The sequence below is a fragment of the Crassostrea angulata genome, chromosome 1, assembly GCF_025612915.1.
Source record: "Crassostrea angulata isolate pt1a10 chromosome 1, ASM2561291v2, whole genome shotgun sequence".
In the NCBI taxonomy this organism is placed as follows: Eukaryota; Metazoa; Mollusca; class Bivalvia; order Ostreida; family Ostreidae; genus Magallana; species Magallana angulata.
This window is the reverse complement of record NC_069111.1, coordinates 53,338,632-53,482,810: the sequence shown is the minus strand read 5'-3', so window position 1 is coordinate 53,482,810 and position 144,179 is coordinate 53,338,632. Positions and strand designations below refer to the sequence as shown.

At 35.6% G+C, this 144,179-nt stretch overlaps 6 protein-coding genes, 1 long non-coding RNA gene and 2 pseudogenes across 8 annotated transcripts in view; 2 read left to right on the top strand and 7 right to left on the bottom strand.

Annotated features, from left to right (window-relative positions):
* LOC128156256 (uncharacterized) overlaps positions 1 to 1,565 on the bottom strand; it is a 2,076-nt gene extending 511 nt beyond the window's left edge. Inside the window, exons 1-4 of the mRNA XM_052818315.1 lie at positions 1,413 to 1,565; positions 759 to 914; positions 576 to 674; positions 1 to 137 (exon numbers count right to left, since the gene is read on the bottom strand). The exon at positions 1 to 137 is cut by the window's left edge and continues 19 nt beyond it. Coding sequence (XP_052674275.1) covers positions 1 to 137; positions 576 to 674; positions 759 to 914; positions 1,413 to 1,464 — 444 coding nt within the window. The 5' untranslated portion in view covers positions 1,465 to 1,565. The remainder of the gene's footprint in view (positions 138 to 575; positions 675 to 758; positions 915 to 1,412) is intronic.
* Positions 1,566 to 30,961: 29,396 nt separating this feature from the next.
* LOC128188245 (uncharacterized) lies at positions 30,962 to 35,303 on the top strand. The gene is made up of 4 exons (XM_052859189.1): positions 30,962 to 31,674; positions 32,436 to 32,495; positions 33,480 to 33,599; positions 34,412 to 35,303. The coding sequence occupies exons 1-4, from the start codon at positions 31,665 to 31,667 to the stop codon at positions 34,855 to 34,857; spliced, it is 636 nt and encodes a 211-aa protein (XP_052715149.1). The 5' UTR covers positions 30,962 to 31,664; the 3' UTR covers positions 34,858 to 35,303.
* Positions 35,304 to 35,350: 47 nt separating this feature from the next.
* Positions 35,351 to 37,499, bottom strand: LOC128163048 (uncharacterized). Its single transcript, XM_052826508.1, has 5 exons — positions 37,152 to 37,499; positions 36,513 to 36,676; positions 35,911 to 36,074; positions 35,614 to 35,827; positions 35,351 to 35,525 (listed from the first exon to the last, which is right to left on the bottom strand). The coding sequence occupies exons 1-5, from the start codon at positions 37,207 to 37,209 to the stop codon at positions 35,394 to 35,396; spliced, it is 732 nt and encodes a 243-aa protein (XP_052682468.1). The 5' UTR covers positions 37,210 to 37,499; the 3' UTR covers positions 35,351 to 35,393.
* Positions 37,500 to 42,192: 4,693 nt separating this feature from the next.
* Positions 42,193 to 42,750, bottom strand: LOC128192982 (uncharacterized). Its single transcript, XM_052866128.1, has one exon. The coding sequence runs from the start codon at positions 42,748 to 42,750 to the stop codon at positions 42,193 to 42,195; it is 558 nt and encodes a 185-aa protein (XP_052722088.1).
* Positions 42,751 to 55,843: 13,093 nt separating this feature from the next.
* On the bottom strand, positions 55,844 to 59,335 carry LOC128158219 (uncharacterized). 2 transcript variants are annotated; one of them, XR_008239938.1, is made up of 3 exons: positions 59,225 to 59,335; positions 57,153 to 57,253; positions 55,844 to 56,319 (listed from the first exon to the last, which is right to left on the bottom strand). It is a non-coding gene; the product is annotated as an uncharacterized LOC128158219 (long non-coding RNA). The 2 variants fall into 2 exon arrangements; XR_008239936.1 differs by lacking the exon at positions 59,225 to 59,335 and adding an exon at positions 59,024 to 59,160 and having other exon boundaries at positions 55,845 to 56,319.
* A 23,322-nt stretch (positions 59,336 to 82,657) lies between these two features.
* On the bottom strand, positions 82,658 to 90,248 carry LOC128162944 (myomesin-3-like; annotated as a pseudogene).
* A 48-nt stretch (positions 90,249 to 90,296) lies between these two features.
* Positions 90,297 to 92,449, bottom strand: LOC128162952 (uncharacterized; annotated as a pseudogene).
* Positions 92,450 to 112,132: 19,683 nt separating this feature from the next.
* On the top strand, positions 112,133 to 116,806 carry LOC128192970 (uncharacterized). The gene is made up of 9 exons (XM_052866117.1): positions 112,133 to 112,293; positions 112,795 to 112,896; positions 113,223 to 113,289; positions 113,855 to 113,936; positions 114,045 to 114,089; positions 114,437 to 114,487; positions 114,621 to 114,662; positions 115,001 to 115,060; positions 116,454 to 116,806. The coding sequence occupies exons 1-9, from the start codon at positions 112,133 to 112,135 to the stop codon at positions 116,633 to 116,635; spliced, it is 792 nt and encodes a 263-aa protein (XP_052722077.1). The 3' UTR covers positions 116,636 to 116,806.
* A 1,102-nt stretch (positions 116,807 to 117,908) lies between these two features.
* LOC128181445 (putative nuclease HARBI1) lies at positions 117,909 to 119,421 on the bottom strand. Its single transcript, XM_052849846.1, has 5 exons — positions 119,277 to 119,421; positions 118,917 to 119,097; positions 118,718 to 118,807; positions 118,304 to 118,468; positions 117,909 to 118,166 (listed from the first exon to the last, which is right to left on the bottom strand). The coding sequence occupies exons 2-5, from the start codon at positions 118,949 to 118,951 to the stop codon at positions 117,941 to 117,943; spliced, it is 516 nt and encodes a 171-aa protein (XP_052705806.1). The 5' UTR covers positions 118,952 to 119,097; positions 119,277 to 119,421; the 3' UTR covers positions 117,909 to 117,940.
* Positions 119,422 to 144,179: the final 24,758 nt, after the last annotated feature.

Below are 144,179 nucleotides of genomic sequence, written 5' to 3'. Positions count from 1 at the left end.
TCCAGATTTAGTGTTATGTTTTGTCGCCATTGTTGTTGTTGTTGTGGTGGTGGTGGAAGAGGTGGTGGTGGATCTGACATTTTGTGGCGCGGGCTTGGTTAGCAAAGTCGTTAGTTCGGAAGACTTCTCTTGCACATCTGTCAATATAAAGAAAACCATCATTGTAGAAGTCGGTAGAACCCTAACATACATGCCGCTGATATTCATGCATTACAAGAGAAATACTTCCACACTTATATCAGTATGATAATTTTTGTAGAGTATAATTTAAAGCAACTTGTCGTGTTGAATGTTATTTGATTTAATGTTTCGCTAAGGTTAAAGGGTTGTTTGATAAGATTTAACGAAATTGAAAGTTTTGGATATTCATAAACCATTTCACATCGATCATTTTAAAAAAAGGAATTAGAATTAATTTTTCTGATGTCAAGAGCAAAAATATGAGTTTTGAATTCGCTTGTACTCTTTAGTGGTTTGACGAGATGATGTAAAGATAAGAACAAGCATGAGCGATTAAAAGAGAGGACATAAAGTATCGTGCACTTTTCATGCAGAAGATTTTTGCAAATGATTACCAGACTCGGTTGTCAGGCCAGCAAGCGAGCTGAGGGGAAGGGTCATCAATGGGAAGGTCGGGGGAGGAGCCGTCTTTGAAGAAGTAGATGTTAACATTGCTAAAATAAGCATAAAGTAATACTTGAAGTTAACACTGAAGTTTTTTTGTGAACTGAGGTTCATAAAGACGACCAATGTCTTACTTGTCATGTTGCAGCTGATTACATTGCATTTACGAGTCTCTATTGCACTGCAGCTGGAGTTCCCCCCAGGACAATCACGAGCTCGATACTGAAACCCTGTGTCACACGCCTTGTCACAAGGCGTCCAACTGGACCACGGAGTCTGACCATGTATGCCTGGATGATATGAAAAATGTTAATTTGCTGTAGTTACCTTTTAAATTCGTTTGTTGCATAAAAAGATAAAACCATGCCTAAATAATAAACGATAACCTAAACAAAATCAAAAACAAAAAAACAAAAAAACAAAAACAAAACAAGAGCGAGAGAATGAAAAACCGCCTTATACAAAAGTTTAACAGTTCTAATCCAATTCAGTCAAAGTTAAAAAAAAAACTAAATCAAAGAAAAATTAATTGATAAGAAAGTTAAACTTTTAAAATACATGTACATCATGAAAAGAATCAATAAAAAGCTAATAAAGAATAATTTATAAAGATATGTATGGGAACCGGGGAATATTAAGATTAATGATTTTATATTTTCATAGAAAATTCTACTTACTGACATAACGTTAACATAAATCATTATATTCACCAAGTTAAGTTGGCAAAAAGAGACTATTTCTTTTATGGGAAAATTATTTTTGATTTAAAGTTATTATATAGTTCAAACCTTTTCCAGCGAAAAATAAAACAAAACACAGTAAAGTAAATTTGCTCTCCATCACATTCTAGTCATATCAAAACTATGCTGAAACTATGTGAGGATAACAAGTCAATGATGGCGCTTTTCGGAAATGGTTCAATGGTGAGTCGCAAGTACTTCCTGAAGAGAGAGAACTATCAGAATCGATGAAGACCGGCGCGCCGTCCGTCATTTCCCGTTGGTGTTATTGTTCTTGTTCTTTTTTTCTATAGTGAAATGTTCATAATAAATGAACTATAATTTTTTATACAGAATATTTTCAGACTGATTATGAAAAAAAATATATAAAAAGATTGAAGAGGTATATATTACTTTATATGTTCTGAACTCGTTTTTTTTTAATTAACCGTTTGGCGGACTGAAAAGCGTTGACTGCCAAACTCAGTTTATATTTGCTTGAACTCTGTAGTTCTTAAACCCATTCCTTTTCTGAATAACTTAATATTCTTTCAGAAAGCATATGAAGATGAGATTGTATATAGTTAAGATACATGTAGCATCTGGCATCATACCGTTGATAAGTTTATATATATATATATATATATATATATATATATATATATATATATATATATATATATATATATATATATATATATATATATCTATATATATCAGGCTTGGGGCGAATTACATTGTAAAGTAATGCATTACATTACCATTACTTCATGAATTTGGGCATTAAATTACCATTACCATTACTTGATTTTCTTGAAGTAATGCATTACATTACCATTACATGAGTAAAGTAATGCATTACCATAACCATTACTTTGTTTTAAAGAAGTAAAGCTAATGAAGAGTTTTTTGCAAATGTTTCAAATATAAAACACTCTTTAACATATATACAGGCTCATGCTCAGTATCAGGTTCAAATTCAAGTCATTCTTTACTTGCTCAATATATAATAATCTTGTGGCATTATGAACAACATATTACTTACGTAAAATGATATTTATAGACATTTGGCATGATACAATGTAGGATATGAAATAGAGTCACAGAATTAAATGCGTAACAAAAAACAATTTATGGAATAATGTTGCAGTTATCAAAAGCTAAATAGAGATATTTCCCCAGATTACACAAATCTTTATAATTTTGGACACTTAATTGTATTAATTCATAAACAGATGGTTTTCCCCAGTTATGTTTCTTAAGATACGATATTTTAATCGTATTTCTTTCTACTGAGGACACTTTAAGACAAAAGATTGCTGTTGCACTTTATGATCGAAGTTTCAAAGAGTTCATCTTTTAACTGCATCCTGTGAGTTTGAAAATCTTCCCAGTTATACTAAATAAACGTTTTACAGAAGCAGTCGAAGCTTGGACTGAAAATTACTGTTTGACGATCTTTATCTTAGGATATATTAAGTGCAATAATAATAAAAAAATACATGAATCTTGTATTTTCTATCAGTCAAACTAAGTACAGTGTACTTAATATAAAAGAGAGAGAGAGAGAGAGAGAGAGAGAGAGAGAGAGAGAGAGAGAGAATAAGTAAGTAAATTTATTTTCAAATGGGTTATGATATTGGAAGTGATATCGATTTTCATCATGGATGGACAGTGCATTCATTTTGCTTTTAAAGGTGCATGCCTCTTTCTCCTATTCTATTGGGACATAGCGAAGGGAAGGGGATTGGTGTGTTTAGCACTTTTTATAACAATAGATTGTTTTGATACTTAGATTATCCTGGGGGCATAGTGTGTTGTTGACACATTTCTCATTGAAGTGCAAACTAATTAGAGTAAATTGTTTAAATCAATTAAAAACTCTTAATAACAACACTCTTAAAAATGTTATGAAATTGTGCTGTTATATTTAGTAATTTTAACAATTCAATAATAAATTTTTAAAAATCGTTTTTAATAATAAAATTAAAACATTTTTATCTCAAGAATTATTTCTTTCTTCTTTAAAAAGAAATTTAATCAAATTCATTTTCAACTACGGGTATTTATTTATTCATCACATTTTTTAAAGTGAACATACATAAATAAGCATAGTAATGCAAAGTAATGCCATGTAATGCCAGCATTACACTAGATTTTGGAGAGTAATGAATTACATTACCATTACTTGTAATGCTAATTTTGAGGCATTACACATTACTAGCATTACTTTGAAAACATGTAATGCATTGCAATGCATTACCATTACATTTAGCATTACCCCAAGCCTGATATATATATATAAATATATATATATATATATATATATATATATATATATATATATATATATATATATATATATATATATATAAGCACAAAAATAAATCCAATGCTCAAACAACTTTTATCTTTCAACAATGAATTGCAAATCCAAGAACCTGATTTACTGCATGACGTGCCCTACTTGTGGTGACAACTATATAGGACAAACTGGAACCAAACTCGCAGAAAGATTAGAGACCCCTCTGTGAGGAACACACCATGCAGCGGCCATTTCGGTATATGCGGAAAGGGAATGTTTTATATTTTCCCTTTCTTTAAAGTGAAAGAAAACAATGAACAATTGCGTAAAGCTAAAGAAAATCATTTTGTTAAACTGTTTAAACCTAAGTTAAATTCTTAATATTAACATCTGCATATATATACATGTACATATGTAAAAGAGACACTTGACTTTTATTATAATTGTGTTGACCCTTTTTTATGCACTGTATAATGTTTTGACGTCACTATGTTTTGACGTCATAATCACGTCTTCAACAGTTTGTTTGTATAATGTTTTGATGTCACTATGTTTTGACGTCATAATCATGTCTTCAACAGTTTGTTTGTATAACGTTGCCTACCTAACGTCACGAGATTGACGTCATAATGTTCCTGTTTACTTTGTTGTTTTAAGAAATGAAGATAATAATTTTTCTATTGATCGACGTATCAAAGAAAAAATTGACCGGAAAACTTCATCAATGCGCGTAGCGCATTGATGAAAAAGTTTTCCGGTCAATTTTTTCTTTGATACGTCGATCAATAGAAAAATTATTATCTTCATTTCTTATCATTTAATAAAACATTTTCAAATAAAAAAATGCGAAGTGTCATTGATCAAAAATGTAAATAATGTAAATGAAGCGGCGCGTATGAATACAAAACAACAACAGCAACAATATTCAAAATGGATTCGCCTTCAGCTGATGCAGAGCTACTGGGCTGAATTTAATGGATTAAACACAAATAGTGAGTTAAAATCTGAACCAGCTGAATTTAAAACGAAAGGAAAATACATGCGATAGCTTGTGATATCATTCACTGTGCAGAAAAACTCGTATTAAAACTAGTTTTCATATGAGATCGCTGGAATATGCAACTGGACATAACCATCCAAGGAACAGCTATCGTGAACGAAAATAGCTGATATGCCGACAGATAATAGTATGTATAAGCGACTTTTGTAAACTTTGTGGTAACTAGATAGCCAGTGATGCACTTAAATGGTATATCAGCCGCTTGGAATGCGCAGAAGGAGTTGATGCATCACTCATAGCTTTTCTTTACGACGCTTATTTTGATGACCGATCATCTACGTGTGTAAATGTAAAAATTATCGTTACCAAATTTGAACAGCAGTGTTACCGTGAAAGTGAGTAGGCCTATATGTTCGTTATAATATTCCTGGAAAAGGAACAGCCAGCCTCGCTGTAAATGTTGATTGATCTCAAGCAGACGAAATCGTGAGAAGACGCTTAATTTTCTATTTCGTGAATCAAACAAAGTGTTTTGTTTATTTTTGAAGGTTAAACTTTCAAGTTTTTATATTCACAAGTTTGCATTTTGTTTGCTGACAATAAAACAGACACAACTTTACATTTTGTTGACAGTGTTTATCTTGGAAATTCCCGTTCTATAAATAGTGTTAGATCAGAGCAGTTGAGAAAAGTAGATCCGGCGAAAATTTTATTGATGCAGGTATCAAAGAAATTTTTCAACCAATCAGAAGCGCCGATATCTCATCAAACGAATAAATATTAAATGATTTAAAAATCTACTGAAGAGCCCGATAGGGTTAAAGCGCTATAGATAAAAGTTGTTTGAGCATTGGACTTATTTTTGTGCTTATTCATCCCCGGTACCAAGAAAAAGGATTTTTATATATATATATATATATATATATATATATATATATATATATATATATATATAAGGAATGAATTCAATATTAATTTGTTTTATACGATATAAAATGGTTTGAGGCAGTCTATGCTTTATAAACCGCGAAGCAGTTTATAAAAAAGCGTAAACTGTTTCAAACCATTTTATATCGTATAAAACAAATAAATATTGAATTCATTGCTTATAATTTAATTTTTTTACTCTTCATTGTAGATAAAAATGGTCATTTGACCTTTAAAACGGTACAAAATTGAAACGTAACGTCAGGCGTATTGATACATTTTTGACGTTAGTCTTACTATGACGTAGGCAACATTCTTTATACAATATAAAATAATTTTTTAGCCAATCAGAAAGCGCCTTACAACCACAATTAAATTATATATATATATATATATATATATATATATATATATATATATATATATATATATATATATATATATATATATATATTTAATATATATATATATATATATAATCTGCAATGTGTATCGTTCCGATCCTCTCAAATTATCGGCGCGTTGTGTCAGATTGTTACGTCAAAACATGAATTTGATAACGTCATGCTTGCCACTGAAGCGTAATAACGTCTTTTTTGACGTGGCAGCGAAAGGGTTAATACATTTAAAGCCATAACACAAATATTGTCCAGATGTAACATAAAAAACAAAGAAATGCTTTATATGATGAAATTAGTTTAAAAAAACTTTTGAATGAGGATACAGATTGTACAAATAAAGCGTGGTAACTCTTAATTTGGTTTGTGAAAGCTAACACATTTATTATCACGGATAGGGCAGTACATATAAAATACATGGTTACTGTCTTGAAATATAAGCTATTTTATATATAACTTATATTTCAAGACAGTTAACATGCATTTTGTTTATCCTGCAACATTTAAGACTGAGCAATTTTTAAAGTGCCTTCGTTTTTTTTGACTGCCTGAATGATCGTTAATTAGTTGCGCTAAGCCCGCATCACCGCTATTTAGAGATATCTATCCTGCCGCATAACAAATTACGTCCCTTTTTTTGTAATCAAACAAATTTTAAGGTAAAAAAAATCCTGATGAATGAATTTTTGTTTTTTAATATTAATATTCATTAAATTATATACATTGATATACAATTATCAACAAATCGTGAAAAAGTAATCTAAACAAATGACGTAGGCTAAAAGTTTACTACAACGGTGTCAAAACAGCATCAATACTAAGTAGAGAAAGTTTTAATTCAGGCAGTTTATAATTGAGTTCCAGTATAAATGTTTAAATTCTGGAAATGAAGGGTCGCTCTCCAAAAAAAACATGAAATTCTTTCGATTAAATGAAGAGGCTTCTGAATTTTCTGTCGAAGCATATTGTACAAATTTGTTGTTTTATCTTTGACATGGAGCTTGACATGAGATGATGAACGACAGGATTGTTGCTGCTCAGAATATGCGAGTATTTTCTCTGCTGATCATCCGACTGTACATATTTTTGTCCGCTTATTTTGCATAATGTCAGTTGGTGGAGCATTTTCATTACGGAGTTTCTGAACGAGGTGTTTGCTTGCGCGGTGGTTTGTAAGTGTTTTGCATGACAGGTAAAGTTTGCTTTTGTAGACATCTCTCTCATAAATAAAGCAAGTCTTCTCTCTCCAACTTTTGTTTGAAAAACCATATATCTTTACGAGGGTCATTAAAAAGAATGGTTCTTTTTGATAAGTAGAAGGGGTCCTCATTTGACATATAGATTAGAGGTCTTTTGGCTGCAGATAGTTTGTGAAGATCAATCGGATCTCTTGCAATCCTAGTCGAAAACATTTTGGGTTTGATTTTACGAATGTCCACAATATTTTTCCCTGTTCTTATTTTTGTTTGTCTTTTGTTATATTCTAGAAATTCTGTGCTGTCAGCAGATTTTCTTAATTTCATGTCCCCCATCTTAAATTGTTATATTCTGTAACTCCTCTTAAAGCAAAGGACTGCTATTATACAAACCAGAGAGTGTACAAAAGTGCTTCAGGAGTATCAGTGCAAAGGATTTTTTTTCGTTCAATATGTGCATTTCTTCGTCTGTTAAAGCCTGCTTGGCCTATTTCCCTTCCCTTGTTTTTTTCCCAAAATTTTTTATCGCCTTTGGCCGATCACAGTTGTGTCCATATGAGGCATACGGCAAATTTTAATACATGTATTTGCGCACGCATTTTTTTTCGACATGAACTACTTTATTTATTATGCAATGAAAACCTCATTTAAATATTTAATTACTTGTAGATTACTACGATTGTCACTCTTATCCGTTTGCATTGAAGATAAAACATTTATACAGTTATGTGCCCCATTGTTAGCAGACCTATTTTTGTATTCTTTGGACGCAGAAATTATTCAAAAACTTGTACATGAAAAGAAAATCACTCGCTGTGGCCTTCGACTCAACATTCAGGTATATCGACGACGTATTATCAGTTAAAATTGTTATTTCCATACTTATGTCGACTCAATATATCCCAGGGAACTTGAAATAGAGTCTGCGTCATCTGTTTCATATTTGAATATTTTACTGGAAATGGACAGTGATGGTAACCTAACAACAAAACTTAATGATAAACGCGATGACTTCAATTTTCCTATCGTCAATTTTCTTACATATGTAGCAAGATACTTTCATCACCTGCATATGGTGTTTTTGTCTCTCAGTTAATTTGATACACAAGGACATGCTCTTCGTATGAACAGTTTCTAAGACAAGGCAAGCTACTGACAAACAAGTTGATGAAACAGGACTATCAACAGTCTCGTTTGAAGTTATCTTTTCGTAAGTTCTATGGTCGATACAGCGACCTTGTCAGCAAATACAATCTTCCACTGGGTCGCATGCTTACTGACGTTTTAATCACCTAATTGTCTATGGACTTTTCCGTTTTTTCCCGATTACGACAAAGAGCACACGGTGGGTGTGACCGGTCAGCAGAGAATGCCCACTCCTCCTAGGCACCTGATCCTATCTCTATCTTTTTGGAGGTCCGTGTTGCTCTGCTTTGAATTTTTATTTCGTTTTATGGATTTTTGAGATGGTTGACAGTTTGTTTTTGGCATTTTTTCATTACATAGATAATGATTCAAATCACGTTTTTCATCACATATGCATAAGAATATTTATCGGAAGTATAATTCGCCCACTTATGCATGCTTTGCTCTTTCGGAGATCAAGAAGAACGGTGATATATATAGTTTACTGCCTGTAGCGTAATGCTTAGCATTGCATTAACAGAGTTGACCAATGATATTACATGCCAATCATTCCTTTAAAAGGAATGCTTGTTGTTTTCTTTTTAAAATAAATATTCAATTGTTTGCTCCAGAACAAATTCCGAAATTTCTGCAGACGAATTTTGCGCGAATTCATTCATGACTTCATATAAATTTTCATCGATAGAAATATCAAGAAGAGGAATTAATTCAGAAGGTCCTTCAGGAGGGTCCAAACCTTCCCTATGTGTTTTTTTTTTCGCTCATAGTTCTATTTAGACCAACTCTTCATCAAACTTGAGATCGAATTTGGCGTCCATCCTTTTACTATAGTCCTGCTGGATATTTCATTATTGGTGACGTAAATATATTAAATAATGATGACCTTAAATCACTTATTTTTACCGGGAAAATTTATGGAAATCCGATCTTTCAACTGACATTAGCATTTCTTACATATTATGAATTCCTTAAAGGAATACGCCAGACGGTGGGCCAAACACGAAAACGGAGACCATGACACTTAAAGTAGCTCGCGGGTTTGCTGACGTCACAATAGGATTCGGCGTACAGAGGTGACCGTCATAGCAAACTCATACATTTCTTTTGAAAATAACAAATGATCTTAAAAACATAAAATGAAATATTTTAAAAAGCTAAATTGCACTTTATACAAACATTTAGATGTACCAAACATTGTTGCACATAGTTCTATAAGGTATGAGTGTGCGTTGGAACTATTTAATCTGATTTATGTTTAGACAAGTACATTGTAAAAAAAATTGAACCGTATGCATTAACTTCGCTCGTTCTGTATTTTCAAATACCGATATAACTATTAAAATTATTATGGCTTTAGCTAGTTATCGTATACTATTACAAACTTATTAATATGTCAATAGTTGTATGGTAATTGTTTTTGCAATGAATGCATGCTTGACTGATTGAGTTTCATGAAAAGAAAAGTAGCCAAGTTTCTTCTCTTCAAAACCTTATATTAATTGCATTTGTGCATTCAAAAACATTCATTATGATTTTGATTGGATTTGCATGTTCTAATGTGTGTTAATCGGCTAGTCTGGCCAACCAGTGCATTTTCATTTTTAGTTCTCAAACGAAAGAAATTGATGACGTCAGGCTAACGTCGTAATGAAAATATAGGATTTTGTGAAATCTTTTAAATCTTTAATTTTGTTTTGCGAAAAATTGGCCGCGAACACATATTGATTTTTTTTTATGAATTGATTTAAAATTATCTCTTCTATTATTGTGTTGAGTAAAATTAAATTCGTCTAGATCGTTTAAAAGTTTGAAGCATAGTTTTAAAATGCGGTTTTCGACTAAGATATGCATTTTACTATTTCATTGAAATGGCGTTGCATTATTTTATCAGCGACACTGTGTTTGAATCACGATAACATTATTACTATGCAGACGAATCTCAAATAATTTTTTAAAATAAAACCCTGAAACCTATGGATCACGTGGACAAATTTTCAAGGTAGGTTTTCTCACAAGCAGGTAAACCCGCAAGCTACCTTAAATGAACTTAATTAAAGTGTTCGATTTTAGAATCTTGTAACATTGTTCCACCACATTGTCAGAATGAATTTAAATTATTCTATGTAAGAATCTTGGAGTATTGTCCCCCCTACCAATTTCTTCAGGGAGGTGATGGTTGCTAGTTCTATATTTATCAAATAAGTTTTTTAATTTTCGTGGAAGTAGTAGTAAATAGTAATCTCAACAAAACTTGGTTTCAAATATACGATATATAGCACACTTAGAGGAACTATCTAGTTCACCATTCCATTTTTGGACATTTTGATCTTTAGGATTTTGTTTGACAATATTCTCTAACCGTTTTACATTAATAGGTTTTTTCTTGTGCCATACATAGGATAAGCCACAGCTATCAAAAATGTTTTTTTTTATATACAAACAGCCGCCTCTTATTATTGATTTCTCAAAGAACACACGGCGGTGTGACCGGTCAGTAGAGGAAGCTCTCTCCTCCATGGCACCTGATCCTACCTCTAATCTTGTACAGGTCCGTGTTTGCTCTGCTTCTGTTTTGTATTTTTTTTCTTTGGACTTTTGATTTTAATCACTGTTCGTCATCACCACATGTCATTGGTAATTACGACAGGTTATGAGAGCAGTTTCGTGTAGTTCTTACTTGTACATGTAACCCACCTGTATAAGGCATTTATAACGTGTGCTCTTTGGTTTGCTAAATCTCTCTAAAAGTTGTATTTTAAAGCTGCTTGGTCCGATTTTTTTCGTTTTTACAGCATTAGATAATTTTTCATACAAACTAATTATCTTAGAAAGTTATAGACTTCGCCTATTTACACTACCAGAATTGGTCTCCTTTCAAAGTAACAAATATTCAAAGTGAATAAAATAATTTCTTTGTGGACACCCCCCCCCCCCAAACTTCATCATGGGAATGTTTAGAAAAGGGGACGGTTTGTCTCGTACCTGCATGTTATGCATCGATTTTAAACAAAGCAAACTTCAGAAATATTAGTGAACAAAACGTACACAGGATTATTTTTAATTTGCTAAAAACATTATGACCTTTGCTTAAAGCGATATCAAAGTCGTAATACAATCATAGCTTCCTTGAGGTCAGGAGCGAACTTTAATATGAGGCGAAATAACGCAATATCTCATGTGTCGTTTGTTTTTAAAACAAATATTGTATATCACGTTTTTATTGAAATATGGCTTAATTGACAGGTAAAACTACTGCAATGTCCTTTGTTATACACATACTTAGCAGAACCGTCGTTTTAAAACGGTCAAAAATTTAATGTAAAATCGGACCAAGCAGCTTTAAACATGTTGATTAGATAATCACAGTGCATTTATTCATTTAAATCAAAAACTGTTAGAATCAACCGTGATGGTGTTATCTTACCTAGCTTACTGAAGTGAAACCCATCAAAAATTTGTTGCAATAGAAATTGACTTTAACCTTTGATGTCAATTTCAGATGCTGTAGATACTGAATTTCCCAAAGAGTCTGACAAACAACAGAAGAGGACAGACAGACGTCAAAAGATGTTAGCAGAATCAGAGTCAACATCATCTGATTCAGGTGAGGATGATGATGATTCAGAGTTTACCTTTATGGTAAAGAAAAGTTCAGGTAAGGAAAATATACTCAAGTGTACACCTAATACCTGACGTATTTATCATGGGAATGATTCAAGTGAATCTTTTGGTGTAACGGGCAATAATAATTTCGATATATCAGGTGCTGATAATATCGACGTTGGTCGTGGAAACTCGGTAACAGCACAGTTCAATTCTTCGACTGTAGAATCAGATCATGGATTTCCTATCCATTCTATTGATTTATCCAGATCTGGTGTGTCACATAATTCTAATTTGTCTTCACCAAATATAGACGATAATGTGTTGCCAGATACTAATGTTTTCATTCCAAGCAGGTCTGTCTGAGAGAGAAATAAACCTGACAGATATAGAGAATGGGTTATGGGGTCCCAGTCAGTTGAAGTTTGGTATGTCTGACATAAGGAGAATATCATAGATAATGTACAGTTTTATGTTTATGGTTTTCAGTTGCTATATTGTTTAAATAAGTGTAATGAAGTATCTTTGAATTTTGTGGTCCCTGTGGTGTAGACCCTGACTCGAAGGTCTCTCACTGAAAGACTATTCTCTCTAGATCTGGGCCTCCTGACCATAAAAGTTTATCAAACACGAGCTCCCGTGCTCACTTGCGTCACGCCCTGCTCCGTTAATGGTCCTCGGTCCCAGTCCTGCCAAACATATGCTACGCTAAGCCTTCAACTAACGTTTCACCATTGACACAACTGGTTTAACGATATAACTCTCCCTGCACGGTTGGAGAAAAGCAATTGCCCAAACAGATTCACAGTACTTCTGGCTACCAGTCTAACATACTTACTTCTGGGATTCGCTAAAATTTACAAAGTGGAGGACAAATTCAACAACGTGGCCGCACACTTGACAAGCAGCCACCATTCTGACTTACCAAACCGGTTATGCAAAAAAAAAAGCCCTAATACTGAACAATCTCGATTAAAAAATATTGAACATAACTTAGTTCAAAATTACAACTATTTAAGCAAACAAATACAAAACTGAAATAAACTGAATTCAACTTCATCACAATAATTGATGTCCATATTGATTTGAAGCAAAATGTCAGGAGACATTTTTTTCTCCAGACAGGGTAGATTGTCACAGGATTAATCATTTTAGTTAATCATCCATCATAATTGCGTTCATTCATTTCAATATTTCATGTTTCATTTCCCATTATTCATTTGTTTCCATTCACGCTGCTTCACTCATTCATACAATAATTCATAGAATGATAGTAGTACGAGATGTTGCGTGGTATTTTTGGCGGGTGGATCAGTAAATGAATGGGTATGTTAGACTGTTTTTTCGGGTTTGAGTGAGTATGTGCGCATGTCCGTTTACATAATCTAAATTTTTGCACGACCTTTAAGATTTAATATTACAACGCCACCCAAGACAGACGGTTGATGATGCGGCTTCATAGCTTGTCAACCCGACTAATTATTTATTAGTTTTCATTGTTGTTATACTTGGTGAGTTATTTCAATCAAATATATGTAATCTAAATTACATCTAAATCCTATTTAACTAAAGATAAATTATATGAGTGAATGTAGAGAATTGTATTTGATTATAGATCACCTGTGTAAACCTTTTATTCATTATTGCTCTAAGAACCACAATAAATAGCGTCATTTCACAAATGGCCCTGGGGATCTGTTTCCCAATGTAGCTTGGAAAATATTATACATCAGCTACCCCTTGACGCTGATTTCAATCTCTTCTGGTTAACAGTCGATTAAAATAAGCTTACGAGCAACTTGACTGTGGTAATTTATAGAACTCTATAAAAATAATGCGTAAAAATAGACACCCAATACATGTAATTCTAAACATATTTTAGTTGTATTTTTATTTATTTCTATGTAGATCTGATAAAAGCAGTTAACATTTTATTGTTTATTTGAAATATTATTTAGTGATATCCAGTTTTTAAATGTAGGAGATACAACATTGATACTCATTAAAGTTAGGTTTAAAAATTTATATCTATAACAGCGAAGTGGAACTTTAGTTTTTCCAAGCCATTTTATATGAGTATAGATTCTGAAGCGTGTGAATCTATTACTTATGATTTATTTCTCTAAAAGGATACATAATACTACCCGTAAAAAGCAATTCATTGCATCAATTCATTTTAATCGCAACGTCTCGTGGATGGATACATTTCAGGACGCAATCCATTGAGACCTCAATAAAAAGTGTACATATGTAAACGTTTTTATAAAAGCAATGAACGAGCATCATGAAAAAGTGTATAAAAGTTCAAAAAACCTTTAAAGAGATATGGAAGTATTTCATTTATTGAAATTATTTACCAGGAAACATATTTGAGGACACCAACACAAAAGGGAAATGGTGGATCGCTAGGCAGTCTTCGTCACATTTGATAATTTTCTCTTTTAAGGAAGTACTTGAGAGTAACTTTTGAACCTTTTAGATTAGCTCCATCCTAAACTTATTTCCCTAATAAGTTGCAGCATTGTTATTTAATAGGATGTGATTGATGCTTTTATTTAATACGTTTTGTTTTAATTTTGTTGATAAATGTTGGATTTTGTTTAAGCAGTAAATCATAAATGTATTTTGACATAGTTCCAAACATGATAGCAAAAAGATTTTTATATTTCAGGCTTAACTGGGTGATCACGATGCTTTGTTATTAACTAAAAGGTAATTTGAAAAATAAATTAAAAACGTTAAACTTGTGCATTTTGATGTATAATTGACTGCGTGGTTATACAATTTCTTTTTTATTCATTTATCATTGGATATTGTATCTTTGGAATGTTATTATCATTATATTTATTTTTTTAGGGGCGGGGTAGAAAAGTGAGGGGCACTAATACTTTGTTGCTTTGAAAACCTTTCGATTCCTTGATTTTAGTTTGTTGTTTACGTTTATTATTTGTTAAACAAAAAAAGTAACTTAACAAGTTTACTACGGCTTACTGCTTATAATAATCAACCATGTATAGTCTGTAGGCGTACTTGCGCAAACTGAGTGGTCGACTTGGACAGTCTGTGATCAGGCTTGTGACTCAGGGATCCAATCCAGGGCCCAAGAATGCCCCCCCCCCCCGGGACTCCAGGTGCACTGTTGTAGAAAGTCGTAAATGTAATGAATTCAGCTGCAACATGAGAAGAAGGAAATTGGTTTTCTTTCTAAACCTTCACAGAAAATTCAATTCACAAAAGTGTTAACTTTAAGTAGGCTACTACTTTAAGATAATTTTAGCGATGTTGCATGGCAAAGATTTTTAGCCTTTCTGATACTTTTGACATCAGATTTTTGATGTCATTTTTCTATTATTTCAAGTAATTTTTGTGTATACCAATATACATGTATATATTTATTCTGAAAGGGTACATCTTCAAATTTCTGGAAATGATAAAAAAAATATTTTTAGAGTAACCATGGCAACAATCTATGATCAAATCAAAGGAAATCTTTATTAATTTTTTTTGGTTAAATACTTTTTGGTTCCTCAAAGGAAATAAAAAATATAATTTGGTTTTAAAACATGTTTCTGTTTTCTACTGCAAGTGTTTTCATCCCATTTTACCCATTTTTATTTTATTTTTGCAAATTTTTGTCAATTTTATTGACCATAAAATAATTTTTATAATGATCAAATGCATGCAAATAGATGCAGATATCAAATGAGAAATTTCTTTTTTCTATGACCATCATTTGTAACATATCAATACACCGATGGTAATATACAGTGTTTTTATTGTTGATAATTTTGTAAAATATCTAAATATCACCTGTTGCCATGACAACTTGTGTATAGAATTGAAACAAAAGAAAATCCTCTGATGAACTTTTTCTAATGAATTATGGCGGGCTTGTAATAAAGAAACACCTTGAAATAAAGTGAATGACTGAACACAAATTAAAAATACTTTACAACTTTTTTAATAAATAAAACCTATTATGGCCTCATGTTCAAATAGGGTCTGAAAAAAAGTTACTCCAAAAATGGATGTCAAAATGATCAAAACGATGCATATATTACTTTGTCACTATGGCAAAGGACTCAAATAACATTCACTAGAAAATCAATAAACCTTGAAATTTCAATTCATAGCAGGCTACACATTTTTCAAATCCAAAATGAAAAACAAAGTACCCTGCATTTCATATTCAGCTTATGACCTTGAATGACGTAGGGCCCTTGTCAAGAACATGACACAAACTTTTGAAATTTGATTATAATTTACCTTTCAAATAACAATTTCAAAGTTTAAGTTCAAGATGACCTAAATATGCATTAAAAGTTATCTGCAAAAGACAGAATGTGTCCCTGACATGGAGACATTTTTTTATAATAAACCTCAGTTGGCTGTGTTCATAAATTTTATGTATAAACATAGCAATAAGGAGAACTAAATACATAGTAAACATAGTTCCTAACCTGCTTCCAAAGTTGGCACCAACTAAGTCAATGCTAGTGTCTGTTTATGTACACAGAAATGAGACCTGAATCTGACAAAATTAAATATATCATGTTCACAATACCAGATGTACAACATTGAACTACATGTACTAACATGTTTTCTCTCATGTGAAACAAAGTTCTCTTATAAGTTGATACCTAAATGAAATGTCCTGAAACATTGTTCACACTACACAGATATTTATTACAATTTTTGAAACCATATACTGTCTCCTTTCTTTTCCTATCAACATGTTTTGTTCACCATTTGCAAGTTCATCTGGGTCGTTACAACTTGCAGAAAATATGGGGTATGTTCAAAGCTTCCTGTGTTGCATGACCACGCTTTCTATCTCTGTAGCCTCCAATCAGCTGCTGGGCCACTTCCATCCTGAAATCCAGCAGGTCATATCTTGTTTTCAGTCGAATGTCTTTGTTAGGTGTTCTGTTCAAAATTTCAAAGGCATTTACAAGACACACTTCCACTTACAGTAAAAGAAAAACTTCCAGTATTTTTTGGATGGTCTGCCGACAGGATTCTTAGCACGGTGTTGCATACATCTGTCTACTCCACTCATGTATTTTTGGTAGGCGGCTACTGGCCATGGTGGAGGACACATGACTCCAAGAAAATTTCTACCCCTAGTGCGACGAACAACTGGACCATCTCCGAATGGAGAAACATTTGTACTTAGAACATGCACCTATAAACAAAAATTATGAAAGTATAAACATACAAATCAGAATGTCCCAATATAAAGACATATGGATGGACAGACAGATGTAAAAACAAACAGGGACAATCCATTTTAGCTCACCTGAGCTGAAAGCTCAGTTGCGTTTTCTGATTATCTTTTGTCCAGCGTCTGTCCGTCCCTAAATATTTTATTTTTTCTTGACTTCTCCTCCAAAACCACTTGGCTTAATACATTACTGGGAAAAGGGAATTCGAGTTTGTAAAATGAAGAAACAAAATCTCTCATCTTATAATGAGGGAACAAATTTCCCATTGGCAAATTTAAAAATCTTCTTTGCAAGTTCTTTGATGCTGTAATTTGTGATATTAATTCTATTCAAATATCTTGAGAAATTGTTTTTCAATGTTCACTAATGAAACCCATACTCTGATGTGAGTATAAAAAATTTCATCCATATACGTGATGAATAGTTGAATCCCATCATATGACATGCCTAAACAAAGAGTGTGTTAATATTTCAACCACATGTGATTAAAAGTTGCTGAAAAAATGTGACAGAAATTTGTTACAGAAAGGCAGACACACAAAGGTAAAACAGTAAACGCCCCCTTAGGGTATCGTTTTGATTGTCAAACTATATACGGAGGTCTCTGGAGAGGTAAAAAAATCTTTACTGGTTGTCACTGTTTATCTTAGCTTGAGCATAGCAGTTGTGATATGGCATTGTTTTACTATTGTTTTACATTGTTTTACTAAATGACTGCCGTCATGAGAAAAGAGCCCTTATCTTTTGACGTCACAATGCTCAGAAAACGACGTCAAAGTTGCAGCATTTTAAACGCAGTTTTTTTTGTTTCTGTTTTTTTTTCTGCGTCTGTGTTGTGTTTTCTGAATAACTTGAGTCTGGCCTTGTTTTTATACCGCGATTAATATTTTTTCAGTCAAATAACACGTTTATCTAAAAAAATAAACATTTGATAAATGAAATATACACTTGTATCGTCAATATCTACACATTTCGAACGCGTAATATTGCCTACAAATTGATGCTGAGACGTCGTAAAATTGCTGCTTTTGCATCCGCGATGATACTAAAACACCACATTTTACATTCTAGTGTGTGATGAAAATATGCTCTAATTGGAAATCACTTTTTTTTTTATAAATCATTGTTAGAAACCAAAGACCCGTCTCCGCATACGCGTATAATTAAATGCGAGACTGGTCGTGGATTTTCGATGAGGATTTATAAAGTAATTTGAGTAATATTATACAACTTTAGTTTGCATGAGCAATATTTGATTTAATAAAGTAAAAAAAAAAACTACACTGCACAATCGTTGTTGATAAGAGGGGTTGAAGGCTGAGACATACCAAGTCGATGCAGAGCAGTAATGTTCAAATCTAACACTTTTCTGTGCAGTAATTACTGTGAAACAATACAAGTCAAATATTTCAAATCATAAGTTTGGAAGTTCACCTCACGGGAGCCGATTCTACACTTTTTTTTAAATTAGTCGGAAGGAACACGAGATAATTTAAGAATTTGCGATCAAATTTTGAAATTATTTAACGAATTAAAAAACTATAACTAACAGATTAAAAGAGTTTGAGAAATATTTTGACAGCGTAAAAATCTACTCTGATATATTGCATTTGATTTCATGGAAAAATCTGATTCTAAATGAAACAACATAAAAGTATATATCGGTACGGATGAAAAACTTGTTTATAGTTTGAGCGCAACATACGGTATTTTGTTTTGCAATTTAACAACCCAAATCCACATGCTGTGTGTACTTTTTGAGCTAACTTACATAAAAAAAATCAGTCATATCATGCTGAAAACTCACCACATTTTGATGGATTTATAGCATTTTATATGATTATATTCATCTCAAATCAGTTACGTACATGATTCAAAATTCCTTAAATTAACAGGTTTGTAAACACAATAATTATACTACTATACGTTTGATATCAAGTCGATAAAATTGCCGTTTTATAAATCAATTCATGTTTATCGATAAATATAAACACTACAAGTGTGACATTTACAATTAATAACATGCATGGCCGTACAATTCACCTTCATAGATGCTGGTTTCTCATCTTTTCTTTTTATACAAGAAACAAATGTCGATGATACATGAATTCAATGCTTATGTGTGTTTGTAACAATGTACAGCAATGAAAAAAAATCGGAGAATTGCAATATTTCTTAAAACTTCGGAATACCGTATGCAGCTTTATGCACTCTATAAACGTCTATCATTTAATTTGTCATTTTGTTTAAAATTGATCATCAATTGGCCGATATTTGTATTCAATGAGAGAGAGAGAGAGAGATTTATTCATTCATCGTGTAATATCGATAGTAAGAAAATTGAATTTAGTCAACATGTAAAAATGTTACTTCTCTCTGAGTAGCTACGTCTATCGGTACTGTACTACCAATTAGCTCAAAAAATGGACATTATTAATGCCGAGGTCTTATTGAAATTTATTTGCAATCTTGCATTTTGAAAAAAAAGTAAATAATGCTTATATATAATTAATTATTTCAACGACGCGATTAAGGTTTATCAAAATCGTATCACAAAAATACAACGGTACGCGTGAACTTACAAAGCGATTGAATTGAAATGTAGATTCAACACGTGGGGTGGCTTTTGTATTTTTTTGGTCTGTCGTATTTGATACAGTTAATTAGGGGTGTACGAGTATATATAAACATAAACAAAAAGTAGCGATCAATACCGAAAAAATTAACGCAACCCGCGTTCTGTAATGTGGCTATCTTTATAGCCCGCATGTATCTTCGAAGAAAGCATTTTTTGTTTATATTCACATCTTTAATTCAATAAATAAATTGAACTGATCGTAAAAAGTAAGTAAAATTAGATTATTGTTAATGTACAATGTACACCAGTACGTTAGATAAAAGCTGTATCCAAAGGGTCTGATATGGGAATTTGAGTTTGGCATCATCATGCAATCCGCGATTTTTCATAGGTTGCTGAAGATTTTGACCAATCGGTAAACTGCATTATTAGAACTGGACCGAATAGATTTCAGTCGTGCTGTTTCTATACAGCTGGGAATTATAATCAATTTTCGTAAGAAATAGAGGGAATCATACTTAGTGGATGTAAATTTTAATCTATAAATATAAGATGCCATTTTTGTTAAAATCTTTTTAATTACTTTTCAGTGACACAGTCAAAGCCGATTTTTTCCATCGGTAATTTTATAAGAATTAAGTGTTGATAACGTATAAAAGAGAAGAAAAATCATGACAATAATTCAACACCATAACATCCGAGTTTCAAAAACAGCATCCGAGTTTCAAAAACAGCTATAATTAATTTTAAACTTGCATCAGAATTATGAAGATACTTAAAAAGTAGAATCAGTAAATATGCGATAAAATTTCCGGGCAAAAGGTTAATTAAAAAGAGTAAATATTTCTCTTTTCGAAAATAAATTCGTGTATGCAAATTGACAATGCCCCGAAATTGTGGAAACATAGGATTCGAATTCGACCATCTTTATGTTTGTTACATGTTTGCTTATTTAATTTGCTTCTCGGCAGCTTAAATAACCTTGATTTATTTAAAGGTTGGGAATAAGTTTGATATTTGTTTTCCTTATATATCCTTTGTTGATGTATCTTATGTTCGGGGGGGGGGGGGGGGGGGTTATTGCATATGGAGTCATCAGAAGGGTGCAAAACATTAACTATATCTGGATATTTAAAATGTTTTGATCTCTTTTGTTAAAATTGTAAAAAAAATCTAGAATTCTAGAAAATTTTACTTTACTTCAAACAATTAGACAATGAAAGGAAGTTTAGAAGAAAAAAATTAATGCAAAAAAATTGACGTTCGTGACATCGTGACGTTTTCGACGAGCTACGTCAAAGTCGTGTTAACATCTTTTACTAAAATTGTCATTAAATGCTTAAAATACACAAGATCTTCGATATCTTAGTATATTTGTTTTTAGAAATAGTTGACTAATCAGAATTGACAAAATAGTGAGTTTGTGAAATTTTGACCTTTAGGGCCTTTTTCTCATGAAGACAGTCAAATATATTGACCATTTTCTAGTCTTTCCAAGCTGTTGCCAGTAGTTGGTCATGTTGCATCTTCTTAGATCAGGATTTCTTAACTCTGGCGGAACGCCTTCCGAGTCACACTTTATGGTCCCACAGCTGAATATTCCATTGTGAAGAAGAGTTCCAACCAAGGAAATGGATGTAAAGAATCTAAAATTGTGCAAGAAATATGATATATGATGAAACACACACACAATTAACATTAAATGCTCAGGAAAGCAATATAGCTCTATCTTTGTCAGTCAAATTATTGTTTTCATCTCAAACCTGTCAAAAAAACACATGATAGCATTTGTATTTCAGGGGTCTACATAGATGTTTGACAACTTTTTCTCCTATTGACCTTCCATGAAACAAGTCATGATTCCCCATTTTTGGCCACTAGTCATAGCAATACCCTTCTGCTTCACACCTCATAAAAATCTGAAAAAAATACATTGAATATTTAAAAAATTATTTTTTTCATGACTTTTGTTGGCATATGCAGCAGAGACATTCCTGGTGAAAGTTGTGTAGTTGTTAAATTGTGACCATAAAGGTTGCAAAGCAAATGAAATTCAAGTGCATATCTTTACAAAATAAGAATGTAAAAATTCCTCTACAGTAACAGACAAACATATACAAAAATGAAAATGTTGCATATTTTTATTCCAATATGGTTGCATACCCTGAGACCTATCTTGACAGATTTATTTGGCATATATTGTCTTGCAAAATATCTTCCCTTGTATTTAACCATTCCCTCATCAATGCTTTGGTGCTTAGGTGGATTCATCTGTCCTCTGAATGTCCTTCTTGTCTCATCAAGGATTGGTCTTATCTTAGGTAGTCTATTTTACTGTTTTATAATTTGGACTAAAACCAAGGATGAATTAAATAAGTTTTACAATATTTTAAACAATTTAAACAACCATTTGAAATTTACAATGGACTGTAGCGAACAAAAACTCCCATTTCTTGATGTTATGATCATAAAAAGAGAGGACAAAATTATAACTGATATATATTATAAACCTACGGACACCAAACAATACCTTGTTTATGATTCGTGCCATCCAAAACACATTAAGAACAACATACCTTATAATTTAGCCAGGCGCCTTTGTACTATAATATCGGACAACAATCTTCTAAATTCAAGACTAAGTGAACTACGCTATCTGCTACAACAAAGGAACTACCCCAAATCATTAGTGGAACATGGAATCAAAAACTACAGATAAAAGATAAATCAGAAAAATGTGTTATTCCATACGTCTCAACACACAACCCAAAAAATCAAGAGTTTTACCAAATTATAAAAAGCAACCTTCAACTTTTAGAACGTGATAAAAAAATGAATGAAGTCTTAAACAAATTTCAGATCATTAAAAGTAAACGACAAAGTCCGTCTCTGAAAAAGATTTTAACCCGTGCCAAATTTGAAAATATCGAAGAAACACCAGATGTCCGTAAATGCCAGAAGCCAAGATGTGCCACCTGCCCTTCCCTACAAGAAGGCCACCAGTTCAAGTTAAAAAACGGCAGAAATTTTAATATACATTCCTCTATTACATGTGAAAGTTCTAATCTAATTTACGTTATAACATGTGCAGGATGTGGAGAAAACTATATTGGTCAAACTGGGGATACCCTCAGACAACGAATGACCGTCCACCGACAACAAATTCGTGAAACAAAATACCATTGCACGGCTGTTAGCGGACATCTCAGAAACTGTGCCAAGAACATTTTTCCGAACTTTACAGTGTGTCCTTTCTATAAATTTTATAAAATAACAACCGAAAAAGAGCGTGAAACAAAAGAAAAACATTTCATTTCAATATATAAACCAAAACTGAATGCATTATAATTATGAATGTTTGAATATATTTTATGTTTTTCTTGTACAATTATAGAATATTTGAATATATCATATGTTTTCCCCGTACTATTACAAAACGCTTATACTATGACGTCATAATGAACTCTGAAAAGCGCAACATATACATAGGGTGCTTTCCATTTAACCGGCATCGCCGGATTTGCCGGTGTTGCCTTCGTCGCCGATTGCTGGAACGCGCGTCGCCGGCGAGCGATTGCGGCCACGCAATTTTCTGTTGCCGACTAGGAAACAATATGGCGTCTATTTGGGAAGAAGATGTTTTCACAATCCAAATAACGGGGATTAACTGCTCAAATTTGTTTAGTAACCTTGAAATCCTGGATAATTGCAATAACCTGGTCGCATGGAGACCACTTACAACCAAAATTCAAGATAAGTATCAGTTGTTTTGCTATTTTTTGAAGAATTTTGAACTTCTTGTTGTGTAGTATTGAAACAAATGTCGAAATCGAGATCATTTATCCCATTCTGTTTACTGGAGCTGAGTAATAAGCGCTTCCAGTTTATCACTCCCTTTCGATCCTCGTTGATCACGTGGGTTATGATAGTATATAAGCGGCTACAACGGAGGTTGTAAGGCAGTTGCAGTCCGAAGCTGATGGTGTTCACTTCGTAATAGGTGAGGACAAACCCTTGGTATTAGGATAAGTCTTATGTGCCTGAATAAGGCTTTCGAGACTTGAGTTGTTATTATATTAGCTTGTGATAGCTGTTAGGGTTAATAGAAAGCGCGCACGCTCCATAATAGAGTGGGATATTGTAAATATTATTGATTAAAATATTTGATTGAGAAAGTTATAGTTTACTTACATATTTCTTAAATTGCTCAGGCAGAGCAGCCGAATACCTGAACCCAGAAACGTTACATAAATTTGGTGGCAGCGGTGGGATTCGGCAAAAGAAATAATCTATACTAATAATTTTAAATCAGTATTTACAATGGAGGAAATAGTAGATGAAGAAATTTCATTTTTGGAGAGCAGTTGCGAGCGATTGCGCAAGGATATAGAGAGATACTCAACACCGTTAGATAGACGAGCGCAAGCGCGCGATTCGGGCATAGCGACTTTGGTTGGTGCGATCGGGGACCAGAGTCATGCAACTGATGATACAGTGGTACTGCAGGGAAATGAGCAAAGTGGAAACATTGTTGAAGGAGTATCCAATGAACATGTTACATTGCGACCAGCGAGAGCGCAAAACAGAAATGGCAGAAGTGAAACAGAACTTGCGGATGCGCTGTATAATTACAGCTTGAGGAATGATGAACATCCAGTTATGGTGAGCCCACAGCGGAGAGCGCGAGCGCCGTCGATTGTGAATGCTTCTGCTTTATTAGCGAATGCGCCAAATGATCGACAAAGAGATTTTCATAACAGCGCACAGACGCATAGCCTGGGAGCTGGAACCAGAAATTTGATAAATGAAAATCGACTACGAGAGGAATTTGATCACGGTAATAAAGGTTCAAGGTGTAACATCAAACCAGCGACATTTGATGGAAGTAATTCTTGGCTTGACTATAAGTCCCATTTTGATGCATGCGCTACTATAAACAATTGGTCGGAAAAAGAGAAAGGCCTGTATTTAGCTGTATCACTAAGAGGGACAGCTCAGGGCGTACTGGGAAATGTTTCGAAAGAAACAGGGCAGCATTATGACTTGTTGGTAAAAGCTCTTGAAGAACGATTTTCTCCACCCAATCAGACCGAACTTTACCGGGCGCAGTTAAAGGAGAGAAAACAAAGAGCGTCTGAGACCCTGTCCGAGCTAGGACAGGCCATCCGTAGATTGACGTGCCTTGCTTATCCTACAGCGACAGCGGAATTAAGGGAGACGCTTGGTAAGAACGCATTCATTGATGCACTAGTAAATTCGGATATGCGCTTGCGCATTAAACAGAATAGGCCTGAAAACTTAAATGATGCAATCCGACTTGCTGTAGAACTAGATGCATACTATAGAACAGAAAGGCGAGGTGATTTGCGGATGATTGAGGGTAAGGAACGCGAGTGCGATCAACCCGCACAATCAACATAGCTTATTGAATTAATGACGAGGATGCAAACCCAGTTAGATAATTTGGAAAAACAGGTCCAAGATCAGAATTTTCGGAGGAGACGAACATTACAGTTGCCAGTCAGAAACACAAATGATGGGGTGACTTGCTATTACTGCAAGGAAAGGGGACACATTCGTAGAAATTGTCCGAAACTAAAAGATAAAGAAACAAACAGAAACAGTAATGCATCAGCGAAGAAAGGTGGCAATGCGCGGCGGATTCGTAGTGAGCGCAGGAGGAAGCAGCGCTATGCGCAAGGACATGTGGGTGGAAGCACCATGATAAACGAATCTGGTATTTTTGTTGAAGCTGATATACATGGAGTACGGTCAAAAATGTTGATTGATACAGGTGCATCATTGACGTTGATCTCAAAAAGGGTGCATGATATCATTTCAGCAGAAAAACGCCCAGCACTAGAGGAGAGTGGACAGAAAGTTTTGAACGCAAGTGGAAACCCACTTTCTCTATATGGAAAAGCAGAATATCATATCAAAATTGGGAAGACTGAAGCATTTATCCCAGCAATGGTTACAGATGTTACGGTCGATGGAATCCTTGGTCTAGATTTTCTGAAGAAAGGCAAGGGTATGATAGATCTCAACTCTAATACAATACGACTTAACAATGAGGAATATCGCATTTCTTGTGAGGGGACCCTGGGTTGTTTTCGTGTTGTTGCGGCCGACGATATTTGTATCCCTCCTAGGAGTGAAATGATTGTAGAGGCTAAAGTTCCAGGACAGAATACATTTGGAGCCTCAGACTATATTGTCGAGCCAGAAGAGAGATTTCTTGAGAAGGGGCGTGCTTTCGTAGGTAGGACATTGGTTAAGGGCAGTGAAACGGTGCCTGTATGTCTGATGAATGTTACAGACGTTGTTCAGCAAATCTACAAGGGGACTTTGCTGGCAAAAATGACGGCTGCTGATGAAGAGAATCCGCAAGAAACAGCGGTAGTAAATAGTTCAAAACTACGACCTGATTTGCGAGAATTGCTTGATCGATGTAAGGAAAATCTATCTAATGCACAAGCTATGCAAGCCGATAAATTCCTTCAAAGGTATCAGCACTTGTTTGCTTCTTCGAACTTTGATTTAGGTCGAACTTCAGTAGTTAAACACAAAATCAACACTGGGCCTATAGAGAAACCAATTAAACAAGGGGCACGAAGAATTCCTTTGCATCTAATGCAAGAAGTTGATAAACAGGTGAACGAAATGTTGGAGAAAGGGGTACTGTGGAATCATTTAAATTCGTGGGGACCAATTTTCGTGGATTGTGAGTTTTTTGTTCATTCACGGGGATGTAATTTCGTTGATGCGTTGGTAACTGTTTCAGTAACAAAGATAACTCTTCCTAAAATTGTTTTCGTTGAGGATTTAAATTCGTGGGAGAGAACTACCCACGAATACCACGAAAATTGAGCCACCACGAATATTAATGATTCCACAGTAATTGAACCCTCTAATAGCCCCTGGGCTTCACCTGTGGTTCTTGTGCGCAAGAAAGATGGGTCGATGCGCTTCTGCATAGATTATAGACGACTCAATGAAGTCACAGTTAAGGACGCGTATCCCCTTCCAAACATAGAAGAAGCATTTGATCATCTGTCAGGACATGCTTTATTCTCTACGCTTGACCTCAACAGCGGCTACTGGCAGGTTGCAATGGAAGAGGATGACAAGAGTAAAACAGCATTTGTAACGCGCAAAGGTTTATTCCAGTTCAAGGTAATGCCTTTTGGTCTTACCTGTGCGCCTGCGACATTTGAACGCTTAATGGAGACGGTCCTTGCAGGTCTACAATGGGACAAATGTCTTGTATATCTCGATGATATTATAGTTATTGGTAAGTCATTCGACGATATGCTTTGCAACCTTGAAAGGGTATTTGATAGACTGCTGAGAGCGGGGCTTAAATTAAAAGCAAGAAAGTGCAATCTGTTTGCCACTAAGGTATCTAGGGCATATCATTTCACAAGAGGGCATTGCAACAGACCCGGAAAAAATCAAAGCAGTTGCGGAATGGCCAGTTCCGTCTTCTGTGTCTGAGGTCCGCTCCTTTCTAGGATTGTGCAGCTACTATAGGCGATTTATCAGGGACTTTGCTTCAGAAGCAAAACCGTTGCACCGCTTGACAGAGAAAGGGCGCAAGTTTCAATGGACAAAGGAGACGCATGATGCTTTTGAAACACTTCGAAACAGGCTGATTTCTGCACCAATATTATCACTGCCAGACATATCTAAACCATTTATACTTGACACAGACGCAAGCAATTGGTCTATAGGCGCTGTGCTTTCTCAAGAAATAAATGGAAAGAAGCGCGTGATAGCTTATGCAAGTCGCACACTGACAAAAGCCGAAAAACGATATTGTGTGACTCGAAAAGAGTTATTGGCTGTAGTGCACTTTATTAAACACTACCGCCATTATCTGTACGGCAGACGGTTCCTACTAAGAACACACCATGGATCGCTTAGGTGGTTGCTTAAATTCAAGAATCCAGAGGGCCAGTTGGCAAGATGGCTCGAGGTCATTAGCACGTATGACATGACGATTGAGCACCGCCCAGGTAAGAAACATGGAAATGCGGACGCGCTTAGTAGGATACCCTGCAATCAATGTGGATATGTCCCTACTTTGCAAGATTCGCCTCTTCCATCAGTGAAAACTTTGCAAGCGTTTCCAAAACTCGATAAAGAGTACTCTGAAGCAGAAAATGGAAATCTACTGGAAGCGCAAGGAGGTAACAAAGATATTCAGCTAGTGCGCCAGTGGGTCGAAAATGGCAGACGACCAGCATTTTCTGATGTGACACAATATGGTTATGTAGTGAAGTCACTATGGAACCAATTTGAGAGACTGAGCATTCAAAATGGATTCTTGGTACGGCGATGGATTTTGCTTCCTTCAAACCGAGAGACATTTCAAGTCATAATACCTGACTCAGAGAGGAGGAATGTACTAAAGATGTGCCATGATAATAAAACATCAGGTCATCTTGGTGTTACGAAAACATTGGCCAGAATTAGACAGAGGTATTATTGGCCGGGATTACAACAGGACGTCCATCAGTACATAGCAGGCTGTGATGCTTGTAGTAGACGAAAGAATCCAATCCCTAAGCGTCGGGCACCAATGCAGATTCTAGCATCTGGTGTGCCAATGGAAAGATTGGCCTCTGATATTTTGTGCGAATTACCCGAAACAGACAGGGGGAATCGTCATATTCTCGTCGTCGCAGATTATTTCACGAAATGGACGGAGGCGTTTGCTCTACCGAATATGGAGGCAGAAACTATCGCCCGCACAATCATGGAGCAAGTGATAGTAAGATTTGGCGTACCCTCTGTTATCCATTCAGATCAGGGGCGCCAGTATGAAAGCAAGCTATTTATGGAGATGTGTCGGTTGTTGGGAATAACAAAAACCAGGACTACCCCATATCATCCTAAATCGGATGGGATGGTTGAGCGCTTCAACCGAACGCTGATATCAATGTTGAGCACTAATGTTCAAGAAAATCAAAAGGATTGGGACTTGCATCTTCCCTATATCCTTATGGCGTACCGCTCAACAGTACATGAGAGTACCAACTTTTCTCCAAATATGCTAATGCTTGGAAGAGAGGCAACAACACCTCTAGATTTAATGTTTGAAATGCCAACAGAGATGAAGAACATTCCAGCGCATCAATGGGTCTGGGTTTTGCGCGAGCGCTTAGAAAACGCGCATGCAGTTGTGAGAGAACATATGCCAGGTGAGATGCTTCGACAGAAAAAGTATCATGATACTAAGGTGTCTTGGTCTTCATTCGAGACAGGAGATATGGTTTATGTATACTTTCCGGTAAGGAAGAGTGGATGCTCTCCAAATTTAACATCTTTTTGGAGAGGGCCTTTCGAAGTACAGAATAAACTGTCTGATGTTCTTTACACGGTTGCATGCGGGTCTCGCGGGAAGAACACAGTAATACATTGTGATAGAATGAGAAGATGTCAACCTCAGATCCTTCAGGGAGAAACTGAGGAAGATCTGGTTGAGAAAGAGGATGATCAGATTGTTGACGAGCAATCTCAAGACAATGTTCTTGTTGCTGAGGGACCTTGCGCATTAAAAGAAGAAATTGGCGCATGCGAAAATAGTAGACCGCGGCGTACTAAAAACTTACCTAAATGGCTGCAGGACTATGAAGTCGATTACAGCGCTTAAAGCCTTTCAAATTTCATAGTAGATATGTGTAAATGCTGTTTTTATTTGAGTTTTTGACATTAGAGTAATTATAGCATGTTTGTTTTCTTTTCGTAATAGATAATGGTGAATACAAAAACAACACCTAGGATGGAAGGCCATCGATGTCCAATGTGTAATGTCAGGATTGCAAATGATAGCGAGTGGGAAAAGCATGTGGTGGAATGTGGAAGAAAGCGAAGGCAGAAGAAATTTGAATGCGCCGATTGTGACTATGCCACGAATAAGAAAAGTGACATGGGGAGACATCGCCGCACTCGACATAATGAAATTGTTTCAGTTACGGCTGATAGCGGCACTGATGATTGGGAGCAACTGGACCCAGGGAATATGTCGGATGTAGTTGGGAGTACACCACAGCAACCACTGGTTGAAGAAGTTGTCCAAAGAAAGCCGACAAGACCGACTCCTGTTTGCGCGCCAACAACAAAGTCGAAGGTTTCTAAGGATCTTCTGACGCCACGCGCTCCTTCCCCGTTTCGACATCCGATGACCACTCCAAGAAAACGCTCATCCATTGATGCAGATTTATCTCCAGTGTCTGTATTGTCGTCTCGTGATGCAAATACACAGACACAGCGTCAACTTGTCGATGCCAGTACCCAGACCAATGGGCAGTTCGAAGATGTGGGTACGCAGACTGAAGGACACAAACGGCGGAAACTGGATCGAGTGCAGGAGACGTATCAAAGAGACGGAAAAACAGTTGTTGAAATTCACGAGGACGAGAATTGGTTTTAAAGGAAGCGTTTTGGCATTTGTTGACTGAAATCTTTTGAAATCATAACATGTTTTTGTGATCATAAAACAGCGGCGCTTGCGCCATTCATAAATCATTGGCTGATTTGTACTATGATGGTTTTCTTTTTACGACAATGACTCTTTTTGCTGATTTTATTTGTTCATAGAGCATACTCTATTAATCATTTGTTAATTTATCAGAATAATTGAAAGTCGTAAATTTAGTCTTTTGTTGTTGTCATTATTATAGTTTTCATGTCCCTTGCGTGATAGTTAGACCAGGTTAATGATTTAAATGCGAGACGCATTTCCTGGAGGCGTGGGTAATGAAACAAATGTCGAAATCGAGATCATTTATCCCATTCTGTTTACTTGAGCTGAGTAATAAGCGCTTCCAGTTTATCACTCCCTTTCGATCCTCGTTGATCACGTGGGTTATGATAGTATATAAGCGGCTACAACGGAGGTTGTAAGGCAGTTGCAGTCCGAAGCTGATGGTGTTCACTTCGTAATAGGTGAGGACAAACCCTTGGTATTAGGATAAGTCTTATGTGCCTGAATAAGGCTTTCGAGACTTGAGTTGTTATTATATTAGCTTGTGATAGCTGTTAGGGTTAATAGAAAGCGCGCGCTCTCCATAATAGAGTGGGTTATTGTAAATATTATTGATTAAAATATATGATTGAGAAAGTTATAATTTACTTACATATTTCTTAAATTGCTCAGGCAGAGCAGCCGAATACCTGAACCCAGAAACGTTACAGTATATAATCCGAATTTTGTTTACACATGGTCAGAATGTTTGTTTCAAAAATCGAAACGCTTGGTAAGTATTCCCGCTGTTTTACGTCATTTTGACAGTTCATTGCGTCATATCACCTGTCGTTTCTTATCTAACGATGGCTTCCGTGGACCTTTATCACTGTCCGTCATGTAACTCATTATTTTTTTCTATGAACCATTTCAACCAGCATAAATGCAATACTAACTCTCCCGTACAGCCTCTTATCCTAAAGGATAATATGACCACAGTGTACAGGTAAAGTGACATTATTTTTCTATCGTATAACTGATCAGCCTATTCAAACATATGTCCTACATATGTAAATCACAAATTTTACTACTGATTTAAAAAAATGCTAACATAAGTTGAAAAATAAACCATTCATGTGTATGTGGATTCAGAATGTTTTTCTTCAAATATTGTAGGCCTATCTGAGATAAATTTATTTGCATGGGGGATGGGAGGTGGTCTGATGCCTATGTTTGATATATATTTTCTTCATCAACTAGTTACAGTTCATGTACAGTAGTTTAAGATACTTTGAATTATCCAGGGAATGTCTAGACCAGGTGCTAAATAAGTCTAAAGATACCAACTTATTCCAAGAATGTAGAATGTTCAAACCTATCATGATATTTTCAGGGAAGAAGAACCACAATATGGCCAGGGAGCTGCTTGTCAGTCGACCAGTAACTCAACATATACATGTACCACTGCGTCAATGGAAGAAAGTAAGTCTATGTAAATTTTATTCTAGATATTGGCCCAGACTGGGTTGTTTTTACAAGGGAAATTTATTTTGAATCCTATTGTAGACTGCATTAGACTATACTGGCATGCGACCAGTTCTTACTGAGTACCATTTCTGGCCAGTGCATTGTTACGTCTTTTTTCAACACATTTCATTAGATACAAAAATATAATTCACTGGCAAGAAATGGTACTTGGTGAGAACTGGTCACACACACACACTATAAGAAAAAATATGTATTATATACATATATTGATTTAAGGAATGAATTCAATATTTATTAGTTTTATACGATATAAAATGGTTTGGGGCAGTTTACGCTTTATAAACTGCGAAGCAGTTTATAAAAAAGCGTAAACTGTTTCAAACCATTTTATATAGTATAAAACTAATAAATATTAAATTCATTGCTTATGATTTAATTTTTCTACTCTTCATTGTAGATAAAAACGGTCATTTGACCTTTAAAATGACGTAAAATTGTACAAAATTCAAACGTAACGTCAGGCGTATTGATACATTTTGGACGTTATTCTTACTATGACGTAGGCAACATTCTTTATACGATATAAAATAAATTTTTTAGCCAATCAGAAAGTGCGTTACAACCAGAATTAAATCATATAACAATAAATTAATTTCTAAGTAACAAAAATATGAGAGGTGCAAATAAATGTTTGAAATGCAAAACATATTTTTAAAACAACAAACTTTTAAAGCTTAAAATGTTTGTATTAATAGATGAACAAAATGAATTTCAAGATGGCTTCACAGAATATGCACCTCCCACAACTTTGCCAGGTACGTTTTTGAGGTCACCTGAGGTAAAAGCTTAAAAGGACTTGGACACGACTTGACTTAAAAATTTAAAATTTTGTTTTTCCAGTTTCAATGTTCATACTGATAAATATAGAAGTTCATAATGCTATGTCAAAATTTAAAACTCAAATATCAAGTTATAAGCAAGATACAGTGATCATAATTCTTTGTTTTGTAAACAAAGCTCGAATATTGTCATTTTAACATATTCGTTGTATTAGTGTGAATTTCAATCAAATGTAACTTTCTTTTGTTGATAATAGTATTTAAGAAGATATTAAATTAGTTGAAATTGTTTTTACATGTCATTTTGTCTAAGAAATGGTAATTCTCTACATTACATTTTTTGTAAACATCTATAAGACTCGAGCTTTGTTTACATAACTATCAATATTTACTTCTGTATCTCGCTTGTAACTTGACTTTGTATACAGAACCGTGTGGCCACTTTCAACCAAATGTGGTACAAGACATCATTAGCTAAAGGGAATTCAAGTTATTTTTTAAATTTAGGGTGGTATTTTGAATTTTACATAGGAATTTTTTTTTAAATATTCTCAAAATCTCAAATGTTATAATAATGGAATTATAAGTAGTACATGTACTTGAATGCAAGCACTTTGACATATTGTTGATTCTCAATTGTTTAGACGGGGGTCCCTAGACAATTCTTGGGTTCAGCATGGGCTTCAATGTTTTATAAGTTTATATATAATATACAGTTGTTAAGATCTTCTTGATTACTGCAATGCTTGTGAGCAATGTGTAATATGACTTTAAAATATTCTTCTTACAAAGGGGGCTCAATGTTTAACAGAAGAATATATGGAGAAAATTTTATACACGACTTTATCACATAATAAGGGCCTTATAGAGTTACAGAATATCCTCTCTATATCTTTACTACAAATGTTATTTAATTATTCCTACCTAATATTTAGAGATTCTATAAAAATCTAATTTTAGACATAAAGCAGACTTGGACGAATTGTCTAACAAAAGGCTTGATAAGTCTGAGAGGTGAGATGGATTCAGAATTTGCTTCAAAGAAGAAGACCCATAAGGCACTATGGAAAGAAATATCAGCAGTTAACGAGGCCGAGTACAGAACGAGTACGCACGCTTTCGCGCAGCGTTTCATTTGTATTGTGACGTCATCTTTTTGCTTGGTCGACGCCATAGCGTGATAGTTTTTACTGCAGATATTCAGGGAAATTTGTTGAAAATAGCTCGTGTGATGCGTAAAATCGATATTATATTGTGGAATGAACAAAAATGTCTCGAAGTATAGGTTTTTTGAGGCTCGGGTCGAAAACGTGAAGAGGGTTCAGCAAGCCTAGCCCTCTGTCACGTTTTCTTAACCCGCCTAAATATAGCTTAATTCATATATTTCAAGACAGTAACCATGTATTTCATATTAATGACCCTTAATATGTGATGTTGTATATTTATTTATTACTTAAATATATCTGAATGCTTTAATAATACTATAGAGATTACCATTTCCGCCTCTGTCAAATAAAAAATAGCCATTATCTGACAAATCTGGGAAATTGGGAATACCAAAAATAACTTTGATAAGACCCCTGGAACAGACCAGGAGGTAAAAGGTTTTTTTTATTTGACCATTTGATGCCTTTTAGCAATAACTTTAATATGTAGAACAGAAAAAGAAATCCCTAGGGCAGAAGTTTTAAAAATGTGCAAAATTGGTACATTTCAAGCTAAATCCCATAGGGTCCTATATTAAAATTAACACATTTTGAGATGACCCCTTAAACAAACGGTGTGGTAAATGTCTTATTTTTTTTATCTTAAAATAATTATTATAACAGTAGAAATTCTTGTAAAAAATTTCATTCAAAAATCTAGGGCAGAAAAAATTAGACCCGGCCTCGTTAAACTAAAGGAGATCCACAACTTTACTGGTGATTGGTTCCAGTGCCAATCCAAATTTAACAAGCTAACCGCAAAGTATAAAGCTGTTGAAGATGCCAACAGAAAATCAGGTGAAAAGCGGAGGTCTATGGAATTCCATTCTGAAATGATGGAAGTTATGGGGGATGACCCAAAAATAACCCCTCTAAAGACAATGTCTGTAGGTGTGGGAAAGGGTGTGAATGTTGTTTGTGGTGAGAAAGATGATAATGAGAAGGGGTGTGAGATTGTCAAAGCAAGGGGTGAGAGAGAGAAGAAAGCGAGCAAGCGGAAGAGAAAAGATGAGTTGTTTGAGTTGTTGACGGAGGTGAGGGATGATAGGAGAAGGCTTCAAGAGGAGCAGGTAAGAATGAATGAAAGAAAGCTTGAAATAATGGAGAGGTTGGTTTCTCTGTTTGATAGATAGATAGATGTTATTTTGCATTTCCTTAAGGTGGTATGGGACATTAGTCGATATCAATGTGGATTAAAGTACATTAAAATGCTTTCAACAGTTTAGAATTTTTAAATTTTACAATATTTTGCCAAAAAATATGTCTTGATAATTTTTGGAAAGGTAAAAGGTTTAAAGACCCCAGCTGGATTGGAACTCATGACTTACAGTTTTAAAGCATATCCTCTAACCAACTGCGTTACGCTTAATGTTCTATTGCGAGAAAGACACTGTTTATAAAATTACACTTGATTTTATTGTTTATTTGGATAAACATTTCGTCACAGTATGGTGTCCCATACCACCTTAGCCTGAATGTCTTATTTTGATATTTCAAAATTACAAGATTATTATCAAGGTATCAGTTTATGTTCTTTAGTAAATGAAATATGGAAATCTTGTTAATTAATTTGTACTTGTTTAGTTCAATTTAATAACATTGTAATAAAAAGTAAGACTGTTTTAAACTTAAAAAAACATGTTGTTTTATTTCTCTTGTAAAATTTAATTCACTGGGTGTTAACCCAGAAATACTGAGCTAGTGCATTTCTTTTAATGGATGCACTCTGGTTTACAGGCTCATTGGTAGCCGGAGCATCAGGATAAACATCATCACAGATGTCCATGTCAGCTTCATTGTTCTGTAAAAACATAATTTTGAAAATGTTTAAGGAGAATAAACCCAGTTTACATATTTGAAAGTTGACAGCAGACGAGTACAAAACTCACCTCTATGCACATGTTATGAAGTGTACAGGCCGCCGTTATAACTGTTGGTATATCCTCTAGCTTCGTGTTATCCAGAAACCTAAGCCTCCTCCACTTTCCTTTAAGAAGACCAAAGGCACGCTCAATGGTCTGGCGAGTGTTGGAATGTACGAAGTTGTACTTTCTATGCCTCTCGGTCAGATTTCCATTATCCTTGTATGGAGTTAAAATCCACCTAAAATTGAAAATATACTAAGTGTACATACATTTGCAAAACGCACATGGTTTTCAGATGGTATAAACTGTCTCAATAAATACCTATGCAGGGGGTATGCTGCATCTCCGAGAATGTGAGAATCCCCATCGAAGAGGATTTCACTGGCCTCGTAAAGGGGCGAGTTTTTAAATACCCTGGCGTCATGTACGGAACCTGGCCATCCTGATACAATGTCCGTAAAACGCAATGTATGGTCACATACAGCCTGAAAAAGTAATATTTACTTTTATATATATATTTAGTGATATTTACATTTTCCAGTGTCTTTGCCTGTGATAACACTACGTATCGATTTTGTACTATAAAAGCCGTAACTTCAAATGAAGCCAAATTGAGGCGCCAGTGGGGTTTGCTTATTTATGTTTTAAATATTTCATTATACGATGGTTTAAAATTATATAAATATAAGTAATAAGGAATCATTCTTTGATTATTATGAGGTGATAATTTCGGTCGGGGCGTGATCAAATCTATCATAAAGCCCTTCGGACTTTATTGGATTTGATCACGCCCCGACCGAAATTATCACCTCATTATACTTAAAGAATGATTCTTTATTCCTTATTTTAAAAGATCATATGTATATTTGAATGAATTAGATTGATGGAAGTGCTTTTGCTAATGAATTGAATTATATATTCACCTGTAATATAACAGAGTAGTCCCTTTTCCTGTTGAGGTAGGACAATGGATGGTACTTTTCCTGGGGTGCTTTAATTTCAATATGGCATCCATCGACGGCTCCTAAAACTCTAGGGAACCCTTTGATCTTCTCGAAGCCTTGCATGACCTCGTTTGCCCATGCTCCTGTGACATTAAAAATTCAGTTGTAAAATTGATTTAATAAATAATTGACTTAATTGAGATGCAAGCGCGTAACAACGAACGTAGGGTGCTCGTTTTTGCAAACACACACCTTCATCAAACTAAACATACCTTTATTAAACTAAAATTTACGCAAAAAAAAGCATTTTTAAGCAAACTGTTTCTTCCTTTTTTCTTTTATTTCATGGAATTTTGAAAGGCATGCAAATATCAAAAGTAGAAAAAGTTGTATATTTAAAACATTCTCTTGAGGGATTTTGACGTTTATGAACATATTTTTCTTTTCTGTTTTTTTCTTTTAATTGTGTGTGTAAATATCCCAATTTTAGAAAAAACAACAACCATTCTAGATGCCCTTAAAACATGAAATATTAATATCTTTTCCCCTTAAAATTACAGATATAGGTCGTATGGGTAATACTAGTAACAATCAAAGCTTTTATTTTAACAAAATTACCAGTGGGCCACTTGATTTTTTCAGCAGACAGACATTGAAGAGCTCTGCATGTGCGCATGAAGCAACGATACACGGATGAATACGTAACGTTAAAATATGTCAGATATTTGTCTATATCCTTCCATGTTGGCCAACATCCATATGGAGATCATTATCTGTTTCGAGGGTTCAATAATTTCCCTGCCACGCATCTGCTCTTGTGGAATGTGGCCTGTTGACACTATCTATTGGTCAAATAATATTCAGAATGTACAGTTTTACAACGATCTAATGAGTTGATGTTAGTGCATATAAGTTGTTACCTTATATTAGAAGTAGAAGATTTTAAAAAATTATTTTTAAAGCGCAGCGTTATCATGCGCATGTTTTTTTTTTATCATATACTGTATATTCATTAAATTTATTGAAAGTAAATTATAAGGTTTTTAAAAATATATATTCAATACTGTGTTTTATATATCATAATCGTTAAAGTTCATTAACGATTTCATTGATTTATGGGTACCGTAAAATGTGTCATAATGTCGATCCATCGAATATGTACATAATCCACCCACAAACCGCTGCAATAGCGATGCAGTAGAAATACATATGAAATGATCATTATTGAAACAATACCTGTCTACAGACTTCTTCAAAAGTCTCTCTTCGCAATCATTTGTAATATTTGCGATTATTATTTTTTTAGCGCCTTTTTGCTCTGTGACTCTTTCCATTAACGTTGCCTCGCCGGCGACGTCATCTGGAAACGGTGACGTTAATGGAACGGTTGGCAACGTCACAATAATTCCAAAATGGACGATTATAGCTTGAAACGTAATTCGCGCATATGCAGAACGTTTTTATTGAACGTATTTGAGGACGATGAGGCCAATGATTATGACGATGACGTTATGATGGAAGTTGTCCATCATTTGCTGAGAGGAAAAAAGAGACGGCAGCGTATTGCGGATTATTTTAGCGCAACAGTGCCTGCATACGCTCCTGAGGAGTTCTCATCCCATTTCAGAATGCGGAGATCTAAAAACGGAAGTTCCTTGTCACTCTTCTCCATCGTAAATTGTATTGATTCATTTAAAGTATTTAGTAAAGAATGAAATTTCTCTAAGTCGTCTTCCCCTTTAGACCAGAAAATAAAACAGTCGTCAAGATAGCGTTTCCAATTGGATCCTATATAGGTACTAAGTTCGGCATCAAACACTTCTGATGTTCTTTCAAAAAGTGTATTCTCTAAATACCCCATTACTAACGTAGCATATGTGGGCGCAACTTTAGTCCCCATAGCGGTACCTTTTGTTTTTATATATATATATATATATATATATATATATATATATATATATATATATATATATATATATATATATATATATATATATATATTATTAGTAATAACAATTGAAATCCGCAAATGACACTTGATATAGTCAAACCATTCTGAGTGTGAGGGCTTTGTAAATGAATTTTCCTAAATTACACAATTGTATTAATTTGTACATGGATGGTTTACACCAGTAATACTTTTTTATAAGCTTTGATCGTAATGCTAAGTACATTGGACATCTAGACTTTTACCCGTGCGTGCACGGGTTGACATTGCATATGACATCGGGCATTTACAAAATATATACATCGAAACACCGTATACTGTTGGCATTTGCATAACGAAACTTCAAGCCTACAATAATGCTATTAATGTCACTACACTCTGTTGAGTTGGAATAATCTAACTGTGTCTCGGGAAATGTCTTCATCACAGTCATAATGCCTCCACTGCAGTGTAACGGATAGAAAGCCCGTGGGTTCCGACGATGAAATGCCTCCCATATACCCGTAATGTAGCAGAAAATTGCTGAATCGCTCCGAAACGATCTTGGAGAAAATTAAGTTGCATTGAATATAACAGTCAAAGTGTTCACAAAAACCATTTTGAAGCTGTAAGTACCTTTCCTCGAAAAGTTTAAATCTATAATTGCAGAATCCAACATATTAATTTCAACAACGTTTTTTACACATCTTGTTCACATTCAAATTCTAGTAAATGCACTGTCTTAAAGTTATCTCCCGTATTTTCTTTGATGAACATAAAAAAATTTCCAATGAAAATTAACACACATTTGTTTTATCGTTTTCAAATTTATCCATGCAAATATGATATTGTGGAAACATAAAATAAAGAGCCTGTAGTGATTTGGCGTGAATGTAATGCGCGTGCGCAAGGTTATTAAATCCAAAAAATTCAGATGTTTTCCGGAATTTTTTGAGGAATTTTCGTTGATTATTAATTAAAGAAGCCTGATTGAGAAAAAATAAAAACAAATTGGTAATCTTCAAGTACCAATGATGTTTAAAATATATAAAACAAAAGACAGTACTCTTCCGATTTATCGGTATTAAAGCTAAAAATTTCGAGTCTATTATTTTAATATAGTAGTATAGATTCGTCTTCAATGTCTGTTATACAAGTTTTACAAAATCTTTTGTCTCTTGGTATATTTTTATGTCGACCTGTTTCAATAAGCAGATTATGTGAGGACAACCTCATTTTGGAAATACATTTTTTATACAACCTTGGTATTGATTTTTCTAAATAATATTGTAAGCAAAAATTATCAACTAAGTGCTTGTAAATAAAATATTTTGTTTCTATTTGCATCTTGCCATGCTGCGTTTGAATAAAGTTGTCTTTAAGTCTTTTCTGAATAATTGGTAGACAAATACGACTGTTTAAATTACTTTGACCATTCTGAATGTAGCCAAGTCCCAGATTATATAATTGGCCCTTAATTTTGCCCAGCTTTGATAATTTTGCTTTTCGTTTTCACAAATACAATATGACCAGCCATAAGCAGCTCTTAATATACAATTTTCTGTCTGTAATAATTTAAACAAGAACTTAAACATTCGATATATACGAATAAGATATAAGGGTAGACGCCCAATCTCGAAATATAACATAGTTGTATTAGTATTTTTCCGGACACCAAGCACAAAGCGTAAAAACTCAAGGTGGACCTTTCCAATATCTTGTCCCTTGTGGGAACCCCAAACTTCACATCCATAATTTAAAATGCTACACACATAGGTATCAAAAACAGAAAACAAAGTACAATGGTTTAGATAAAGCTGATTAATTGTTGATTTGAGAGCAAACATGGCTTTGCGACCTTGTGCCGCTAATTGTTTTTGAGTGGTAAAAAAATTTACCGTTAGAATTGAACCTAACACCTAGATAAACAAAATGGTCCACAATTTCTAAATTTTCACCGTTATAAAGCCATTTCTCGTTGGTGCGATAATGCCCACCATTTCTAAAAATAACCACTTTAGGTTCCATTCTTTTAAATAGAACTGTAAAATATTCAACATGCTCTGTAGCTCATCAATTGGTTCAGAAAACAATACCATGTCATCGGCATACATAAGAAAATAAAGACTTAGCAATTGCAGGTCAGTGGGGCAGTCCCTTTTCCTATAAATTCATTTTCAAGACCATTAACATATAATACAAACAACATGGGAGACATCACTTCTCCTTGTAAAAGACCAACATGATTTTCAAAGAAATTAGAAATATGACCAGAAGATTTAACACACGTTCTAATTCTGGAATACATTGAACGAATTACTGCAAGTAACTTTCCCTGTATACCATAATACTTTAATTTTCTGTACAATTTCTCCCTATTGATAGAGTCAAAGGCCTTCTTATAATCAACAAAACAACAATAAAACCGTTTTTTAGTTTGCAGCGCTTGTGAAACCAGGCAATGAAGTGCAAAAATTGCTTCATGGTTAAAAACCAAACTGTGCATCTGTGACAATACTATTAGAAGATGCCCATAATATAAGTCTACGGTTCAATATTGAGGTAAACAATTTACAAAAACAGCTGATAAGACTTATACCTCGATAATTGTTGGGGTCAACTGGGTCACCCTTTCTAAAAACAGGAACAATAACTGCATCTGGCCATTGTGTAGTTCCAGGCGAATTTCAACGACAATTGGTTTTCACTTTCACTAAGCACAGTTGAATTGCTAATAATTTCTATTTTAGACTTCAGTCTGACATGAAAAGGCGCATGATCAGAGTACATAGTAAAATTTGCTACAATGAACTGATCAATTTTTGAAAATACATCAGGGGTAGTTATAACATAACGCTCATGTCCCTTGGGCCAACAAATGTATAATCTTTATCCATACCCAAATTATGACGCCCATTTAAAATTCTTAAGCCACTACTTTTACATAATGATAATAACTTGTTACACAAATCATTGATGACCATGTCAGGATTAGTTCTACTTTGAAGACGTGTGTCTAAACCATAAAATAAAACTTCACTTAAATCTCTCAAAACATATATCATGCATTATAAAATCATTTGCATTTGCAGTTCTTGCATTAGTGTCACCAATCAACATCACTTTTCCAAAAGTCAAATATTAAACAATTTGGTTTTCTAGCTCACTAAAGATATCACAATCATAAGCTTGGTAAAAAGTTGAACTGCTTGGTGGTATATACACACATGCTAAATACAAATCTTCAGAACTATCTAATAGACATTTATCAAGCTTAAGCCATATTATAGTGTCACACATATTTTCAAGAAAAGATACATAATGCCTAAGTTTTTCACGAATTGGAATAACACAACCACCTCCTTGTTTTGATTTTGAACGCATTCTTGGAAAAACAAAGCTATCAAAACCTTCCACGTCAATTGAGAAATTATTTTCTATCCGTAAGGAGAACGATGTCATATGAGAGAATGTAGCACTGGAATTTTTTATCGCTGAATTTACGGGCAAAACCCCCGTTTATGTTCCAGCTGATTATCTTCACGAAATCATCCTCCAATTGCCCCTAAGCTTCACCTCTGCCGTTTCCAGCGTCCTATGTAAGTATGTCCGCAGGCTCGTCGTCCTCGGGATCGTCTCTGCCAGCCTCTGTGTTAATGGTGTTTCCTGTCTCTCCCATGTATAGTTTGTCGTATTTCAATACAGCCCTTCTATTTTCCTCCAATGCTTTTCTCAATATAGGCATTTCGTTTTCTCGACGATTTCTTTAGGAAATTGTTCTCGTTTGTTGTACTGCTTGTTTTTGAGCTTGTATCCAGATGTCCTGACACTTTCCCTGACCCTGAAGTTCGAGAATTTCACAACAATAGGCCTTGTTTTGTTGTACTGGAATCGTCCAATCCTATGGGCACGCTCGATATTATCTTTAATGCCAACAATGTTCAGTTCTGCTTCACAGAACTCGTTGATCAGATTTACACAGTTCTCCTTTCCACTGCCGCGGTATTCTGCGAGTCCGAAAAAAAGCAAATTATCCCTCATACTTCTTGCCTGCAGATCTGTAATTTGGCCTTGTAATTGTTTATTCGCTAACTTTAGTTCTCTGATTTCCTTAACTGTTTCCTCAACGTCTCCTTTTAGGCTAGTCTGATATCTAGATTTCTTGATTTCCCCCATCGAGTTCCCCAAGTTACCAGTAAACTTCTCTAGATTGCCAACTCTAGTCTGTATATTTTCAATGCGATCGCACAATGCAGTCAAATCTGAACTTACTTTGTCAATTTTCGACATTTTCGCGTCAAGTTCTCCGATTCGAATCATTAGTTGATCCACCCATGCTGGTTGCGCAGTGTTCGAATGTGCGGGCGGTGGTGTATTTTTGAACGTGCCGACTTGCCCGCCATTGGCTCCCCTCCCTGTCCGGTTTTGGTGTCGAACCATCCGAACATAACCGTCTCTGGCTATCCTTATTATCCTCCGACATTATGGGACATGCACAACGACTTTTGTAACACACAAACACAGATATATCCCCGTAAAATAAGAAATAAATCTCCTCTCAAAAACTCTGACCGTCCATTCTTAACGCATGCGCTACTTGATACATTAGCTTCCAGTCTACTTGTATAATTTAATAAAAAAAAAACTACACTGCACACTCGTTGTTGATAAGAGGGGTATAACACTACCACGCGTATCTTACGTAAGTAGTGCACACGTTAAGTAAAAGTCTTAAGTGATCGTATAGTGGTTTTATTCGGCAAAAAGCAAACTAAATACACAGTCCCAATTCGGGGAAGTCAGAGAGAGATGTTAAGAGTTCGAAAGAGCGTCGGAATTAACCTAACTTGCGAGAAGTTAGTAGTTTTATAATATTTGGGGAAAACAACTATCAAAGTAAAACAAGTGTTCATTGGTTGTTGAAAAGCCCATTAACAGGGCGCCACCACCTTGTTACTATGATGCTCCAAGATGGCGTCAAGCTGGTCAGTCAAGAACCCGCCCCTAATCAGTGTACTTAGGGTCAACCAAGGTCGCGACAGATATTTACTAGGGGGTGGGTCACTGTATCGTGACCAATTACTGTCATCTACATGAACCGATCAAACGACTAATTGATTTCAATTAGCAGATTGATGTATGTAATTGTTTGGTTTACATCAAACTTTACCCCCTCAGGATATTTGTGTACTAATCGGGAACATAATGTCCAAATTGGAGACATACTGACCAGCAAGGATTTAATTACGGTCATTAAAGGATCATCACCTCAAAACAATACACCCCATAAATATGTAAACATGGTAGCTATTGGCTCTCTCTCTGACCTTCCTTTAAAGCAATATAGTCTTTGATGGACACATAATATTCGTGATTCAATTAACATGGAATATACATTAAATAAAGGTATTTACTTTACGAAAGCATTCTATACTGATTCTGAAATTATATGATAAAGTCAAATCACAATAGTTCAAAGAATAATATGTAATGTCCAATTAGTATAGTCAAAGTTATAGGATACGTAAAATATAAAGTCCAATCACCAGTGTTCGATTATATAATTCACGTAACAAGGGCTATTTTGTTACATACCTCCACCACATCGGGAAAAAGTTGCTCAATACACTGCAACTTTTTAAGCACAGTCTCGATACACAAAAGAGTCTCTTTACACAAAAAAGTCTCTATACACAAAAGAGTCTCTTTACACAAAACAGTCTCTTTACACAGAAAAGTCTGTATAGAGTTCAGCGTCCGGTATTATCGGAGAATTCATCGAATAGCGTATGACACTTCCGGAATCATCGGAAACGAAACACAGGTCTGGTGTAGGTTCGTCGTAGTCGGTGTCATCGGTAACATCGTCGAAGTGATACTAGAAAGTTGATACTTCTAGTATCATCGGTATTTCCTCGGCTCTGGTTGTGATTATACACAAAAAGTAGAAGGTAATTCATTCTTCCGTCATCATCGGAATGTTTAACATATTCCATTTCCCTCATCTGCTTCACTACACATGATTGTAGTTTGCTGTAACAAGTATTTAAAAGTTATTGGCTATGGGTACGGTAGCACATACCCACGGAAAGTTCTTTAGGAAAGTCCAGGTCGTTGATGCAAGTCCAGATCAGGTCAAATAAAAATAAGGCCGTTGATTTACATGAGACGTGCCTAATACATCCCATGTCCGGTAAACCGGAGATTAGTCAGTAATAGATGTCGGAGCTGACCCAATTAAAGATGAGGCCCGGCTTGTAATCAGTTCAAATCTTGGTAGGTTTGGATAGATAGGCCCGTGTTCAGCAGTCATCCTGAGCGTCTCTGGAGATTGTTGAGGTAGCAAGGTCGCAGTAGGTTCAGTCTCTGCAGGCGGTGCAGTGGATAGTGTAGGAATGTCACCACCTTGGGTCTTGACCGCTGCATACGTCGGCAGTACTGACATCTTATATTCCCCACTATCCCCCTTTGCATTCCAGAGCCCAATTATTCTACTCTTGATTCGTTTACGACATTTAATACCAATTAAACATACGACAATGAGTAAGATACCCAAAATCCCTATGAAAGGAAAAGACCAATGGGGTAAGTAAAACTTTTCTTCAGGTGGAAAATACATGTACTTTAGCTCATTTTGCAAATCATCCATTTCAATGTGTTTAATTTTGTTTAATTTAAAAGGATAAGTAGAATAGGTAAATATTAGTAAGATTCGGTGAAATTGTTCCCAAATATTTTTGGTGTTGAGGGTGTGTACAATTGTAATATTAAGGTGGTTTTCAGGGAATTTGACAGTCGTTTCTCGGCGAAAATATGGGGATAAGGTTATTTGACCGTGTACAGCTCGACGTGACTTCGGTAAACGTAGCACGCCAACCGGAGGCTTTACCGAACGAATCGTGGTCTCTGTACCGCGTTCACGTGTTGGGCAGACTTGAGGAAATTTAACTCTTGGACTGTCGACACAGCCCACTGACCATCGCTAATATACTGCGCCAGCGGCAAATTACTCACATGAACTACTTTTTCACAAAACGTTTTTATTGCATTCGCCTTTTCCATAAAGAGGGCCACTAAGCAGGTTTTACTCAAATACACGGGATAAAGGGGACTCTTAATAGTACAAAAATCTTTGACAACATTGGTACACTTATCTTTTTCGTGTGAAGTTAATAGGACATACTGGATTTGGTCTGAATTGATTGCTAGCATTTCATTTTCAAGCGCGTATCTTGCGACAAAATTCTTATCATTGGAGTTAGGAGAAAGCGGTTGTTCCGCAGCGGGAACGGAAGAAGTGGTCACTATAGGAACAGGTAAATTGTAAACTTGGTAAACTTCAAACGTAGAATATCCGTCTAAGAGAGGGCTGTGAACAATGGGAAATAACTGCTGGGCTTAAACGTCCCATGGCCAACATATTTAATTCATAAACAAAAAACAAAAAAAAAAAACAACCCAAAACAAATATACTTTACTAACAGTGCTTCAATCATGTATCTAGCTATTCCCACGCATAAGTCAGTCATTATGACCTAAAGACGTAAATATCGTCCGGATTTTAAAATCCACGTGGTGAGGGTATATACGAGTTTACAAAAATTGATACAGTGCTTTCAAGAGACCCTTAGCCTTACTGCTCCTTGATTTGGGCCTCTTGACCTTGACCTCCACAATTGACATGTCTTCGTCCGAATTTGACATTATATAATCCCAACTAAGTTGCTCGTCTGTCAGTGGTTCAACGTCACCATGCACAGTCTCATCGGTCTCAATGTCGTCGGGGTCAAGTTTTATCTGGTCACTACGTTCATCTAGCCTATCAGCTAAACGTTCCTCCCTATGTCTTATTCGACTCTGTAGTTCGGCCAGTGGTATGTCATCCTCATCGGAGGAGTCCGTCCGTTCGTCTCGGAACTTGTCACTGAGAGCCTCTGGCCCTTCGTCTTCGATTGTGGAGTCCATATGATCCTTAGGACGAAAATAAGGACGAAAATTAGAAGAATCAAGGACTCCGATCTCGTACGTCTTGTCGCTTACATCCGGTCCCGTCTCTGTGCAAATATCAGAGTCATCAGTCAGTAGTGAGTGATCTATCCGAGAGAGGAGGTCAGCACAAGAGTTTTCTGTACCCGCAATATATTCTACGATACAGTCATACCCAGCCATACACATTGCCCACAGATGAATTTTCTTGTTCGGCATGGGGGATTCCAAGACATACTTCTGTGGTTTTATTTTAACTTTACCCGTGGTTCGTAGCAGGGAAGATATGCACAAATCATCATCCAATGGTACGATAGTATCATTAATTTTCAGTGAGGCCAGTCTGCAATTCGTACCTTTTTCTACAGAGGAGATGTGCACATTCTCCTCCAGGGGTACATGCGCATTCTTAATTCTTAAAGATTTTAGGTCAAAATACAACCTAACACCATTACTAAGCAACCAATCACGCCCAAGGATAACATTTCTGGACATTGAGCGTGTTACATAAACATCTTGTACAACACTATTTCCGCCAATAATAAAAGAAATTCTAGCCACTCCATCTATGTCTAGTGGGGAACCATCCACACCCATTAAATTTAACCTTTTTCTTTGTAGTTCCGGTTTGCATTTTAGTGAATCGTAACTTTTCCGTTTGATAAGACTCACCTCTGCTCCAGTATCCACTAGAGCCTTAAGTTTCTGGTTCTGAACTTTAATTAAACAAGAATTTGGACTACCAGCAAAATTAATGAAAGCTGATTTTAACTTCTTGGCAGGTGATTGATTACTTAGTTCTCCTACTCTTACCTTTCCTCCTCCGCCGCCGGCCTCATTGCGACGGAGGGTTTCTAGTTTAAACGGTTTTTCGGGATGGGACGTTTTCGAGCTTGGGGCTGTCCTGGTCTTTCGGGGCAATTTCGAGCTATGTGACCTTCTCTTTTACAATTAAAGCATGCATTCTCAAATTCTTCAGTTCTGGGCCTTCTTCGGTACCGCATGTGACCTATTTCCATAGGCACAATTGTGCGAGGGGCAGGGAGGGGGTTTTGAGGATTTAAAGTAGGGGTAGGGTAGGGCGGATCAGGCGCAACAGGTCTGAGCCTGGGAAATACCACCTCTTCCGGATCTCGCGTCGGGACAAACTCTTTCCCTAACCGCATTTTAACCTCGGTATGAAAGTTCTGTATTGAAAGCGCGCTATCCGCGGCAGCCGTCAGCGTAGTCGGCTTTTGATGCATGATTTTGATTTTCATGTGATCGTCGGACATACCGTTAATGAATAATTGTACCAACTGGCGCTGTACCTCAGGAGGGTCAAGGCTGTCAAATGCATCGAGGGCAAGTCGAGAGAGTCGAGTGCTGTACACTTGGACATTTTCGTCAGGTTTTTGTTTAATTTTGAACAGGGATGCATATGCGTGATGTTTGTCATTACATTCCCCAAATCTTAAAATTAGTTGGTTTTTCAGGTGCCCCCATCCCCTTTCTACAGTTTGGTCATGCACGCGCTGTTCAATGTACAGGCCGATATAGTCACTTACATCCCCCCTGCTATGTCTTAGAGCAAGACGGACTTTTTCATCATCTGTCAAATGGGGATTTAAGACCAAAGCTTTGTTTATTGCATTTATCCAAGCCCGGAATTCCGACGGCTTCCCCGAAAAAGGAGGTGTATCAATTATGATTTCTTGCTTTTTAATGGCAATTTTAATTTGTTTGAGTTTCTCATTCACTGTCGTACTAAGTTCAGTAAACCCTTGCTGTATCGTACCAGCAACAATATTTGTGGCTTGTTCTAAACCTTCAGTCATGTTTACCAGACAATAAATACCCAAAAGAATAATAGAATAAATAAGAATAAATCAAGAGTAGATGAGACTCGGACTTACAAAACAGGACAGTAAAGAATAATAAAATTGTCTTACCGTGACTGGTTGGATAGATCCAAAAATCCAAAGTCTTTTAAAGAAGGTACGAATCCTGGTCACTGGCACCAATCAGCCCGTATAACACTACCACGCGTATCTTACGTAAGTAGTGCACACGTTAAGTAAAAGTCTTAAGTGATCGTATAGTGGTTTTATTCGGCAAAAAGCAAACTAAATACACAGTCCCAATTCGGGGAAGTCAGAGAGAGATGTTAAGAGTTCGAAAGAGCGTCGGAATTAACCTAACTTGCGAGAAGTTAGTAGTTTTATAATATTTGGGGAAAACAACTATCAAAGTAAAACAAGTGTTCATTGGTTGTTGAAAAGCCCATTAACAGGGCGCCACCACCTTGTTACTATGATGCTCCAAGATGGCGTCAAGCTGGTCAGTCAAGAACCCGCCCCTAATCAGTGTACTTAGGGTCAACCAAGGTCGCGACAGATATTTACTAGGGGGTGGGTCACTGTATCGTGACCAATTACTGTCATCTACATGAACCGATCAAACGACTAATTGATTTCAATTAGCAGATTGATGTATGTAATTGTTTGGTTTACATCAAACTTTACCCCCTCAGGATATTTGTGTACTAATCGGGAACATAATGTCCAAATTGGAGACATACTGACCAGCAAGGATTTAATTACGGTCATTAAAGGATCATCACCTCAAAACAATACACCCCATAAATATGTAAACATGGTAGCTATTGGCTCTCTCTCTGACCTTCCTTTAAAGCAATATAGTCTTTGATGGACACATAATATTCGTGATTCAATTAACATGGAATATACATTAAATAAAGGTATTTACTTTACGAAAGCATTCTATACTGATTCTGAAATTATATGATAAAGTCAAATCACAATAGTTCAAAGAATAATATGTAATGTCCAATTAGTATAGTCAAAGTTATAGGATACGTAAAATATAAAGTCCAATCACCAGTGTTCGATTATATAATTCACGTAACAAGGGCTATTTTGTTACAGGGGTTGGAGGCTGAGACATACCGAATCGATGCAGAGCAGTTTTGTTCAAATCTAAAAGTTATCTGTGCAGTAATTACTGTGAAACAATACAAGTCAAATTGTTCAAATCATAAGTTTGGAAGTTCACCTCACGGAAGACGATTCTACACTTTTTAAATTAGTCGGAAGGAACACGAGAGAAGCGGCTATATATGTCTCAATGATAGTGCTACTGCCAACATACAAAATAAATTCTCGCATATTCTATTACAATTTAAGAATTTGCGATCAAATTTTGAAATTATTTAACGAATTAAAAAGTTATAACTAACGAATTAGAAGAGTTTGAGACAGATTTTGACAGCGTAAGAATCTACTCTGATATATCGCATTTGATTTCATGGAAAAATCCTATTCTTAGTGCCATTTCCATGTAAAGTGCCTTTAATGAAATTAAACAACAAAAAAGTATATATACCTGTACGAATGAAACACTTGTTTATTATTTGAGCGCAACATATTTTGCTTTCTTGTGCAATTTAACAACCCAAAATCCACATGTTGTGTGTACCAGATCGGCTCTCGTAATGGATTATCTGTTTAATTTTAAAGTAATCAGTTGTTTCCCATAAACTCTAGATTATTTGATCACCTGATGAAAAAAAGGTAAATTTTACAGCATATATAAAATGTGGACAATATGGCTGCATTTTGTAACCCCCCCCCCCCCCTTCAGAATGGGGAATTTCGAATCACGTGTGAATACTATGACTGCTTATAAAAATGCGTTTAATATTTTTTTTGTTAATTTGTTTTTGTTTATGCAATGCAATGGTATTATTACGCTACCTAGATATATTAAATTCGCAATTTGTTTGTGTTGATTATTACTGGTTTATATAAACGTTTCCCTCCATGTTTCTACAGAGAGCGTACGCAGGCACTGCATAGGGTGAATACATATTATGGATTCAATTAATGATATACTTTTACTTTCTGAAGACTAGAGGGGGATATTATGATCTAATCAGTTAATAAGATCATTTTTTTCGCAGTGCCTGTTTTGCCACTTTTAAAAAAGTTACTGCTTCGTTATACCCGGAAGAGGATCGCAATATACTATATAATAAAGTTGTGGTGTTATAAGGTTTACCCATGTAACAGTCCCTTCAAAGACAGACTATTTCATCACATGCTAGCCGGGGGTGGGGGGAGGGGGTGGGGTGGGGCTCTAGGGGAATTTTTTGTGTGACATTAATATGTTTTACATGCATTTGATTCACAGTGTTTGCAAATTCAAAGCTGCCATTTTACACTCATAGATAAATATAAATTTTATTATTCATAATTTATTTATTTAATTTATTCAATTCATTATTCAATTTGCTAGCAAACATGATTTAATGACGATTGTGCTTGTTATTTTGAATAAAATAACTGATTTTTTCAAATGTCACGAGACCATGTGGTATACAAAATGATTTCAAACCAGAGTCGAAAGTGACTTGACTTAACGACTTTTAGCAATCTAAAGTCATTTTTTGTTCTTCTTTAAAAGTACGACTGACATACGAGCTAATATGTCTTTTTTTAATCCATTAAAATAAAATTAAAGATGGGATTAGAGGTCGTTAGATAAAATTTGTATTATATCACAAATATCATGAGAGATCTTATATGTATATAAAAACTCTATATATAGTTTTGGTTATCTTCAATCTAACATGTGCAATTGTCGTTTTTTATGATCGTCTGATTATTGAACTGATTTTCTAATTGTGAGTTACAGAAATTGTAGCTTAATGTAGAGAATTCGTTTTTATAGATAAACGCTCGTGCATTAGTTGTTAATGGCTCAGGAAAAGCAGACGTTCTTGAATTAAAACGTTTTAGCATTTCTACATTAACCAGCGCACCACGTACACGTATATCAACATAAAATTCAAACGTTTTTGAAAAAAATGTGGTGCTGTTTCGCAAATATTTTAACTATTCCGCAAATATCATAGCATGAAAATTCCGCAAATATTACATTCAAAATAGTTGTAAACGTGCAAAAATCCGAATACAGACAAATATCAACCCATTTCTAATTATTTTTGCTGAAGTATATGATCATCTCATTTATTTCATGAATGATAGAGGTTTTGAATAGGAACCTGTTTCTTCAGTTTGAAAAAAAAATCTACACTCTATGATATGATGCTATTTATCACACAAAAATTGCAGTAGTCCAGCACCTCTCTGTAAATATTTTTCTATCAGCCCGTTTATACATGAAATCCTTGAATACAGATTAGTATCTTTGAAAATGTAACTTTAAATCTTGATATCAGGTTATAATCGAACAAATATTTCTAGAAATAAAGTTTGATTATGATCGATAAATAGGTACATTTTGATTGTGACCAATTGACATTATTTTCCGGTACTTGATGCATGTATTTAAAAATGTAAAGGAGGCGATGTTGTTTGGGATGGGGAGGGATATAAGTACATGTATATTGGATGGGGGCTATAGTTGGCAAAGGGGCAAGTTTTCTGAAGTTCCTTCTGTATTTTTCAAGTTTCAAATGTCATCAATGTGTGTCTATATGTGTGTATATAAACTGTAATTTAAGAGAGAGAGAGAGAGAGAGAGAGAGAGAGAGAGAGAGAGAGATATCCCCAATAAACAACAAGGTGTATCGTATATCCCGTCCCTTCTCTAATTTGGGATACACCTCTAATACATATTGGGAGGCTTTATTACACCTGCTGTTATTTAACTGGCCGTGTATACACGAGAGCTACTGTTGGCGTGTGTATACTAACAACAATACACACAGGGGATGTCATAATTATTTTAAAGGGATTCTTACCATACCTTTAATCAATAATTGGAAAGCATTCACAAATTTAGGCGTAATTACGAATAAAAACATTCGTAAAAATGTTAAGGCATCTAATCTATTCTTCGCCTATTACATTTATTGCAGGTTCAATTTTCAAATTTTCTCTGGCTTTTTTAATAACAATATTATATAGTCTGTACATTTGTTTGGAATTTTCTATTCCTCTCCACCTATGAATTGGACGAGTATGTTAATATACGTGTTTGGATTTGAATTGTTAATTAAAGAATAAATTCAAAGTTCAGGCACGTATGATCGTTTTAAAAATGTGTGTGTGTGTGGGGGGGGGGGGGGGGGGGGGGCAGATTCATCCAAAAAATCTTAACAAGTAAATAAAAAGAAAAAAAAAGCAGTTTTCCTATATATCTTAAAACCGTAAAAAAGGGGGGATAGCGTAGTGTTCCTTTAACTTCATTTCCTCAATTTTTTACAAGTTCCCCCCAAAAGTGAAGGGGGGGGGGTGGGCCAACGCCATGACAATTCATTTTTTTATATGAATATCAAAAAAAATGTTTGATGCGAGTATAAGTAGAAGGGGGGGGGGAGGGGGAGGCGCCCAATCCCCCACCCCATCCCATGCTACGTACCTGAAGTTAACCATATACTATAAAATCTGGAGTGGATTGTTTTATATGAAAAAAAAGTTTACAAATTCCAGTAGAACCCTCGCTATGATAGCGTTACTTGAAAGTCCCTATAGTTTACAACTATAAAAAAAAAAATGGATGGCACAATCTTTAGTTATCAAACAAATCTAGATGACATTTTTTTTTTGGAATTTCGTACTTTTATTCCCTTTTCTGATCTAGATTCTATGGACATTGGTAATATTGAGAGTTGATCCCTTCTGTTCGTTTGGGGTTTTTTCTCGATAAATTAGAATGCGTTTATTAGTATCATTGCACTGCACATCTTAAGCACGCAAATTTAATCCAAAGATGACAATATTGGAAATTTTAAAATTATCTTATTTAAACAGTTAATCAGACGTTTTCAAATGTCATGTAATGTGACTGATTTAAAAAAAAAAAACCAATACGACAACTTATCTAATATTATTAAGCTTTAATCAAATAATAACATTTTGTATTTGTAATTATATCAAAATTTACCTTATACATGTACATGCATATAAATATTTTTTTTATTCATGCTTTACACATTTATAATAAACCACCATCTAAGCGTTACATGCACTAAAATAATTGAATTTTGAATCAATGAAATAAGACGTGTGTACCTGGACATACATATAAATCATTGACTGAATGCATTAATTCTGTAACATAACATGCCGTCAGAAATTTTTGAGGTATATTATGGATACACGCGACGTTCCTCATTTTAAGATAATTTTCCTTGATATAACATTTCTTCCTTATTCGCATTTAAACCAGCTGTTAATGCTAAAAATTCAGAGTGCATTATAACAGGCCATTTTTAGAGTAATATTTTTTGATTTTGTCTTTTAATAGCATTCAAAATGCAATTGAATGCTTATTGATAATGTAGTTGTATACATTTTCAACAGAAACTATATATTCATATAGAAAAATATCAAATAACATCAAATGTAAATTTTGAATAACAGAAATGGGAATCTTCACATTGCGGAGATAGGAAAAAGTTGAAAATAATTGATAATAGGTTGCATCTGACCTTAACTTAACTTTAAATTTTATACCTTTTAAAAAACATCACCTTACTAAAGTTCATTGTAGTATCATTGTGGTTTCATTGTGGTTCATTGCGGTTCATTGTGGTTAAAAGACGCGCCGCGATTCTCGGGTTTTTTTTATTGCTGTACATTGTAACAAACATAAACATTGACTTCAGTATCATCGAATTTGTTTTTTGTATAAAAAAAAAAGAAGATGAGAAACCATCATCTATAAAAGTAAATTGTACGGCCATGCATATCATTATTTGTAAATGTCGCACATGTAGTGTTTATATTTATCGATAACCATGAATTGATTTATAAAACGACAATTTTATCGCCTTGATATCAAACCTATAGTAGTATAGTGTTTGCGTGAACAAGCCTCTTTTATCTAAGGAATTTTGAATCATGTACGTATACGTAACTGATTTGAGATGAATATCATCATATAAAATGGTATTAATCCATGAAAATGTGGTGAGTTTTCAGGCATGTTATGACTGATTTTTTTCTTGTAAGGTAGCTTAAAACACCTCACAGCCTACTCAATATTCAGGGTCATGAACCCTGGGGAGCATTCATTATTGTCCCCAAAGAGAGACAACTCTTGAAAACGTGCATTGACTATAGTCCGTTTCTTAATCTTATTAAAATAAATAAATTGAGAAAAGTTTTCAAAGTATTTTAATTATAAATAATACATATAACAATGAGTAAAAGGCATGAAAAAGGCATGAAAGAAGTACATGTATTTATCAAATATAGGCTGGTACATGTACCTGGTGAATATTAAATGTATATTGCTTGTAGGTACATGCATAAATCTACACAACTACATTCAATTAATACACTGTGTTATGTAAACTGAAAAAAAAAATACACAGGCTGTAAGAGATCTTTTTTAAAATTAATTTTTCTTAAAATGAAAAATAAATTAATGAAATTGCAAATATCATTCTAAATTCATAATACTAATAGACACGAAGTTCAACATAAATAAAGTGATACATTAGATTGATAGGATATAATGAACAGCAATTTAAGATTTAGATGTCATTTTTCATATGAAAGGTAATTAAAACCCCATACCATTCAAACAATGAAAAGGTTGCAGAAGGCCTATTTGTATCTAGTTGAATATAATGAAAATAAATTAATGACCTTGTACATACATCATTTTAAGAAAAAAAAGTAATAATCATGCTGTTCATGAAACTAAAGTGATATATTATAGGAATCAATAGGATATACTGTACAGCAATTTTAATTATTTATTGGATTTGTTTCCTAACATTGGAATAAAGGGAAAAAAACCTTTTATAACTTATTTAGATTAAATAATATTCTTAAAAAATATTAATATTTGTATTTCATGGCTAAAACTGAATATTTTTCTGTCAATTTCTTCTGTTCATGAACAAGACCTATACTTTTATCAGACACTTTTATATATATTATGTCCATTTCCCATTGTAACTAAGTATATTTGTTCTGTTTGTATACAAAAGAGTATATAAAAGGGACTTAGACACAATTGGAGCTTAAAATTCAAAATTTTATCTTTCCATTTTCAATATTTAAAATGGTTGATATGGGTATTTTTAATGCTTTGTCAAAATTTGAAAGTCAAATACTGAGTTAAAAGAAAGATAAAGAATTAAATATTCTTTGTTTTGTAAACAAAGCGCGAGTCTTGTTATTTTTTACATATGTGTTCAATTGGTGTAAGTTTTATTCAAATGTTGCTTTTTTCTATTAATAATATCACTTATGATCACATCGAATCAGTTTACCTTCTTTTCTATGAATCATTTTCTCAAAGAAGTGGTAATTTCATACTTTATATTATTTGTAAAGAAAAAAAAGAAATAGACTCCAGCTTTGTTTACATAACAATAAATTCTTACCCCTGTATCACTCTTATAACTTGACTTCTAACATTCAAATTATGGTCAATTATTCAAAATGTGCAAGTAAATCATTTTATGCATAAAGAAATTGAAAACAAAATTTTGATCTAAAATCGTGTCCAAGTCCCTTTAAAAAAAAATTGAACAAAATAGTAAGGCTAAATTCCAATTTTAAAAAAATAGCTGTTTCCATAAATGTTACATGTATATGAATATGTTATATAAAAACATATGTTAGATGGATGGGTAGGAAAAATACAAATTAAGTGCACTCGATAAAAAGTTTGCTGGTATTCATTATGTGAACACAATTCATCCAGTAACATTTAAAGTTATGCAACATAAATAAGAATGTTATGAATGATGTGTATAGATCAAATTCTTCTGTAGTTGGCTCCATAAATCTTGAAAAGATGGTTGGTAAAAGGGCAGAATAAGGTTCCATTCTAATCCTCATGCATTCCATTCAAGAAATATTCATTAATGTCATGGTCTGGAAACTAAAATAGAATAAACATAAAGTGTTAAGAGAATTACATGTAATTTTTGCAAACATTGTGCACTCATCAAATACTTACATGTATATATTCAATGAAGTTATTTATGGAATGTGCAATTACTAACAATGTTATCTCTTCTAATATTGTACATACATGTATTACATCATTTTGCCACTAATTTTAAACCCAGCTGACAGTTTCTTTTTGTTATATATACAGCGTCAAAAGATAGTTGCATCATGTGCATGTACTTTCAGTAATTTCAAAAGCCATAAAAACATTTCAGTACTACAAAACACTTTAAATTTGTCAAATGATTTTACAAATGAAATATGTACTTATATACCAGTAAGTCACAAGTGATATATACCGGGTACTTTTTAAAGCAGTACAATGTATCACTTATATGACAACATCAGGAAACCTGGCTAAATCAATTCTGCACACACATGATAAATGTAATGAATGTGTAACTTCAATGGTGTAACTTCAAAGATATTTAGATATCCTGTGGACAGAAAGATATTAAATATATTGAACAAAGATCAAAGTCATAAACACTTATGTAACACTTATGTAACATATGATTGTCTGTATGAGTTTCAACTATCAACATTCTATGTACACCAAAATATGATTGCGTCAATAACAAAAACTAATCTGAAAAACATATTTCCAGCATAAGAAATTCATGGGATTACTGCAAATCCCATTTTCTCAGAGAGTGTAAAACACATCTCTTAAAGTTTTGCTTGGCTTTCAATCAGCTTAAACCAAATATATCTACATATGGAAGACAAGTTGTAAGTTTATTACATATGACAAAGAAGTACCTTCTGGGCTTCAGCAGACATGACTGGGTCATTAGCAATATCAAATTGACAATATTTTCTATATTCCCGATCTTCAGATCATCTGGAAGCCGCAGGTAAATCTGTAGATTAGAAGAAAAAAGATACACTAGCTATCATTACAAAGCTAAATGCTGTCATTATCAAAACAAAAGGGTGTGTCCTAGATTACACTTTTTTATGGGCACATGCAGTATCTGAGACATGGTCAAAACATTACCATGATCAGGGGCGGATACAGGATTTGTAGTTAGGGGGGGGGCGTGGATAAAATTATTGAGGCAGGGGGTCTGCCTTGAGGCCCCCCGTGGGTCCAGGGTAAAGCCCTGGTGGGGGCCCAGGGGGCGAAGCCCCCGGAAGCTCCTGGGTTTTCGTGTATTTTGAAGGTAAAACCAAGCTCAAAATAGTGGTATTTTTTCAGTTATGTACACGTTACACAAAAGCCTATAGCATATATATAACAATTTGACACATATTGTTACTTATACCTAATACATGTATTGGATTAAAAACAAAATATTTTAGGCATTTATGAACTCCTAAAATTAACCAGGTTATCAAAGTTACAACATTCTAATGACGTTACGGTATCAGACCCCCTATTAGCTGTTAGAAATATCTGATGCATCAAATCTTCAATATTCTTATATCAAAATAGTCTATTTACCTAGAAAAAAATTCAAAAAATATACAGTTATTCAGAAATTTCTGCTTGCATCGCAATAGGGATCTACACTTGAAACAAAACTGCTGGGATTTCCAGTCGATTCTTGGTCGAAGCCCAAAGTTCAGGGCCCTGGGGAATTTGATGCAGCCACCATAATGAAATGACCAACACTGCTTATTTTAAACATAGTTTAATTGGTTTGTTTCAGAACTTGTTAACATGCATTAGGATCAGATGTTTATAGATGTTTATAGAGCAGCAGAATTACAGTCAGCATAGCACAGCTAGTGTATCAATGAAGTGTAACATTGAGTCAGGCATAATTATGAATAAAGTGAAACACAAAATGCTAACTTTTCTATGTAAAATTTATCAAATCATCTACTGTCATGCATACTTTGAAAATTTTAGGGGGGGGGGGGCGTGCGCCCTCCACACCCCCCCCCCCTTAAATCCGCCACTGATGATAACAGCTATAACAACTCATTAAGTGGGAAATGACATATAACTATAAAATTTGTTAGGGCTTTTCGTACTCTCTCTCTCTCTCTCTCTCTCTCTCTCTCTCTCTCTCTCTCTCTCTCTCTCCATGATCTCTCTCAACATCTTTGTCAGCAATATTTCTAGTGCAATGTGGCATTATTGAAATATATATATGGTTCATGGAAGCAAGGCAATCAATAACAATTACATGTACACTGTAATTACTCTCTCTCTCTCTCTGAGTCTATCTCTCTCTCATACTCTCAATCGTATAATGTTATATTTACATAACAAATGCAGACCCTTGATTCATAAACACTCTCATCGTTAATAGATAAATAAGACATAAAGTTAACAGTTTGAATGAGATACAGATATCAAAACCACATGTACAGTGTACATTGTACATGTACGTGTCGAGGAAATTCTGTATGGAAATGACTGAAAGCATGATTGACACAAACTCAATATTCTAGGAAAAACATACAATATTTTTTTAACGTATGCTACGTAACAATATGTGTAAAAACTGACTATAATACACCTGCATACACATTTCATACTAAAACATGTCTTTCAAGTCACATTTCAAAACGACCATTAATTATCGACATTTTTGTAACATGTGTACTAGACTTAATGCATTGTAGGCTTTTAAAAGAGTTTTTGAGTAGTTTAACAATGTAAGTAAGTATGTTCTTACCGACGAATGACTACTCCTTAGCACGTTTTAGATTGTTGACAAAATCGAGGATGGCTGTTCAGACTGTTTCATACTGAACAAAATTTAACGAGATAAGGCTAATCACCCCAAACTTCGACTTCACATTAATAAACAATATTGTTCTGCAACTTTAAATGATTTAAAAGCTTGCCAATATAAGATACAAAAACGTTTACTTACTTTTTCCATTTAAACTCCTCTCTCGATTTTCACGAGTATTAAACTGGTCTCGTTAAAATCCCGAAATATACGAAGTTTTGACTTTCTCGGGTTTTTTCATTCTTTCGTGAATATAAAAACCAGAAAGGTTCCGATTATGCTAATAAGGCTGTGAGGTGTGTATAAGCTCGAAATAACAATAAGGTCATGATTGTATATATCAAAATTTACCTTGTATTCATTAATTTTTTTCTTTTAAACATCTATCTACATGTGTATAAAAGTTGTTTTGTACAATTGAATAAGATAAATGAAATATTTAGGTATAAGGTTTGTGCATGTGCCAAATAAAGAATACAATTTTTTACAGCATTTTAAAATTCTTTGACATAATCTGCCGTCAAATAGGTAGAATCAAAATTGAAAGGAATTATTTACCTTTCAAAGACTAATTCTCACCCCAGTTAAGTTAATTTAGGTTCATTGTGGTTTCATTGTGATTCATTGTGGTTTCATTGTGGTTCATTGCGGTTCATTGTGGTTCATTGTGGTTAAAAGTAATCTGGTTTTTTTGTAATCTGTTTTTTCTGTGAAATTTGACTTGGTGAGAATTCTTCTAAGATTCTTTGGTTGTCTTTTACTGTTAATAAACTTCTGTTTTTCAAATATTTTAGAAAAGGTTTCATCCGTCTTCAAGACTTCGTTAAGATGTTTGACTGTACGAGTAACGTTTGGATTTCTCGGGTTATATGTTGTTACTAATGGGATTATGCATTGAGTTTTGTTCCGTTGTTTTCTATATCTTATCCGACCACTGTGAATTTTTTCTGGATTTACCTATATATATATATATATATATATATATATATATATATATATATATATATATATATATATATATATATATATATATATATAGATGTATGTATTTTATTATATGTCTATGCATTGCTTACATTTTATGCCTAACTGCATTGATAAAGTTCACGCCATCGCTACCTTGATGTACATTGTGACATCATAAGGAACTTTAAAAACACGACGTCATTGACAACGTTACAAACAACGTTTTTAACGAGGCCGGGTCTAATTTGTTCTGGATTCGGTTGCACGAACGTCAGTAAACGAGGCCGGGTCTAATTAGTTCTGCCCTAGATTTTTTAATGAAATTGTTTACCTGAATTTCTACTGATATAATTATTATTTTAACCCTTTCGCTGCCACGTCAAAAAAGACGTTATTACGCTTCAGTGCCAAGCATGACGTTATCAAATTCATGTTTTGACGTAACAATCTGACACAACGCGCCGTACCATTTTTTAGCGTTGCGGGATGCAGTTTTGTGTTTAATCAATAATTTCTAATGTTATTATCGAAAACAATGGCTTTTTATCTTTTTCTCTGTCATTTCAAATAAGACGTTACGCCATTCTTTTTTTTTCTTTCTTTTTAAGCGTCGCCAAATGAAAAAGAAATGTAAAGAAAACCACGTCTTTCAAAAAATATGAATTACTTCATTAATGAATCATTTAATATTTATTCGTTTGATGAGATATCGGCGCTTCTGATTGGTCGAAAAATTTCTTTGATACCTGCATCAATAAAATTTTTGCCGGATCTACTTTTCTCAACTGTTCTGATCTAACACTATTTATAGAACGGGAATTTCCAAGATAAACACTGTCAACTAATGTAAAGTTGTGTCTGTTTTATTGTCAGCAAACAAAATGCAACCTTGTTAATATAAAAACTTGAAGGTGTAACCTTCAAAAATAAATAAAACACATTATTTGATTCACGAAATAGAAAATTAAGCGTCTTTTCACGATTTCGTCTGCTTGAGATCAATCAACATTTACAGCGAGGCTGGCTGTTCCTTTTCCAGGAATATCATAACGAACATATAGGCCTATAAACTTTCACGGTAACACTGCTGTTCAAATTTGGTAACGATCATTTTTAAATTTACACACGTACATGATCGGTCATCAGAATAAGCGTCGTAAAGAAAAGCTATGAGTAATGCATAAACTCCTTCGGCGCATTCCAAGCGGCAGATATACCATTTAAGTACATCACTGGCTATCTAGTTACCACAACGTTTACAAAAGTCGCTTACACATACAATTCTTTGTCGACATATCAGCTATTTTCATCCACGATCGCCTTTCCTTGGATGGTTACATGTATGTCCAGTTGCATATTCCAGCGATCTCACATGAAAACTAGTTTTATTACGAGTTTTTCTGCACAGTGAATAATATCACAAGCTATCGCATGCATTTTCCTTTCGTTTTCAATTCAGCCGGTTCAGATTTTAACTCACTATTTGTGTTTAATCCGTTAAATTCAGCTCAATAGCTCTGCATCAGCTGAAGGCGCATCCATTTTGAATATTGTTGCTGTTGTTGTTTTGTATTCATACGCGCCGCTTCATTTTTGATCAATGACACTTCACATTTTTTTAATTGAAAATGTTTTATTAAATGATAAGAAATGAAGATAATAATTTTTCTATTGATCGACGTATCAAAGAAAAAATTGACCGGAAAACTTTTTCATCAATGCGCTACGCGCATTGATGAAGTTTTCCGGTCAATTTTTTCTTTGATACGTCGATCAATAGAAAAATTATTATCTTCATTTCTTAATGCATGTTCCCAATCTTTAACAAATACGTGCAGTATTTAAAATAATCACGTTCTTATCCTGTCAATCTTAATTATAATCCACGCATACATGTGAATTTTTTATCATTGAAATTACATGTAGTTCTATAAGATATAATGCATATATCTCTTATTTCTTTGTTTGCACATATATGAGACATAAATTTCACGATAAAAAAGCTATCTTATTCCTGAGAGAGAGAGAGAGAGAGAGAGAGAGAGAGAGAGAGAGAGAGAAAGAGAGAGAGAGAGAAAGAGAGAGAGAGAGAGAGAGAGAGAGAGTTTAAGTAGGTTGACTTAAAAAAATCATAAATTATCGGATTTCTTTTTTGATAACCTAATGACATGCAATGCAAACTTAATCATGTTTTTCACACCAGAAATTCCCTCAAATTGTGAAAAATGGAACTGATGGGGCGGGATTATCACGAAAGTATATGGTCTAAATAGCAATAACTAAGTTTTTCCCACGAATAATTTGGACATTTATTTTTAAAACATCTTCATTCGGCCTCGCACCGTATGGGATTTACTGACCATGTACAAACCATATTAGATTAACATTAAACTATATGTGTAATTAAGCAAAGCACCAAATGTTTTAAAGCGATTTTATATAACCAACTTACATTGTTTTAGAGCCTGTATGCATCATTAATACGATATTTTTGTAACAATCATTGTCATTAATAGCGGATAATTTTCAAAAACTAATTAATTAGTATAACGCAAATATGTTAGTGGTCAAGAGGCAGGTATTGCTGGCTGCAGCTGTAAAGGTTTATCATGATGCAGTTTAAGAAATTCGCAAAAGGAATTGGTTTTTACTGTGTGTTAGATATGCAGACAGACAGACAAAGAATGACAGTGCTAGATTGGTAAGCAATTCCTTGTTCGTTTTAATAATCATTTCTATGAAATCGCGCAAGCATAAACGTCCATCCAAGTTTATGCTCGTAAAGTCATTTGGGGGAAATTTCGAATCACCCCGCGTTCCGTGTTTTAGAAAATGTGGTGTATCGCACTGCAATGTACAAAACACGAACAAATGAAACTCTCCAACAGTCACCACCTGCAATGTAATTTACATAGGCGTCGGAATCGGAGGGGGGAGGGCTAAGGGGGGCTTAGCACCCACCCCACCATTTTTGCAAAGTTAGACCTAACCATTAGGCACATAGCATCATAGAAGGTTAGCCTCCCCCCCCCCACTCTTTCTCGCAGGAAACATATTTGTTCCTAAATTTACCTTGAAATGATTAAATTATTAAGAAGTTGAAGTCATAGGCATACTATTCCCCCCCCACCCCCCCGGATTAGGAATTTCATGATGTGGGAATTTTTTTTATTTTGGTAGGTAAGATTTTTTTTGGAAGTATAGGTATAGTACTACCCCCCCCCCCCCCCCCCCCCCCCCGGATATTTTGGGAATTAGTTTTTTATCATTTTTTTTTGCTTGTCAATATTTTTTAGGATTAGTCTAGCCCCCCCCCCCCCCCCCCCACTCACTTTCAAATTGCTTCCAACGCCATGCAGTGAATTATATATAGAGAGTTTAAAGAAGAAATGACATACATTAATAAATTATTTTGTTATTAAAATATTCTCGCTAACCTCAGTAAAGAGAATTTATGTGATGAAAACGCTGCTCAATATTCATTTCTCATTACACTGTATGCTATTGCTTTATTCAGCGAGAAAATTGATATATTGTATGTTTGTTACAGCATGCGCGGATCCAGAAAACATTTCCAGGGGGTGTCCGAGGGATAATTTTGTTTTCCAATGTTGGAGAGGGGTTTTGAGGCCTATTTCGGGAATTTTGCTATATAATCTTTTTAATTTGATTTCCCAAGAGGTGGAAGGAATAGTCCATGCACCCCCTTCTAGGTCCGCACATGAACGAGTATGATCTTTCTGTTGGACCAAAACAACGAACTGTATTAAACATGCGTATTTACACATATTTTACAATCAAGTTGAACAAAAACTGTTATTCAAAATACCCCAAATGACTTTAATGATTTCGTAAATAGAATAATATATAGGCTTATCGTGAAATTTTTAAAGCTGCTATGTTCGATTTTATATATACGATGGCTATGCTAAGTATGAGTATCATAATAGACATTGCAGTAGTTTTCCAGGTACATTAAGCCATATTTTATTGAAAAAGTGATGTACACAATTTATTTACAAAAACAAACGACATAAATTGTATTGATTTCTTTCGTCTCATAATAAAATTCGCTGCTGAGGTCAAGGCGGGTATGGTTGTATTACGACCTTGAAAAAAATTCAAATCAAAAATAAACGTCGGTACATTTTATTCACTAATATTTGGGGAAGTGTTTTGTATACATGTACAATCGATACATCACATGCGGATTGAATAAACCCAATCATTCGGGAACAAAACCAAGCGGGAATTTGTTTTCTCATACAGAAATTTTTTATGTACTTTAAATAATACAAACTTTGAAAGGAGACGGATTTTGTTTGTGTAAATAGGCATTTGTCTAATAAATTTGGTCTGTATAGAAAAATATTTGATACTCCCATAGCCAAAAAAAATCGGACTATGTAGCTTTAAATTATCTGTATGTTTCAAAATCTTCCTTTTCTCGGACAGGTGAACACTATCTTAATTTTTACATTTTATTCCATACAAAGTAAAACTTTTACCACATCATACGTGTAAAATTGACAATCACGATCGTCAGTTGTAAACGTTTGAACTCTCGGAAAAAAAGATGTATAATTTTGTTCTTAATGTTCTCTAATATCTTAGCTTATTTATCGATACAACTACGATTGTGATTTATATTATAGTTCTAATATTCAAAGAATAAAAAACAATATAGACCTAAGAAAGTTAACGATTACACATAGTTCATCATCATACGATGAAATATAACAGTTATGAAATGCAAAACATTTACGATTCTATATCTCGATTAGATCTAAGAAGTTTTTTTTACCAACTTGTGGTCTTACAGTTTGTTTTAGTGATTAAATCCGCTTGACCAACTGAGTTGTCTAAAATATAATAATGATAAAATTTTGTGATTAAATATTTTCATGAAGTATATTACAGTCCTAGAAATCTTTCCTTCTTTTACCGCTATATTTGCACCTTTACACAGAGTAGATGCTCTTTATGACCATACAACAGGTAATGAAAGTCCGTGCGGTCAGAACCATCCATGTGAAAATTAAATGTCTATGATATGCGGTATCCAATTTTAGAGACACGGTTGAAATTTAGTTTCAAGAAAGAATGTCTCTGTTTGAAATGCTCTGAAGAAGGAGACAGAAGATACGAAAAAGGTATCCATAGGACTTGAAGCGCGTACGCAGGGGGGATGGGGGGGTTGGACACTAAAGTCTTAATCTCGAACACGGTCGAAGCATCACCATTATCTCCAAATAAGTTATTACATGCAGTTCTTGTTTTTCTGTCCAAAGATTCAGTATTGTTCTTTTACATGCATGAAAACTACAGTAAAATGTCACCAGATGGAATTTTTTTTAATGTTGATCATCTGGCTAAAATTTTGTTCTAGGATCATATCAAAGTAATTTTTTCAGTGCCCCATTCCTCCTTATTTGGCATATCGCAGTTTATATTGCCGTTCATTAATTAACTCTGAATAAAAATAATACATATAAAGTACATGCTTCCTTTGGTGCTTAATATTCTCTCGATTTCTTGCAAATTATACAATACCAGAGAACGATGCTGTATGTAGTAGCTTTTTACCCGATTAAAAAAAACCGCATTGATATTACCGATGTGTTTTATTTGATTTTTTTAATCAGCACTAACGGCAGCATGAAAATAAAAAAGTCGCGCACACTCGAATTATACTCGGCCTTCGGTGGTGGACTAAAGTATTAGCTCTCGCCATGTTAAAGTTGGACTTAAGACCTGTATTTTGACAGCATTTAAGATTATCCTATTAAGATATGACAAATTTATGAGCTATGGTGAGATCTTTTGAAAAATATTTGGTCTTTTAAGATAGATTTTAGTCAAAAGTCGGTTATATGTTAAACGAGCCCAGGGTTTATATGGCAGAGTAGGAAAAAGTAAGATTGGTCGTGCTCTTGTGGGGGAGGGGGCATTTCCTTTGGTCCAGGTTGTGCATTAGGACAGATATTATTTTCCCGTTCTGACGGAAAAGTCCGTTCTGACGGAAAAGTCCTGGGGATGTATTCACAAAAACCATACGCCAGCCATGGTAAAACGCAGACAACGAGTTTGCGCTGTGTGCCGTAGTGACGTCATGATTATGATGTCATTTTTAACGTTGTGACGTTATCAGCAGTATTTCACTAAATACATAGATCATACGATGTATATTGATACAAATTTTAAAAAATCAATAATGAAAAACAGAACCTGAATGTATTTAGTATTTATTTTTATTTTAATGTATATTTTTTCAAATTGCCATAGGCCCAAATAGGCCCTGTGGCACTTAACGTAGATATTCAAATAGGCCCAAATAGGCCCTGTGGCACAGAAATGGTTAAGATTAAAAAATAAGACATTTACCACACCGTTTGTTTAGGGGGTCATCTCAAAGTTTGTTAATCTTTAACATAGGACCTTATGGGATTTCGCTTGAAATATATCAATTTTGCACATTTTTTTAAACTTCTGCCCTAGGGATTTCTTTTTCTGTTCTACATATTAAAGTTATTGCTAAAAGGCATCAAATGGTCAAATAAAAAAAACCTTTTACCTCCTGGTTTGTTCCAGGGGTCTTTTCAAAGTTGATTTTTGTATGCCCAATTTCCCAGATTTGTCAGATAATGGCTATTTTTTATTTGACAAAGGCGGAAAAGGTGATCTTTATAGTATTATTAAAGCCTTCAGACATATTTAAGTAATAAAAAAATATATAACATCACATATTAAGGGTCATTAATATAAAATACATGGTTACTGTCTTGAAATATATGAATTAAGCTATATTTAGGCGGGTTAAGAAAACGTGACAGAGGGTTTGGCCTGCTGAACCCTCTTCATTGTTTCGACCCGAGCCCAAATATAGCTTATACTTCGAGACAGTTATGTTTATTCCACAATATAACATTAATTTTACGCATTAAACGAGCCATTTTCAACAAATTTCGCTGAATATCTGCAGATAAAACTATCACGGCATGGCGTCAAACAAGCAAAAAGATGACGTCACAATACAAATGAAACGCTGCGCGAAAGCGTGCGTACTCGTTCTGTACTCGGCCTCGTTAAATTTAACTAGCCGTGAACTTGACGTTAAGGTGACGTTAAAATTAACGGCGAGTTAAACGGGTTGCTCAAAAGTTAACAAGCTGTTAAAACTTAGTTTAGTATCTAATTTAACTTACAGATTTAACTCAGGTTACATAGGTACATTAAATATTTAACTAAGCATTAAAATCAAAATGGCGAACTTGTTTGGTAATTTGTTTGCTGGAAGAAAAGAGAGAGTATACAGGCAGAGAATAGAGATGAATGATTTAAGTGTCGATCAAATCCCATCCAGGTTTCGTTTCAAACGAGAATCAATTCTATTTATCGAAACCTGCTGCGTGATGACCTACAAAGGGCTACTAAAAGAAGCCAGTCAATTGCCGTGGAAACGCAGGTATGTCATACGGGTATATCTATTTTATTTTATTTTTATTTCATGGATAAGTAATCATAACACGTTACATGTTTACGAAATACCCCCTCCGCCTCTCTCTCATTCTCTCATTGAATTAAAAAAGTACAAACAGTATGTCTTAAAACACACACACACACACACACACACACACACACACACACACACACACACACACACACACACACACACACACACACACACACACACACACACACACACACACACACACACACACACACACACACACACACACACACACACACACACACACACACACACACACACACACACACACACACACACACACACACACACACACACACACACACACACACACACACACACACACACACACACACACACACACACACACACACACACACACACACACACACACACACACACACACACACACACACACACACACACACACACACACACACACACACACACACACACACACACACACACACACACACACACACACACACACACACACACACACACACACACACACACACACACACACACACACACACACACACACACACACACACACACACACACACACACACACACACACACACACACACACACACACACACACACACACACACACACACACACACACACACACACACACACACACACACACACACACACACACACACACACACACACACACACACACACACACACACACACACACACACACACACACACACACACACACACACACACACACACACACACACACACACACACACACACACACACACACACACACACACACACACACACACACACACACACACACATACGCGTAAGAACCTTCAAGTTGGGTCCTCTAACGTAACACAGGCGAATGGGAACCCCCTTTTCTAGCTGGTATTTTGCAATGGTTTTTCTGCTACGTATTTATTTTACTATTACTATTGACATGTGCTATTTGAAATTTTGATTTCACAAGTATTTAATAATAAGACAAAACACCTGCAAGTGAGGATTTCCGGTTCAGATACATCCTGCCTACTAAAGACCACAAGATACACAAGATCAAATGAGGACACCTTATACACAGTGGTAACTGAGAACATTACAGGAACGAGACTTTCTGTGGAGTTATTTGGCCTTTTATTAGTTGTACTTTTAATAATGGCCATGTCTTATAAATGAGACAAAGTGCGAGCAACGTATCTGTCGTTGAGCAAAATAAACAAACAAATAAAAATTAAATGCGTTGCTTTCCGTGAAATACCAACACTTTTAAATAAAACCAATGGTTTTATATACAGCTAGTGTATGTCAATTAAATGACTTAAGTTTTCTCGGTTTGACCTCTATTTTCGCAAAGGTAATCATAGTCAAAATGCAAAATTTTGATCTGTCATGATATCCGCGTTTTAAATATTCTATGATAAATAAAAGTAAAAACAATAGAATTTTACTGGCCTTCCAATCTTTTTACTTATCAACGCAAATTTTAAAAACATTATATATCTGTATATTTTGACAGAACTATTGATACCTATTCTTGATAAAATCATTTCTTTCTAAATAATGATATGTAAACACCTATGTCATTTACTAAGATTGCATTGGATCATGTTTGTCGTATAAATAGGACTTTATTCGTACGCACAAACTGCAATCTATCAACGTTGTTTTACAATAATATCAAATAATACTTTCATCAGTCACTGTAATAAAAACAAAATAATATATAGACAGTTGATTAATACAGTGCAAGAAAAGTAACAAATACGCCGTAAATCATCTACTAATGAGTACTGTATTTACATAGTCAAACTAATACACATCAAATGAGGACTTTGATACACACTGTCAACCGAGGTCATATTGATACACATACCGTCAAATGGGGACTTTGATATACACACCGTCAACAGAGGTCATATTGATACACATACCTTCAAATGGGGACCTTGATATACACACCGTCAAATGAGGACTTTGATATACACACTGTCAACCGAGATCATATTGATACACACACCGTCAAATGGGGACTTTGATATACACACTGTCAACAGAGGTCTAATTGATACACACACCGTCAAATGGGGACTAAAACAAACGAATGCTGAACGAATGAAGAACGAACAGACTGTGAACGGTATATGAATGCTAAACGGAATTTGGTGAGCGCTTAGTGAACAATGATTATACGGAGCGCGCGAACGAAGGACAGACTCTAGCGCTTGGGACGGTGAACGTACAATAAACGCTAGATGAACGATTGGTTTGGAATACATCGGGCGTTTTAATTGATTGTACATATGTTATAATTATGAAAAGATAGATAAATCGTATTTAACAGGTCTGGATGGTAGTGGCCATTTTAAGACCTTATTAATCTTCTAGGAAGAAGAGCTATGTATAAAGATATAGACAAATATTAAAATTTTAAAGCTAAAATATATGGATTTTTTTTTTTTACTAAATGATAGTTTACAAAAGTACAAATCATATCTAAAAACTAAAGGAAGATCTGACCACCCAGCCTCTACTGAAATCATATGCAAGCGTATTAGCCAGTCAACAAACGGAAATCCTCGCTCCATCCTCACCATTCAGAGTAGACACAAATAGTGCACCTCGGACTACATCAAGTCCAACCTCGTTTAACCAAAGCAATCTACCGAGTACCCTCCACATTTGCCCATTGGTGACGATAAATTAAATCGTATTAAAACTGCCGAAATGCGCAAAATCCCAAAATCCCCACGAGTAAAAGTAAACCATGCACTGATCACGGAAATCAGTTAAAGCATCCACCCAAGACTGAAAAACACGGTACCCGAAAAACACAAACACAGCCACAGCAACATCAAGTTCGCAGTGCTCTGTCAGCTGATGTTAACCTGCATTCCGTTCATCTTAATGATAGTGTTCAATCTAGCAATAAAAACGACGTATTTAAAGGGGTCAACTACAAACGAAATGCGAGGTATTTCCTCTCCGTTATTAATAGTGAATCAACAAAGGATGGAATATTTAACTACATTGAAAGCAAATGTGTCAAAGTTACGCACATGATTCTATTCAAACCCCGATCTACCCGATCACAGCTGACCGCTAAGATCAACGTTCTACTTGGCCCGGCAGACATAATAGAGACTTTTGGCCTTCGGGGGTAAGGTGTCGCAAGTTGCTCAGTAACCGAGACTGGGAAACCCGTTGGAACGCGCGTGATTGTGATGATGACGAGTCAAACTCCCGGAGTGAAAACCGACGTGAAATGCGCGACCGTGATTGGTCCGCCAGTCGTTACGGAAAAAACGATTATCGAGACTAACTGTTATAAAACAATCTCCTTAGACATTGTTATATTACAACTATGGGTAGATATTTAGTAACACTTGTGTTTCCTGCATTACTTCTTTGCCTGTATATTGTATCCTCTCATACTATGCGCATTATATCTTGGAATGTAAGGGGCGCTATGTCGTCTACAATATGTCTGTCAAATCTCTTAGATGACACACAATGCGATGTTGCTATTGTAACAGAACACAAGTTGAAAGACATTCAAAATGTCAAAATGTATTTTGATTCAATACACAAAAACTATTTTAGTATTGTAAAAGTGGATAACAATACTGATAGCACTGCTAACAACGTTTGTTTCATTGGTAAGGAAGGTGTTGCATTTTTTATTTTAAAAAAACCCATCTCATGTATTCAGTCAAAGAAACACCTTGTCATGAATCAAATCGTGTCATTGGTGTCGAGGTTAAAATCTCAGGTGGTAATTTGTATATTTTTGGTGTATATATGCCTGCTGACAACAAAATTGATGCTTAATATATGTATAAGCTGAATACTGTAGAATCATTGTATAATTACTATAGTACATATGGTGATGTACTAATAGCTGGTGACTTAAATAGTAGTTGTATTAGCAGAAACCATTCAAACACTATGAAAGCACAGGCCTTGACGGCCTTTATCACAAGATGTTGTATTTGTATGCCTAGTGTAGATTTTAACATCCAAGGTGAAAAACATACTTTTATTCCCAAATGTACAATGCTAGATTATATCTTGTTTAGCAAAATTTTTGTAAGTAATCTTATTAGGTACAGAATTTTCGAAGAGGGTCTGATACCAATTACATCAGATCACTTGCCAGTGCTTGCTGAATTTAGATTCTCATGTACACATCAGTTTTTGAACCGCTCGAACGCAAAATTCCCAGCTTGGCACAAAGCTTCTGCAGACGCTATTGTAGCCTACATGACAAGTGTGCGCCACGTGTTAGAGAAATTACTGTCCCGTCAAGTACACACACTGGCCGACATGAACACTTTGTAGACGATCTCGTCTCAACATTTACAAAGTCAGCCACACATAACATTCCGCATTCTGGCTACAATCCCCATACCCGTCCTGGTTGGACAAAAGATGTAAAGCATCTCCACACTAAAGAGCGAGAAATGCGCCGGATTTGGCTGGCGGAAGGTAGACCAAGGGGCATGATATTCGAATTCTACCGGAACTACAAGCGCGCAAAGAGACACTTTAGAGTTGCGCTAGACAACGAATTTAACAACTATATGAAATCCGTATACTATGACCTTGACACACGCAGCCGAATGTGATATTAGGCTTTTCTGGAAGTTAGTAAAACGACAGAAGAATAGAACCTCTCGCACCTATCCGGAAATTCGCGACGACAATGGAAATATCTACAACGACCCTTCGGGAGTTGCAGAAGCATTAGCTTTATACTACGAAAATATATATTCTCTTTCGGACCACGATTCGTTTGATGACGCATTTCGGGGTCGCGTTGAAACTAAATTCTCGTAAATCGAAAAAGACTGCTCTGAGCTGAAAGGAGAACTTCCAGGCGGACCATTAACAACCGACGAACTGCTACCAATCATCCGGAACCTCAAACGAATGAAAGCACCTGGCCTAAACAAGATCACGTACGAACATATCATCTTCGGTGGAGAATTAGCAACACAGGTCGTTGTCAAACTATTTAACGAAATCGTCATCCAAGGTAGTGTGACCCAGGGAAAAAGTATAAGTCGATAGGTATTCGTTTTACAAGATTTATTAAAACTTAACAAACTTATTACACTATTCCGCGAGGTCGGGAGTCGGTGCTACGAGCGCCTTGACCGTCGCTCTCCAACTGCCGAATAATTTAAAATGGCAACCAATTACATATAGATAACAAAACATTTTTAACAAAAGATAATAATAGAAAAGTAAATACAGAGCGTTACTTCAATAAACGGATTACTAAGATAAACTGTGAGTCAATTAAGGGTGTCCGGATCAAAGTCACTCAACGCCAGTGACAGGGGAAAAGGTGTCATGTCCAACGGGAACATTTCACACGGTGATAGTAGAATCCCTTTTTCTTGGAAGAAGGGCTTTATAGTCCCCTTATTCAAAGGAGCAGACAAACCAAAAACTTCATGTAATAGTTACAGACTGGTCGCTTTATTATCGTGTTTCCTCAAAATATTCGAAAGTGTTCTCAACAACAGTATAAAACAACATATTATTGACTCCAGTCTGTGTCCTTGTACGCAACAACAGGGATTCCAGGGAAAACTCGGCTGCTTAACAGCCTCCTTTAATTTACATGAAACTATTTATCATAACCTGGAACAAGGAAATCGTGTGTATGTCATCTTTCTGGACAGTACCAAAGCTTTCGATACTGTGTGGAGGCATGGGCTCCTAGTTAAGCTCTTTAACATGGGTATAAAGGGACAATTGTGGTCTATTCTACATGACTGTAATATGGACACTTGTAAATCAAACACAGTCTATATGGTTTCCAGTGCAACAAGGTGTTAGATAAGGGGGTGTTTTGTCGACCTTTTTCTATCTAGTATACATTAACGACTTGACGTAGTAAGACCCTCTATGCTTTACGGATGCAAGCTTTGGAACAACTTGTCAGCGAAAGATACTCAGCGGTTACACGTATTCCAACACTCGGTGTGTAAAACGGCGCAAACAAGGTCCGATATTTGCGAAAGCCTCTTTGGTGTGTACCCCATCAGTTCTGAAATTGACAAAAGAAAGCTCATCTTCTTGGGATGACTTTGTCTTCTAAACTACGAGACTCTAGCAAACAGGATTTTCTTAACCCGCCTTTTCTCCTTCCTAGAAAACCTATCTAAATATCAACTTGGATTTATACCGACATTCTGATTTTCCTGACAGAATATAACCTCCTAGAATTTTTACAACAGTGGTTGGATACTGGAACATTTCCCAATAAGCAAACCTGGAAAATAATCGTGAATCAAGCATTTTATCAACGTCACAGAACTCTCCGACAATCCCGCATTTCCGCTGATCCCGGATTCTCACGATTTTTAGCTATATTCCAAGACAAGGATCCAGCTAAGTTTTCAAATTGGCGTTTTCCTACAAATTGCTACAAAATCTCTCAGTGTAAATTTATCTGCAAATTAATTTCGGATCAACCTTACAAAAACCTAGATACATGTCAATTATGTGGCGCCATACTTTATGATTTCTTCACTCATGTAACATGTTCCTGTTCTGTAACCTACGCAATCCGTAATGCCTGGTGGTCAGAGATCTCGAACTTATTTAGTGTCTATCTCTGCAGCGAACTCTGTGCTCTCTCATGCGATGACCTTTTTAAAGCGCTAAGCATAGCTCAGCGCTTTATTGTCGTTAGACTTCTATTTCCGGTGCAAGAAATAACTGCCCTCTATGAGCAGAAATATACATCATTTAAACTGGTAAGAGGTATAGGGAACCAGTTATCTGGGTGACGGAAATGGCCGAGTAGATACGATTGGTTTGCGGGGCTTACGTACATCAGCACGGGATGCTACGCAGTGATGAAAAAATATAGTGCGTATTCAGAAGCTAAAATATAGAAAAATAAAATCGATTCTTTGCAAGAAAATGTCAAAAACTGTGATAAATTACTGTTCAAAAGGTATAATTCGTGATTTTAACATATCTTTTTTTCAGGCAAGTATCCATATACAAGTCGTGTTCAGCTTTAATTCACATCATCTTAAGAAAGTAACATATATTTAAAGAAATATGGCCTTCGATACTTTAAATTGATATTCATTAAACATAAACCAAAATTTCAATAAGGCTCATTTCCGTCTACGCTTGCACACAGTAAATTTTCTTAGAACTAAGCTAGGTTAGCGCTTTTCAGTACTTTCAGTACTTTGATTTTGATACTCCTCGGTCGCAAAACGTGTGCGCATTTAGATGAAAATAACACAAGCAATTTCCAAAAACTCAATGATCATCTAGTGCTAGATTGTGCCTCGCTCTACTATCGAACTTTGTATCACAAGTCGTCCGCTGACAACGTCAGCAACTCGAACAAATCTCAGAAATACTTTCATCAGTCATTGTAATAAAAACAAAATAATATATAGACAGTTGATTAACACAGTGCAAGAAAAGTAACAAATACGCCGTAAATCATCTACTAATGAGTACTGTATTTACATAGTCAAACTAATACACATCAAATGAGGACTTTGATACACACTGTCAACAGAGGTCAAATTGATACACATACCGTCAAATGGGGACTTTAATAAACACACTGTCAACCGAGGTCATATTGATACACACACCGTCAAATGGGGGTTTTGATATACACACCATCAAATGAGGACTTTGATATACACACTGTCAACCGAGATCATATTGATACACACACCGTCAAATGGGGATTTTGATATACACACTGTCAACAGAGGTCAAATTGATACACACACCGTCGAATGGGGACTAAAATTAACAAATGCTTAACAAACGGAGAACGAACAGACTGTGAACGGTATCTGAACGCTAAACGGAATTTGGTGAGCGCTTAGTGAACAATGATTATACGGAGCGCGCGAACGAAGGACAGACTCTAGCGCTAGGGACGGTGACCGTACAATAAACGCTAGATGAACGATTGATTTGGAATACATCGGGCGTTTTAATTGATTGTACATATGTTATAATTATGAAAAGATAGATAAATCGCATTTAAGAGGGCTGGATGGTAGTGGCCATTTTTAGACTTCATTAATTTCCTATGAAGAAGAGCTATGTATAAAGATATAGAAAAATATTTGAAATTTTAAAGCTAAGATATATGGATTTTTTTTACTAAATGATAGTTTACAACAGAACAAATCATATCTAAAAACTAAAGGAAGATCTGACCACCCAGCCTCCTTGATAAGACGTACAAGAACACTTCTATGTAAATATATCGTTGAAATATAGGACTGGCATTGGTCTCAGTCTTTACAAAAAGCATGTCAGTTTCCGTTCCGGTCAATGACTTCAAGCCACTTGTTATTTGTTTCTCATGCATCGCTTTGGTTCTGTAGTCAATACACGTAACGTGTAAAGATAGAATAAACTATGTCACAGTCGTTGTTTGAGCAACATGATATGTGGACGCAATGTTAGTTCCTATCATTAAAAAAATCATCTTGTATTTCTCAGTTCACTTTTAACAATGCAATTACTTCAAATGCGTTTACTTACAACTCATTTCTTTGGATAATAAGAGCCATTGGAGTAAATTATACATATTATGAAATGAAATTTAAGAAATAAAGTGTCGTTACTGAAATGTAGCCCCACAGCTGAAAACCCTGATCAGGGTATATGGTATTGTCTTATAAAGAAATAGCTGCATCTTCTATGCAGCATCTTCCTCAAGTATTATTTCCAAGTAATGTTCTTTAAAGACAAATTCAACAGTTTTGCTCGGCACGAGTTGTTGCATTAGTAACATCTTTAGATGTAACTTAGTGTACCCCCTCCTTCCGGTTCGTTGGTTTGTGGCAACGCACTTTGAAAAAATTAAGCACAATGACAATTTTTTCAAAGTGCGTTATATTTGGGACGAAATCAACGCACTTTGTTTTCAAACTGCGTTTTTAAGGCCATTTTTCATGCAAAAACCTTTGAAGGTCAATTTAAACATTGCTTATATGGAAGTTTACGTTCAAAATACAAATTTTGAAAAATTTAGAAATATGCACAGTAGATAATACCAAAGTAACATACATGAGAGAATTGACTTCTGATTATATATGTATGTTGGTGGATAAATTGCAGACAGCGACATTTTCTACGTATTTTTTTAGTGTCTCTCGTACTTCAAACAGCACGTGGTAATTTGTTGTGGAATGAACAACTGATTTTGATTGACTGGAGTACGTGGACTCGCCTGTAACTAATTGATTGAATTTAAGCATTATCATTAAACGATTAGTTTTATGTAAACTGAAATTTTATGAATTGTGATGAGATAGTGTAATTGATATACATGTTCGTTTATGTTAAATTCCATGTACACCTTTCTCTCTTTCTTTATCTCTCTCCTGTCGTGGGAGGGAACAATTTTTAAAAAGAAGCGACAAGATCACGGAAAAAACCCATTTTATTTACCGATATATGTTTGCGAGCTATTAAAAATATCTTAAAACTGCATTGCATATTATTGTATATGAAAATATACTTAAACATATATCATTCTTTAATATAAATTATAGAAATATTGTATCTTTGTCAAGGTTTTTTATTTTACGTGTTCTTTATTGCGTCATATTTATTAAAAATTAACAACACGCTGGGATCTTGGACATACTGGAAAACTTGATTCATTTTACATTCATTTGTATTGCAGATGATAATGTAAATAAAGCATTATGAAGATAAAAACAAAACAATGTACCTCGTCAATCGTGTAACGAATTCCCGGATACATGTGCATTTAGCGTATTTTGAAGGCAGGCTTTGATGTTATATGACATCGGCACAATTCGTAGTAGGTTTAAGTTTTTAGTTTTTACAATAGTTACTCCAGCCTCTGATGATCTCGCTGAATTAATTCAATTTGATTTCATCGCGTGCATACAACTGTTTTCATATCTTCTTTTTTTTTCTGAGAACGATCTTTTCACTTTGGAGTTCCGAATGACAATGACTAATGAACTTTGAGTGAACGATTTGAGAACACAAGTTGAACGCACGTGAGCGAATGGTGAACGCCTTATGAACGGTAAGCGCGAGCGCTTTGTGAACGGAGAGCGCACGGTTAGCGACGCTCGACTGAACGCACGGAGATCGAACGTAAATTTTTTAGAGAATGCATCGTCAAAATGAAATCTCTTATATATATATGCACTCTCAAATGAGGTCAAATTGATACATATACCGTCAAATGAGGACTTTAATATACGTACACACACTGCCAACTGAGAATCAGTTTGTCTCAAATTTAGTAACCAAAGTCCACTACCAATCGCTTCGTGAGTACATAACTGAAAAACACATTAAATTACGGTAAAAAATATACACACAGCTCAGGCACGTAGCATCGTTTTTTTTTTAAATTGTGTGGAGGGGGGGGGGGAGCAGACTTCACAATTCACAAGCAAAAAAAAGCTAATTCGCCAATCGGGTCTGAAAGTTACTCAAACTTGCATTATAGTGCTTATTTTGTTCATTTCCAAATGCATACCATTTTTTACAAAGTATGTGTGTGTTTGGGGGGGGGGGGGGGGGGGCAGATGCCTCCAAATTCAAATTTATATATTTCTTAAAAAATCTCTGTTGCCCCTGCCCCCCCCCCCCCCCCCCCCGCTATATGCCTGCAGCTGATTATTATCACTTCAATATCATCGGTACTTTTCGCACAACTTTGATAACTGCAACCAATCAGTGAATGATGCACGGATTTCACCAGTGATTAAGTTTATGGTCATGGGGCGGCTATTATAATCGTCGCAGCTGTCAAAATAGATTGTGTCGCTGTGCATTAATAGTGAAAACATTTATTTATTATTTTCACTTAAACAATATAATGCTGTCTTTGATGATTTACGCGGGAATGAAGGAAGCGACATTGGAGAAAAAATACATAACCCGCGTGGTTATATTTACATTTTTCTTTTAAGGTGGTATGGAACACCTCCATATTGCGACGTGCTACCTATCGAAATAAACAAAAAATTCAATTTAATTCTATATAATTTTTCTTTCACAAGTATGTACCTAACAGCTTAGCGCAATCGATTAAAGCGTCGGTTGCGAATCTGTACGTCATGAGTTCGTATCCTTCGAGGCTTTTACAATTTTTACCTTTCCAAAAAAAATTAACGTATTGGCAAATATTGTACAATTTAAAAATTCTAAACCGATGAAAGCATTTTGATTATAATGTACTTTTATTCAAATTAATATCGCCAGGTGCCCCATACCACCTTAACTTAAACAATAAAATGCTTACTTTGGTGATTCATGCGGGTATGAATTTGCGATATTGCAAAGATGCGACCGCAAAGCTCGAGTATACAAGAAAGAGTGAAAGTCGAAGGCAGAAGAGCGATCCTCCTTCCTTTGGATTCATGTTGTTGGTTTTTTTTTTAATCTTAGTCTTATTTTGAACTTAGTGTCTTATAAAAGAATTATTAAAGAACATAATGCGGCTTAAATGTTATGCTGTATAATAACATAACAAAAATCATAGTTTTCTTACAATGTTTTTTCATACACGAATTTCTTTGCAAAGAATGAATCCTCTAAACACTGCGATCTTTTCCCTTTTTTAAACGCCAATATTTTTTTTATTTTTTTGGGGGGGGGGGGGGGGGGGGGGGGTCCGAAATAGCAAGGTCGTGCTTCGGCTTACGCATGGAAAGAAATATAAACATTTAGTGAAATTCTGAATCATTGTGTATAACTTGATAAATGTTTTGTGTAAATTGATAAATGTTTAAATGTCAAGATAAATGCATCAAAATAATGTTCCTTAGTTATAAAAGTATCGAATAAGGATTAATACGAAGCTGACATAGCATAGTTAATAAAGTAGCGCGAGACGTTATGTATGCGCAGATAGTTAAGTTTGCCGGATGCACTGTGATCGACCGAAGCCGATCACAAAAATTGTATACTTCAGTGCAAACTTAGCCGTTACGGCTATGTAGGTCATTGTATTATTTGAATAAAAAGGCGGGGCGTCATTCAAGCGTGCGAATAGTATGATGAGTATATTAGCGTGTGTTCGAGGTGTATACATGTATCATTTCTTTAAGTGATACCAAAGAAAGTAATCTAAAACCCACCTCACCTTTTTTAAGCTTGAGACCGACAGAGTATAATAGAAATTTAGATTTTGTTTTTACTGCTTGACTTACGAGATGTCTTTGAAATTATTTAACGGCAAATAATTCGTTGGATTAAAATGTACGCTTAAAATGCAAATCGAATATGTAAACAGAACGCTTGACAATGGATACAATATTTTCCATAATTTACAGAACCCTTTTTTCTTAAGAGATAATTAGATCTTATTATATTTCCGTGAATTTCTAGAATTTATTTTATTAAGCATATAATTCTGAAAAATCTGAGTGTTCCAACAAATATGCGGCTAAATTGAACTACGCTCTTTGTATAGGGAATAAATCGTTTTAAAAAATTGTAATTGAATATCAGTATTATCACTTCTAAAAAAAATCAGTGTAGGTACAGTCCAGAAAACTAACGGGCATACTTTGACTCTGAAGTACATTGCATGTCTCTGAATTTCTGTGTACCACAGTACTGATGCAGCATGCGTACTTATGCAACATGCGCACAGCTGCTCACTAAGCGTGCTCCAGACTTGAACTGGCAGTACCAATATTTGATAGGGTCCTCCTTGTCCAATGCATCAAACTGCACCCACAAAAAGGATTTTGACGAGACATGACGTGATTTGATTTTCGATCACGATGTGGAATAGGTATGCTAAAAGCGTGAATGTGAATAGAGTTGAATCACGTGCACGTGAATGTTATTCATGAGGGCAAGACGGGTTGAAATTCGTAAACAAGGCACCTAATAGAGACACGCACACAAGATTTTGCACTTTTTAAATAAAAAAACAAATGAACGCACGGCTGTTTCAATTTATTCCATGGATGTGAATGATTAATGTAACTGTTTTCATTAACCATATTTACGAAAACTTGAAACATTAAAATAAATGCGCTCATACACATGTAGAAAACAGGCTCTCAAAATGAGCAATGAGAAAACGATGTAAACAACATACCCCTGCTATATTAATCAAGGCAATGTGTTATTACACTGCATGGAAGTAAGAATTTAAAAACCTCAATGTGTAGAAAATCTTTAATTTCTTTTGCAAATTACGGAGGGGGGGGGGGGGTTGTTGTTGTTGACGTTTAGAAGATTTTTCTTATTGTACATGTAATTTTGTAATTTCATTACGCAAAGCTGAATCAAACCATGGCTTATCTTTTGGTCCTATAGTTAACTTATTTTTCCGGAATAGTTTTTCTATTGTGTGCTGGAAAAGTACATGTACAACATGTACATGCATTTTAAGTACCGGTTTGATCGACAGCGTCGATTTAATTCGTTTGACATAAACATGCGTAACTTTATGATCACTCATGGAGTCATGGGTGGAACTCAAATTGATACACAAATTGTCAGATGGGGACTTTAATATACTCACAGTCAAATAAGGCCAATTTGATACACACGCGGACAAATGAGGACTTCATTGCACATACACACAGGCAAAAAGAATTTTGCCTAAAAAATTGTTATTTGTTCTTTACCCAGCCGAGCTGTGACCATGCACATTAAAATGTGGTTATTATATTTAATACTGTTACAATTTTTAATCCACTGAAGAGCCTTGAGGTTTGCAATTGAATTTATAGAAGTAAATCTAAATAGAAATTTAAAAATTGCATTTTGTGATTAAACCAATGGGCATCTGCACTATCTTGTAAACCCAAGTGCATGTACTTTTTTTCATAATACATGTACATGTATGTAAATATATATATTTTCATAAAAGATTTCCTTTAACTTAGATTAAAACGTGGGGCAAAACTTACGAGACTAGAGTCTGTAATAGGTCGTCATCTGCCTATAAACAATACAAATTTTATTACGTAATCTCTAAATTTCTTGTAATTTACGCATTGATATATAGTTGATCGCATGACAGTTTCATGTTAAATTAGCGATACTTTGAGCAAGCTCACAAATGATAACCCCCGCTATGAATTTTTTTTTGCTGTTCTACATAGAAATATAAAAGGCCGCTTAACAAAAGAACTTAAAAAATATGACCAAAATTAAAAATGCACATAATGCAAAATTTATTTAGAATTTTAAGTTAATGCCAGAAAAAAATACACTGTACCTAAAATATTGAGACTGTTTGACAGGAGTGTTAACGTAACAATTCCATTTGTTGAGATTCATTTTGTGAGACTTAACAGATTTACGACTTAGTCGCTAGTTCTGTAGTAAAACGCACCCCTGAGGTATAGTAACAAAAGCAGGACATTTTAGGCAATCATATAATGTTATGGAATAGTAACGGCAGTTTCAATATGGGAAGGAACTCGGTAAATATGATTTACCAAAGTTGCGGGGTATTAAAAGCCTAATGTATTAATGATGAATTTACTCGTCTTGATCAAAAAGTTTTAATTAATGGATACACCATTTTCCTTCCAGTAACCTTGAACCACAAATGACAAAAGCTCAAGGTCATGACATATTTTCAAGTCACAGGCAATCCATGTGTCAAGTTTCAGCTTCTAATCATAATCCAATCACAAAATATATGGCCTAGACATGAATTATGCAATTTTTTGGAGTGACCTTCAACTTGCACAAACGAGCTTGGGTCAAGATCATGACACACCTTCAGGTCATATGCAATCTTTTTATGGAGTAGGGACTTCCCTTGTTTTTCCATAAGAAAGATAAAGACCAGACACAAATTATACAATTTTCTTTCCAGTGATCTTGTACTTGCATAAATGACCTTGGGTCAAGATCACAACACACCCTCAGGTTGTAAGCAACCTTTGTGTGAAGTGGGGAATTGTAATGTTCCTCCATTAGAAAGATATGGACCTAAATGATTGCACAGACAGACGGACAGACAAGGTGATTCCTATATCCCCAAAACTTTATTATACCTAAAAATTATTATAAATGAATGCATTTCTTTACTAGTTTTAAAAATAATGACCTAAAAAGAAATCAAAACGAAAATCACGCTAAATGGCAAAATATTTAATAACATTTCTTTTATCAACAAGAGCTAATTGAACACTATGCATAGCAAATTCATTCTTAATATAAAATAGATAACATTGACTGAATTCATTTACCGTAATTAACAATAGCTTAGCCAACTACGCTCTTGCTGTAGATCTTTATCATTCCAAATTCACCTTCATTTTAACTTCATGTACATGCAAAACAGAGCATGAAATGGTTAAATCCTTAAGGATATTGTACATATATGTAGTAAATATTTCATATGGAAAGATCATTAAATACATGTATATAACAGCTAAGATCTGGCATTATTTTCATCAATTTTTTAGCATTCATGTCACTAGGCAGTCCAACATGATATACATGAGACACCAAGTCTGTCACTATAAAAAGGCTTTTATCAGGTTTATGTGTATCATGAAGGCTAACAGGAGCTTACAGCTTTATTTTACTTGTCATAAAAATTTCTTCATAAGACAACCACTATTACAATGAATATTCAAAATCATTATAAAGATACTATAAATTACTTTTAAAGCAAAAGCAAAAGCTCCTCTGTCTCTCTCTCTAGAAAACTAACAAGTAAATCAATGCACATATACTACATTTCTGATCTGTCTCTAGTTCTGAATATTATAAAATTTCTTTCATTATAGAAACAAGTCAATTTACACTAAACACTTCATACATTTCATTTTTGAATCCTACTGTTTAAGTAGCTTCAAGTTTGTATTTCTAACAAAGTTTTTGACTTGTTTCCAGGTTCAATTTTTCAAACTCTCTTCTTTTTGAAGAGCCAGGTCACAGTCATGTTTTTTTGGCAGGGTCCTTAGATTTAAAAACTGGCCCATTTGCCTCTTAACTGCTGCTTTCTCAGCTGCTGTCCATTAGGTTTTCTTTCTCCACTTATTCTTTTAAAACCTGGAAGTAACACAACAAATTACAAATTACAAATTACAACTTACAAGTTCAACTGCCTTAATCAAATAACATATTGACATAAAATCCAGCTTCAAAAATACATAAACATGCATTACTCTCTGCATGGCTATTTTGTATGGCAGAAGCTTATACTTTAGTTTTTTGTTTACTCTCAGTTTTAATTCAGACAAATACCTCTTTGCTTTTTAAGTTTTTTGCTTGGGGGATCTTCTTTATCTCCAGTTCCAAACACCATTTCTAGACAATCTTAAAACAAAATCATAAGAAACAGTAGCTGGTGATGTCTGGGGTCACTTTGGTGACTGCAGACCAGGATTCATTATTAGGGTCCCTCATTTCAATATAGTAAGCTGTTAGAGGAGATCTGCCATCATTCTTGCTGGGTTTCCGGGCTAACACCAAAGAGGTTTTCTGAATGCCTGAGAGTATGACTGGACCAACTGGTGGCGATGGTTTTTCTGAAAATGCACATAGAACACACTTTTTGAATACACTTTTTATATGCATTTGAAAAGAAATCTCAACAACAGAAAAAAATCAAAATACTCAAAATACATGATGTGTATTGAAAACGTTTTCATGAAATGGCATTGTTTCAGACAAAATAAACCCAGTGCTTTTGATGGCAGACCTAATCAAAGATCATGTAAATACAAACATTTGGTTAGCCTTATTCATACACCAAGCTTTGTAAATACAGTGTATGAAGTGCTTAAACAATGAGTTTTAGCTCAAGTTTACCTGGAGGTCTCTTTGGAACAACAGACGTGTCCAGTTCACAGGTTTCTCCTTGTCCGTTCTGGTTCAGGGCAGTTATAGAAAAGAAATACTCTTGGTCTTCATCAAGTTTGGGGACCTTGTAAGACGTCTCAATGGCCTTTAGAGTGGCCACCTCCTCCCAGTCACCATCAGAGCCTCTCTTCTGCTTCACCACATACCCTGTCACCTTGGAGCCTCCATCTGAAGACAGTGATTTCCAATCCAGTGTCACAAAATTGGGACCAAGTTTAGACACTTTGACTTTGACTTGAAGATAGAACATCTAAAGAGAAACAAAGATATTTAACCAGTAATCATACATTATCTTACACACTTAAGCATACATTTAAACATATGTAGGCTCTTACCTATCTTCCTCTTAAGTCTCACAGGTTCTTTGGTCTCTAGTGGTGAGACTTGTCCCTCCTCATTAACAGCAGACACCCTGAACAGATAGTCAATGAGGTCTTTGGGAGAGTATTTGGTGGTGTTGTCATCCATCTTGGCCACTTTGCTCCATCTTGCTCTGGTGCTAGGTCTGGACTCAAAAACATGGCCTGTGACTGGAGAACCGTTATCTTTTGTTGTTGGCTTCCATTCAAGTCAGCAGATGAAGCAGTGAGATTGGACACACTGAATGGTCCCTTAGGGGCAGATGGTTTGTCTAAAACAACAAGAAATCTGTGAGTCAGTACTCACTAGTTATACCCCACCCTGATGTGAATATACAAAATAAACACAGTCATAATATTAATGTAACAGAAAGTGGACATTAGATGTGCTCAAAACTGAATCCCATTAAATGGAATGCCTACCACTAAACAAAGAGTACATGTGTTAAAATCTCTCGCATCTGCGATGAGCAATTTCTGAGAAAACTGTTATGAAAATTTATTTTAAATTCAAGTCTAAGAATACATTTGTCATTTCATAGGAAAGTGACATCTAATTTGTACCAAAACGACTCCCACCATATGTCATATGCCTATACAATGAGTGTGTTAAAATCTCAAGCAACTGTATAAATAATAGTTGCCAATTTAAGAAGAATGTGACAGAAATTTGTTACCAACATACAGACAGATGAACAAACAGACCCAGATGGATAAAACAGTATATCCCCCTCTCGTTTGAATTAGGGGCATCTCACTGGTTAGTAAATAAATTTAAAAGTAAAACAATACGAAAAAACCAATAATTCTGCAAAAAATGCAGATGTTCCTAGAATATAAAAACATAGGTAATCACAGATTACAAAGCTCACCGTGACGAGGCATCACCCTTATGGGACATCACCTTTATGAGACCACCTTTATCATATTATATGAAAATCATACTTTATGATCTTGGATATTCATGGATTAAGAAATAAAGAACGAGTTTTCGTGAATGTTGCAGAATAACCTCCGAGGTCGAGAAATGTTGTTTTGAAATATAAAAGCTGAGGCGCTAGCCGAGGCTTTAATATTTCAAACAACATTTCGAGACCGAGGAGGTTATCCTGCAACATTCACGAAAACAAGAACTTTATTTCTATTCTACTAACAGCCCAGTATTTCTAAAGATCGTTTCTCCTATAGAGAGACGATCTAGGTCATTTTGACGGCTGTTCTGTGTAACCCCAACGGTTTTGTTAGTAATGTTTACATGTGTATCGATCAAAGGAATCACATGCAGACGACAGACTTTTTCTTAGGATTTTAATACTCTTCACTTATTTATTAAAAATCTTTGAATCACATTCCTAATATTTTAAGGGCAATTTAATACGATTATTACTACTACACGTTATATATTTTATGTAAAAACACGCAGTGAAAATGTGCCAGGGAGGTCCTAGGAACAGACGCATTGATCTCTTAAAAATAAAGATTTGAGGCAATACACATTGTTTTGACTGGAACTAACACGTGAAATTGACATGGTTTTAAAACTTTTTACGGTTTGAAGTTGTACTTCCATGATCAGTGCGAGACAAATAGGTATTTCTGATCTGATAATTTACTGATGACGTTCGTGGTATATTGAAGAAGAATGTCCGCGGTCTCTTTGATCTCGGCAATAACTGCATGTAGTAGAATGTATCATAATATACAATACTATACAGAACAATATCATGATACAATATCATATCATAAAATATCAAAAAAATTGATACAATATTATATTGTATCATATAACTTTTTACAATACAACATATAATATTTTGTATCATATTAAACAATAGTGTTTCATATCATACAATACTTAATCATAGGAATCATGTTATATCATTTAATAACAACCTCATCGTTCTATCAAGCAGGTTTAATTGAGGTAGGAGATTTCTTTAACATCGTTGATAATGGAGATCAGGCTCTGCATCTGAAGCAACCTCTGCGTTTCATTTATGATATAGTAAAATCAACTATGCAAGCTATCATCTATTACACATGTGACCTGTTCCAAAAAACTACACCTCATCCAGCATCCGTAACCTATGGCTCAGATTCAGCAATCAAGCCTGTCAGGTGCATCAGTATCATAAGACGCATCACCCATGCAAGTTTGGTGAAGTTAGGACCAGTAATAACTAAGATATCATCATCAGAGGGCACCAGCAATTAAAACCTTAACCTCCTCCAGCATCCGCAACCTAAGGCTCAGATTCAGCATCCATGCCTATCATGTGCATCTGTATTATAAGACGCCATTCATTCAAGTTTGGTGAAGTTAGGACCTGTAATAACTAAGATATATTTTTTAGCATCCTTGATAATGGAGATCAAGCTCTGCATCTGAAGCTTCCTCTGCGATTCTTTCATATTACAGTTTAATCAACTATATAAGTTTGAAATAGTACTATTATCTATGTAACATGTGACCTGTTAAAAAAAACTTTACATTATCCAGCATCCGAAACTATGGCTCAGACTCAGCATTCAAGCCTGTCAGGTGCATCAGTATCATAAAACGCACCATCCATGGAAGTCTGGTGAAGTTAGGACAAGTAATAACTAAGATATCATCATCAGAGGGCACCTGTTTCAAGAACTTTAACCAGCTTTTAAAACCTAACCTCCTCCAGCATCCGAAACCTATGGCTCAGATTCAGCATTCAAGCCATTCAGGTGCATCAGTATAATAAGACGCACCATCCACACAAGTTTGATGAAGTTATGACTAGGCGTAGCTAAGACATAACATTAGAGGGCACCTGCTCAAAAAACTTTAACCAGCTCCAAAAACCTTAACCTCCTCAAGCATCCGAAACCTATGGCTCAGATTCAGCCTTCAAGCCTGTCAGGTGCATCAGTATCATAAGACGCACCAACCATACAAGTTTGGTGAAGTAAGGACCAGTAGTAACTAAGAAATTATCTTCAGAGGGCACCTGCAACAAAAACTTTAACCAGCTCTTAAAACCTTAACTTCTCCAGCATCCGAAACCTATAGCTCAGATTCAGCACTCAAGCCTGTCTGGTGCATCAGTATTATAAGACACACCATCCATGCAAGTTTGGTGAAGTTAGGACCAGGAGTAACTTATATATTGCTATCAAAGGGCACCTGCAACAAAAACTTTAACCTGCTCCAAAAACCTTAACCTCCTTCAGCATCTGTAATTTAGGACCCAGATTCAGCATCCGGGTCTTTCAGGTCCATAAGTAGGTCAATGTGCATCATCCATGCAAGTTTGGTGAAGATAAGACAAGTAATAGCTTAGATACAGGACCTGCAACAAAAACTTTAACCAGGTCCGGACGCCGACGCCAGGGGTATAGCATAAGCTCCCCTTGACTTTGTCTCGGTGAGCTAAAAAGGAATGTTGTCAGTAATAAAGACCACTGTAATATTACAATTTAAGCTAGACTTACTAGGTTTTGTTTTCTCCTAAATAAATTGATTTGCATTCAATGAATAATACAAAATCTGACTATTTATTTTTAAAGCATATGCCGGCCACCAGCTTCCTTGTGATGGAGGATTTACCTATAAGTTATCAAAATCCAACTTTTAAAAGCGAATTTTCACTGTACCTTAGAATTCCATGGATAAGACTTGAGTCCATAGTCATATAATAGCTCTTCTCCCTCATGTATATCTCTGTTGTGAATAATAGTAAAATTTGATAGTCAACTAAAGTTATGTAACCAATTACTTTAATTTATTTAAACAAGTACATTTCATTATACACTTGTTGACAGGGTATAACATGTATAAGGACAATAGGGGTGAAATATCATGATACAAATGCATTACAATTCACGACAAAATTAATTTTGATATTCGGTTCATTCTAGATCAATTTCGATTTAATTCAATTCAAAATTAGTGAACATATTTCTGTATAAGACATTCATTATGATTGGTTACTGTTTGTCAAATAATACAATCAAATTTCATGCAACATAATGCCCCTTTAGAATGGACATCAATGTTACTACACGTACTATAATTTACCGATAAAAAAATTGAGTTGATATATTGTTAACATTTTAATTGTTACCACATTGGACCAGTTTGAAATGATATCAAAATACCATAACATGGAAGACATAGCATCTTCGCTAGCCAAATGTCGGATTCATTATTCTCATCTCCCCCTGGGCAGATTTAGCCAACTTCAACATAACTTGCTTATTATTAATGACTTTTCAAGGCATCAAATCAAATTGTTCATTTTATTCAGCTTATTCACAGTAACGGCAGCGCAAAGTGATACTTGCTTTTATTGCACGAATCCAGAAAAATTAGTTTGAGGAAGATATATACATTTGGCAGTTTTTACCATGTATCTCAAGTTATCTATTACTTCCTGCACCTACAGGATGAGCTGAAGAGAAATTTATTTTCGGTATTTGTTGTGACATACTTTAAAGTGATGCTGTATTGCTGTTGCCATTATAAACACAACTGTGTTTTTTCAAGAACAATAAATAACTCAGAAGAACCGCTATATGGCATTATATGAATTACACTAAATCTGCCAAGGGGGAGATGAGAATTTTAAACCAGATAGTTAACATTTAAGATATTCTTAAAATGACGAAATTAAATCTCAATAAAACATTATTTTGCTATAAAACAACGAAATTTCAACCCCACAAAAATTTGTGCTTCAACAATATACAGAGCCTGTTTCCATATATGTTTACTCAATATGTTTACCAAGTTGAGAAATACCACAGTTATAAGAAATCTTTTCAGTGAAACTCATATAATGTACATGACAAAATAATGTTGATAATGTATTGAAAAAATATTTTTTTGTTTTCATTTTCTCCTCCTATGGGACTTAAAACTTTTGGGTTCATAAACTTAAAAATAAAAAAAATGTTGGCCTAATCATGATAATTAAATCAGTACCAGTAAGCCTATAGTACACGGTAAACAGGCAAAATTATTTTGTAAATACCTGGTTCCAAAAAGACATAGCACTTCCCCTATTAATTTCATTTTGCAGTTGATCTCTTTCTTGCTCCCATGGTTCACAAGCCTTCCCAATCTACCATCTTCTTCTGATGCATCAACACTATAAATGATCGAGTTAAATTAATTGCTTCCATTAATAAAAGATTCATACCAAAATATATGTTTATAATACTACAAGAACTCATTTTCTTTAGTAAAAAGTTGGATAGAGCCTTTGTTTAAATCAAAGAAATAAAAATAATATAGGCTTGTGTAAACTATTATAGATTAATTTTTTTTAAGACATGTTAAAAATTTAAAAATATATACATCTATCAGAAATGCATGTTAGGCCTTACAGTACTTAAGTACTGTAAGGCCTAACATGCATTTCAGATAGATGACAATGTTTTTATATTTTTTCTTTCTCTGTCACACAAACAAGAAGCAAGTGCATGCAAATAATTCCTGGTTATTATATATAAGCATAGTACTGCACAACACAACACTCTCATTATTATAATATTAAACAGACTGTTGTATACTAGTAGTTGTGATGTTTCTTCATGTATGTGATGAGGAGTAAATTTTAGTGTATTAGTTGTAATTATTATAGTGATTTTAGAATGCGTTATTCAGACAATTCAAGCTGTACGTGTTAGGGTAATTAAGAATGAAGCAAATTAACGTCTAGAGTGGTCAAGTTTTATGAGTTAGCTTTTGATAATTGGAGCCTTGCATGGGTGCTATTGTTTGCAGAATGTCCTGCTATTTTTAATTTCAAGCGTTTTTTCAACGTTGATGTAATAAACAGACTTGTCCAAACGTTTCTCTGACTAAATTTTAAAAAAAATTGATGATCTGAAAAAAAAACGAAAAACTAACACCCTCACTGAAAAATGGCAAAAAAAAGTTTTGAGATAGCAGTATTTTTCAGGGTCGGTTGGGAAAGCGGAAACAAACCTATTTTTTCTTTAGGCCCTTTAAGATTTTTATAGAGTTAGAGTGATGTAGAAATGGAACTAGTTTATCAATATATAGATTAATTGAAGCTAATGATCTGAGATAGTCATCAATTGGAGCCAGAGAAGTATAACAGATAGGGGATTTTTATTTAGGATTCAAACAGTGCACAGGAATAAAGTATGTAATTTGACTTCTCTTTGGGATGATGTAAAAAAAGTTGTAAATAGATTCATTTGTCTTTGCAAGATTCAGTGATGGAAAAATATGTTTTAAATTAATTACCATAAGAGAAACGACAGCTATCTCTGTGACAACATTATTTAGTCCATACAAATAAAGGTGTTCACTTTTCTAAATTCTTTGAATGTTGAATTTTCCAACTGCTGGAACCCATGACTACCACCATAAAACCAGCCAAATATGTTTAGCTATACTTGATTAAGCCATGGCCTGGCATTAAACCAATATCCATATATTTAGGTACGTAAGAAAACAAAAAAGTATTTCATGAGAATCTAGACACTTACCACAAATCTCTGTAAACAAAATCTGTAGCCAGATGAGAACCCTTTTTCCAAGTTCTCACCTTCCTTCGTTGTTATAACCTTTCCTGTATACACTAACAAAAAGTCGCCTGCATTTCTGTGGACAGTTGTTCTGACTCCTCTGCCTATAATACATAATATAAGCGTACAGGAAGCTACATGGAAATTATGAAGAAATTGTTGATTTCAATTTATATGTTATTGTCATATGTACATGTATATACTATTAGATGAATTGCACTGATATCATGTCAAAGAATTTGTACAAAAGAAAATTTTTGTATTTTTGCAGAACATTAGCTCCACGTGAAATTCAGGTTGACAGACCGTAGAGCTACAGTTCCACTCATGCAAAAATTGTATATTTATTGCACACAAAAAGTTCCACATGGTTTTGGACTATTTAAACTAATCTAGGAACATCTTCTGTGAAAATTTTAATACCGAAAATGTTCTTCAACAATGATGAATCCACAGTAGTCACTAGTCAACTGAATTTTTTATTCAATATTACATGTACTTCCTTGATAAATGAAGTTCCTTGGTTTTAAATTTAATGTATAGGCCTATATATTTGTGCAGCTATCAGCGGGCCATATAGCAGAATTTATTGATACTATGGAGTAATACCTGTTGATAACCATGAAGCACGCAAAAGTAATAGGATTCATGAAATATTTAACTCACAATAGAGGAATAATACCAACTAGATTGGTCTCCAAACAAAATTCAGAAGTTTAATTTAGGGCAATTCAAAAATTTTTCCTTACCTTTGTTCTCAAATAAACTTCTATTAAATCCTGGTGGATCAATATTCTTTTCACTCCATTTCCTTCACTCTTCAATGGGATTAACTCTTTTTCGATCTTTTCTTGACATGGTTTTCAATATGCTAAAGCACGTACATCCATTTTTTTTTTTTTATACTGTTTTCCACACTGCAAAGATTGAGAGATTATAGTAAATCCCGGTAGTTTATAAAACAGTTTTCTCTGTGTATAATCACAAATTTTAAACTGATGATCAAAAAAGTAAACAGAAAAAAACCCCTTATCATTCTGTCGAATAACAAGAAACTGTTAGATAACTTTTATAGATGAGTCTAAATAGTAGTTATGGGTGGGGGAACATAATAATGTTTATACCATTTGACTGTCCTTAAAGGCCGCGCACATTTTTACCGGGTGGTAAATCTCAGGTGAGGGTGGGGCTTAATTTCTAGAGGTGTAGAAGCCCCGGGGCTTGCAGTCTACCAGGGGTCGTGAACGCTGCTAATCATTAAACACAAGAAGCGAATTAATACACAGGAAACAAGCATTCTGAGAGTATTGCATAAGCAATACACGTCCCCTACCGGTTTGTGGAAATTGTGAAAACAATGCACTGTTATGCAGAATATCGAACCCGAACATTAAAAAATTCTCGAAAATATGTCAACCAGACGCTACAAAAGTGTAATCTTGATCTGTATTAGTTTGACATTTTGAAGCTGTTCAGCAAATTTCATATTATTCCTCAAACACATAAAGAAAAAAAGTATGGAAAACTGAAGTGGGACAGACAGACAGACGGACGGACTGTCGGACGCAGAGGAAAGCTTTAGTCCCCTCCGGTGAAAACCTGAAGGGGACTATAATAAATATTAATAATTAATCAGTCAGAATTGGTCTTAGTTTGAATATGTTGTTGTTCTAATGATATGAAGCAATTTGTTATGGAAATGTTACGCATTGTCCGAATTACACGTGTGTAAAGTACAATTTTAAAAAAAATCATTAAATTAATTCTGCTCTAAAAATGTAACGCAGTACATTGTGTTTAGCACTTGACATTCATGTTTAGGAAGTCAATTTTAATAAATATAATTGTATAAGAATTCAAACCACTATATATTAGGAATGTGGAATGTATATTCAGCCTTTTTACGATGACAGTATTATTGGAGTTCGTTTTCCATTTAGTGACATTTCGTGCAAAAAGTTCTAGTTGAGTGTATTTCCAGTAAATACGGCTTTTAATATTAGTAGCTCATAAGATTGTTTAAATATTTTTTTTTTTTTTTTTTTTTTTACATGTTTTGGAACTGCTTATGCATCCTCGTGGAATTTAGTAGGTCACATACAAATATAAATTGCATATTTTCAATTACTGACTTTTATTTTCTATAAAACAATGTTAATATTGGTAATGTTAAAAGTTCAATTTTAATTCCCCTTTTTTATACGTGACGGAAGATATCAAAGATAACGTTGTTAATTGCTAGCAAACAGAAATCAGCGGACCTGGCCAGATCAAGCTCGGACGATCACGTCCATCGAAATGGGTGCTATCGTTCAAACTTGATTGACAAGCGGCATCATTTTGAAGTTTGTACAGGTAAAAAAGGGGGCGTTTGTAAAATGTTCGGCCTTTAAACTTTAACAATGTAAAAGAACAAATAGACGCTGCGATTTCATTGGGTGTTTTATTTTTAATGATGGTGTAATGTGTCTCATGAGCTCAACTTTTGTCAAGGGTTTATGCAAGAAATAACAATAAGCCTCATTATTGGGAAAATGGGTTTCTTCTTTAGCTAAAAATTAATTTTTTTCAAACATTATTTTTTAATTTACACCAAAATTGTGTATAACAAATCCTGACGGTTAGAGCATCACAACATTCAATGTTTCAATGTGTCCAGTGAGAGCTTCGTCAAAAGCAGAAAGAGAGAGAGAGAGAGAGAGAGAGAGAGAGAGAGAGAGAGAGAGAGAGAGAGAGAGAGAGAGAGAGAGAGAGAGAGAGAGAGAGAGTGTGTTTAAAAACGACGAAGGATTGGGTACATCCTCTCAACGTCAACGAGTGGACTTCATGCAGGACCCATGACAGGTACCCCTACCGAATCGATCGTTTCGGCAAAAATAGATTAAACCTCCCTTCACAGAGGCAAACATAAGGATAAATACCTTCCAACGGCTCTAGCTGCAAAAGGTATTGTAAGGTGTTTCGTACCTAGTGTTTACTAATTGGAAAGATGACATGCAGTCAACTTTCGCCATTTTGATGATCCTTAACGCATGCGCAAAAAGGTACCGGGTTCGTTCGCCCCATCTACCTGTTCGCCCAAGTCCATTCGCCATAAAGGAACGTAGCATCGGGGGGGGGGGGGGGGGGGGGGGGGGGCGGGGGGGGGGGGGTGCAAATCAACAAAATAGGCATTATAACGATCAGTGCATTACGTCTTTTTTTTTTTTTTTTTTGCTTGTCAATGTTGAAATAATTACGTCTTAAACATTTAAAAAAAAAAAAGAATACTGTGATTTCAATTAAAGTCAGTTAAAGAAAATGAGGAAGTTTTCATTTTTCTTTCTTTTTCATCCAACATTTATCATCGATGTTATGTTTTTAATTCCATAGGCGTCGGAAGCAAATTGAAAGTGGGGGGGGGGGGGGGGGGGCTAGACTAAGCCTAGAAATATTGAGAAAAAAGTAATTCCCAAAATCATGGAAATCCTAATCCGTGGGAAGAGGGGGGGGGGGGGGGGGAAGTATACCTATACTTCCAAAAAAAAAATTACTTACCCAAATTTTTTTCCCCAAAATCATAAAATTCCTAATCCGTGGGGGGGGGGGGGGGGGGGGGGGGGGGGCTAGTATGCTTCTGAATCTAACTTCTCAATCTTTCAAGACAAATTTAGGAACAATAATCTTTCCTGCGAGAAAAAATGGGGGGGCTGAACCCTCTATCATGCTATGTTTCTAATGGTTAGGTATAACTTTGCAAAAAAAGTGGGGGGGCTAAGCCCCCCCCCCTAGCCCCCCCCCCCCGGTTCCGACGCCTACGAATTCCGTTAACAATGTTTACAATTGTTCAGTAAAACTAAATTTTCTTTAAATAACTGACTTTAACTGAAATCAAAGTATTCTTTTTTTAAATGTTTAAGACATAATTATTTTAACAGTGGAAAATGTTAATTAATGGTTAATAATTTAAACTGAAAATTATGGAAAGCTTTTTTCTATATGTTCGCTTTGTTTTGAAAACAATTTAATCCAATGAGGATACGAGCAGCGGCTTTTTTGATTCAGAATAAAAGTTTTTATAGCCCTAATCTTATCAAAAGAATCTTATTCATTATTAATAATCAATCTTCTAAGTTGGCCATGCAGCTACACGGAGGTTCATCTGGACACTATAATATGTGTTGAATCCACTGAATGCGGTTTTTTATCTTATATAATTTGAAACTTTATTTACAAAAAATCGCTTTAAAATTATATTTTAATGTTGCAAACGGGCCTTGAGCGAACACATTTCAGGGCGAACGGAAATTAGAGCGAACGGCGTCAAAGGGCGAAAGCGTTTTAGGGCGAATGAACATATGGATATGGATATATATGGATATCTAGGTATATTGAACATTACTATAAGCTACCAGCCTAGCCGCTAGGTCTTTAAATTCAGCCAACCACTTATTAAACCGACATATTTTGTTAATTTCAAGCGGAAATATAACGTACAGTACAAGTTAAAATTCATAATAACTTATAATATGAACTAAATATAACTAAATAGGATAAATATCAAGTTTGGTACAAAGTGGTAACTAAGGTAGCAATTTCGAGTTTGATGCTTAGCATTAAAAATGTAAGCTAGGTATATCCACGTAGCGGCTTGTCTAGATTTCTGTTCAACAGCGTAGCTGCTACATGTACATGTACGTAGCCCCACGTAGCCGCTACGATCCTTCACGGCCTTTTTATTTTTTTAGTGGAATCCGCGCCTGGCATAATATAATTTATTACAGCACATGTTATTATATTTATGCAAATGTTTAAACAGATAAAAATGAAAACAGCAATATCATTAAACGTAATATAAATTAAACTGTAACATTAAAGGTAAGTCATGATTTATTTAAATTGTGTTTAAAAAAAACTGTACGCATTAAAACCCTAGTTAAAGCCTCAGACGAGAAGATACACCACAAATAATCAAACACAAAAATTAAAACCATACACAACGATATATTTCACAAAAAATATAATGATGGATACTTATAGTCATTACATAATTAAATTTTGATAATTGACGCTAATTGTAATGCCTTGAGTTCATTTTTTTCCAATTGCCAGCGGTTACAATGAGTGTTTTTTTGTTGAGTCTTTATATTATATTTATATGTGTGTATTAAATTCGTTGGTATCTTTTCATTTAATAATCTTTTACGCCTTGCAATTGGTATGTTATATTGATTGTGCATTTATAGCTTAAATTGATTCGTTGATATATTTTCATTTAAAAAAGGACAAATTTCTGGGATATCATATTAATTCATATACAAATTGTATGATGTAATGATATGTAAACAGGCGCGGATCTAAAATTTACTTAAGGGAGGGGTGTTGGGGAAAATGATGTTGATATATTGTGTTTACATAGTACAAACTACTTCAAAATCAACAATGTACAAACTATAATGGTTATAACACGTTTTCATGTCATAATAGCTAGGTTAGCAACTTCTTAATTAAAATGAAATTATTGCTTTTATTTTCCTCTACACGTGTCCAGTACTTTCTGATTTCATGTTTACATGCCATTTGATATTTTCTTTAACGCCATGCAATTAATATTTGTATGGCACATTTATTGTGCATACCTAGCTTTTCGTTTAATAACACATTAATTAATATTGCTCTGAAAATTGCACATCGTCTGTATGTAATAAATGAATACAATGATCATCCTGCAAAGACAATGGCTGTTAATATGGATGCCTATAGAGGATAATGAGCAATTTTTGTTGTGACGTCTTTAGTTAGTTGTATGAAATTGTATGTGATGGTTTATGTACATGTATAATATTAACGATTTTAAGTAAATACTGACTTATACTGTTGGAAATAATTTACCATTATACCAGTTTGTATCGATCATACACAGCTTCTTGCACTGTATTTGTAACTGAAGGTATGATTCAATTTAATCGAAAAAACAAGTATGGATGTAAATTTCCGTTTGTTGAATAAATTCCTTAACATATTTATAACACACACTATGCGATAAAATATTTTTTAAAAACCAAAACAAATAATACTTACCTTTATCTTTTTACGCGACATTGATCGTCCTTGATATCTGTATGTTTTCAAGCGCTTATATGATCCAGATAGAATGTAAACTTCCGTTTTAACCCGCGCATGCGTGTTACCCTTCGTGGTGTGTATACCGCCATGCTGACGGGCTGATAATTATACACACACAACATACACAAAACGGAAAAATACTTCCAACTGGTCCATGCACCAATTTTCACATATATGGTTTATGGCATGATTTTAAGCATTTCTAAGGTGAAATTCAACTGAGGACCAGATTTTTGTCCTCACTTGAATTTTGTGTTCTCAGTTGTTGCTGTGTAACTTGACGTCGGCTCTCAGTTGCCAGTGTTTACGAACGCACACACACACACACACACACACACACACACACACACATATATATAGGACGTATTTGCATGTATGTATGCTATTTTGTTTTACTTTTTTCTCTAAACGAACGTCGAATATGACGTCATTTTTACTTTGACGTCATAAATTAAGTGCCCTTTATTTTTTTCACGGGATCCTGATATTATACGTTTTCTCAACATTTCAAAACCATGTAAATATAAGGTAGAAATTTAGACCATTTACCTGATAGGTAGAGGGTGTTCATTTTTATTACTAGAAAAATACATATAACGCCTGTGCATTTTTACTACAAATTTTTTGTAATATTCTGAAATCTCCTGGAAAAAAAGTTGTAGAAAATATTGGTATAAAAACGTGATAAGTAATGTTTATGTACATGTGTTATGCCGATCATTAAAAATCAAAATAATGAAGTATGAACGGGAATTGATATTAACGATTAGTAATCATTCTAAACTCCTCCACGATATGTAATTTCGCATGGCAAACTGTTCGAGAAGTTTCTTAGATGTACTTGAATAATATTACGCTTATTTTTTTTCTTAGATGAAAATTGGGCTGAACATAGGGCTTTTCGAACTACAGACGGAAAACCTCATATAAATCATGTTGTGTACTATATATTTTTATTAACTGATTTCTTATGATTGTTTATCAACCATAGTATTGCATTCTTTTAGTTTTAGTTGAGTACGAAACGAAAAAAAAAATCAACACAAATGTAAAGGTGGCTGGACGGTCAACAAATTAAGATCTACAGATATTTACCTAAATTTTAAGATTTTAACTATTGTTGCGTATAATTCACCTTTTAAAGTTGTGTGTTTCCCTATATTTTTTATAGAGTTCTTTAACTGGCCACGACCATCGAGTCCTCATAAATCACAGACACTTGGGGCATGCCCCCCCCCCTTTCAATTGATTTTAAATATAAAAAAAAAATGAGCTGTAACACACTTTTTTCTTGTTTAATTTTCCCAATATGCGTAATATATCACGGATTATGCAGTCCATTCGTCTCTACAAATTATTTTTAAAAATCGTATTTCTCGACTCACAATAAGAAAAAGGTCTGCGGTAAAATTTCAGATATAATTGGTAGTATTAATCTAACAATGTAATGTGCGGAAACTTAACACATCGATCTTAAATTTTGGAATTGATCAAGCTTTTTCTACAAAAGCCTATTTTTATTCTGTGTGAAGAAAGATTACCATGATCATCTTACAGGTGATGCTTGCACTTCGTTTCTACGGTGAGCCGAGCCGTGGAGAACGTAACAAATGCACTGGCGACCGTTTCACTAACAATTCGTAGATCGTAAACGCACGAGTACACTTACGATTTCCGGACGTGCACGTATCCGAGCGTTTCACTAAACCTATCGTAAACGTAGCACTTACGATTTGCGAGTTACGTCCAACTTTGCAGAACTCTTCTGTCAACGGAGGTATTTTCTACACCAAGCAGACGTAAACAATCTTTGACAGACGACACCATGGAACCAAAGTCAAGCTACTCAGCAATAAGCTACTCAGCAATAACGAAGTTTGTTTACATTTATCGACTATACAAACGGAATTTACCGATCCCGATTAAAAAAAAGATTTCTAAACAGAGCGCCTAGCGCCCAAACTAGGACTTGTGACACCCAAGTGACACCGGATTCTTGGGGGCACGGGTGTCCCCCCGGGATCCTCGGTCCCAAAACGGGCAATATTAACACCGATTTCTGGCGCCAGGGCGCTGAGTAGACCCTATCATACTGTTAAATAGGGAGTCTAAACTGAGCGCCTAGCGCCCAAACTAGGACTTGTGACACCCAAGTGACACCGGATTCTTGGGGGCACGGGTGTCCCCCCGCGATCCCCGGTCCCAAACCGGGCAATATTAACACCGATTTCTGGCGCCAGGGCGCTAAGTAGACCCTATCATACAGTTGAATAGGGAGTCTAAACTGAGCGCCTAGCGCCCAAACTAGGACTTGTGACACCCAAGTGACACCGGATTCTTGGGGGCACGGGTGTCCCCCCGGGATCCCCGGTCCCAAAACGGGCAATATTAACACCGATTTCTGGCGCCAGGGCGCTGAGTAGACCCTATCATACTGTTAAATAGGGAGTCTAAACTGAGCGCCTAGCGCCCAAACTAGGACTTGTGACACCCAAGTGACACCGGATTCTTGGGGGCACGGGTGTCCCCCCGCGAACCCCGGTCCCAAAACGGGCAATATTAACACCGATTTCTGGCGCCAGGGCGCTGAGTAGACCCTATCATACTGTTAAATAGGGAGTCTAAACTGAGCGCCTAGCGCCCAAACTAGGACTTATGACACCCAAGTCACACCGGATTCTTGGGGGTACGGGTGTCCCACCGGGATCCCCGGTCCCAAAAGGGGCAATATATACACCGATTTCTGGCGCCAGGGCGCTGAGTAGACCCTATCATACTGTTGAATAGGGAGTCTAAACTGAACGCCTAGCGCCCAAACTAGGACTTGTGACACCCAAGTGACACCGGATTCTTGGGGGCACGGGTGTCCCCCCGGGATCCCCGGTCCCAAAACGGGCAATATTAGCACCAATTTCTAGCATCAGGGCGCTGAGTTGACCCTATCATACTGTTAAATAGGGAGTCTAAACTGAGCGCCTAGCGCCCAAACTAGGACTTGTGACACCCAAGTGACATCGGATTCTTGGGGGCACGGGTGTCCCCCCGGGATCCCCGGTCCCAAAAGGGGCAATATATACACCGATTTCTGGCGCCAGGGCGCTGAGTAGACCCTATCATACTGTTGAATAGGGAGTCTAAACTGAGCGCCTAGCGCCCAAACTAGGACTTGTGACACCCAAGTGACACCGGATTCTTGGGGGCACGGGTGTCCCCCCGGGATCTCCGGTCCCATAAGGGACAATATTAACACCGATTTCTGGCGCCAGGGTGCTGAGTTGAACCTATCATACTGTTAAATAGGGAGTCTAAACTGAGCGCCTAGCGCCCAAACTAGGACTTATGACACCCAAGTGACACCGGATTCTTGGGGGTACGGGTGTCCCTCCGGGATCCCCGGTCCCAAAAGGGGCAATATATACACCGATTTCTGGCGCCAGGGCGCTGAGTAGACCCTATCATACTGTTGAATAGGGAGTCTAAACTGAACGCCTAGCGCCCAAACTAGGACTTGTGACACCCAAGTGACACCGGATTCTTGGGGGCACGGGTGTCCCCCCGGGATCCCCGGTCCCAAAACGGGCAATATTAACACCGATTTCTGGCGCCAGGGCGCTGAGTAGACCCTATCATACTGTTGAATAGGGAGTCTAAACTGAGCGCCTAGCGCCCAAACTAGGACTTGTTACACCCATGTGACACCAGATTCTTGGGGGCACGGGTGTCCCCCCGGGATCCCCGGCCCCAAAAGTGTCAACATAGGCAGTCGTGTTTGTAAATGGGGGACCAAAAAAAACTCCCTGTATAACTCTCTATGTAACGTCTGATTTCTTGACAAGCAAAAACAAACGAACAAACAAGCAAACAGACAGATTGTACCTTAACTTTTTAAAGGTGAATTCCGTTAGTTTTTATATGCTCCCAAGAAAATGTTGTGTGGAGGTAGGGGGAGGGGCAACTCTTTTTATTATACAATTTATCATACGTAAATTCTAATATTTAAAAAAATAAGAAAAAGTTAAACATATTTTAGTAAAAGTGGTGGTATTTTTTAACTTTCCAATTAAATCATTACCAAAAAAGGGATTTTGCTTTACAAAACGTATTTAGTATGTAGTTATTTTTGTAATAAAGGTGTTCGATGTGTTCTGTAGTGTTTTAAAATTATGAAATTTATCTTGTTGATTTTTTTCAAACTATAACCTGTAAAGGCGTATAATCTTTTATGCACGTATGCTGATATACGGATGTGTATATGCTGATATCGATGTACACATCTTTGTCGATAAGTATGTGAGTGAATATTGTCATATAATGCAAAAACTTGACATTTTTCATATCAAATATATTTTCATTAGAGGAATAACTGGTTTGTGGCAATTTTTAGACGCTTGTGTCAAAGAAGATGGGTGAATAAGGCGTGTAAACTGCCTATATGGGGATAGATAAGATACGTTTAAAGGTATATGTGGCTTATTTTTTCATGCTCAGAAATATTTGATTGATTGATTTATTTCAATATGTTATATAAAGATACATCTTCCCAATAAATTACGCAGTTTAAATCAATCAGGTTAAAGAGATATAGAAATTAATAAAAGAAATTTATAATTATTTTCGCGTCCACAATAAATACAGCATTTGAATAAACCACGTGATACCACGCTCAGTCTATCACAACAACAATGGCGACGACGGGAAATATAGGTATACCCGTAATACCGTTAAGTTTGACAGATTTGGCCAAGAACAAAAAGAGAGACAGACTAACAAGGATATGAACAAAGGGAAGATTGTCATCGGAGATCATGTAGATTGATAGGATAGGAATTAAATCCGAATTAACATCAGTTTTTATCATGAAGTTGTAGGGGTTTTGCTAGTCAGGTTCGTACGTGCTCCATCTGTTCTTGCTCCATCTGTTCCATGTCTTTACTTTATAAGTTATGAATCAGTCCACAAGTGGATTTTCGTTTAGAGAAATTTTTGAATAAAGAATAATTAAACACTCTCAGTACATGCATCCCTCAGGAGAGGGGGTATTCACTCATTTTACCGTGTCGTTGATGCTAAAATAGTGTTTCATCTTTATTACACATAATTAGCAATTTATATCGTTCTACATTGATGAATAACGGAATAATAATGCTTCGAATATCATCTGATATTAGAATTTTCTAATTTAAGACATGAAAAACGTGATTCTAATTTGTAAACAGACTGTTCTTCCATCGTGTTTTCAATACTAGGTTTTCCCGCACTCATGCGCTGTGGCGTTACAAATGGCCGATCACATTAATATTCATCAGACGTGTAGCAAAGTTTAGAGACAAATAACTAAAGAAAGAACATGTTTTACGGGCCTAGAGTTTGTGAAACGTCTAATTATAAGAAACATGGTGTATATTTTTTACTAAAACTCATGTCAAAAATTTTACTCCAAATACGCCACATATAACTTTAAATTAAAATATGACCAAATCTCATAATTTTTTTCTAAAATATTGAAAACAATATATATTTACCATAACATCGATTTATAACCTTTAAATGTGTTAAATATTTAGAATAGGTTGATTTAAAGTGGCGTATGCGTGTCAAAACCTCCAAATAGTGTCATTTTTAGAACTTCAATGCCTTCTCTTTTATAGAGTGGATCTAGGCTCCATATTTTTGTCATAGTCGATATAAGGTTTAAAGGAAATCAAACCGATTTCAATCAACAAAACGTGGAGAGATGACCCACTTTACTTTAAAAATGTCATTTTATATCCCAACAATTGAACGTTTTAAAGACATACCACAAGTCCGTAAATTCGAGGTTGAAATTGCATTTAGCATTTAACAATGAAGTTTGTTGTGATTGAAATGGCTCAGTGGTTAGAGCACCAGACATTAGGTAACATTATAGAGCTAAGGTTTTTAGGTTATGGGTTCGATACATGTATCAACAAAACTTTAGAATTTTTTTTTATCGTTTGTTAAAATATTCAAAACTGAATATAGTTAGAGATTGTGCTTTTGTAAACTTTGTAATATAACATCATCTAGTATATTTGGTTGAAAAAAAAATAATTTGAATTTTTTTTTACGACAAAACCAAATGGGCATTTGCGCTATCTTGTTCCCCCCATCTTCTTTGTTTCTTTTTTTTAAATTATCCAGCGTTTTTTAACTTTGTACTATATGTCAGGGACGATCCAGGATTTGTTAAAAGGGGGTATAATATGCTGAAGAAATGAAAAACTTTGACACGAGTTCAAAATTGACCCGATGATTATTTTTCAACGTTAATATAAATATTGAGACCAAGAGTGTTGAATAAAGACCCTACCTAGTCCGTTGAAAACTGACCTGCAGCGTGGAATTTTGATTCTTGAAAACGGTGTTGTAGAGCAGTTTCTCCCCAAAGTAGCTTCCCCCCTGGAAAACCTGCTATATCTTGGAAATCCTGCTATATACCGTAGTAGCCTTTTCTCCTTGGGGGAGGGGGTACTATAAATTAGTTTTTCCCCATAGGAGGGTTTCGCCTTCACTTTTCGGTTCAGTTTTTATAAAAAATTTAATGGAAACCAAGTAAGGATTAAAATCAATGTATAACACCCCCAGGATGGATATACCTGTATTCGTCAGTACATAATGATTTTCGATTTATTGCATTGGTTTTTTTATAGACAATGCTGAAACTTAAACCACGCATCATGGAACACATAGAAATTAATTAAGGTAATTAGATGTATTGGATAAATCACTTTTGACAAGTTTGACAAGATATACCTCATATGCATAACCCTAGCTGTGTTCTAAAGGATCAATTGTCTATTACAATTGAATTGACCTATAAGGCCGGTGTTATATAGTGCCTTTTCCCCCTAGCCATCTTTCCCCCCGGAAAAATGGCTATATAGCAGTTCTTCCCCCCGGAAAAATGGCTATATAGCAGTTTTTCCCCCACGGAAAGCTGACTATATAGTGGGCTTTCCCCCTTTTTATAGCCAGATTACCCCCACGGAAAACCTACTATATAGTGTATTTTCCCCCATTTTTACTTTCCGGCCATGTTTATTGCGGACCATTCGTGACAATAATTTGCAATAACTGATAAGATATTAATTTCTCACAAAAAAAAGATAATTATGGCATTTATTAATACATAGAATAAAATACATCGTTTTTCAACCCCAAATATGAACTAAGGCATGCGCCTTCATAACATGCATGTGTCATCATCGTTTAATTCACCTGTTCTCACTTCTCACCCCTTATTGGAACACCTTTTACACGGATTTTGGAATACCTCGAATCTTTTTCATCTAATCGATGCTTATCTACAGTTTTGACTTCGACGTTATGAAAACGTGAGAACACATTTGAGTGAAAATACGCCGGTTTGGAAAGAACAGGGGCGTACAAGGCGTTGTAAATCCCCCACTCGGAGCAATGAAGACGATAGAAGTTCAATTCAAGTTAGAATATTAATTTTTTACTTCTATGCATTGTTTTCATTATGAATTACACGATGGAAGTCAATATTGTGATTTCATTCTATTAACACGACAGGTATAGGTTTCAAAACTAAGCTGCACATCGCTTTTTGCCTAAATCTTGAACCATTCATTGTTCTTAATTGCAAAAGTAGGTATGAATGGGTCCTGACTCCATCCTAAAAGTACTTTTATTCAAAGAATTAGTGTATATTGATTTTTATTATTGTTTTATTAAAATGGAGTCTAGACCCATAATGGGTCAAATTTGTGATTTTCACCTAAAACGTTTTACTTTATTAATAATTGTCAAAGAGTTAAATTTATTCACCCGTACTGTAATGTGTCAACGTAGCTCACTGTGATAAGCGGAGGCTCATAAATAAAAGATAAAAAAAAAGAAAAGCGGAGGCTCATAGTCCATCTTTCTCCATGGAGAGGGTGTTCGAATCGTATAGACGGCGTTTTATTTTCAATTCATTTGCTTTTAAGTAAAACATGTTTTGCTTTTTTATTGGATTATTATGAAAGAAAATATTTAATACCATTTATATAATGACAACAATTACGTAATGTTCATAATCTGTACACATAATGTCGGATAAAAATAGCGCTAGTATTGATGTGAGATCATGCTGTAATACTTATAAAGCATCAAATAAAACAAAGGAGATAAGTAACAAGTGCATGTATCATTGTATATTATGTATTTGTAAGAGAATGCAGTTCCAAATAATACATGTGCATGTACTGATGCACAGTTTCAAATATAAAGATTTTTTATATGTTCATATGCCATTTCAAAATCCTGGGTACGGGGGGATTTGTCAGGCCTTGTACGCTCTTGTCCTTTAATTTTCCAATGTATTACCATCAATGTATAAGCTTCTCCCAGGGAACTAACTGACCAATCTTGACTTAATTTTGTAGAGGAAGGGGATAAAAAGTGGAAATGTATTACTCCCTTCGTCCAAAAGGCTATCAATTTTAAATTAATACCGTTAGAATTGACAATCTTAAAACAATTATATATTTCTTCTTCTCAATATCAAACGGGAGACAGGGTGCAATGATATAATGGGAAACTGAAATGTTTTAGTTTTACTTTGATTGATGGGGTTCTAAATCATGGTTAAGGGGTATTTTAATTATGTATTAAAAGCATGTGTAAAGTTAGTGTTTACCATTTCGTTTTAAAGTTACACAGATTCATATTTTTAAGCACATTTCTACGAAACGCGAGATATTATGATGTAGACATTTTAAAAAACAATGAAATGTCTTCACAACCAGAACAATGTCGGTATCTTTGCTGGTTACTTTGGAAAATGTGAAATGGAGCCTGAACTAACTTTATGTTTATATTGTCACTCACTATTTGCTAATTTTTCCACTTTTAAGTTTGCAACGTGATTTATAAATATACAATTTTGAAAAACGATGCTATATAAATCAAGATATACGATTCAATTACCTAAAAAAATTAAACTATTTGTTTCATATTTTTGCAATAAAGATTTACTTGTGTACCATATCATTTCTTCGAACAATTAAACAATTGTAATTTAAAAAAAAAAACAACCAACACATATATTGTGATGAGCTGACTTTTTTAAAATATAAGCTTGTTCTTCTAATCAACTTACAAGTAAAAAAGTCGTATATCCGCTTAGGTTGGTAATTTATTTTTTATTTTCGGTTTCTCCTTTTAGGAATTTATTTATATAATTATTTATTATATCATTAGTCATCTTATGAATTGATTAAATGTTTTGAAGAATAATGAATTTTACCCGCGTACCTTTTTAAAAAAAATTGTTTGTAAATCTAAAAAAAAGCAGCAGAATTAAACGTAATTTTCAATCATTTTGATAAAGAAATATATGAGTGATTGTGTATTTTTAAATGATAATTTTACTTTTAAATGACCGTAAAAATATGTTCATGTGCTCATCTATAGTTTTTGAGATATGGGGCCCAAAAAAATACATACATGTATTCTTTATAATTGGATTTCAAACACCGGGCTCGAAAACAACAAAGGCTCCTACCCTGCATGGGGGCTTAAATTTTCGGTGTCACCTACTAGTGGTATACCACTATCACTGGGACAATATGGTTTAGTGGTCATCTCTAGAACTTGAGATTCGGGTCCACACTTATAGAACACTATTCAATCATTATAATGGGGTTTTAAACATCAGGCCCTGAAACATCAAGGGTCCCTACCCTGAGGGCTGAAATTTTTAGAGTCATCTTCAAGTGGTAATCCACTGCCAAAATAAAAATATGGTGATATGGTCATCTTTAGTTTATGAGACATTGGACCCTAAAGAATATGCACTATAATTATTATAATAGGATTTTAAAAATCGGGCTCTGAAACATCGGAAACAAAATTTCTCTAAAACAGAGGTTTAGCCTAGATGAAATTTTCACAAACAGACAAACAGTCTGATAAATTTATCAAGAAATTCTTAAAACATTCTCGTTTAATTCAATTTCAGAAACACAGAATTATGCATATAAGTGTATAACTTGTAAAACTTTTTCAATAAATTACCTGTTGTAAATTAAGTTCTATGTGTAATTCCGTTACACACATGTTCAACTTTCAGCATTGTCTATAAAAATAATAAATCGGCAAAACGAAACTTAACCTGTACAGATGAATGCAGATATACATGTATGCAACCTGGGAGTGTAGGAGTGTAGAAACATTGATTTTAATCCTTACTGGATTTCCATAAATATTTTTTATAAAATCTGAACCAAAAACGTGAGGGAGAAACCCTACTATGGGGGAAAAGCTACTATATAGTAGTTTTTCCCCCCGGGGGGAAAGGCTACTATATAGTAGGTTTTCCGGGGGGAAAAGCTACTATGGGGGAAAAACTGCTATACAACACCGGTATTGGTTTCTGTCTTTGGAAATAGCATATCTTAATTTTAAGCCATACACATTAAACTCTTGGGTTCCAGTTCTCATAATGCATAGTGATTGCAAATAAAGTTTCACAGTCTTTGTCCGAGCAGTATGAGTATGGGCGCTTTTTTTTTTTACTTTATTATCTTTAAATTTTATTTTCAGTTCACTTTCTTTAATACGATACCTGTACTTTTTATACGTTTATTTACAACAAGGGACATAATAGCAACTATCGAAAGTCTCGCGTGACGCGATTTTAAAGATCGTTTTATGCATCTATTGAAACATTAACACAATATCTTTAAAAAATAATGAATGTTTTACTTTACTTCATTCCCGTATAGAATTATAATTACGATGATGTAATTCTAACTTATGCCGTGTCCCCAATGACGGTAAAAATCGGGTATACGAGTATTTTGTTTTCCTTATTCAATTTTGAACATGATAAATCAAAATTTATGAAACAGATCCGTATCAGCAAGAAGAACACATTCATTTGCTTTAATCAGTAGCAATGTTTTTACAAGATTTTTTTAAAATTTTGTATTTGAACTTATCTATTCCATAACAATTGTACGCGATGTGGTCCTTAATGTGGAAGGATAAGGCAAAATTTGCAATTGTTTTCAAAACGTGCATGATATTTTCTGAAGTAAATGTAAACGTGGCGGTAAAGACGTTTCTAATCCCGTTTTACAACTAATTTCTTTGGAGACGATACATTTAATTTCGAAAAATGTCATTGTGTCGATACTGAAATAAAGCCCTACAGCTTGAACAGGATCGAATGATAGAAAACTGTCAGTTTTTCATTTATAGAACTAGCAATTGGTGTCAATTGTCTAACTGACCAATCTACATTTTTCTCTAATCTATAAACCAACCTACAGCATTTTTTGCATAAAATGTCACCAATGCACACGTTCTTTGCAAAGAATTAATTGCATCTACGTTGCAGTACTTCTCCCACAATTGTATCATTTCCTATAGATGCTCTTTCTGGAAAGGCAAACGCAAAATTTTTGCAGGGCATGATTTTTTTAACGTGGCACCTGTTTCAGGTAACACAGAGTTAATGATTCTTGTATTCAAACAAAGCGTGCTTACACTAAGGTATAGTTACGGTTGAGTGCTTTCTTTTTCGCTATGTTTAGTGATTTTTTTTTTTAAACATATATCTTTAGATGGTCAACAAAATAACCCTCAGATCTTCCTAAGATTTTAAAATATGATTTATCTACTAGCTATAAATTATAATTCAGAAAAATCCATGCATGCATCCTTTTAAATTTAAGTATTTCCCTTTATTTTATATAGAGTTCTTCCTCCAAAGGAGATCAAAACAGTCTAAAAATGGCCACGACCATCGAACCCTCTTAATATGAACAATTCTTCTATTGGTGTATATGGTTACATGAACTAAATGTACGTTTATGTCTAGGAATATCCTCTTTCTTATAATTGACGATGTGTGTAAATACAAAATTTATAATACTTCATTATTTTTATTTTTATTTTATATTTTAACACTTACCCAGTGAATGGAAACTCTCAGAATTATTGTACATTTTTCTGATGTGTGTAAATACAAAATTAACTGTTGTATTTGATATTGTGAATTGTGTTCTTACACCCAATAAACTGTATTTTCAAAATATATTGTCATATTCATCTGAGTAAATTTACAGCCAAAAAAAAAAAAACCAGATTTCGTCTACATTAGTTTTGAAACATGATGCACACTGGCGTCGGAAGCAAATTGAAAGTGGGGGGCTAGACTAATCCTCTGAAATATTGAGAAAAAAGTAATTCCCAAAATCATGGAAATCCTAATCCGGGGGGGGGGGGGGGAGTATACCTATACTTCCCGTAAAAAAAAAATTAACAATTTTTTTCCCCCAAAATCATAAAATTCCTAATCCGTGGGGGGGGGGGGGGGGGGGGGGGGGGGGGGTACTATGCTTCTGAATCCAACTTTTCAATCTTTCAAGGTAAATTTTGAAACAATAATCTTTCCTGCGAGAAAAAGTGGGGGGGGGGGGGGCTGAACCCTCTATTATGCCTATGTTTCTAATGGTAAGGTATAAATTTGCAAAAAAAGTGGGGGGCTAAGCCCCCCCTAGCCCCCCCCCCCCCCCCCCCCGGTTCCGACGCCTATGCTGCATGTACACTTCCATGCATACTCATTCCTTTACAATGCTACATGTATAGTACATGTAACTATCAATATTCATATCTTATAAATCAGTATTTTTTGGTAGTTTAAAGTACTATATACTCGTAAAACGTTTACATGTTACATGTACATGTATTTACTATAAACATGTATGATGAACAAGATTGAAAAAATACCCGGTTTTTTTCTATAAATAAAAATTATGCATTAAAGAATATCAACATGTAGCAACTTAATTGTAGTACAGTTTGACGATCATGCAATTTTTCTTCAATTTAATTTATTAAATAAGTTTTTCTCAAGCAAACAGATGATTACATGCGTAAGGGTAGCTATTAGGTGCAGTCCTTTCCTGTAGATTTTTCAGTTTGAAAACTTTCGTCAATGAAATTGTTATATTAAGTGCTTCAGAATGTCAGACATCCCTTTGAGATAACCACGAAAAAGTGTCTGAGAGTTTTAATTATATGTTTATTTATTTAAATTACGTAAAACAAGTTCCAGTTCAAAGACAGTTCAAACCTTTGTAATTGGTGTCAATTCTCAACAAGATTTTTAACGGACGCAGGTCATCAGAGATAAAAAAGAAATTCAAGCTGTTAAAATTAAATCCCGGGTATAAATTTCTTGCCTTTTGGTATCAATATTCAACATTGAAAAATTTTGATATCCACTTGGCAAGTAAATTCTAAAAAAAAAATTACACTACTTAAACGCTAAAATAAATCGTATCACTTAAATCAATTTACAGTATTAACAATAGAATTAAACCATTTTATTTATTTATTTTGGAGAAATTAATTTAATTTAATTAAAACCTTTCGATTAATTTGTTATTCATTAATATTTGTCTTGAAAATGAATAAGTGCATAAAAATTAAACCTATTAAAAAATAACAAAATATATATTAAAGGTCTCCAAAATGATCACGAAACATTAAATAAAAAATTCAATGCATCACCGTCAGAAGCAGGAAAACCCCGATCTAAAAATAGAATCGGTAGGACAACAAAATAGTCCGTTAAAATGAAAAACACAAATTAATGCAATGAATTAACATAATTCACAAAATTACATATATCAAAATATCTTTCATTAAATATAAAATGAAATATTTATGAACCTTTCGAAACAAATCAGAAGGACTATATTTTTATAATAAAAACCTCACGCCTAGTTTAGACTCCCTATTTCACAGTATGATAGGGTCTACTCAGCGCCCTGGCGCCAGAAATCGGTGTTAATATTGCCCGTTTTGGGACCGGGGATCCCGGGGGGACACCCGTGCCCCCAAGAATCCGGGGTCCCTTGGGTGTAACAAGTCCTAGTTTGGGCGCTAGGCGCTCAGTTTAGACTCCCTATTTCACAGTATGATAGGGTCTACTCAGCGCCCTGGCGCCAGAAATCGGTGTTAATATTGCCCGTTTTGGGACCGGGGATCCCGGGGGGACACCCGTGCCCCCAAGAATCCGGGGTCCCTTGGGTGTAACAAGTCCTAGTTTGGGCGCTAGGCGCTCAGTTTAGACTCCCTATTTCACAGTATGATAGGGTCTACTCAGCGCCCTGGCGCCAGAAATCGGTGTTAATATTGCCCGTTTTGGGACCGGGGATCCCGGGGGGACACCCGTGCCCCCAAGAATCCGGGGTCCCTTGGGTGTAACAAGTCCTAGTTTGGGCGCTAGGCGCTCAGTTTAGACTCCCTATTTCACAGTATGATAGGGTCTACTCAGCGCCCTGGCGCCAGAAATCGGTGTTAATATTGCCCGTTTTGGGACCGGGGATCCCGGGGGGACACCCGTGCCCCCAAGAATCCGGGGTCCCTTGGGTGTAACAAGTCCTAGTTTGGGCGCTAGGCGCTCAGTTTAGACTCCCTATTTCACAGTATGATAGGGTCTACTCAGCGCCCTGGCGCCAGAAATCGGTGTTAATATTGCCCTTTTTGGGACCGGGGATCCCGGGGGGACACCCGTGCCCCTAAGAATCCGGGGTCTCTTGGGTGTAACAAGTCTTAGTTTGGGCGCTAGGCGCTCAGTTTAAAAATCTTTTTTTTTAATCGGGATCGGAAAATTCCGTTTGTATAGTCGATAAATGTAAACAAACTTCGTTATTGCTGAGTAGCTTATTGCTGAGTAGCTTGACTTTGGTCACCATGGACGACAATTTTCGCAAAGCGAACTGGGCAGAGGAGTCCATCAGTATACTGGTGGATCTTGTTACAGATCCCGAGCGATGGGCTGTAATTCGCGGGAAATTCAGCCCATCGCTCACCGTCCAAAAGAAACAGCGGGTCTGGGAGGAAATTGCTGAGAGGTACTTTAAAAAATATATACAATACAGTCATATCGGACGTAGTACCGAAATGATAATTGTGAAAATATATTTCTGCATGTATGTAAAATGATGTAGGCTATCTGGATTAGTATACCTCTCAAATTTTTCATAATATGAATTTTTTTCTCTGTAAATGTAAATATCTGTCTGACACTAACTTTTTTTTCAATTGATATAGGCTACAGCTCAGTTAAAATTTTAGATAAAATTGACTAAACGTTATTATAATTGCTTAGTGACAAAATAGTGAATGAGGATATCATTGAAATCATGGGCACTGTACATGCATGCTGTATTAATTTTAATATTGTAATGTTTTGAATGTATGCATTATACATATGAACTGTGTATATGTTACACATGCATGAATTCATTGAAGATCCTTTATACAACTGTTATGAAGATAGTAGATTTTCGAAAATTTATTTGGGTACATGCATGTATATATGTTGGCCTATAATGCATTTTCTGAATTTTCAGAGTGAATGCTACATGTAGTTCTGCATGTGTCAGAACAGTTAAAGACGTCAAGAAAAAATGGCAGGACATTCAGAGCCACACAAAGAAAAAGGAGGCCAACAGGTATAAGAGAATGATTAAGCACTTATTATGACATATCTATAGACGGATTCACAATGTTTTGTTGCACATGAATTTTTACTGTACATATATATAACACAAATTATAAAGCAATTAATGTATAATACTTATTTTCATTCCTAATCAAATTGCCTGTAATCCTACAAACAGCATTGTGATATAAATAATGCATATACAAATTATTGTACCACAGTTAATATTATAATCTGATTCACTCATTTATAATGGTGGCCTTTTAATGATCAAAGAGATTACAGAAAATACAAAATATAATGTTGACATTATGAAAAGATTAATACATTTTATAGGAAATCTGAGCTCAGAAAGACAGGCGGGGGACCATCACCTCAAGGCCTGAAGTGTTGGGAGGAAAAGGTAATTGACTATAGTATAATTGTATTTAGAAAAATTGAATAAAAGCTATCCTTCATATGTATTAGTGGGTTTGCATGTAAGTATCTTGAAATGCATTCTTTTTGCAAAATGAAAACTTAAATTAGCTAGAGTTTTGAGGTCAATATACATGTATAATGTACAAGTAGTGTAGTGGACAATGCACTCGCTTTTCACCGCTGCGACCCGAGTTCGATCCCCGTGATCGACAGTGGTTGTATGTGATAGGGTAAGGTGGTCGCCCGCTTGGACACGTGGGTTCTCTCTGGGTACTCCGGCTTCTTCCCACACCAATGACCCCCTCACGCTAACATCCGTGCCAATGAGAGATATTAATATAAGTTGTACAACTTGTTTATCAATCGTTGTAAAATAAAGAAAGTTCAGTTCAGTTCACATGTATAATGTAACAAAATACGTCATGTAATAGATAATTATAAAAGTGATCTTGAACAAATGAAATATGTAGATGTTAATGAATATTTTGACATATCTTTTCAATAGGGTAAATGTGCTTAAATTCTTTTTTTTTTTTTTTTTAATTAAGATTGTGTCTATCCTCTCCAATGATATCATCTCTGGTGTAGAGGGGGTTTTTGACTCATTAGACACAGCAAGTTTGCCAACAGGTAAAACATGCATGCATACACACACATACAAAATCTTATTATAATCAATCTGGGTATAAATTAAATTCATGTTCATACAATTTTTTTTATCAACCTTGGTTTTTACAGATACTCAGCCAAGAAAAGCTCTACCAGTGTCAAAGAGAAGATATGGTATTGATTATATTTTATGAGAAAACTGGTTCAAAAGCATTGAATATTTACATTTGCATAATAGTTTCCATTTATAAACCTATTGTACACATGAAAACCCAGTTATGTAAAATGTGCCTTTTTCATGCATAAATACATGTGTTAGTGATACACAGCAATTATGTTTAAAAGGCATATAAACTTGGTAGGTATGTGATCATGCATGCATGCATTTCTTCAGAGTAGTCTTTCAGTTCATATTCCAGTTAGCTAAATTCTTAACATTGCTGTTTTTTTCTAAAATGATTTAGTGGATAACACTGAATCTACAATGACTAGCTGTTAAATGTAGGGTTTAAAATTTTCAGATGATGTTGAAATTGAGCCACAAGTGGGGATGGAAGCACCATTGTCTTCTGGTAAGTTAATTACTTTTACCCCCCCCTTTCACTCAAGGTATGGGAATACATGTAATTAAATACCAATGTTTATTAATTTTGTTAATACATGTGATATGAAGTCATGTTTACATCCTTAAATTTATTCACACAGGTTTCTGTATGTCAGGAAAGGCTTCAAGGAGATTAAGTTCAAGTGAGTAAATAATTCTGTAGCAATTGATTAATGTTCATTACATTTAGGATACATGTAATAATATTTTTCTTGATAGAAACATCATTGATTCAAACACTAATTTACAGAAAGTTAAATTCAAAAGAATTAAAATACCAAAGCAGTAATTAATTAATAAAGAAAGATAGCATTAATAAGGTCTATGAAGATTGGAGTTTTTATTTTTATTAAAAAAAAAATATGTGTACATATACTGTTATCGATAATGGTGTTTTATATAATACATGCATGTATTGTTTTCACTGTTATTTACCATTTACATATATATCTAATAATACCAGTAATTATTAAAATTTTAGACGAAGAAGAAGATCTTCAGTCCACTATGGTATGCGAAAGTATACCAACAACTGCATCAAGTAAGTACCAAATTGAGAATTATAGCTGAATAACGAAGAAACTCTATCATATCTGAACCTAAGGGTAAAACTTAAATGAAGTTTTTCAGCTTCTCATTGCCATACATTCATTATGTTACATTTAAAGGACTGAAGGTGCATTTCACAAAAGTATAAACAAAATGAGATTAATTTTAAAGTCATGTTATGTTTATTTTATCTTTTTGGGGGGTGGGATGGGGGAGGGGGATGCATGTATGAGATTCTCTGACAGGTCTGTGTATGGGCTATGGTACTTAGGTGGGTTAAGTAACTAGATGCTGTCATTAGACAGTAATACCCGCACCAAGTGTTTGCCCCTAAATAACACTGTTTTGTACCAGATTAATTAAAAATGAAGGCCACATGCAAGCTCCGGTAATACATTTAAAAATTATAATTTCCATAACTCAAGGATGAGATCCCTTTCCATATGATAATACACATGAGCAGCACTTTATGTGCAATTTGGGGTTGAACTGTTTGCAGTGAATTTTCAGTTAATCAATAATCTTAACATTTCATGTCATATTGATATTGATAATTATTACAAACAAAAGTAAAAAATTAAATTATGCCCCCTCCCCGTGGCGGTTGCCGGTTTTAGATTTGCTTCTGTGTGCCTACATGTACATCATTGTGTGCACAGATTTAGAGAAGGGGTGGGAGTGAGGGGTCCAGCCCCCCCCCCCCAATGAAAATTCATTTATATCAATTGTAAAATTACCAAAAATACACCTTGGACCCCAATGCTCTTACAGACATGTAAACGCTCTAACCCATTGCGCTTCAATGTTAGGTAACATTATTTGGGGGGTAAATATTTAATTAATATTTATATAATATACTTTATTGTTTATCTCAATAGGAAGTATACATCACAATATGCAGGTGTCCTGCACCACCTTAAAGCTGTTATTTACCTAATAAAATAGTGCAAGTGGATTTGAAGAATAGGTCATAAAAATACATGCATGTTACAAATAACTGATCTTTGTCTGAAGTTACTTACACAACACAGGTCTGCAGGTCTCATTAGCGGGTACTAGTTTTACCCAGCTCTTCGATTAGATGGGTTAACGTGTATACATGTCTGTGTTTTCCATATGCAGAAAAGGATTAGTTAAGATCAGCTAAAGGAATTCATTATTGTGTTTTAATTGGATTATCATTATGATGTTGATCAATATATGTAAGCATAATACATGTAGTAGCAGTAGCACAATATAATGAGATGCCAGCATACATAAGTTCTACTTTCACCCATCATCTCCCTGGCACTTTGTTATAAACATGCTTTATTGTACCCTCTTCTATGCATGGCACATATATTACAATTAATGTCTAAATCTTCTTTTCTTACTATGCATTTCAGTTTCACTCCAACAGAGAATAGTACAGATTGAGGAGGAAAAGTTGGAAGTCATGAGATGCAATTTGCAAGTTGAAAAGCGCAAGCTGGAGCTCCTTGAGCAGTATGTCCATTGGAGGATGGAGTCAAGGGCAGACAGTACACCATCAGTGTCGCCAGTCATAAGAGGACTTTTCACATCTTGATTTTAAATATTAAAACCATAAATGTCTGCCATATTTTAAATTTTAAGTATATATTCATAATTGGGTGGGTGTAAATACAACATTTACAATGTGGTCTTATCTTAGCATTGAATGCATATTTTTGGATATCATCGAATCTATATAACACACCAGGCTATGCTGACAAATTGAATACCATGCTGTATTCAATTTATCTGCACGGCCTGGTGTGTTATAGGACTGAGGAAACTTTGCAGGTAAAATTCTTCTCAAAATCTTTACTTCCTCTCCAGAACCACTGGGCCAAAATTGCCAATCTACATTTACATTCAATTTGTTTTTATGTATTCTAAAACCTATAATATATGGAATTATTGCAAGTTTACCTCTCCTTGGCTGGAGCCAACATGAGCAAATATGAATTTTGCTGATCACATTTGTTTGATCTTTGTTTGTCTGTCTGTCTGCACATTTTTCAAATTTTTTGCTGCTTTTCTAGAAGCACATGCAGTACTGGGTCAATTTCAACCACACTTGGCATATGTTTTTTTCATAAATTAGAACACAAACACTATGTAACAATTTAACTTTGTATTACCAATAGGTATTAATTAAAATCAAATATGCAATTAATTTTGTACAAACATATTGAATTGTATATACTCCTGTATTGAAATTGTACATATTGAGCGAGTCATACCGATAATTTAGTCATACATGTTTTTTAAATACTTGGGCATAAAACATTTTTTCATGTGCTTCAAAGTTGGAATATGTTTTGTTATAGAAACATATGTGCAACATTTCATCATATTCACATGCATTGATTATGTACCTGTATTCATCCGTTGTTATGTTTGACATTAGATATTTATTGTTAAGAATGTTTTTAATTTACCTACTCTAAAGACAGTCATTATGTAGATAAAATACACTATTTTATAAAATTTACACAAGCTAATAGTCTGATTTCATACAAATTTGCAATTCAATATACCGGTACATGCTTTCTCTTAAATGTAAAGAATAATATAATTGTAATTGTAGGAATATCCATACTTATTTTCATTTACATGTTTTTAAGTCAATATGTGTTAAAAGAAATGTATTTATACATATTTGTCAAAAGTCAATGTTACATGTATGTAAATGTATATGTGTTTAATTTAATTGATATTTATCACAACTGAAAATTACATATTTGTTAAATTTCCATGTTTGGAACATTGGTCTGTGTTTATAATTTAATAACATTCATTGATATCACAAATAGAAATATCTAAGTGTCTTTTTTTCTGGCAAGTAGACTGTAAAAACAAAAAACTATTAATAAAGCAAATCTCTGGATGAGCCTTTGTCGGACAGTCTGGCCAGCAGCGTCAGCATTTGCTCCAGGCTGAGGAACCCCTGATCTGGATGGAAATTGAGCTCCATGTCATCTACTGGCAGCTTGATGTCCATACACAGGTTGTGCAGCTTGAACACAGCTGTGATTATTTGAACACTTTTGGCAGGTGTAAATAAAAGCATCCCTCCAGATTTATGTATGCACCTGAAAGTAAAGAAAGTAGGTTTCTTCACTGATTCTTGGGCTTGACCCCGTTGAAAATCGTATGATTGTATAAGGAAAAAAAAAGTATGGATATTTTTAAATCCCGTAAGTCATCGTTGTTCATGAGTAATCATTACCTAAATCTGGATTTGCAAACACCAAGAGCCCGTTCAACAACAACCCTTGTTTTGCTGTGGGCGGAGTTGTAATTTTCCTCTGCCTGGCTGCTCGGGTTAGTTTTTGGGGTCATCATGTAACTTCGCAATGCATATGCCGAGTCTCCAAGAAGCCAACCGTCAACTCTGTGGAAAGATGGAAATATAGGATCTCTTATGATTTGCTATGGTATACGGTTTTTATCCAACGAGCCTTCGACATGGTTAAAATATAGTAAATTTTTAATTTATCGTGTGGCAGTAAAAACAGAATTTACAACAAGACAATTGATTTTGTATTTACCGCCACCCGGTAAATTTGAAATTTATAACATAAATTTACGTGCAAATTGATAAAATTTATTTTATTAATTTTGCTCAGATTAAATTCCATACCTTGTTTCCATATGGGTTTTCAGTGCGGAGTTTGAAAACATGAACGCATCGTGAGTTGACCCTGGCCACTTGCAAACTAGGTTGGTAAACCTTGAAATTAAAAATAATGCGGATTTCAATTACAGATTCTCTCGGTATTCATTTAATGTAATATAATATTGTAGCTCTGTTGAATGAAAGAAAGAAGGAGAAAATTCACCTTAAAGAAGCATCAGCAACCACTTGTACGTTCATAGCGTGGAAGCCCCTCCGACAGACGTACTCTGGTTCATTGTCTTTCGGTGCTATGATAGGAATTAAAGTCCCATCAACGGCGCCGGGGACGTTTGGAAACCCCGCAATCTGATAAAATTCGTGTTTTGTACGAATTGCATCATTGCCTACAACAGTAAACATGCTGATTTTAAAGAGCGTCCTATTCATGTATATAGATGTATATATACAAAGATGTACTAAAATTCAATAGATGCAATAATTATATTTAATACATCCAAAATCATGCAATGATACCTATACATGTATAGTGGTACATATACTAGAAATTTTAACTTGTACATACCAGTTGGAAAATTGATGTTATGGAGCCTATTGCAAATGCTTTTGGTCACGTTATCAATTGCTCTAGAAACACTAGCCCTAGAAATCCCGTGTAGGTCGCCGCACTCTGAGAAAAAAGCTGCCTTCGACAAGTATCTTACTGTTACTAGAACCTGAAAAAAGTGTACGTACCATAAATGATTGAACCTCTATTTCACACGTATGTCTGAGAGAGAGAGAGAGAGAGAGAGAGAGAGAGAGAGAGAGAGAGAGAGAGAGAGAGAGAGAGAGAGAGAGAACTTGCCATACAATTACAATTACATGTAGATGTAGATAGGGGTGGGGTATTGGAAGAGTATCAAAACTTCGGTTTCGTTTTAATTACTATTCAAACATAGATTCACTTATAGCAAATATTCACAATGTCTTTTATACATAATAATACGCCCAGTATTTACATTATTTTCAATACAAAGACGGCGTTCAACCAAAATGAATGAATTCAATTTCATTGTGCACTACGATACCTTTATAACATAGAGTATACCAGAATTTTTCATGGGATTTTTGTTTTTTAATGGTTTAAATATACTAGTTCTTATATATATATACGTATGTAACTTTCTATTGTATTCTCATCAATTTTCCATATGCCTCTTTAAACACATGAAGATGCCGAATATTGCTGTCGTTATATACTTTTTTTTAAAAAGCAAGTTACTTATTAGTTGTTGTGTCATTTGCATTTTACTTGATATATATTTACGAAATTTTGCATAATATTGAAAATGTTCTTATATTTAAAAAGGTGCTATATTGTTTGCGAAATCGTATCTAGGCCTACTTAAACTCTCTCTCTCTCTCTCTCTCTCTCTCTCTCTCTCTCTCTCTCTCTCTCTCTCTCTCTCTTTTACTGCATACCTTATCATAGAGCGAACATTGTCAATGTGTAATTTAAAAAAAAGTTGAAAAAATTAAAAGTATATAGATTTTTTGGTGAATATTGTCTTTGTATCATAGTAGTGGACACTAACACATTTCTGTGACTGCATGTTGTATTTTCCCTTCGTGTGTACATATATCATTCATGAATAAAATGAAAGATAACTCTAAATATACATTGTTCAAGTCGGACTCGGTCTTCGGTAAATTTATTCACCTGTGTAGGTATAGAATAGGGTACTTTTTATATCCTATAACCAGGCACTATAACCAGGATATGCGCATGCGTGAACCAACTTTCCATCGGGATCGGTAAACGATTGGGAGGAAATTCGAAAGCTATTTGGAGGAACTTCGAACTGATATATGTGCAATTTAAAAATGCGATTTTTATATGAAAAATATGATCAGAAGTGATAAAAATGTTATGTACATTAGATTTTACACCAAAAAATTAAATAAATAATTGAGAGAACAATCAAAATCAATGTTACAGGAAAACAACAGGCACTTAGCATCGGAGGGGGGGGGGGGGGGGGGTTGGATTGGGGGCAGGGACACGGGACTGCCCCCCTCCAGCACACGTTTTCTCGCAGCAAATATTTTTCTTGAATTTACTTATAAAAAAGTAAATTAACATACAGTTGCACCCCCCCCAATGTTTTTGGGACCATGTAAAATTTGAAATGAAAGAGAGGAAATAAACTGTGAAATTGAAGTTAAAGGTACACTTAGCCCCCTACCCCCACGGATTAGGATTTTCAATTATTTAAAAAGTATTTTTGAGTTGGTTTTTTTTTTCAAGGCAAGATTGGATGAGTCTGCCCTCAACCCACTTTGCTACGATGCTAGGTGCCTGAACAAAATATCATGGTTTCATTACATACATGTATGCTAGTATAAAGACTTTATGTAAACCAATATTATCTCGTGCATTGTTCCATTCACCAGGTTCTACAAACACCTTAGTCCAAAATAAATAAAAAATGCAAGACTAGGAGGGGAAGAAAGAAGAAATCTATTTTCCTTTTTTTTTTTTACTCATGAGCTATTTTGTTTGGGGGGGGGGGGGGGGGTATTAGGGGGTGAACATGTCACTGACCCCTTGTAGATCTACCCATGACCTATCACCAGGGTCTGTATACACAAAACCAGGGTCAGTATACCCATCATCATGGTCTCCAGGGTCAGAGTACGTATCACCAGAGTCTGTGTGCCCATCACCAGAGTCTGTACACCCATAACCAGGGCTAGTATACCCATCACCAGGGTCTCCATACCTATCACTAGGGTCAGAGTACGTATCACCAGAGTCTGTGTGCCCATCACCAGAGTCTGTACACCAATAACAAGGGTCAGTATACCCATCACCAGGGTCTCCATACCTATCACCAGGGTCAGAGAACGTATAACCAGAGTCTGTGTGCCCATCACCAGGGTCTGTACATCCATAACCAGGGCCAGTATACCCATCACAGGGTCTCCATACCTATAACCAGGGTCAGAGTACGTATCACCAGAGTCTGTGTGCCCTTCACCAGAGTCTGTACACCCATAACCAGGGCCAGTATACCCATCACCAGGGTCTTCATACCTATCACCAGGGTCAGAGTGCGTATCACCAGAGTCTGTGTGCCCATCACCAGGGTCTGTATACCCATAACCAGGGCCAGTATACCCATCACCAGGGTCTCCATACCTATCACCAGGGTCAGAGTACGTATCACTAGAGTCTGTGTGCCCATCAGCAGAGTCTGTACACCCATAACCAGGGCCAGTATACCCATCACCAGGGTCTCCATACCTATCACCAGGGTCAGAGTACGTGTCACCAGAGTTTGTGTGCCCATCACCAGGGTCTGTATACCCGTAACCAGGGTCAGTATACCCATCACCAGGGTCTTCATACTATCACCAGGGTCAGAGTACGTGTCACCAGAGTCTGTGTGCCCTTCACCAGAGTCTGTACACCCATAACCAGGGCCAGTATACCCATCACCAGGGTCTCAATACCTATCACCAGGGTCAGAGTACGTATCACCAGAGTCTGTGTGCCCATCACCAGAGTCTGTACACCCATAACCAGGGCCAGTATACCGATCACCAGGGTCTCCATACCTATCACCAGGGTCAGAGTACGTGTCACAAGTGTTTGTGTGCCCATCACCAGGGTCTGGATACCCATAACAAGGGTCAGTATACCCATCACCAGGGTCTCCATACCTATCACCAGGGTGAGAGTACGTATCACCAGATTCTGTGTGCCTATCACCAGGGTCTGTACACCCATAACCAGGGCCAGTATACCCATCGCCAGGGTCTCCATACCTATCACCAGGGTCATTATATCCATCACTAGAGTTTGTGTGCCCAACAACGGGGTCTGTACACCGATCACCAGGGTCAGTATACCAATCACCCGGGTCTCTACACCCATAACCAGGGTCAGTATACCCATCACCAGGGTCTTCATATCTATCACCAGGATCAGAGTGCGTATCACCAGAGTCTGTACACCCATAACCATGGTCAGTATACCCATCACCAGGGTATGTACACCCATAACCAGGGTCAGTATACCTATCACCAGGGTCTGTATACCCATAACCAGGGCCAGTATACCCATCACCAGGGTCTCCATACCTATCACCAGGGTCAGAGTACGTATCACCAGAGTCTGTGTGCCCTTCACCAGAGTCTGTACACCCATAACCAGGGCCAGTATACCCATCACCAGGGTCTCAATACCTATCACCAGGGTCAGAGTACGTATCACCAGAGTCTGTGTGCCCATCACCAGGGTCTGTATACCCATAACAGGGCCAGTATACCCATCACCAGGGTCTCCATACCTATCACCAGGGTCAGAGTACGTATCACCAGAGTCTGTGTGCCCATCACCAGAGTCTGTACACCCATAACCAGGGCCAGTATACCCATCACCAGGGTCTCCATACCTATCACAAGGGTCAGAGTACGTGTCACCAGAGTTTGTGTGCCCATCACCAGGGTCTGGATACCCATAACAAGGGTCAGTATACCCATCACCAGGGTCTCCATACCTATCACCAGGGTGAGAGTACGTATCACCAGAGTCTCTGTGCCTATCACCAGGGTCTGTACACCATTACCAGGGCCAGTATACCCATCACCAGGGTCTCCATACCTATCACCAGGGTCATTATATCCATCACTAGAGTTTGTGTGCCCAACAACGGGGTCTGTACACCGATCACCAGGGTCAGTATACCAATCACCCGGGTCTCTACACCCATAACCAGGGTCAGTATACCCATCACCAGGGTCTTCATATCTATCACCAGGATCAGAGTGCGTATCACCAGAGTCTGTACACCCATAACCATGGTCAGTATACCCGTCACCAGGGTATGTACACCCATAACCAGGGTCAGTATACCTATCACCAGGGTATGTACACCCATTACCAGGGTCGGCATACCCATCACCAGGGTCTCCATACCTATCACCAGGGTCAGAGTACGTATCACCAGAGTCTGTACACCAATAACCAGGGTCAGTATACCCATCACCAGGGTCTCCATACCTATCACCAGGGTCAGAGAACGTATCACCAGAGTCTGTGTGCCCATCACCAGGGTCTGTACACCCATAACCAGGGCCAGTATACCCATCACAGGGTCTCCATACCTATCACCAGGGTCAGAGTACGTATCACCAGAGTCTGTGTGCCCTTCACCAGAGTCTGTACACCCATAACCAGGGCCAGTATACCCATCACCAGGGTCTCCATACCTATCACCAGGGTCAGAGTACGTATCACCAGTCTGTGTGCCCATCACCAGGGTCTGTATACCCATAACCAGGGCCAGTATACCCATCACCAGTGTCTCTATACCTATCCCCAGGGTCAGAGTACGTATCACCAGAGTCTGTGTGCCCATCACCAGAGTCTGTACACCCATAACCAGGGCCAGTATACCCATCACCAGGGTCTCCATACCTATCACCAGGGTCAGAGTACGTGTCACCAGAGTTTGTGTGCCCATCACCAGGGTTTGTATACCCGTAACCAGGGTCAGTATACCCATCACCAGGGTCTTCATACTATCACCAGGGTCAGAGTACGTATCACCAGAGTCTGTGTGCCCTTCACCAGAGTCTGTACACCCATAACCAGGGCCAGTATACCCATCACCAGGGTCTCCATACCTATCACCAGGGTCAGAGTACGTGTCACCAGAGTTGGTGTGCCCATCACCAGGGTCTGTATACCCATAACAGGGCCAGTATACCCATCACCAGGGTCTCCATACCTATCACCAGGGTCAGAGTACGTATCACCAGAGTCTGTGTGCCCATCACCAGAGTCTGTACACCCATAACCAGGGCCAGTATACCAATCACCAGGGTCTCCATACCTATCACCAGGGTCAGAGTACGTGTCACCAGAGTTGGTGTGCCCATCACCAGGGTCTGGATACCCATAACGAGGGTCAGTATACCCATCACCAGGGTCTCCATACCTATCACCAGGGTCAGAGTACGTATCACCAGAGTCTGTGTGCCCATCACCAGGGTCTGTACGCCAATAACCAGAGTTAGTATACCCATCACCAGGGTCTCCATACCTATCACCAGGGTGAGAGTACGTATCACCAGATTCTGTATGCCTATCACCAGGGTCTGTACACCCATAACCAGGGCCAGTATACCCATCACCAGGGTCTCCATACCTATCACCAGGGTCATTATATCCATCACTAGAGTTTGTGTGCCCAACAACGGGGTCTGTACACCGATCACCAGGGTCAGTATACCAATCACCCGGGTCTCTACACCCATAACCAGGGTCAGTATACCCATCACCAGGGTCTTCATATCTATCACCAGGATCAGAGTGCGTATCACCAGAGTCTGTACACCCATAACCATGGTCAGTATACCTATCACCAGGGTATGTACACCCATTACCAGGGTCGGCATACCCATCACCAGGGTCTCAATACCTATCACCAGGGTCAGAGTACGTATCACCAGAGTCTGTGTGCTCATGACCAGGGTCTGTACATCCGTAGCCAAAGTCAGTATACCCATCACCTATCACCAGGGTCATAATGCCTATCACCAGAGTCAGAGTACGTATCACCAGAACTGTAAACATATCACCTGGGTCATTATACTTTTTAGTAGGGTCAGTGTTCGTAGTACTAGGGTCTGTGTGCCCATCATCATGGTCTGTATATTCATAACAAAGGTCAGTTTACCCTTCACCAGGGTCTTAATACTTTTCACCAGGATAGTGTACGCATCAATAGGGTCTGTGTGCCCATCACCAGGGTCAGTATACCTAACACAACAGTCAGTGCACTTATCATTAGGGTTTGTATATCCATTACCTGAGTCAGGTAATACTGACCCTGTTGATAAGTAGAGTGACCCTGGTGATAGGTATACTGATCCTGGTGAAGATTACACATACCTTGGTGATACGTACACTCATGACCCTTGTGATAGGTATACTGACTCAGGTGATGGTTATACTTACCCTGGTTATAGATTTCGAGATTCTGGTGTTATGTATGCTGACCTTATAATATCTACACTTTTGTGTATACCGACTCTGGTGATGGATACATACTGACCCCTGTGATTGGCTACAGACCCTTGTGATACGTACACTGACTCTGTCGCTAGGTATACTGACCCTGGTGATAGAGAATGTGATAGATATACTGGTGATAAATGTACTGACTCTTGTGATAGGTATACTGACCTTGGAGATGGGCCCTCAGACCCACGGATGCGTACACTGACACGGCCGTTAGATAAACTAACTCTGGTGATAGGTAATAGGTACAGTTATCCTGGTGAAAGTCTACTGATCAAGGTAATGGATGTACAAACCCTGATGATAAGTGCACTGACTGTTGTGATAGATATACTGACCCTAATGATGGGCACACAGACCCTATTGATTCGTAAACTATTCCTGGTGATAAGTATTTAGACCCTGGTGATGGGCATACTGGCCCTGGTTATGGGTGTACAGACTCTGGTGATGGGCACACAGACTCTGGTGATACGTACTCTGACCCTGGTGATAGGTATAGAGACCCTGGTGATGGGTATACTGGCCCTGTTATGGGTATACAGACCCTGGTGATGGGCACACAGACTCTGGTGATACGTACTCTGACCCTGGTGATAGGTATTGAGACCCTGGTGATGGGTATACTGGCCCTGGTTATGGGTGTACAGACTCTGGTGAAGGGCACACAGACTCTGGTGACACGTACTCTGACCCTGGTGATAGTATGAAGACCCTGGTGATGGGTATACTGACCCTGGTTACGGGTATACAGACCCTGGTGATGGGCACACAAACTCTGGTGACACGTACTCTGACCCTGGTGATAGGTATGGAGACCCTGGTGATGGGTATACTGGCCCTGGTTATGGGTGTACAGACTCTGCTGATGGGCACACAGACTCTGGTGATACGTACTCTGACCCTGGTGATAGGTATGGAGACCCTGGTGATGGGTATACTGGCCCTGGTTATGGGTATACAGACCCTGGTGATGGGCACACAGACTCTGGTGATACGCACTCTGACCCTGGTGATAGGTATGAAGACCCTGGTGATGGGTATACTGGCCCTGGTTATGGGTGTACAGACTCTGGTGAAGGGCACACAGACTCTGGTGATACGTACTCTGACCCTGGTTATAGGTATGGAGACCCTGTGATGGGTATACTGGCCCTGGTTATGGGTGTACAGACCCTGGTGATGGGCACACAGACTCTGGTTATACGTTCTCTGACCCTGGTGATAGGTATGGAGACCCTGGTGATGGGTATACTGACCCTTGTTATTGGTGTACAGACTCTGGTGATGGGCACACAGACTCTGGTGATACGTACTCTGACCCTAGTGATAGGTATGGAGACCCTGGTGATGGGTATACTAGCCCTGGTTATGGGTGTACAGACTCTGGTGATGGGCACACAGACTCTGGTGATACGTACTCTGACCCTGGAGACCATGATGATGGGTATACTGACCCTGGTTTTGTGTATACAGACCCTGGTGATAGGTCATGGGTAGATCTACAAGGGGTCAGTGACATGTTCACCCCTAATACCCCCCCCCCCCCAAACAAAATAGCTCCTGAGTAAAAAAAAAAAAGGAAAATAGATTTCTTCTTTCTTCCCCTCCTAGTCTTGCATTTTTTATTTATTTTGGACTAAGGTGTTTGTAGAACCTGGTGAATGGAACAATGCACGAGATAATATTGGTTTACATAAAGTCTTTATACTAGCATACATGTATGTAATGAAACCATGATATTTTGTTCAGGCACCTAGCATCGTAGCAAAGTGGGTTGAGGGCAGACTCATCCAATCTTGCCTTGAAAAAAAAAACCAACTAAAAAATACTTTTTAAATAATTGAAAATCCTAATCCGTGGGGGTAGGGGGCTAAGTGTACCTTTAACTTCAATTTCACAGTTTATTTCCTCTCTTTCATTTCAAATTTTACATGGTCCCAAAAACATTGGGGGGGGGGGGGGGGGTGCAACTGTATGTTAATTTACTTTTTTATAAGTAAATTCAAGAAAAATATTTGCTGCGAGAAAACGTGTGCTGGAGGGGGGCAGTCCCGTGTCCCTGCCCCCATTCCAACCCCCCCCCCCCCTCCGATGCTAAGTGCCTGTTGTTTTCCTGTAACATTGATTTTGATTGTTCTCTCAATTATTTATTTAATTTTTTGGTGTAAAATCTAATGTACATAACATTTTTATCACTTCTGATCATATTTTTCATATAAAAATCGCATTTTTAAATTGCACATATATCAGTTCGAAGTTCCTCCAAATAGCTTTCGAATTTCCTCCCAATCGTTTACCGATCCCGATGGAAAGTTGGTTCACGCATGCGCATATCGTGGTTATAGTGCCTGGTTATAGGATATAAAAAGTACCCTATTCTATACCTCCCTGTGTACAAGCTGACAGTGCATGGCTTCTGTGGGTGTCAGGTTCAACGTCCTCTCTGACGAGATCTATGACACGGAAAAGAAATTCTCTGGGCAGCCGATAACGCTCTATCACCTCAGAGTCGTTCAGGAAATCTAGGGGGTTAGTCCTGTCTCTAAAAACTCGTTCTCTTCGTAAACTTCTCTGCACTACGTCGTCTGCTAGTATAAACACGGCGGCCATTTTTATTTGTTTACGTGCACGTAAATCGTTTTAAGAGTGCCCCTGACTGCTCGTAGACTTAAGAGCAACTTCCATCGTAACTCGCAACTCGCAACTCTTAGTGAAACGCACTTACGTGCTACGTTCACGTTTACGTCTACGTTTACGATCTACTATACGTTAGTGAAACGGTCGCCTGCTTACCAAGAAAGACCAATTCAATCTTATTGATATTTTTAGAGAAACTCACCCTGATAAGAAAAGGTATACATGGCGTAAACCAACCCCTCTTAAACAAGCAAGACTAGATTTCTTTTTAATATCAAACATCCTACTGTGTATGTCACAAGAAAGTGAAATCATAGCAAGTTATGTCAGATCATTTACCAGTACTCCTTAGTCTAAATTTCAACGAATTTACACATGGAAAAGGTTTATGGAAGTTCAATAATGCACTTTTATATGATAAGGAATTCCTAGATGTTGTTAATAAAAAAATACAAGAAATAAAACAAAATTATGCAGTACCCGTATATAACAATGCATCTATTGACAAAATTCCAAATGATGAAATTCAATTCACTGTCAATGACCAGCTCTTTCTTGAAACACTATTAATGGAAATCAGGGGCAAATGTATATCATATTCTAGCTATGCCAAAAAGAAAAATAACGAAAAGGAGAAATTTTTAATAAACCAAATAAAACAGTTGGAGGAAAAGTATGAAGAAAACATTCAAACAATTAATTTTAAAAAGAAAGAATTAGAAAATATCAGAAATCACAAACTTATGGGAAGTCTAGTAAGATCAAGAGCTAAATGGACCTGTGAAGGAGACTTAATCTTGAGAATAGAAATTTTGTAAATAAAATTGTCCCAAAATTAATAAAAGAAGATTGTTCCGAAGAAATTATTGGACAAAAGGAAATCCTGTTAGAGATAGAAAATTATTATAGAAATCTATATCAAAACAAGGGTGAATTTCAAGACTATGTTTTAAATGAGATTCTAGAATCAGACTCTGAAATTTTTAAATTAAGCGATACTCAAAGAAATACCCTTGAAGGTGAATTAACTTATAATGAAGCCTCTCATGTATTGAAAAAAATGTCGAATAATAAGAGTCCTGGAAGTGACGGTTTCACTACAGAGTTCTTTAAAGTCTTTTGGAAATACTTAGGAGACTTTGTTATTAGATCAATAAATCACGGATACAATCTAGGGGAGTTATCTGTTACACAAAAGCAGGGTATAATCACCTGCATACCAAAAGATGGAAAAGTAAATTTTACATGAAAAATTGGAGGCCAATCTCTTTATTAAATGTAGTTTATAAAATAGGGTCAGGCTGCATTGCTCAAAGAATGAAAACAATAATCAGTTCAACTAGAGCAGAGCTCGTGGCAAAGCCACGAGTAGGTCTTCCGTTGTTGCTGCGGGTTGAAAATATATGTGATATGGTGTCAAACGATTATAATGACTAAACTTTCAGTTCTGCTTTTGTTATAAAAACGTGTTGTGATTGAAAGCCTCTATATAAAACGTGTTTTGAAAAAGAAAGGAAGAAAATGTTTAAGAAAAACTATTTGTCGAACACAGTTTGTGTAATCGTTTCAAAAATTCTTCAAAAACTGAGATGTCTAATGGCGAGTTAAATTTTCAAAGGGTAGCAAGCATTGTTATAAACAGTATGTACTCATGATTCATGTCAGGAATTGTATTTTTTTTAAAAACCGAACCCGCCTACAAAACACGTAACCTTTTCTATGGGATAACTTCTTTATTTAAATCTTTCTAAATTTCTGAAGACTATGTGCAAGTTTAGAATTATTACGTGCTGACAAAATTTAGTATTACGTCAAAATTGATGGCTTTTCTGAACTTTTCTACAGGGAAATGTGTGTCGTCTGATATTATTTAATGATACGAGTAGACTTGGACATACAAAATATTATATAATCAGCTATAAAAAAAAGATAAGCGGGAGAATTTATGCAAAAGCGAGCATCTAAATTTTACACCAGATGGTGCTGTTTCATAGAGACACCGCTATGTAACGTGAATTAAATAACCTTATTTACAGAAATGAATATTACTTTTCTCGACAACGTAATCATATGAAAAATCCTTATTTTTATGTCAGTGGGTTGACTAATTAGATTGAAAAAAAACTTCAATTGCGCTTGCGTAAATTGGAATTCTGGGAAGGAATTAGACAGTCCGTGTTAGAGAAATTCGAAGAAGTTATGAAACTGGTTAGTTTTTAGATCAAACTGCGCATTGATGTATTAAAGGACTTTCATGGGTATCGTCTGCCCACGGTCCGTAATCCGTATAAGCAGTCATACATTGTATGTACATCGGATATTCATTGTTCAGCTAAAATTAGTATTCCACTGGCTGTAGCTAACCTTGTAAGTAAATTAAGTTGCATTACAACCTCATGATACACAACTTCAATTTAAGGGTTTTTTTTATCAATTTTCATACAATTAGCAATAAATAAAATCCCCAATAACGCACATCTACCTTACTTAAGTGTAACTTTGAGAAGCGCATATATTTTTGGGAGGCAGATATGTCGCTATATTATAGTCTGCAAGTCAAGTGAATTATCATGGTCTTTCAAAGAAATAGGAAATCTGTCGACACTTGCAGTACTTTGATGAATTCTATGGCGATCGACTGCATTGCATAATGTAGTCGTATTTCCCAAGAACAAAATTTCCTTTGACTTCAAACTTTTAATTATAATACATTATGAATTATTCTGTTCATAACTATAGAAGTTTAGCGTGTTTAACAGGTTAATTTATTAGCCACATTCTCAGGTTACGATTTCACATCTTCAATGTGAAGATGATTGACTTCGAACAATAGTCTTATTGTTTATAAAAGCACCCTTCCAACTGTTACTCAATTACATATGTTCTGAGAAGCGACACAAGATTTTCGGTCGCACGTGGCGATTGAATTAACACAGACTGACCGAATAAACAAACGAGTGGGAACGATACACGTTGAGGAGAAAATGTTACACATAAGGAGAAGTCACCAAAAATGATTTTCGACAGATCTGGATATCTTTTCGCCAACTTAAAAAAAATCCAGCGCGAGCACTTGTCAGCGGGGCGGGAGGAGGGGGGGGGGGGGCGCAGCAAACGAACAACCATGTAGAAAAAACTACAGAGTGATTAATATGTGGCCGATAGAATCTAATCTTAATTTGTTTAAAACTCATGTGAATATTCTTTAAAATAATCATCAAATGCCTCAATTCAGGACAATTCAGGACATTCTTTTATCGTGCTAGCACCTACCGCAAACATGTAACATGGGACTTTGATTATAATTTGATTTGATTTGATTTTTAAACTACCTTGTACGCTATCGTATAATTAAATCAATGCTTAATCAACTGTACAAGTAAAATAAATTTATCTTTTCCCCTTAAACCTATAATAGTTGAAAACATAATAAAATATAGTTATGTCCGTGCAAAATATGAAACATGAACGCGTGATAAGGTACATGTAGAATAACACGAGCCGACCGCGGATCATTGTCCACTCGCTCTGGATCTCCTCGGCCAAGTGCGAGGGATGATCATCATTTAATATTTGTGTGTGGGGGGGGGGGGGGGGGGGTTAAAATTTTTTTGTATATACAAACCAACCATTAATTTATGTCTGACGATGTTTCTGATTTGGAATAATATCGTTCATTGATATTCACTTACACTCAAATTTTTGATAAAATGAATACAAGATGGACAAACTTTTATAACATAAATAAAACAGTTCTTGTATTTACGGCTATCACTACTGAATTCAAAATCCACTGATATTCCCAAAAATTGACTGACATTGTCTGACATCTACTGTATATTCACTGTACCCTACTGTAAATCCACTGTACACCCACTGTACAGAGCTACTGTACCACTCTGTATCCCACTGTACCCCACTGTACAGAGCCACTGTACTCCACTGTACTCCACTGGACAGCACAGTACCTACCCACTGACCAGCACTGTACTTCACTGTACACCACTGTACGGGGCACTGACCAGCACTGTACCCCACTGTACACCACTGTACAGGGTACTGACAAACACTGTACACCACTGTAATCCACTGTACCTATGTTTTTATAAGTTATAAATATGTTTGGACAATGAATTTAATATTTACTTTATTTGAGACCAAAATCTGGATTTGTTTTTATTCTTTCCTATTGCTTACAAGAGAGAAAATGGGCTTATATTTCTTCAAGTTCATATATAATTACATGCGCAGTCAGGGAAAAAGCAGGGATATCATCGATTTCTCGGGGAGCTTAGACATATTTTGGATAGTTGTACAATGTAAGTTTAAAAAAATTGAATTATCTTCTGACCACCCCCCCCCCCCCCCCCCCCCGATTCTCCGATCCGTGCATGTATTAAAAACTCAGAATCCAGTTAATATCATACGAAATATAGCAACTCATCCAATTAAAAGGGGGAAGTATTTATATATATTTCAATATGAATGTTTTAGTAACTAAATATTTAGTTGTTTTTTTGGTTAACAATGAATTTAATTTTATCAATATTATCAAATAAATATTAGTTTACATGTTACATTAAAGTTTTAAAATTCAGAGAATTTAAAACAATGTATTACAATTTATAGAAAAAAAAATCCACTATATTGCTCAGCATACTGATTTTTTTTCAAAATAGAGAAGATAACCAACTGGTCTGGACTTTAAGATGTCTTTGAAGTTTTACTTCACAGGAAGATCAGAGAGTCAGTGTCTGTGTATAGTATACATACTTTCAGTAGATCAAAAGGTGTGAGTGTCGCAATATTCAATCATGTAAATTGTCAGTCTGACACCTTGTTCAAGATATTATGCAATTACCTTATAGGGGTATATGTGTTCTTGAGAGTATTAAATCCAGTTGAAATATGTATTTTTAAAAATATAACATTCATGAATAAACAAAATTATCTTTATATTCATCATTTTAGACGCGTTTTTTATCATTTAAATAAAGTCGGATACTAAACATGTTAAATATTTATAAATCCTCCCCTCTCCCCCAACAGTCGCTGATATCAAATAAGTACATTGTATAGTATTAAGGTAGCCAAGGACACCTGACCCCAAAAAAACTATCCAATAGATTTTTTTAAAATTTACATATTTCATATATTAGTGTGTACTGAGCAATATGTGAAAATATGAGCATGGCATTGAGGGTTCGTTACTGAGCTGTGATGTGATGAGTTACCCCCCTTTCTTTGCACTCTATAAATCATAAAGAAATGTATAAAATGACAAATAAAAAATTTATTTTGCAACATGCATTCAAAATCAAATGAGATTTGTCATCTAGGTTCTTAGCTTAAACTTATATGAACAGTTAATTACTTCAGCATTATTAGAATTTAAAAACCAAGCTCAAATAAGTCTTAAAATTCCAAAAAATTGACAAACTTGACACACACAAATCGACTTTTATTTGGTTGTAAAAAATTATCTGTTCAATAGAATTTTTATTTTTTATTATAATAAGAATTATTTGACCAAAACCATTTCTCACTAAATTTCCCTTTGACTTTTAGCGGCAAATGTTGACAGTCCGCCATATTGATTACTGCATTTCCGGATTAAATGGACCGAGAAGTTCTTTTTTTAGAATTCACATGCTTTGTCACGTGATCGCTATCTATAGCTACGTTAAATTAAAAATGGAATGTGGTGATAACGAACACTGTTCAAATAATATTTCACTCTGTTACGGTACTTTAAATTATATACTTTTGAATTTTAACACTGTTCGTTATCACCACATGTCATACATCTACATGTACCTTCTTTTGCACGGCTAAGAATGTTGCCATGATATAGTTACATAGTTTTAATAAGAAAAAAATATATCGCCCCTCTCTCTCTCTCTCTCTCTCTCTCTCTCTCTCTCTCTCTCTCTCTCTCTCTCTCTCTTATGTTGTACCTATTTTCCCAAATGTTTTATGGACCAAGGTCAGGAAGGCATAAACACCCCCTGCATCACAATTTAATTTTAGCATCTCTTCAATTAATAGGCAAACATATTTATTTTCTCTTTCCGTTATAGGTAAATTGTGTAAAGGTCGGATAAATGAGAAAAATATTTTTATTATTCAGTAATTGAAATACGCAATTTATATTTGGATCATGTTGAATGTTTGTGACCTAATAAATTCCACGAAGATGAATGAGCATGCAACCCAAATCATGCGTATAAAATTTTCTTTTTAAAACAAACTTATGAGCTATAAAAACTGTATTTACTGGTTATACAGACAATTGGAACTTGTTACACGAAAACATCACTCCATTGAGAACGAACTCCATTAGTTGTCATCGTATAATGGCTGCCTTTACATTCAACATTTTAACTGATCGTGTGGGTTTTTTTTTACACAATTATATTTGTTAAAATTAACGTCTTAAACAATGTCGATTGCTAAACACAATGTACCGAGTTAAATTGGGGGGGGGGGGGGGGGGCAGAATTACATGTAGTTTACCAACTTCTGCTTTACACACTTAAAGAAAATCCGGACGACACGTAATCGCTTCGTGTTGTCTTTAGAACAATAAGATATTCATACAAAGACCAATTCTGACTAATCATTTATATCTTGTGTAATATTTGCTTCCTGTGTATAGTGATTAGCAGCGTTCACGACTCCATGCGGGTAGACTTCCAGCCCCGGAGGCTTTCACACCTCTAGAAATTAAGCCCCCCCCCCCCCCCCCCCCCCCTCACCTGAGATTTACCACCCGGTAAAAATGTTCGGCCTTTAAATTGATTTTTCGTTTTTTTTTTTATCTTTATTTACTGAAACCAGTATATTGGTATATTGTTTCATAACAAACAAGATAATTTCTCTCTCTCTCTCTCTCTCTCTCTCTCTCTCTCTCTCTCTCTCTCTCTCTCTCTCTCTCCATGCTAACGTACAAATTTTTTAGTATTTGAATAAAGTACACCGGTAACATGTATAGTAATGTTGACAGCGGCTAATTGTACATGTTGGCATAACAAATGATTTCTAGTTACGGGATAATGTCCATGGATTCAAATAATTTGAATTGAAGTTCGTTATTGAATGATTGTCATTTAAATTCTTAATGAATGAAAGTCAACGCTAAAAAGTAATGTTTAATATCGACGATGTATTGTCTCCTTCTTTGTGTATGTCTACAGATAAAAATCTTTTGTCTGTCTTGGAACAATGAAAAACTCGGAACAAACAGAAAAAGGCGCAGACTATACACACGACCGGCTGACTGCGTCGAGGTGTGAAAACTGACCACCTGTGTATATGTGTTGTATCGTAGGTATAAATAGATGTAAACGTCGGGGAAATACACTGTTAAAACAAAAATCTGAATTTTCACTTTTGATTAAAAAAACCCATTACGGTTGCCGGGTGCCTTAGGATCATAATCATTTATAATCTGTCTTAAAAGATTTTTTTTATTTACTTACAATTAGGTCTACTTGCATGTAATGCTTACAAAAGTGGGATTTATTATATCTATTTAATAGTTATTCCACACCGAGGTCAAAAATAAACAAAAATGCATTAATTTTATTAACATAATATCCATGCTTAACATGAATCGTTTCGACATAGCACAGTACTGCAAGGGGTATCAATTTGCAAGTGGATGAGGAAAAAAAGGGGGGATGTATTATCTGTACTACATTTTATTCTTCGACTTAAAGTTTGCAGATTTTTTTTTTGGAACCCGGGAGTTAGTTGGCAGAGATAAACTCGAGACTTTTAAGAAAAATAATCGGTATGTAAAAGAAGCAGATTAATAGACAATCAATTTCTTACCCCAATCGATTTCTGATTAATCTCTCTCTCTCTCTCTCTCTCTCTCATGAATTTACTAGTGCTAAAAATTAAGGCCCGGAGTCAGAAAGGAATAAGCACGTTAAAATTCCCCTACGGCATCACAACCACCAGTTCCAGCATAGATTTTATAATGAACTTTTCTACGACTACATATCCTCTCTCTCTCTCTCTCTCTCTCTCTCTCTCTCTCTCTCTCTCTCTCTCTCTCTTTAAAATTTAAAATGCATTCTGCATTATATGTTATTTTGCAAAATTAAAACCCAACATTTGCTATGAATTTTTAAATATAATTTAAAAAAGTCAACATATGAGATAGAAACTCTCACGCTTTCTTCAAAATGTACCTGTGTAGTCAAGCGCGCAGTCATGATACACGGACATGTGTACACGAACAAGCATGAATATATGTTGTGGAGTCAGTGTTTAATTGACTGTTTTTTTAGTGGGTTAAAGCTACTCACGAGACACAGAGAATTAAGAACCCGATCATTTAAACAAGGGCTTGTCGTATATCATCAATAAGGAATGATAATGTACCTTGCTGGTTGGCGGGGGGGGGGGGGGGGGGGAGGGGGGGTTTCCAATGACTGGCAGAATAAACATATTGACATGCACTTTTTTGATAATCAGATTCAACATGTAAAATTCAGAACTTTCACCTGATAGCTATGGGCATTATCATAATTTTGTGATCGTAACATTCAATAACAATAGACGTTAATAAATAAAACATACTAAATGAATTTAACAACCTGTTGCATTCTTCTGTCAGTTTGTATCTATGCATAATGTGAATGCTATATACAGCATAATAAAAATAAATAAAAAATCCGATTTTTTCTCAAATTAATAGTACAGTGGCGTACAGTGGGGTACAGTGATGGTCAGTGCCCGGTACAGTGGCGTACAGTGGGGTACAGTGCTGGTCAGTGCCCTGTACAGTGGCGTACAGTGGGGTACAGTGGAAGTCAGTAGGACTGTACAGTGGTGTACAGTGGGATACAGTGTTGTTCAGTAGAAATGTACAGTGGGGTACAGAGGGGTACAGTGGAAGTCAGTGAAATGTACAGTGAGGTACAGTCAATGTACAGTGGATGTCAGACAATGTCAGTCAATTTTTGGGAATATCAGTGGATTTTGAATTCAGTAGTGTATATAAACTCAAACACGTTCATATTCATCAAGTGTGCGTCGCGGTGTGCGAATCTTATGTATTAGATAACCGCTTATCGCTAGCTAGTGCAGCCGTGGCTGATCACCTCGGCCGTGGACGAAGGATAGATTACGTAAAGGTACAACGCACAGACACGCACAGCTCAGAACCCAGGAAGATTTGAGAAGTTTGCAGTATAATGACCATATTCTATCAAATAGAATTTCTTTATTTTAAACTTGAAACCCACAATTGATATATGTCACATATTGCTTTAGATTGAGAATGACATTGCTTTTATTAATTAACTGAACGATTTCTTAATTGACACCTAATCGTTTAGTCCATAAACTTTTATGTGTAATCAAAACTAAAACAATTCTTGAGTTTGCGGCTAAATAAACTCATATATGAGAGACGCACTCTCGTGTATTAGATAACCGCTGACCGCTAGGTAGCCAAGCCGCGACCATGGTGACCGATTTTCTCGGCCGCGGGCGAGGGAGAGTTTCGTTAACTTGGCCAAATTGCGGCGAGTACTGGTCAACACGTATTACTTTTTACCCTCATATTATGCAATACCCGAACACAAAAACAGTTTTATCAGATCAATTAAGTCACAAACAACATTTTTTGCAGCGACGCCGATATCGAAAAATTTACCGTTTTAGAGTTATGAAGCAAAGACTTTTAAGGAATCTAGACCCCTCATTTTAGGGGCTAGCCCCTTTTTTATGGTATCAAATGAAAGCTCTTAATATTCTGCACAACTTTTGTTCTTTATGTGTTTTGAAAAAATTTACAACTAAAAAGTTATTGAGCAAAGATATAAGCAAAATTTAACATTTTTTGAAACATAAATTTCGATGTAATTTTTTAAGAAGTAAACGTGGGTTAATCAAACATGTAAAACTAGGAGGACAACGTTCAAGATGTCTACTTTAAAGATTTGTAAATTAAAACTACTTGCTACGGATCAACTCGGAGCCTTTGCAGGTACACGAGACCCACTAAAAAAATATTCAAAGGGGAATAACTCAAAACCGGAAGCAGCGATTGCGAAATATTTTGTGATATAGTAAGCTATTGTCATTTCCAATAAACCCTGAAAATTTGAATAAAATCTAATGACAAACAAGCGAGATATTACAGTTTAAAGAAACGTCTAGAAGAAAAAGAAGAAGAACTAGATTCGATCTCGTTGCGAGCAACGAGTGGGTCTTCCGTCCGATTTTTGAATAGATTAGATTAAACTTATGAATTCAAATATAAAATCGTTGATATAAGCGAAAAAAATGAAAAAAAAATTTGCGGCACTCGAGGCTTGAACCCGGGTCGCCTGGGCCATGTCCACGACTATATCGACTGAGTTACTCGGACTCTCGCTTCAGGACTTTGACGCTTAATTTCTCGAGAATGCCTCAATCGATTTTAAAACAAATTACATATTCTGAATCAGTGAAAGGGTCACTATAAGGTGTGAAAATTTCAAAGAAAAATATTAAAAAATAAAAAAGTCGAAAAATTCAATTTTTCAAAATTCCTTCCGGTGACGACCGGAAGTGACGGCGGACATTCTCTATACCGAGGTGCACCAGGAAATCGATAGATCTATCATCTCTGAAATTCTCAGCTCTCTATCTTTGCTCGTTTTTGAAAAACCTGAGCGACAAAATTGACTTTTTAAAATCGTTTATTGACGATAACTTCCGACCGGAAGTGAATTTTCAAAATTTGTTTCAGCGGTATAAATTTCAGATAACGAGGCTTTAGTCCTGAAAATTTGAGAGAAATCGATCGTCCCATCTCTGAGAAATCGCCTGCACAAAATTTGTAAGACAAAAAAAGAATAATAATAATAACTAGAGCAAAGCTCGTTGCAAAGCAACGAGTGGGTCTTCCGTTAATGTCGGAAGTAAAGCTGGAAGTTCCTGTAAGAAGCAAAGCTTGAACGAATAACAAGTGTAACTAAAATAAAAAGATGAAAAAATCGAATTATTCCTAGTACGACTTAACAAAATCCGAATGATTTTAAGTACGACTTAACAAAAACCTTCCAGATTTCAAGAACGACTTAACAAAAAAAATCCGAATGTGTTCAAGTATGACTTAACAACTATTTTTGGTACGAGTTAACTTTACTTTGAACATTACGCTATTTTTTAAACCAAAGACGCGGAAACAAAATTTCCGGAAAAATCAATTTTTAAACCCAGATATCTCTTTAATGCATTGTCCGATTTTAAAACGGGTTTCAGTGTTAGATTCAGCTTGCTAAGCTTTATAAAACACATATTCATTTTTCATTTGATCAGAAAATTCATTTTTTCGAAAAATTTGTTTCACTTCCGGTTTCGCCCGGAAGTGATGGATTTTTATTTCCAGCCTTATTGCACATGTAAATTGCCAAATTCATAACCACAGAAAATTTCAAGACTCTATTTTAAAGCGTTTTTGAGAAATGTCGCGGACAAAATGACTTTTTTAAAAGTTTAAAAATGACGTAACGTCAAAACGGAAGTGACGTTGTTATGGACACTTTAATATCTTTAAGGCATTATAATTGCACATAATCCCTGAAAGTTTCCTTTAAATAAGTTGAAAACTTTTTGAGTTATGAAGCCAAGAAGGAGTCAGAAAAAAAAGAAAAAGAAAAAAAATAATAATAAAAAGAAACCGAAGAATAACAAGAGGGTCTTCCGTTGGAAACGGAAGACCCTAACTAGATTCGATCTCGTTGCGAGCAACGAGTGGGTCTTCCGTCCGATTTTTGAATAAATAAGATTAAACTTATCAATTCAAAGATAAAATCGTAGATCTAAGCGAAAAAAAGAGAAAAAAATTTTGCGGCACTCGAGGCTTGAACCCGGGTCGCCTGGGCCATGTCCACGACTATAACGACTGAGCTACTCAGACTCCGCTTCAGAACTTTGACGCTTAATTTCTCGAGAATGCCTTGATCGATTTTAAAACTAATTACATATTCTTAATCAGTGGAAGGGTCACTATAAGGTGTAAAAATTTCAAAGAAAAATATTAAAAAATAAAAAAGTCGAAAAATTCAATTTTTCAAATTTCCTTCCGGTGACGACCGGAAGTGACGGCGGACATTCTCTTGACCGAGGTACATTAGAAAAACGGTAGATCTATCATCTCTGAAAATTTCAGCTCTATATCTTTGCTCGTTTTTGAGAAACCCGACAGACAAAATTGACTTTTTAAAATCGTAAACGGACGATAACTTCCGACCGGAAGTGTATTTTCAAAAAATAAAAATTATATATCAGGTTTAGATAAAAACACGTTTATATTGAAAATTTGAGCGAAATCGACCCTGCCATCTCCGAGAAATCGTCTGCACAAAATCGGTAAGAAAAAAAAAGAATAATAACTAGATTCGATCTCGTTGCGAGCAACGAGTGGGTCTTCCGTCCAATTTTTGAATAGATAAGATTAAACTTATCAATTCAAAGATAAAATCATAGATTTAAGCGAAAAAAAGAGAAAAAATTTTGCGGCACTCGAGGCTTGAACCCGGGTCGCCTGGGCCATGTCCACGACCATAACGACTGAGCTACTCGGACTCTCGCTTCAGAACTTTGACGCTTAATTTCTCGAGAATGCCTTGATCGATTTTAAAACTAATTACATATTCTTAATCAGTGAAAGGGTCACTATAAGGTGTTAAAATTTCAAAGAAAAATATTAAAAAATAAAAAAATCGAAAAATTTAATTTTTCAAATTTCCTTCCGGTGACGACCGGAAGTGACGGCGGAACTTCTCTTGACCGAGGTACATTAGAAAAACGGTAGATCTATCATCTCTGAAAATTTCAGCTCTATATCTTTGCTCGTTTTTGAGAAACCTGACAGACAAAATTGACTTTTTAAAATCGTAAACGGACGATAACTTCCGACCGGAAGAGTATTTTCAAAAAATAAAAATTATATATCAGGTTTAGATAAAAACACGTTTATATTGAAAATTTGAGCGAAATCGACCCTGCCATCTCCGAGAAATCGTCTGCACAAAATCGGTAAGAAAAAAAAAGAATAATAATAATAACTAGAGCAAAGCTCGTTGCAAAGCAACGAGTGGGTTTTCCGCTAATGTCGAAAGCAACGCTAGAAGTACGTCTAAGAAGCAGAGTTCTTAATCTAGTAACAGAAACCTAAGTACAAAAAGATAAAAAAAAATCGAATGATTCTTGGTACAACTTAACATGATCCGAATGTTTTTAAGTACGACTTAACCAAAAACCCTTAACCATTTCAAGAACGACTTAACAAATAAAACCCAATGTGTTTAAGTACGACTTAACAAATTTGACTTCATTTTAGGTACAAGTTTACTTTACCTTGAACTAACATCTTTTTTCTTAACCCAGAATGCAAAATTAAAATTTATGTAAAAAATCAATTTTGTTTAAAACATAATTCTGAGCAACTTTTCCTCTTCACTGCTTTTCAAAAGGTTGACCTTTCGTACTGTGTGCTCGTTGCGTCATTAATTGTCAGAAACTTATCGATGTTAAGTTTACTTTACTGTACTTCTTTGAATATTTTCTATGTAAAATTACTATGAACCAGACAACATTGAAATGGTGAACATTTCAAAGGGCCCCGCTTATGTTATTTCAGAGAATTCTGCTTTGACCTTGACCTATAACTTGAAATTTTTCCAGCTGGCATAGAACTTTTAATTCAATTTCATTTCCCCTAACATTCATGCATTTTTGTTCAATCTGACCAAGATTAAGCATATTTGGAAAATAATCTACTATTTAAAACTAATTTTAAAAAGATCTGCTATGACCTTCACATTGACAGACTTGGTTCAAGGTCACTGCACGCCATTAACCAATAAACTCTGTAAAGGTAAAATATTAGCCAAATAGGGGCTAAAAGGAGAGTATATCTATGCTCTTAAAATATGGATTTTTGTGTGATCTGATATGACCTTGACTCTTCATCTACAAATATCATTCGAGGTCATTGCATATATTTTGAACAAAGGCATCATGTGGGTAAAGTATGAGGCTGAATGGAGCAAAGGGAGAGAAGATATACTCCGGACAAGGATTTTTAAAAATATAATTTTGATATGACCTTCACAGTTTCTTTTCACTGAAAATAGGTTCAAGGTCACTAAACACCCTTTCACCCTTTACTCAAAAGCTCTGCTTATGTGAAGTCTGAGCCAAATAGGGGTTAGTAGAAATTATATATGCTCTCAAAAAAGGATTTTTGCATGATCCGATATGATCTTCACCCGTTACCTAGAAATTTCATGCAAGGTCACTGCACATCGTTTAACCATAGAGACACTCTGTGAGTATTAGCCAGATTGGACCAAAGGGAAAAAAGATATGCCCCAGACAAGGATTTTATATATATAATTCTGCTATGACCTTAACCTTATACCTAAAAACATGGTTCAAGGTCACTGCACATCCTTCAACCAAAGGAACCCTGTGGATGAGGTATGAGCCAGATTGGGCCAAGGGGAGAGAAGCTATGCTCCTGTCAAGCCATCTCGGATGGACAGACCGACAAATAGATCACTAGAAGGTGCCCGCATAAACATGCCTTTTTATCTAAAATAGTATCCATGCTATCTGCCCATGGTGAATAGTCATCAAAACCATTCATTAGCAGAATTTGATTTCCCTCCTTTTTAAGGTGGTATGGGACATCTGTCGATATTAATGTGGATTAAAGTACTATATAATTGAAAACTTTTCACCGGTTTAGAATTTTCAAATTTTACAATATTTAACCAAAAAATAGCTTTTAAAAATATTTGAAAAGGTAAAAATTGTAAAAACCCCAGCGGGATTCGAACTCATGACTTACAGGTTCCTAGTAAACCCTCTAACCCACTGTGCTAAGGAGTTAGGTGACCATTTTTGAGAAGAAACTACATGTAATTATATAATTACACTTTATTCTATTGTTTATTTCGATAAACAATACGTCACAACATGGAAGTGTCCCATATCACCTTAAACTCGGAACACCTCTGACCTAATAAGATCGCCACATTAAATACAGAGTTTGATTTAACTCTAATTTGTTTATCATCAAGAAATTCTGCATCGCTGACAAATAAAGTTTTCTTCTGTATAATGAAATACCAATTAACTGACTATTCGGACAATAGCAAGTTTATTGTCCCATTCAACAGCTACTATTTCCCTTGGCTTTGCCTCATTAAATATTTGCTGTCTTGGGGGACAATAAACTTGCTATTGTCCTCATACCCAGTAAATACTAAATAGGCATATAATATGCCATCCACCTACATTTCATGTTATATAACCTCCCGTTTGTAACCTTCAATTTCACTGTAAAGTCAACATATCTGTCATAGCCGCAAGTTTCACAATTTATTTCTGCTTCTCATGTACTTAAAATTAGGGGCCTTAATATTGCTTACCAATTCCAACAAGAGACATCCCTCTAACTATTGGTAATCATTAAAATTCATTTCATGAATCTACGCAACAATGATAAACCTTCAAGTACAGTCACTCTCAATTTTACAAAAATATTGACGGTACTTTATCCGAAACTGTTCCTTGTATCTTTAACTTAGTACACTAACATTTTTATGAAAAGACGGTTTGTCTTAGAATAAGAAAGCTAATGCAATTCTGAGAAAAAGAATACCACATATTGCCAATTCCATTGAGGTTTAATAAAAATATGGCCATTTAAGTGAACCCACCATTTCCAATTTC

What these genes read in the sequence shown, in the direction of transcription:
- LOC128188245 (XM_052859189.1), top strand. An exon ending in ACCTCCCACAACTTTGCCAG is followed by an intron (nt 32,496 to 33,479) that starts GTACGTTTTTGA and finishes ATCTAATTTTAG; the next exon opens with ACATAAAGCAGACTTGGACG. An exon ending in ACTATGGAAAGAAATATCAG is followed by an intron (nt 33,600 to 34,411) that starts CAGTTAACGAGG and finishes GACCCGGCCTCG; the next exon opens with TTAAACTAAAGGAGATCCAC.
- LOC128192982 (XM_052866128.1), bottom strand. Translation starts at nt 42,750, where the DNA reads ATGTCGAAAATTGACAAAGTAAGTTCAGATTTGACTGCATTGTGCGAT.
- LOC128163048 (XM_052826508.1), bottom strand. Translation starts at nt 37,209, where the DNA reads ATGCGCACATGCAGAGCTCTTCAATGTCTGTCTGCTGAAAAAATCAAG. An exon ending in ACTACTCTGTTATATTACAG is followed by an intron (nt 36,075 to 36,512) that starts GTGAATATATAA and finishes TTACTTTTTCAG; the next exon opens with GCTGTATGTGACCATACATT. An exon ending in GCAGCATACCCCCTGCATAG is followed by an intron (nt 35,828 to 35,910) that starts GTATTTATTGAG and finishes TTTCAATTTTAG; the next exon opens with GTGGATTTTAACTCCATACA.
- LOC128192970 (XM_052866117.1), top strand. Translation starts at nt 112,133, where the DNA reads ATGGACGACAATTTTCGCAAAGCGAACTGGGCAGAGGAGTCCATCAGT. An exon ending in AGTGTCAAAGAGAAGATATG is followed by an intron (nt 114,090 to 114,436) that starts GTATTGATTATA and finishes TAAAATTTTCAG; the next exon opens with ATGATGTTGAAATTGAGCCA. An exon ending in TATACCAACAACTGCATCAA is followed by an intron (nt 115,061 to 116,453) that starts GTAAGTACCAAA and finishes TATGCATTTCAG; the next exon opens with TTTCACTCCAACAGAGAATA.
- LOC128181445 (XM_052849846.1), bottom strand. Translation starts at nt 118,951, where the DNA reads ATGAACGTACAAGTGGTTGCTGATGCTTCTTTAAG. An exon ending in AAAACCCATATGGAAACAAG is followed by an intron (nt 118,469 to 118,717) that starts GTATGGAATTTA and finishes ATCTTTCCACAG; the next exon opens with AGTTGACGGTTGGCTTCTTG. An exon ending in GTTTGCAAATCCAGATTTAG is followed by an intron (nt 118,167 to 118,303) that starts GTAATGATTACT and finishes CTTTACTTTCAG; the next exon opens with GTGCATACATAAATCTGGAG.